The 104,886-nt window shown below is 40.3% G+C and overlaps 1 protein-coding gene across 7 annotated transcripts; it reads right to left on the minus strand.

Moving 5' to 3' along the window:
• Nucleotides 1-203: 203 nt before the first annotated feature.
• LOC124544984 (flocculation protein FLO11) lies at nucleotides 204-81,926 on the minus strand. Of its 7 annotated transcripts, none has more exons than XM_047123736.1 (14): nucleotides 81,650-81,926; nucleotides 33,594-34,119; nucleotides 31,772-31,940; nucleotides 30,164-30,519; nucleotides 29,538-29,759; nucleotides 23,823-24,201; nucleotides 15,198-15,492; nucleotides 14,846-15,027; nucleotides 14,627-14,742; nucleotides 11,358-11,471; nucleotides 9,786-10,048; nucleotides 8,575-9,006; nucleotides 6,555-6,942; nucleotides 204-1,652 (listed from the first exon to the last, which is right to left on the minus strand). In XM_047123736.1, the coding sequence occupies exons 1-14, from the start codon at nucleotides 81,703-81,705 to the stop codon at nucleotides 1,026-1,028; spliced, it is 4,125 nt and encodes a 1,374-aa protein (XP_046979692.1). In that variant the 5' UTR covers nucleotides 81,706-81,926; the 3' UTR covers nucleotides 204-1,025. The 7 variants fall into 7 exon arrangements, with proteins under 7 accessions (XP_046979692.1, XP_046979691.1, XP_046979690.1 ...); XM_047123735.1 differs by lacking the exon at nucleotides 81,650-81,926 and adding an exon at nucleotides 80,567-80,654; XM_047123734.1 differs by lacking the exon at nucleotides 81,650-81,926 and adding an exon at nucleotides 62,309-62,343.
• Between the last annotated feature and the right edge of the window lie 22,960 nt (nucleotides 81,927-104,886).

Raw genomic sequence — 104,886 nt, forward strand, 5'->3', positions numbered from 1 at the left:
ATTTCAGCCACATAATAAAAACAGCAAAACTGAGTGCGAAAAATGTGAAATTGTAGAGAAAAAGAGTGAAACTTCATAGATATTAGGGCTAATTATACACATCTTGTACAACTTAAAGGAAAACATCAGCTCATAGAGCAAAATGATATTAAAATATTTAGAAAATTTTATTTATATTTTGATTTATGAGATTTACTGTAAAACAGAATATGAAAATAGAACAAAGCAGTATAAAAGTTAATTCACTGTACACTAACTAGAGAATGATTTGTGTAATTCATTATTTGTGTCATTATATTTACATAACACAATGCAAAAGTCCCTTTCAGTTAATGTAGGAACATCTGCCATAAACAAAACAATAGTAATGCAACTATTAACAGCTAAGAAGTAAAATATCTTAGCCACAGCTTAACTAAATAAATATTACCTTCAGCAGTTGCACCAAGTACTATGGAATACTTGTGATACATAATATAAACTATACATAAATATTGCACTTTGGACAGACTTTCAAAACTTAGTGTAGTTGTTGATGGTATGGTTTCAGTCACTCCTCAGTTTTTAATTAAGTATCACATACATTTATATCTGTACAAAATTAATTACACCACTTTCCATTTTTCCACTTGTCCATATTGCTGTCTCAGCTATTCAAGTCCTTAAAAAAAATCCAGGCTGCCACTTATAAAATTGTTCACTAAATGAGATCAAGGCTTTCTTCAGCCAGCATAATCAATGCACAAAATATAAAGAGGAGTCATATATTACATGTAAAGACTGATGAAAAATGTAGTTATGAGCACCACCTATTTTTTTTCAATTTATTGTGAATGTATTGATATCAAGGTTACATGATACCACAACTCGGGCATGTCACACAAAACACCTGCACTGTTGAAGTGTAGCCATGAGAACACTCACTTCAAATACAGTCAATAAATAACATACTAGTAACACTAGTATACTCAAAGTACTGATTGAATGAACTGCCAATTATTGTGATGGGGATTGTTAAATTAACACTATAGTGATGGAGTAAAAGTCTGTCCACCAACCATATCCTGCTCACCAAATGCACCTGGGACATTTCTGCGCATTCCTCTCCATATAGGTCTCTGCTGATGTGGTTGCATTGGATTCCAGTGGCCTCCATCACCATCTTCCACAGGAAAAAATGGCATCCGCATACCTACAGCTAAGGCTGGATTGGGTGCAACAGGGAAACCTGGGGGCGCTACACCTAGCAAGCCTTGACGACCCGTATTCACTGCAGGTGTCCTTGGTAGCCGAGGATCCACATTGGCCATTGTTCCAACACCAGGCATTACCATGCCAACAGGTCCCACACCTAGATCACCCATATTTCCAAAAGGTGACTGTGATACACCAAGAGTATTTGGTTCAGGGGCAGATACAACTGTAGAACTTGAGACAGTAACTGCAGTGTGCGGGACTGTTGATTTGACACTTGCTGCATTTGAAGAAGCTGAAGTTGGAGTTGCCAAGCGTCTAGGATCTGTCCTAGGGGTGGTTGTTGTAGCTGTAGTAGTAGTAGTTGTTGTTGGACAGCTTGTGGAAGTCTTTGAAGAGGTAGTCACAGGGGGATCAGGTAACTTGAATATTTTGCGTAATCGTGGATCATTCTCTGCCTGTAAGAACACAATTCAATAAACACATCATCTTACAAATAAGGGTAAGTACATTTTATGTAAGCACATCTTCATATATGATAAACAGAATAATATAAACAAATTTTGGACAGAAATGACAATAAACTATATACCCTATAGATCAACTGTCTATCTTTAATCTAAAAGATTCTTTTATAATCATAACCACAAGAAAAGAAACATGCTGGTTGCAGAAGTGGATACTGCAAATGGATCTTTTAAAAAGGTGAAAGTATGAATTACAACTGTGCCTAGGATACATGAATATTTTTAAAAAAGCTTTTGGTTCAATTTGAAGTAAATGTATATTAACAACTCTTCTGAATCCATCAAACTACTGATTCTGTATCAGCAAAATTATTCTCTTCTGCCCCACAGAAAAATTTTCAAAACCCTAAACTGTGAAAATTAAGAAGGAATACATATTAATGGGACATAAGAGGACCACTTTCATTCTGCTGAGGCCATTGTAAGGCTTGCCTGCAGAGCAACAACTAACTGTAGAATTTAATTGGGAAAGTAAAGGTCAGAAAATCAATTATTAAGACTGAAGTAAATATACCCCAAACATTTCCAAAAGAAAATAGAGCAAATTAACAATGAAGTAACAGAAACACTTTCTCAATTTTTTTTGTATTTAGCACAGTTTACAGCAATTAATCAAAGCACAGGAAAATAAACAGAGTAAATATGGCTCGAGTGCTGAAATTAAACAGTATTTTTGAAACTAAGCTTCCAATATGCCTGAAGTGAAAGTTTATAAACAATTTAGACTAATGACAGGAACAAATGGAACTCCAATGCGAGAACATATCAAACCCTTTGAGTTGCTCAGTGAGCATTCATTATTTATTCATTCAGATTCTTGACATCTGCTATGTTTTCCTATTCACAGAGTAATGCCATTACTTTAAGTTGTATCATATCTGTAGAGTTGTGGAAACAATTGAATTAGGGAACAAACTAGAGTGGTAAATGAAGATACATCCATAATGCATATAAAGTGCAATGGGTGGGAGGTATAGCCAAAGAATGAGTGACACATGTACCAATGAAATTCTTTGTTGGATTATTAGAGGGGAAAAAAGACAAAAATGATGACTGAGTGGAATGTGGGTACAGAACAATGGAAAACATGAAACAGCAATATGGAAGCTATTGCTGAAGAACATAACACATGGAGAATTTTGGAGGGCCAATATTCAGCAATGGCTGATGATTATGGTAATTTATCCAGTTAAACTGATATATTTTTGGGGGAAAGCACACTTTACTGCCAATTAAAACAGAAAAATCATGGTTACAATCAGTTTTATTTTTTGTTCACAAGTTAATGTTTTTTATTAGAGAGTTTAAATAACAGCAATATAACAGTCAAATCTTGTACTTGCATCAAGAAAAAAAGGTTCTCAAGACAAATAATACAGCAGAGGTCACTGTTGGGGAAAAGATGACAGTGGGGCATACAATATGTTTTAGAAGAACTGGAGATATTTCTGCACAATAGTTTGCTCGAGATACAGTGAAGCTTTTACAGAGAAATGAGCATTAATAGAGATTTGTTTGGTATCCTAGAAGGCTAAGACATTCAGAAAGTTATGACAATTTAAAATGGGAGGTAATTAAGAATGCTCTCATGTATAGAGATCAGGAATATTAGAAAACCAGTAAACATTAAACCTGCTGATAGCATTCACCATAACAATTACAGTAATTCCACTCATTGGCTTTCCCACCTTACGTCCAAGCCGTCACCACAGACTACATTCAAGAAAGTACGTAGAGCCAAAAATAATACTGCCAGCATTATGATAGAGAGAGAGAGAGAGAGAGAGAGAGAGAGAGAGTGAGTGTGATTGTGTGTGTGTGTGTGTGTGTGTGTGTGTGTGTGTGTGTGTGTGAGAGAGAGAGAGAGAGAAGAGAGAAGAGAGAAGAGAGAGAGAGAGAGAGAGAGAGAGAGAGAGAGAGGCACCAAAAGAAACAATGATGACAGTAAAGTCAACCACACATCCATCATCTAGATGAAATACTTCAAGTATATGAGCATTGCAGTAAGAGACTGAAGAATGCAAGTCAGCTTTGGAAATTCTTCAAAACATTCACACACACACAAACACAGAAGAGAGGGTGCCAGGAGGTGCGGGGGCAGGAATACATAAAGAGAGAAAACTTAGAATTATAATAATATTAAACAGCAAGGTTGAACTATTATGCAACAAGAGGAAAACAGTTAACTTAAAAAACTGAAAAAAATCACCATGAAGATTTTGAAAAAGCAACACACAATATAGCTGTAAAGAAATAACAATAAAAGGAAAGGACGTATGATAACACACAGAAATGAGTGACAATTAAATGTACAAAACATTGAATCGAAGCAAATGAGCAAAACTATGTTAGACCTATACCCATTGCATGGTTACGTGAACCTTGCTTCTTGGCGCACAACAGCACAGAAAGACGGAGATAACTTGAATGTACATGTACCACATAATAAATAGAACATACAGTGGAACCTCACATAGCGAGCATAATTCAGTCCAGAATCTTATTCATAGGGTGAAACAATCATTAAGCAAAACAACTTATCCCACATAAATTAATGTAAAATACAATAATACACCCCATGCAGAAAATTACTAAGAACTTCATCTTATTCATGCCATTTATTCAAATAAAATTATACATACAGTATTATATGCTTTATTATTCATGATACATAACTAATTCTTTTTTACTTGGAAGCTAGCTATAGTCATTTGTTTCTGCTGACACTACAACACTTTGCAAAAAATGTGACATAGCATTATCGTCAAATATGTAGCACACGTAGCAACTGCTTTATTGGGGTAATGATTTTCAATGTATGATGCAACCGATTCCCATGCTTTCATTTCCCCTATTGAGCCAGAAGATTGCTGCTTTGCTGTTACTGCTTCCTACTCCTCCTCCTCACCCTAATCCTCCTCCTCCTCCTCCAAAGAAATCCTTGCCACAATTTCCTGCTGTGAAACACATTGCAACTCCACTCTTCAGTGGTCATTTATTGGCTTGATCTACCACGAGTTCATCAATATCATTGTTATCCACTTCTAGACTCATGCTCTTGGCCAAAGACACAATCTTGTTGACTACAGGCTCCACAGGTACTGACTCAAATGCCTCAGTCACTTTTGACAACGAACTCCGGTCAAAGCTTCTTCCAAGCAGAAGTGAGAGTTCTGTTCTCTTGAAAACCTCTTCCCATGCCTTTTTGATTATCTTGACGCAGGCAACGATGTTGAAGTGATACTTACGAAACTCTGAGTGTGAGATTGGTAGCTTCAGTTATCTCAAAGCAATGGTCAAAGAGTGCTTTACTTTAGAGCTTGTTAAAGTTAGAAATAATCTTCTGGTCCATAGGCTGGAGAACATAATCTTCTGGTCCACAGGCTGGAGTAACAGAGTGGTGTTGGGAGGCAGAAATTGGATCTCGATGAATTGAAATTTTTCCTCGAGGTGGTCTTGTGGACCTGTAGAATGGGCAGGAGCGTGGTCCATAAAAAGCAAGACATGGAATGGCAGATTCATCTCAAGCAAATATTTTTCACTGAAGGACCAAACACTTCATTGATCCAATCACAAAAAAGATCACATGTCCTCCAAGCCTTGTTGTTGGACCTCCATGGCATATTTAGCCTACTCTCTGGACTTTACACTTCTTGAAGATTCATGGAGTTCCTGAATGGTAAACAAGCAGCAGTTTAATTTTCAAACTGCCACTCACATTGGCACAGAATAGCAGTGCGAGACAGTCTTTCCTTGGCTTGTGATTGGGCAATGCATTCTTCTCTGCCATTTTTCCAGAATAGACCTGTCTCATCATAATTAAAAGCCTGTTGCAGCAGGTAGCCCTCAGAATCTACGAGCATGTTGAAGTTGCTGATGAAGTACTCTGCAGCCTTTTCATTGGGACTGGCTGCTTTGCCTTGCTTCACAATACTGTGCACGCCGGTTCTTTTCTTAAACTTCTCAAATCACCCATGGTTTCACTTAAACACTTTTTGGGCACTAATGATCCTGGTGTCTTCTTAACGAGGTCAGCAAAAATCATTTTCGCCTTCTCGCAAATGATGTTTTGGTTAATAGTGTCACCTTGTAACTGTTTTCATTTATCAACGTAAGGAGCAAACTTATGACACTGGCCAGAATACGAAACCATTCTTTACATACTCTTGTTACTCCCTTTGAGGCATCTATCTCCTTAATCTTGTCCTTGTTCTTGAGGGTAGTGCAAATGGTTGATGTAGACCGATTGTATGTGCATGGTAAATCAGCAACTCACACACCACATTTGCGTTTTTCAATGATTTTATGTTTCATTTCTAAGGTCTTTTCTTTCTCTCATGGTTGTCTTCCAGCAGCTTTATCTTCGGGGACATTTCTATGATGGTTATTACATTTGCACATAAAAAAAACACTGCATGAACACAAGTTTAGAAAAATGTGTGATCACAAGCTGTCCTAAGATGGTAGTGGAAACAGAGCTAAACCCAGACAGCAGTATGTACTAAAGACATTGTTCATATGCTGCTGCCGACAATGAAAGATGTTCATATTGTTGGAACATTTACCCCACCATGTGCGAATGGGGGTGACATTGTCATTACTCGTTATGCAAACAATCCTTCGTTGTGCAAAATATCGGTTGTTAAACAAGTATTTTTTTACAATTTGTTTTGCTCATTACGCAAATTGCGCATTATGGGAGGTGCTCGTTAAGCAATGTTCCACCGTATTTCTTTGCCAATCAATAAGATGTCACTTCTTTAAATGTATCTCTTTTAATGAACGATTTCTATAATGCATCACACTATTGAATTTGCAATGAATGTTCCTTACCTGTGGATCAGATGTACTCAGCTTCAGCCTCGTGTAATCAGGCCTTGGAATGGTGATTTCTACAACCTTGTATGGAATTGGAGGATGTGAAGTGAGAGAAGCATCAATTTCAGTAGCTGGTGTATGCATTGGTACTGGTTTAAAAGGCAACTCGAGGACACGGCGAAGATCGACATCTCCGCTAAGAGCAGCTGAAGGATCAGCTGAAATTCGTGGCCGCAGGTCAGTGTCACTGGACCCACCAAATCCTGTGATATGCCTAAAATCAGTATCTCCGACATGCCTCAGGTCCACATCTCCTGTTGTAGATGAGGATGCTGTTGTAGCTGCAGCAGTCATGCGAGGTAGGTTACGGAGATCCACGTCGCCTGGCGAAGTTATTGCATTGCTGCACACAAATGTAAATAATATGTTTCTATTAATTAAGATAAGTTACATGGTTATTGAAAATAATCATAAGGAATTTATCAAATGCCAAAGTATAGAATATAGACATAGCTACAAACTATTTAAAATTACAAGACACTCAACAGTAACAAACAATTTTTATCTTTTGCATCAGCAGTAAGTGATGGCTGCACTTCTATATTTTTCATGTTATTCTCTGTGAACGACTACTGTTTGGTGTATGTAGGTACATCTCAAGTAGCAAACAACCAAAACTGGTATAAAACAGTAACACTTAGATCTTTAGAGATGTGACTAGATAAGTAAAGGAGGGAACATTTGCAACAAATTAAAAATAAGTACCTTCTGCAGGCAGTGCACAGGCAACTGATCTATCTGAGCACATCCTCCCAACTTCCCATTAGTTCCTTGCCATATCTCCAAAACTATTCAGAGGTTTTCCAACTATACTGTTGTACTAGCATCTCTGGGATAACTTAAGCACTGGTGAATTTCACTTCGTCATTGCCTCAAAGACGTTACTGAAATTATGTATTTCTAATGCAGTATGTGCTACAATGAATGCCTACGAGAAACCAGAATTGTGTTTCAACTGAGGACTCAAGCCTTGATGCCTGTGAATATGCCTCTAAACAGATGAAATAACTCATTCCATTGAACAAAAGTATTTACAACTCATTCTGCTTAGGACATGATCTAAATTTCAGAGAAAATGGAAGTCCTACTACTCAGGATGTTACACCCATCCCCCTAACTAAGTAGTTCGAGGTGCTTCTCCCACTGACACCTAAAGTAAGTCAACGAGACTGATTTCACCTCTTGGGAAATGTGCTGAGTCCCATGTTAAGGGGGGCCAAACATAAAAGGGTAGGGTCTATTAATCATTGGCAATTCAAACATATGGCAAATAATGGTACCCCTTAGGGAAAGAGCAGCAAGGAATGGGAAGGAACACAATGTGCACTCAGTGTGTATGCATAGAGGCCTCATTCAACATGTTTTGAAAAAAGGCTATTTTGGCAGCAGTTGAGGAAACAAGAGGTAATGATTGTGGATCAGACACTTGAAGATAGATGCAAACTATCCCGAGAAAACCTACTTAGAAAGTTTCTAGAACCAACTTGAAGTGATAAATCTAGGAATATATGACAACCCCCTATGTATCTCTGCCATATGGATTGCAAAGACAAAATCAGAATAATTACAGCTTGCACATCTCCACAATCATTCTTCCCACAATCCATCTATGAGTAAAATGGGAAGAAGCCCTAATAACTGGTAAAATGGGGCACACACTCTGCCATGCACTTTACACTGGTTTGTAGAGTATATAAACGAAAATGCATATAATTTAAAATACTCAGCAAATACATATGTAACCATTCTATGAACTACACAAAAAATAAAACCAATAGTAAAACATTGCAATAGATAAGATTATTTTCTTTAATGCTATGCAGTCTGCACAGCTGATATTTTTGCAGTAGTAGGATGTTACCTTGTGCATTATTCATAATGGATAGTGGATATTTTCATCTGCATTCAGATATTAAACTACATCTTTTATACCCTACCATTTTATGTAATGTAATTCCCATAAGTCATATTATACCTGTAGATACTCGTAAAGCTCGTCCGCCGAGGTGGTGGACCAGACAAAATGCTTTTGCTGTGGCTGTCATCTCCACCTGGACTAGCTCCAACAGATGATGTGGATGCAGAAGCAGCTGCGGCAGCTGCCGCTGCTGCAGCCTTGCGAGGATCTGCACGAGCCGTTCGTGGGTCAGGTCGACGGGTGGGAGGAGCAGGTGCCTCAGATGGAGCAGAAGAACTTGTACTTGGGGACAAAAGACCTGGAGGCCCAGGCCCCACTGATGCTGCTGCAGTAACGGCTGAAATACCACTAGTTGAAGACACAGGTACGGCAGCTGCTGCTACTGCTGCCACTGCTGCTCTACTGCGAGGATCCCGGGAAACGCGAGGGTCTCGTATCACAGGACTGCCCTGTTGCTGAGGTGACTGTATTGGTGTCGAAATGGTTGTTCTAAAACAGCAGAAATAATGGAAATAAGACTTTTGATTCAAATCAATCACTAAGTACTATCATTAGTACATTCAAGACAACAGTTACATTTTGTATTTAACATACAGATCTTGAATGAAATTACTGCATACATATGAAGACAAAACAAAGTTGTGTAAGAAATTTCATCTAGTATTTTGTGTAATGGCAGCGAGTTGTCAAAAGTTACATTCTGTTGTACAATGAATGTTCACTATGTAAGACATAGCCCCTGCCACATTCTCAAAATTTGTCTTGCAGCATCTCATATCACAAGAGATTATTATTATCTGTCAGCAAACTCTCTTCTTTAAAAATGAAAAGGAAATTTATCTTCACAAGTAACAACTGCATAGACACTCCTGCAATTGCATCTTATGATTTCTGTAGTTTACTTTACACACATTTCTTCACTGTCATAATTTCATCCTTTCCTGTGCAACATTTGCCTTTTGATTCAACAACAGAATTACGTCCACTTGAACACTGCTTTAAGACATTACATTTTTCCGTGACATCGCAAGTGACTAGAGAAACAGTAATAAATTTGCTTTATAGTGTATGCGGAATGAGAAAATGGCAGAGGAAGGACACATGATGAGATGGGGAGTGTGACGAGGCAGTGAGTGAGTGAGTGAGTGTGTGTGTGTGTGTGAGAGAGAGAGAGAGAGAGAGAGAGAGAGAGAGAGAGAGAGAGAGAGAGAGAGAGAGAGAGAGAGAGCGCTTTCCTGTATCCTGTATTGTTAAACACATGGACGTACCTCTCAGGTGTCTGAGTCACCATAGCAACTGTTGATGTCTGTACAGCTATGCTGGTTGCAACTGGCACAACACCTTGGTTCCGTATTGTTGACAAAAGTTTTGTAACTGATTCTGAAATATTTATCTGTGACAAGTCTTTCAATGTTAATCCTGTCACAGTTGGGACAACTGGTGCTGAAGTCTGATCTACAGACTTTGGTGGGGTCATTTCTTTTCGTTCTTCTTCATCTTGTAGTATTTGTTGTTTAGGCAGCTGCGGCTCCTGTGAAAAATAAACAGAAAACTCAAATTTGATGCCCATATACAATCTTCTTTTGAAGTATGTATATAATTTACACTCTTATCATGCAAGTGAATTATAACAAAGTTCAAAATGCAGATAGCTACAATTTTACAGTATATGATGATTTCATTCTCTTATTATTACACTGTAACATATAGTGATTTCATTCTCTTATAATTACACTGGAGGAGAGTAACAAGTGAGGTTAAAACTTTAAGAATTCCTGCAAGCATGCCAGTAAAAGTTGAAAACAAACTGAAAAAGTTTTTCCTTGACAACTCCTATTCTGTAGAAGAATTTCTGTTGTTGTAATGTGTAACAGGTGGTGGGTAGCAATTTCTAACTCACATTTGTATATTTAGAAATAAAAATTAAGAAAAAATTATTAGTCTTATAAATGTTCAGCATGTAACCAAATTTGCAAATTATTTTGCGAAGTGAAAGTAAAATGACGCATTCCACATAATTATAATATATTGTGCAGAATGCTCCATGGAACATGAAACAACTAATTAATTAACTAACTACATAATAAGGAGTACACATGCAAGATGTGTTATAGCAGTGAAGAGTTTTCACTGTTTAACTTTATCTGACTATTTGTCATAAACACACATTTCAGGTGAGATTCTTCACACATATCCAAAAGCAGTATTGGTGGATACATAAATTAAGTGCTGGTTAGCACAAATGACTTTTCATTATAATTAGGAAGAGAACTAGAAGACTATGCAGACTGACTAAGCATAAAACCATGAAAGGTGAGGCTGTAGAGAGCGCTAATACCATTAGAGTATTTGTATGGAAGTGTCTAAAACACAAGTTGAAGTTAAGATCTCTGTTATCACACTCACTGTCAACTAGTATCTCTAACTTACAACACAGGCTCCAAACATACAATCCATACAGAGTGGAGGTCCTTACAACATACAATGTGAGCGCAGTTAACATCAGTGTACAGAGTAAAAGTGTTCCTCAAGTTGCCTCCAACATTCTGATCTGATAGTGCACATGCATTTCTGAACACAGCTGCCATTTCAAGAATATGTTGCAACTGGAAGCTCTTAAATTTCTGTGCTAATAGTAAATATTTATGTATGTAGTTTGTATATTAAACTACTATTATTTTCTGTGACTTGTTCAGGACTTTTCAATGTTCCTGTGTAACTGGTCCTAATTCCATACCTTTCCTCTTCATAACATGTATTGTAACTGTCTCTTGTTTACACAGATCCAGTATAACAAATTTGATGGGCTGGAAGAAAGATAAATACAAACAATAGCGTACCTGATTGGACAGCTTTTTCAGTAAGTCAGTCAAAGGTACATCCTCTTCATCACTCGAGTACCAGTTTTCATCTGCACAATTGTCATCATCATCCTCATTGTCCCCACTACGCTCCTAAAATTTAGCATTGGAATAAATAAACACCTCAAAATTTTACAGCATGAAATAGCAATACATATTCAAATGGGCTCCTTACAACAGCACTGTTAACTACTGAAATTATATAATTACTTTCTCATGAAACTCCACGCAATCCATTTACTTTACAATATCAACTATCTCACCTGGCAAAAACTATAATAATAACTTTATTTTTTTCCTCCTGTCATACTAGATTTTTTCAGTATACATTATTAAATTATCAGTAATGTTGTTGTAAGGCTTGTGATTCTAAGTTCCTTTGTTCAAGATGCAAGCAATTCAGTGGACATATAAATCTACTATTCTCATGACAATTTCCAAAGAGCATTTTTACTTCTGGTATGATAAATTACCCTGCCCTATTTTGACAGGCGTTTGTACTCAACTAAGTGTACGCTACAAATGGGCTTCAATGAGAAATTATGTTCTAAAATTTCCTTTTCAAATAAAGCATCTGAAACATTATGTAATTTAGAGTAAAAGATGTGGAGGTGTTTCTGTTGGGCGATAATTGGTATCAATTAAAAATAAATAAAACTGTACATCAAGTATAGAAGTTAACAGTCTAAAAGGTTAAATAATTATTTTGTTCAAGAAATGAAAAAGAAACACATAGTTGATAATGATGCTCCAGGTGTAATTCCAAATAAGACATATAAAGTCATTCCAGATATGGAAGAAAGGAAACACTCATGGAGATGATGGTGTTTCACTATAAATGACTAATGCTGGATGAAAAGTTATACAATAAGCACTTGAAAAATTATGAATAGATGTTTGTGAAATAAAGGCAATTTCCAAACTGGATCAATGCTATAATAATCCTCCTTTGCAACAAAGGGGAACACAAGACATAAAAAGCTATAGAACCACCAGACTTTCCATACTAAATATGATTACCAAAACCACACAGAAAGACCACTAGACTTTGATCAGGCAAAGGAACAGATTGGCTATGAATAAAGCACAATGGTTCATCTGCAAGTCATGAACAAAGTTGTAGAACAGAGTAATGGGTATCCAAAACCACTTTGTCTGGGACTCATACATTATCAAAATGCAATTTCAACTAACATTATGCCAATATCCTTTAGAAAGGAAAGAATATTGGGGTTTAAATATCCATTGATAACAACATCATTAGAGATGAAGCTCAGCTTAGGGAGGAACAGGAAGTAATTAGTCATGTCTGTTTCTAAGGAAACATCCCAGCATTTACCTTTAAGCAACTTACGACACCATGGAAATTGTGAATCTGGATGGCCAGATGAGGATTTGAACTGCTTTCTTTTACAGATTCAAGTATAGTGTCCTACCATTATACCACCTAGCTCAGTGCCCTTCAAAACAAAGCCTCAATTCTACATATGTTATAATGTTCTAAAGAATAAAAGTATCAATTCTTTATATTTCATCAAGATTCTGCTGAGACATTCAAAGCTGAAAGAGAAATCAGACAAAGTGATTCCATACAAAAAGCTATTTCAAGGGTTCCTAGTCAAAGTTTTCAGGTCCTTAAACTGGATACCCTGATAAGGAATACATGTTAATGGTTATCTGAACCCGTGTATTTTGTGGATGACAATTTATTGTTTGTCGCTAGCACAGATGAACTATAACCATGCTATGGGACCACATCAGTTTTTAATTTAGGCTTATAAATCAATTATAATAATACAAAACAATGTATAACCAACACATTCCATAGAAAATAAAAACCAATTAATAATGAAGTCATAGTATCAGTTCATAATTTTTTGTATTTAGGATAGCTGAAACAATAACTAGTGGCAAGGAAAAGACATTAAAAGAAGAGTAACAATGGCATAGAGTGCTTTTGATAAATTAAATAAGGTTTTTAAAACTAAGCTTTTGATGTCTCAAAATAAAGGAAGTTTATGAACAGTATGTAAACATACAGAAAAAATATATATGCACATAGCTGAAAACTGTAATCCATGGAGAAGTCAAAGGAGGTCTTTATCAAGCAGTGGACATTAAATGGCTGATGACTACAATCATGATAGTGGTGGTGGTGGTGGTGGTGGTGATGGTGGTGGTGGTGGTGGTGGTGGTTGCAGTTACTGGGATAAGTGGGAAACTGAAAAATGAATTTAGGGTGTATGTGTAGTCTTACTCACAGACTAAAATTCACTGAATGTTACATGAAATCCCCCTCCCCAAAGAATGGTCTACATTTTAGATAAAAAATGTAAATTCTGAGCATCTGTAATCTTTACAAAACATATTCATGAAGAATAACAAACACACTGTATTATCTGCTATGTTATCCTGCGATAATGACACATACATTTCCATGACACACAGTACTTGCTTGTCACAAGACAATATGCAGGAGACTAGCTTATAAGATGTGTGGCTTCTCATTGCTGTGAAATAATTGCATTTGTGTCATTTACGTGACTGATAGTTAATATGAAGGAGACAACCTCACAACAAATCACCAAACAATTGCATCTAGAAATGTCCAGCACTGTTAATGTCTGGCACAAAGTCAAAATCATCATTACAGTTTAATGATTCGCTGGACATATTCACAAGCCAAGCAGAAAATTGTAAATAAAAATACATGACCCACACCGCAAAACACATAGCAGATACCAGAATAAACTAATATTATTTGCTGCATATCGTAAAAACCACGATCATTAAAATATTATGCTAGTGTTGTTACGCCATCTGCCAATCTTACGGATTAATGTACACCCTTCTTAACATTTTACGTATGAAATAATGTTTCATTAGAGGTCCAATGCCACTTGACAAGCAAAGTTAGAGATGATCATGGTGACTTACAATTAGAGTGGCCAACTGTGAATTACTAGCACCTACAAAAATGTAATACGCAACTGAAAAATCTGATGACATAATTATATAAATCAAAGATGGATATAGTATATAATGTGGAAATATGTACTGAATCAATCTCACCCAGCTGCTGTGATGAAAGCACTCACATTTGTGGCACAGGCTCAAAGCATCCACTTAATATCTACCATAATTTATTATTATAAGCATATCGTGGTCTATTCTTTGTTCAGCACGGATTAGCATGGCTTCATAATTTATCTAACTGATATTGCGAACATCAATAGCTTCCTTCATACCTGACTGCTGTCTGCTTCTCTCTGTTGCTGCTGTATTCTCAAAAACAGTTCTCGCTGTTTCTTGGGAAGGTGGAGAGGAATATTGGCTCCATCGTTGCTTTCAGTGCCACTTTCACCTAGGAATGTTAATTCAGATTAGATGTTATGAGAGATCCTTAACTTCAAGACACTTTCTTTTCTCCAATCAATTATGTGAGCTACATAATTTAATAATTTTACCAGTCTCTGCCTGAGAATCTCGTGCATCATGTGCTGAGTCAATCTTCTGTGGTTTCTCATCTTGCGGCTCTGATTTAACAATACTTATTTCTTCAGAATTTGAAGATTTTTCATCTGTTGTAGTCATGCTGAAACTTTTACTTTTTACAGACTCGTCCAGTGATGCAGAGTCAGGAGAAAGCCTGTAAGAAAATTCCACTTAAATTATTATGTATGTAATTATTGACAATTTTCTTCATACAGCCTATCATTGATTGGAGGAAATAAATACAGAAAGATGCAGTATGTGCCTTCTTTTGAATCTGTAGCTTCAAATCAACATCATCTATGCAGAAATAAAATATTTACTCACTTTGGGCGTTTGTGATGACTTTCTCTTTTACTCTTGTGTTCTCTCTTCCTATGCTTATCATCTCCCTTTCGATGTTCTCCTTCATCAGAACTTAAAGTATCTTGATAGAAACGGAAAGTCGGCCTTTGTACATCATGTTGCACATCAGAGTCATTCTTTCTCTCTGGTGTTTTCTCGGCATTAAATTCTTTGCTATGCCCTGATGGCATTGAGTTATCAGAAACCCATCTATTTTCCTTGCTTCTAGAAGGCCTTGACTCCAGTTTTGAAGATGAAGTAGGTGAGTCTGTTCCATCTGTAACAGAGAAGTATGTGTTGCATACACTGTTTTTACTCCAATGAAGAATATTTAAATGTCTGGAATGAATTTTTTGTAAATTTAAGTGTTTATGCAAATAAATCACTTTCACCTAGTTACATGTAAACTGACTTGTCCAACATCTTATGCATAAGCTGTTTTTGTAGGAAATAGGACCAATGAAAATACAATATAACATGAATCACCATCACAAAAAGAAAAGACCACACAATGAAATAGTTAAATGTAAGAGAATGTCCTAGTAAGATTGCTGGCATGTAATATTGTGTGTCTTTTTCATATATGTATAGCTTCATAAGCATGACAGTATAAACACTGATAATTGTGTATGCAGTGTATTAGTGGTGGCTATGGCTAATGCAGTGTAAGCTATAATTATATAATAGTAGTTTTTGAGTAACAGAGTACATGAGTGTGTGTGAGCAATCCGGCTGACAAGACATAATCAAGGTGGACAACAAAAACTGTGGTAAAGAATGGTTACTAATTAAAGAACTGTGTTCAGTCTTTTCATAAGTAATATCTCTGATTTGCAAGCATGGAGAGGGTTCTACACTTACTTGGAGAGAAACTTAACACTGTTTAAGGTTAACAGAAAGAAAATTAGTCCTATGAACCAAGAAGATGCACAATATACCGAGTCATATGTTTTCCCAGCACCCGCCTTGCATTTTACTGCTACAGTTTGCCACTGGTGTTGCAGTCATGGCTTCTGCATACAATGGAGCAATAGTAGATTATTACCAGCTCAGCTGGAATGGTAAAGTGAAGACTCACTTCCATAAATGATTTTTCCTGTCTATTTGTGCAACTCTTATTGCTGTCACACAACAACATGCAGCACACACACAAAAAAACTAAGATGCAGTGATGTGTGCCTGTATGTTAAACACCTGTGTTAGACCTTTTTCTTAAACACAAGACCTAAAGTAATGTAGTAAATCATCCCTACATATTAAGAAGTGTCATTCTCAAATATATCTATGTCTCATTAAGTTAAGAAAGTTGTGGAGGCACTTACTGGGATCCTATCACCAAAAGAAAAACAAAATTAATGTGTCTGCCATACATTGTTCTAATATTGTTCTTGGGTGGCTCTTTATTCACACAAAATAGTCAGTGCCATAGAAAGGGGATCTCAGATTGATCCTATATTTCAAGATATGGTCATAATTAGTAGTAACTGCCAAAGTACAGATGGACTCCCCATTTGATTTGGTTTTATAGAGAGTAAACTACAGCACTGGCACATTACTTAGCTTGCATTTATCACGAATCTCTTGCTAAGCATAAAGTCACAAGCAACTGGGAGAAAAAAATAAAATAAAAAAAAATGTCATCTGTATGTAAGAAGTGTAAAAGAACAGACTACTATCCTTAACATCAATGTGCTGCAGAATTCCTAAACACATTCTCAGTTTGATTATAATAAATTTCCTTGAGATGGTAAAGCTTCTGTCTACAAAATAGCATGGACTTAGAAGGCATTGCTTATGTGAAACTCAGCTTGCACTTTTCTTGTACGATATCCCGTGAACCACGAATGAAGGGCAATAGGCAGATTCCGCACTCCTAGATTCCTGGAAAGCATTTGACATGGTGCAGTACTGCAGACTGTTAATGAAGGTATGAGTATATGGAATACGTTCCAGATGTTTAAGTTGCTTCAAGACTTTTATGTAATAAGAACCAGTACATTGTCCTTGTTGATGAGTGTTCATTAGAGACAAGGTTATTAAGAGTGGAGCAGGAAAATGTGGCTCTTAGTCTCTATTCATCTATTAAAAACGCCAGAAGATTCAAACCAACTGCAAAATCATTTAAACATTATATCTTCATGGTGCAAACAATGACAGTTGAGTTAAACAATAAAAGTTGTGAGGCCATCCAGATGAGTAATATGAGGAATAATAATGAAATAATAAGCAACCAGTTGCATAAAAAAATTTAATTTCATTATCAGTTTCAGGCACTTGAGTGCCCTTCTTCATAACTACCTATCAAAATATTTTCGAGAGTCAGCAATAAGATGCATACAGCAAAATGCCATGGTTACATGGTTCACAGTGTCTGTATAAACAAACAGATAAATATCCTTAACATCAAGATTCTGCAGAATTCTTGAGAATATTCCCAGTTCGAATATAATAAATTTCCTTCAGATGGTAAAGCTTCTGTCTACAAATCAGCATGGACTTTAAAGGCATTACTTACATGAAACTCAGCTTGCACTCTTCTCACGCAATATCCTGTGACCCACGAATTAAGTGCAACAGAATTTTATACAGACACTATGAACCACATAACCATGGCACGTTGCTGTATGCATCTTACTGTTGACACTCGCAAATAATGTGATTTGTATAACCTTCTGAAAAAGAGCACTAAGTGCCCAAAACAAGTAGAGAAAGAAAATTTCTTTTATGCAATTGGTTGCTTATTATTTCGTTATGTACAACTACAGTTGCTGAGGATGGATAAAACACTAAATAATAAAAGAAATCCATTAAATTTTGGTTACATGATAAATCACACAAATCTATAGGCTGTCAGTTTAATTAAACACCTACAGATTACAATTACAAACAACTTAAACTGGAATGATCACAAAGAAAATGTGGGGAAACCAAATCAAAGCTTGTGTGTGTTTCACTGTCAGAATATTTAGGAGATGCAACATATCTACTAAAGATACTGCCTACACTATGCCTGTCTGCCCTCTTCTAGAATACTGTCACATGGCCTGAGATCTTTATCATATAGGATAGATGGAGCACATAAAAAATTTCAAAGAAGAGCAGCTCGTTTTATATAATCACAAAATAGGGAAAGAGTTTCGCAGCTGAGATGGTAATCATTAAAACAATGAGTTTTTTACTGCAGCACAATCTTTCCATGGACTTTCAGTCTTCTCCAGATGCAAAAATACTTTTATGATGCCCACCCACATACGGAGGAACATTCATTGTTACAGATGGAAAATTTGGCAGAATTTCTTTTCAAATGTGTTAAATCTATCTTCAATTTTAATGTGAATCTGTGCAATTTGCATTTTTGTGAATGCCAAGCAGCAGTTTTGTGTTGCCTTTCTCAGCCTTTTTTTACATAATTGCTGAAATAAATGCCTTTTTTATCATTATTTGCACCTTTATTATTAAAAATATTAATAAGTGTCCCCATGAAAAGAGGTACCAGTAGGTAAGGTTTTTTTTAATTATCACTTGTGTTTCCTTGGCCTATTATCAGATGATATCTCCATCAAAAGCAACAATGAATGTTGAAGCTGAGATATGGTTTCATTATTGTTCTAAATTTCTCTTTCTTTCAGTTTCCATTGTGACACCGTTGAGCATGTATCTAGTAGCTTGCTGAAATGTTGTGTTCCTATCACAGTAGATTGTAAAGTTACATTAATAATTCAGGTTCCAATACATTTTATAATAACGGTAGAATAATTCTGTGCGAAAGTCACCAGTTAGCCATTTTACCTCCGAAGATGTCTCCCACAGTCTGAGAGAGAATGTTAGGAGAAAGTTTTGTACACTGACTACAGCCTAACAGCTTGGGAGTTTTAAGTGATGTCTGTGCAAAATATGTTAGCAGTCAGTGAACTACAGGTTGTAGTATTATTATGGACAAGCCATAAGACAAAATAAAAAAGACCTTAGGGGAATGAAAAAGGCAGTATGGGCTACCACAGGTGACAACCCATGTCATGCACTCTGCCCACCTGGCAGTGAGTCATGGTGTGGCTACCAGAGTGCTGTTACTCAAGGCGAGACCTACAAGCATAAACATTCTTTGCAATTAGCTATAATAGAAGTTATAAAACCTATACACAGGGATCTTAGTGACACAAGATTATTAGAAAAATGTTTACATGGCAGGACTCAAAATCCAAATGAAAGTTTCAACAACTGAATGTGGGAACGGATACCAAAAACTATTCTAGTAGGACTAAACACTTTGAAAAATAGGCGTGCCAAATGCTGTTCTATGTTTCAATGATGGTGCGCAGCGAAGGCTTAACGTTATGGAACTGTGTTTCAATGACGGTGCAGTGTCAAGGCTTAATGTTGTGAAACTGATGGGAGTGCCTGGTGGACTAAATATGCATAGAGCTCTAAAAGCCACTGACAGAAGAAGACTCTTTGAAGCAGAAAAATTGATGTTGGAAGCCCCCAAAGAAGCAACAACAATAAGTAGCAGTGTGAAAAAGAGAAGGGAGGAAGAACAACACAGGAAACAAGATTAATATGGACCTGGGATGTATTAAGGCCATGCAAGTTTAATAGAAAACGCAAGTTTTGACTTTAACTTGAATTTCCTGAAAGTTAAATTATTTTATGTTCTGCTACACTTTGGCTAAAAACTATTAAAGATAGAGAGCTTAAATTTTGTATACTGTCTTGAAACATGCTTAACTATAAAGTAAACTACTCTTGTGAATTAACTTTGAAAATAAGATTTAAAAAAAAAAGAAAAAAAAACCCTGGATTCATTTCCAAAATTTTTGATAATCATACTTAAATGACAGCACCATCTTTTCAATTGTTGGCTTTAAAGATAATAGTGTAAATAACTTACAGGACAGAAATAAACATTCTACTTTGTTTGTATTTTGTGTAATGTGTATCTATGATGTGTACATAAATAACTAGCATGGTTTATTTCACTTGCAACCAAAAAAATACAATTAAAAAAAGTGCGAGCACTAAAGCTGTGGTTCATACATAAAAAATGTTCCTAAAAGATGTTTTAAAAGAGGTAAGCATCATATGGGCTTACAAATCTTATCCTTTGGGTTACACTATTTATAAAACTGACAATTTTTTCAAGGTTTCCCCTGGTATTCAAGGACCGTCCCCTTAAAGACATTGCAACAAGTATCCCGCTGCCCTTTCAACCAATTGCAATGAAATGATAGTCACGGATTTCAACAACAGTTTAAAATACTTCCAGTTTTCCCTGAGATGACTAAGGTGGTGCTGCTCTGGAGGATGAAGTATCTTCAACTGTAGCATCAAGGAAAATTCTTGAATCTTCAGACGTGAGAAATGACTGAAATTTCATTGTGGTCGAGTTTGTTTCCTCCCACATGTGATCTGCCAGCTTCAAGAAAAAGGGCAACCTTTGATGCAGTGATAATGGTGGAGCATGTACCAGGGAAATGGGGTTCATTAGTTACGGAAAATTGTAAAATTGGCTTTTTCGGGAAGTCCTGATCTTGACAAACTTAGAAATATTCCAAAAATTCTATAAGCTGACAATTCTATTACAGTAAAAAAGGATACCACAATAGCTTAGTATTTTAGGTTTGCTCTAATTACCTCTGTAGATGTTGGGAAGTCATTTACTCAGTTGAAAAATGTATTATCTGACAAGAGACTCAACATGACTCCAGAAAATTTAAAAAAGCATTTGGTTGTCAGGTGCAACCAATAAGCTGATAAGGCATTGTAATGCAGAAGCTTTCAAGATTTTTTTTTTTTCCTTTTCCTGTTGAGTACATTTCTCATTTTGTTTAAAACTCTAAGATATAATATATGTTAACATACAATGTGGATTGTGTGATTGTCTTAGTGTAGCCCAGTAAATAAATTGACGTGATAATGTCAGGTTTTTCTGTATTACCTATTTTAGCTATTTATAATGCGTTCTGTCTCCTTGTTTTAATTATTCGTAGGTTCTAAACTTCTGGCCTCTGATCTTCGTAGTAAAATAAAATGAAGTCATAATAAAATAAAATCAGTTTGCACAAAAGGATTTTCCTGCACATTATTTGACAGTGGAATGGAAGAGAAATAATTTGAAGGCAGTTCAACGAAACCTCTGCCAAGGATTTATGTGTGAATTGTAGAATAAACATATAGATGTAATACTGGAGCTGATAAGTAATCCCACAGAGGCTCCAACACGTGTACCAACACGAGGAGGAACCGATCGCTGTATTGTTAAGATTCTAGATCAGCATTGACACTATTAAAGCATTTATACAGTGGAATTAGTAATCACCCCACTATGTACAACTGCTCACATTATTATAAAATAGTCTCCATGATGAGAAACACTGTTGCATAAAGGCTCATAACATCAAAAAGGGAAATTAACTGGTTACATCTTCATTCAGGAAGCCACTCACAATGGAGTAATTAGTCATTGTGGAATTGCAGCCACTTATTTCCTACAAAGAGTTTGTTACATCCTAGCCAGTAATGCCACCCGAGCCCGCTGCCAAAAGGTTGGCAGCATCAAAGTCCGGACGCCGTCCGCATAAGCAGCGCCAGCGATACAGGAAATCGCCGGAAGTCTGCGCGCGCCACCGCTGGCTTCTGGCTTCTTAAGCGCTGGAGTCGCGAGCGCTAGGACAGTTCTGTATTCGCCGCTCAGTTGTATACTCGCCACCGAATTGTGTACTTGCTGGTCAGTTGTGTGTTCATCGCAGCAGAGTTGTTGTTTGTCGTCAGCCGACGCTGACCTAGCCGCTCCGACTCTAACCAGACAGATCTCTGTAGACACCGAGTTCACTACTGTGTTTCTGTATCTTCGTTAATAAAGATAAGTACCGACTTTTATTTAATCAGAGTGTTTGGGTTTTCATCTTTCTGTTCACTGTTCCAGCAGACCGGTCGGCCCGCTATTAAAAGTGTGGTGGTGACTTCATAAGCCGTTTCTACAGCGAATTGCTGGTCGCTACGAACGCCGCCACAAAAGAGTTACATGGAAATATGGAACAAAGAATGGTGGAATCCTCAAAAAGTAAAGGAACATCTCAAGCACAAGCATATCCTTCACTCACTCCCCCCCCCCCCCCCCCCCCCTGCGGCCCTGTGTCATTGGTGCAACATCTGCCGATGTTCAAGGAGCTTATGAACCATCACTGTCCTTACATAGTTCGATCAAATTTGTGTGAAAAAACATACTAGATATGTTAATGCTATCGCTTCATAATGGGTACCTACTGCCCACAAGAAGTTCGACAGAGAGAACATAAATTGGATGCAATACGTAAATATTAGTTTGCTGTTTGGCAGATAATGTTCAAATACATGCAGATCCTTTCTATTATAAAATTTTTATTAGTTTTTGACACTGGCTACCAGCATGAGGAATCTATCACAAAGTGAGGGTACAATGCTACTTACGTCTATTAGAACCCAGAGCCATCTGGCATTTTTATTTTCAAGGAGAATAGTGGCAAACCGCAAAATACAAATTTGCGATTTCGGAAGAAATGGCTCTGGGTACATTTCCTAGTAGTCAATATGATGTGCAGCGGTTTATTTATTTTTACTGACTAAAATTTTTAGAGTCACAAGCCTAGAAAGAAATGGCACCAAACATTTTAATTTGCATTCAAATACAAACTGTCTTACAGAAACCTTTTTTATGCATATGTGGACACTAACTTTAAGTGACACCACAAATCATCATTCAAAAGTAACTGCAGTAAAAACAAATGAGAAAGTTATTTGCATTATGACCAAGTACCACAATATGCGTCTGTATTAGGAGACTTGAATGATTCTTGATCTACATTCTAAGCCACAGTCTCAACAATAGTAAAGCTGCCTTAAATCTGGAGATTGGTTTGAATAGCATGGTTCTATAATATCCAAGACTATTTGAAGTGGTGTGGCCTTGCCTCCTCCAGCCAATGAACTGACTAACCTATCTGATTAAAGAACAACCTACAGTTGAACATTTATCCTGAAGCGCAGTGCAACTTTCCTTTTCATAGGCAAAAGAAGCAACACAATATGAACAATCAAATCAGTGTAAATAATAACACATATTTTCCTACCAGTTGGGTAGAATGTCAGCAATACTGATGGTAATTTGCAATGGTGGTCGTTCTGCTGCCAGTTATCATTGTGATTAGGGTAACTAGTGTGGACCTTGTTTTAGCCTAATCATTTGACTGTACATACATTAGGTGCCTCAACTATGAAAGCCATGAAAAAACAGGATATTGAATAGCAAGCCATTTTTTTTTTTAAATTGAAACACATACACAATTACAAAGTGCAATTTAGACGAGTGCTCAATCTTTAAAAGATGTAACCAATCACAAAACCATTCAACTGTATTAATCAGAGATACATTTAGGTGACCAGAGAAGACATGTGAAAACTAATGAAAGAAATATCCTTCGAGTCCTTAAAGCAATGGGCTATAAACTGGTAAATAAAATGTGATAAAAATTCCCATGGTTACAGTCACACATAAAAGGAGAGGAGCTGATGCATTTCAACGAAATGTACTATCAAATAACAATGGGAAATGAATACTACATTTTAACATACCTTCATTTTCAGATTCTGGCATGGGTGTAGATCGACGTGCTGGGGAATTTTCTCCGTCAACATCCTTTTGTTCAGCTAACCGCTGCACATGGATTGGAACCTCTATGTCAAAAAGTGATGGGATGGATCTGGAACCTCTCTTCGCACTCCCATTCCCAGATCGATGCACAGAACTCCTGTCACTCCTATCAGACCTCTCCCCTCTTTCCACCCTCTCGCTTCTATCTCTTTCCCTCTCCCTATCCCTTTCCCTGTCATTTCTGTCTGGACGATCGCCTCGTTCATTATCTCTTCTTTTGTGGTACGATCCAGAAGAATTACTGTCACGACCCACACGTGGGTAATCACCCAGCAAGTCTTTTGGTGCAGTCTCCAGATGCTATAAGAAACAGATAATTTCATAATTAAAATTTAAATTTTGGGGACTATGTTCATAAAATGGTACATTCAGTTCCTTTACTTATTTTACGCAACCCATCTTGTCAAGCAGCGCAGCACACCATCTACTCCCAACTATAAGTCACAAAGATAAACCAGAAGGGCCATCAGACAGAAATTTAAAGTGATATCCAATATTATTAAACATATATAATGAAATATTTGCCATGGGGTAAATGCATGTCAGTTCCAGTTGCCAAACCACTAGTTTAAAAGCTAACACATTCAAACTAAATGGAATGCCGTCACAATTTGTGTAGTATTCAACTCCTCACCCTCTGCAATAAACCATTTGTCATCACAGTCTACGTGTGGTCCTGTGCAAGTTTAATGACAGAAAACCATTGTTTTGATAGATTATATTGTCTGGAAGAGAAGGTGTGTTTGAACTATTGTAATGCTAGTGACAGGCGAAATATTTGCCTAGATTTCACTGTCACAAGCCACAAAGTGAAAAACTTTGAGAGAAATAAATAATTTAAAGCTTAAGACAACAACTGCTACTTCATAAATTAGAACATATGGACGTCAACCATATTCACCCTGTTGACGTTAGTACTAAAACATGACACCAAATGTGTATTTTGCAGCTTACAGCACTCATTATTAATGCTACTGATGTTCTATACACCATAAGAATTTTTCCCACAGCTATTTTTTGACCACAAAAGAACAAGACCAGTTTAAGATTCTGTAAATACCACAGTTGATGATTTTGGTTAAAAGTAGGAACTAAATGTACACTCCTGGAAATGGAAAAAAGAACACATTGACACCGGTGTGTCAGACCCACCATACTTGCTCCGGACACTGCGAGAGGGCTGTACAAGCAATGATCACACGCACGGCACAGCGGACACACCAGGAACCGCGGTGTTGGCCGTCGAATGGCGCTAGCTGCGCAGCATTTGTGCACCGCCGCCGTCAGTGTCAGCCAGTTTGCCGTGGCATACGGAGCTCCATCGCAGTCTTTAACACTGGTAGCATGCCGCGACAGCGTGGACGTGAACCGTATGTGCAGTTGACAGACTTTGAGCGAGGGCGTATAGTGGGCATGCGGGAGGCCGGGTGGACGTACCGCCGAATTGCTCAACACGTGGGGCGTGAGGTCTCCACAGTACATCGATGTTGTCGCCAGTGGTCGGCGGAAGGTGCACGTGCCCGTCGACCTGGGACCGGACCGCAGCGACGCACGGATGCACGCCAAGACCGTAGGATCCTACGCAGTGCCGTAGGGGACCGCACCGCCACTTCCCAGCAAATTAGGGACACTGTTGCTCCTGGGGTATCGGCGAGGACCATTCGCAACCGTCTCCATGAAGCTGGGCTACGGTCCCGCACACCGTTAGGCCGTCTTCCGCTCACGCCCCAACATCGTGCAGCCCGCCTCCAGTGGTGTCGCGACAGGCGTGAATGGAGGGACGAATGGAGACGTGTCGTCTTCAGCGATGAGAGTCGCTTCTGCCTTGGTGCCAATGAGGGTCGTATGCGTGTTTGGCGCCGTCCAGGTGAGCGCCACAATCAGGACTGCATACGACCGAGGCACACAGGGCCAACACCCGGCATCATGGTGTGGGGAGCGATCTCCTACACTGGCCGTACACCACTGGTGATCGTCGAGGGGACACTGAATAGTGCACGGTACATCCAAACCGTCATCGAACCCATCGTTCTACCATTCCTAGACCGGCAAGGGAACTTGCTGTTCCAACAGGACAATGCACGTCCGCATGTATCCCGTGCCACCCAACGTGCTCTAGAAGGTGTAAGTCAACTACCCTGGCCAGCAAGATCTCCGGATCTGTCCCCCATTGAGCATGTTTGGGACTGGATGAAGCGTCGTCTCATGCGGTCTGCACGTCCAGCACGAACGCTGGTCCAACTGAGGCGCCAGGTGGAAATTGCATGGCAAGCCGTTCCACAGGACTACATCCAGCATATCTACGATCGTCTCCATGGGAGAATAGCAGCCTGCATTGCTGCGAAAGGTGGATATACACTGTGGTAGTGCCGACATTGTGCATGCTCTGTTGCCTGTGTCTATGTGCCTGTGGTTCTGTCAGTGTGATCATGTGATGTATCTGACCCCAGGAATGTGTCAATAAAGTTTCCCCTTCCTGGGACAATGAATTCACGGTGTTCTTATTTCAATTTCCAGGAGTGTAGTACATTCCAGGTGGACGGAAACATGTTGAAAAGGTTGTAAAAGTATTGCAGAACAGATTGTGCTGAGAAATAATCTTAAAAAAAAAAAAATCAGTACTTTGCATCATTTCTGAGTTAATTAACATCGAAGTTAGCTAATCACGTCGTTGTGCATGCAAATTCAAGCGGCTTGCCAGAGATGGTGTCGCCAAATGTGTTCTTCATTCACTTTCCTAAAACTGAACAAAAGAGAGATACAGAAACTGGACATGGGACCATAGTAAGAATCAAACAAAGGCTGAGTTGTTTAATGTGCTATCATCTACACTACATAGCAATTGACACTAATTGTATCTGGTAGGCTGCTTGATTTTCCACATGCAATGGCCTGATTGGCTAACTTCAGGCACAACCTATCTGAAACAACCTTATAAGCTTTTCAGACTGTTTCTGACTACCCTGTATACTAACCCCCCCCCCCCCCCTCCCCTACCCCCACCCCCTTCTCTCTCTCTCTCTCTCCTCTCTCTCTCTCTCTCTCTCTCTCTCTCTCTCCCTCAACCACCGCACCCCACCAGTGAACGATATATGATACAGCACAACGTTTTGTCACTGGAGAAAGAAATCATGGATGACCTTGTCTATTTTGTCTGCTGGGAACAATTTCAGACTACCTATAACTCACAGGTAGGATCAGAGAATAATATGAAATTAATCACTGTCCTTTAAATCACTTACATCCATGACTAATATCTGCTGAAATCACTTAGTAGACTAATACTGTTGATATTCACAGCCAATACTATTCTTCTTTTAGTCACTATAAGGTGCACTTATGATGATATAAATACTATTAGAATAGATGGTGAAATGTGACCTCAAATATTTCAGGAATTTTCATGACCTCAGTAGTAAGGCGGAAGGAGGCAGTCTTTCTCCAGTATCGTTTGTTAGCATCAATTGCACCTAGTTCTCCAGTTACTTCTTTACTTGCATATCTTTCATTTTTGCTTGTTGTGTATCTAACAATTCAGTTGTTGCTCACATTAAAAAAAAAAACAACAACAAAGAAACGTGAATGTGGAGCACAATAAAATACACTGTAAACTGCTCTGCCACACAAAACATGTTTTAATATTCTTGGAACCACTGAATATGTACTGTCTTTGATGTAAAACCTGCCACCATCTTGCCACCACAAACACTAAGTGTGAGTTGTTCACTTGAGACACAAGTAAAAATGGCCACACACCAGAATTTTAAGTCTATCCATCTGCATGATCTGAAAATATAGTAAGGTATGAAAGTTTCTGGAGGAAGCGTTGTCTTCCACTTGAGTTGTTGTTGTTGTTGTTGTTGTTGTGCTATATTTGCTTGTGATCTGGTGGTAAAAGTCTCGCATGAAGATGCAAAGACTGAAGTCCCAGTTCACTTTGTCTGTCTACTTAAAGTATAAGTTCAATGCAAGCCCAAAAATAACAACAGTATAGGTACCTTTCCATGAAAGAGCTTGTGGCTGAGTAAAGATCACAACAATTTGCGCTTCAGAGTTTCCTTGCCATGCAGCAGACAGTAGCCCCTGGCAACAGCCATCATCTACTCAGGTGATCATGATGCAATGTATCTTGAGCATGTTTCTGATCTAACATTGGCAAGCATATGATTGTTTGATGTTTTAGTTTGATTTTTCTAAAAACTTTGATAAACTAAGTGGACAGCATGCAATAACACCACAGCGCAGACATTGCTCACACAGCATATAACACGAGGAACACTGAAGGGAGCAAACTACCATCAAAGTTAAGTTGTCTACAACAAAACTGGTTTAGTGTATAAGTTTGAAATGTTTATGTTTGATGTGTCGGCAAATAGGTTAGCATCAGTGTATCAATTGCCATTTTCCTTGAAATTCTAGTATTTGCCTTGCAGTTGCATATTGGATTTTGCATATTTGAATCTTAAAAAATCTTGTTTGTGTGTTACAAAATATGGTCTCAAGAGGGAGGACATCTAACATTTGTGACATTGTTCATTTTGGATTTAATAGAGGCGTTAGGCAGTGGAGGCTGCTTGAAACATTTGTGCTGTATGTGGGGTAACCTGCTATTGGAGAAATTATCTCAGAAAATGATTTTCTTGATTGTTCTAGCATGAATGATTTTGGTTAATTGGCAAATATGATGCACTTTTACCATTTAACCTTCATGCGACATTTCCATTCAATGGGCAAGGTTCAGAAATCAGGTGCAAGATAACTGCATGCTCTAACTTAAAGTAACAAAACTCAAGGGGCTGAATGTATCTGCTTTTCTGCTTGAAAGTCCTTAATTTGCTCATTGACCATTCCTATGTAACACTGTTACCAAGTCACAAGTTATAACGCCATTTTAACTTCATAAAATGAAATTATTGGCCATTTCCTAACATAGGACGCCTTCTCAAGCAAACAGCAGCGTAGACAGATAATATTTTACATTTGATGGCACAAAAATGGTGGTTTGTAATACTAATTGCTCCCCAGGAGTGTGTCCATTGCAGCAGGTATTTGTTGCCAATAACTGAGATATCTTTCAGTTGCAGTGTAAGAAAAAACACCAAGAAAACTGAATCAAGTATTGCTATTCCAAGATAATGGCCACCTGCACTTGGCTGATTTCACCAGAGAAGCTATCAGAAAAACTTTTTTCTGGACAAAAATGCGCATATTCTGAACCTGTTTCATAGAATCTTCAACTACAAACCATTAGGTTTCTTCAAGTGTGGAATCGGTGTACTGCTTGAGCATTGTCAGACTGTCTTAAATAATGTAACAGAATATATAGTTATTTTATGATTAATTTATCTCTTACATTTCCTGCTGTGTTCAATAAACTGATTGAAACACATCATAAAATATGCACTACACTAATAACTTAGCACAATAACCTTACGACCAAAGCTCATCTTAATAAAACATACAGTACATTTAACATGAGCATGCCTAAACTGTGGCTTCCAAATTTAATACTACATATTTCCATAATTAACCAATCATCCGCATTATATGTTGAAATTTTAAGTTTTATTTAGAATTAATTATGGTATCTAAAGGAAATACTGAATTTTTGTTTTCAGATGTCTTTAGTACCTTACCTTCATTAGGACAGTTCTCATTTGTTCAGACAAAGGGCCATGGCTGAATTTGCATCGAGCACCTGAATAGCATTTGAGCCCAGTATGAAAAAATTTACATGGGAAAGACTCATGTAGGTACAAGCACTTGTCTTTCTTTGCGCAACAATCCATCAAATAAAATTTGCACAGTTCATTTTTTCGGGCGGGCATGGCATCATGAGAATATGGACAATCTTCACCCTGTAAATACAAAGTTAATTATATTACAATTCACCTTTATATAATGAGCTTAATAGCTGAATATTTATTTAATTATTTAGTGACTGAAATTGGAGCTGGTCTGCTCCAATTTCATACTTAAAAATTAACAATCATTTTATTTGTTGGCTGATATTAAGAAGTGCAGTTGGCATAGATATATTAATCTGTCTTAACCTGCACAGAGCTATATCACATGACCAATTGCTGCCACTAATTTCCAAACAAGCAAAAAATGTTGTATGTGCTTACTCGTAGCCTGATTTCTTAACTGACATATCACCTTACTACACACGGTGTTACATTAAAATTATGAGAGCTGTGCCCTACAAGAAAGTTGTTTCTGTAAAGACTGAACATAGTTGGATTTATTGAGATTTACTAACCTTGTGACATTTCCCTTGCATGAAGAACATACAAACATCAGAGCGATTGTCACGTCCTCCTATTCGTCTCATACCTCCACGCATCTTGCCAATGTTCTTTCCACTTGTCACATCCTTCCGACTTAGTGGCATTCTCTTGTTCATGTGATGTCCTCCACGTTGGCTACCAATGTCTCCCCCACCACGTCCCATCGAACCACTCCCACCTCGCATTCTTCGTTTTGCTCCTCGGCCAATGTTTCGGCGCAAACTGTCTTCATCACTACCTCGTGCTCCCCTCCGAACAGGGAACTCATCTCGTGCTTCATAGTCAGATCCCTCTTCATGGTAGGAATCATATGCCTCATCAAATGCACCTGGAAACAACGTCACTTAAATTAATGGAACACAAAGAGAATGGAAACATCCTTTATAAAAAATATGCCCCTATCTTCCATACACAAAGAGAATGGAAACATTCTTTATAAAAATATGCCCTTATCTTCCATAATCTTTTGATGTTTAACTCACATTCTATCACTTGTTTTCACAATTTCTCACAAAGTTATTCCAATTATCCAACTCAGAATCATTCTTTACACATTTGATTTCACACATTTTGCCCAATTCAACTGAAGTTTCACCTCCAACCTCCATCTCCATCTCCACTGCCCAGAACAGAAATCAGAAAATTGTTAACATTCAGTGATCAAATATTGGTGGCTCTTTCCTACTGTGTTCTTTAAAAGTTCCAATATATTCTAGCTCACAGATCTAAGTATTAATGGTATCTCATACAATGACAAATAAGCCTCTATTTCTGTTTATTGCATAAAGCCAGTCATCTCACAGATAACCAATTACTGTAGTGACTTACAAGCTTTCAGTATCTTCAGATACATAGCCTTGGAATCCACAACGCTAGTAGTTACCTAGTTCCCAATTAAAAGAAGTGTACCTAACTGACACTCAGTATTCTCTAGAAAAACTGCCACAGTCTTACATGTGGAGAGATTAGTACTTTTAGATCGTATTCCACATCTATCTAAATTAGTAAATGCCATTTCCCTAATTCAGCTGTAATGGCATACTATAGTAAACAAACCTCAATGCGATGGTATGATCCTCATTAATGTAATCTTTATCATATTTGATCCTAAGGGTACATGGGATCTGTTTCTACAGATCACTTGGCCATACCTAATACAGCACAAGCTCATACTGAAGATAATGACTACTTAAAATGAACTGTAAACAGTGATGTATGAGCCCAAAGCAATAAAAGACAATCCATTTGTAGCATTTCAGAATTATGTTAAATATTCAGGCAATTCCAATATACTTGAAGTTAATTAGAACAAATAAATATAACAAATGCATAAATCAAAACAGTGAGTAGTCGAAGAAGGTTAAGAAAGCTCACTAAGATATCAATATTACTCAGAAAGGAAAAATAATGTAAGAAAATTTAATAAAAATACAATGTTTTGGTGAGTATTTAATATGTGCTGAGAATTATAATTGTGAAGTGTGTTATGTGGAGAATTTAACAATGCAGTTACACTTTTGCTTGAAGACTGACTGATTCTACCAAATAGGAATAAATACAACCATTTACATTACACTAACCTTGATCACCAAAGAAAGAGTTCTCCCCAAAATTTCTGGAAGGAGATCCTTCAGGGTGGAAATTACTTCGGGTGTTAGGAGATGCTCCTCGGACAAATAACATCTCATCTTCATCTCCTTGTTCGTCCTTGTCTTCCCAAACATCTTTATGATGTGATTTCCTCCGTTTCTAAATATACCACAAAATACAATCTTTCTTTGCACTTTAAATGCTAACAGAAAGCACAGTTATAATTACTTGCATAGAAGAAAAATTATCATTTGTCGACCTGAGTTTAAAAAGTAAACAACAACAGAAGAAAAAAATTATAAGAAGCAAAAGTAGAAATAAATCAGAATATTTCTGTGACACTTTACAAATGCATTTTGAAGCAATAAGTAACTACGCTCTGAAGACACATGGGAACATACCCAAAGGACAGCACTCTCAAGAGGGGCCTCAGATATATATTTTTCTTTTCACTGATGTTTTGGCTTCCATTTCTTTCATTTGACAAAAAATACTCTCTCAAACATCATTCAAGTATAGGAAGACCATATTTTTCACAAACTAATGCCTAGTATTCTTTCTGTGAATTGACAGTTCTTGGTGTCTTGTTTGCCTCAAAGCTCTGTACTAGTATCTTTCAGAAAAAACAATATATAATTCATAACAGGTACTAACTACTTAACACATTTTAACATTCTGTTATTTATCACAAAAAAATCCAAGGGAAGTGGTAGAACATAAAAAAGCCTGTTCCTTGACTGAAACTTGGCTTCAGTTGTGTTGTAGTCAGTGAAACCAGAAAATGCCACTTAGCAACTCAGTCAAATGCACGGCCAGACATTCAATAGTGTAGCTCTTGCACACAGTCACTAAGCAATGTACAAACCTGTCTGACCACGCATTTCAATAGCGGCAACCACTGCCTAACTGCCTATCCTTTATTACACATACAGAAAACAACAATACAGTTTCTCATCAGGAGTGATTGTTACTGATAAATCTAACAAGTAAGGGAGAACTTTCACACAAATAAATAGTACTAGTAGTGCAATTAAAGATCTGAGGACAACATGGAGACCACAGACAAAAATAATGATATAGGATGTACAGATGTACTGGATTCAATATTTTACATGACTATCATACAAAATTATTATGAACTGTGCAGACAGACTTCAGTGTGATCTTTGTTTTGTTGGTGTGTCAGATATGTCACTCAGTCTCACATTCCAACCAGATGTCAAACAATATCCCTATCACACTGGAACAGGAAAAAAATATTCTGTGCTATGGTCTTAAATCATAGCATGCATGACAATCTGACAACTGCTAGAGTAAAATTGTATCTGCAAGTAGAAAAGAAAACATAATTTGAATTGCATTGTTATGAGAGACTTTCCATCACACAGTCATGCTTGGTTGTCTTCCACAGAACTCCTACCAACCCTCTCAGGACCAACAGAAATGTTTTGACAGGTCTGTCCTAATGTTACCCACAATTCAATGAACCTAACTGCTTCCAGATTTTAAATATAGAATTCCTTAAAGGAAGAACTCGACTGTAATGATGTAGAAGTTGAATGCACTAAAAATGACTAAAACATATTGAAATAATGCTTGTTCAGTCTATTTAGCGTCAAGAGAAAATTACTTTCTTTCAATGCAAATGTTGCCTAACTTACTAAACAAATGTTGATTGAAAGTATTGTAAGCACACTAAAACATGCTACTAAAAAACAGAAGACAATATTTTCTTATAATGAAAAAAAGAAATTGGAGGTGCCAAGTATTGTCTGTGTCAACTTATTTTTTCTTATTTGTAAATAAAATTACCTTAGAATCTCTCTTATCATCTTCATCTTCATTCTCCTCTCTGTGTTTCTTCTTGCGTTTCTTTTTCTTTAGTCGCCTTTCATCATCTGAGGATGTTCTATTTTCGTCCTTCTCTTCATTATCAGTAGTGGTTTCATTTTTAGACACAGTTGTAGCATTTGGACTAGCGGAGCTGGCAGGTCCAGTTGCTGCCTCAGTACCTGCTAAAGCTGCCTTCAATGCTTTCTCAACATTGCTTGCCCAGTCATCCTCTTCTGTTTCACTGTCATCATTCATCAGCCGTGGTTCATGGTAAATCCGAGGACCCATTTGTCTTCGGTGGTGCTGTGGTGCATGGCGGCGGGGAGGGCGGGGAATCATAGGTACACGGCGTTCCTTCTTTACTGGAGGTGGAACAACTGGAACTTGCACTGGTACCTGTTCAGCCTTTGGCACTGGTGGAGTTTCATCAGGAGTTTGCACCTCACCTTCTTCTGGTAATTCTCCATCTTCAATCTCACCCTCTTCTAGATCAGCCTCAGTCATACTGCAAAATGTTCATGCCATTGTCAGACACACGATAAATCAGCGAATACATATTTTCATTTACTCACTATATCTACATAAATATTTATCAGATTATTTCCCATTAAATTATCTTATGCTCTGGTACCATTAAACTATTTTACATTCTCCCTATTTTATTATTGAAAATTATTATTTCAGAAGCTAAAATTCTGTATGCCATCATCGAAAATTGTGTCCTCTCCCTTCCCCCCCCCACCTCATCCTTTCAGAATGTTACTGTGTTATATTTAAATAAAAATTCTTCTTGAAGAGAGAATTTATGATGAGCATAAACAGCTCAAATTCACGTCACATAGCTTGGCCATACTGACAGCCGCACCATTGGTGCAACCACAATGATGGAGTATCTGTCGAGAGGCCAGACAAACATGTGACTCCACAAGAGAGGCAGCAGCCTTTTCAGTAGTTGCAAAGAACTGTTTAGATGACTGGCTGATCTTGACCTGCAACATCTACCAACATGACCTTGCTGTGTTTCTATTGTAAACGATTGAAAGCAAGCCATTATTTTTCTTGAAGACGTGCAGCTCTCCCATATGGTTAAATGGTGATGGCTTCATCTTTGGTAATATATTCCAGATGTAAAACAGTGCCCCATTTGGACCTCCAGGCAGGCTCTACTCAGGAGGACATTGTTATCAGGAAAAAGAGCATAATTTAATCACTGCTAACACCTGGTTTAAGAATCACGAATGAAGGTTGTACACATAGAAGAGACCTGGATACACCAGAATATTTCACACTGATTACATAATGGTAGGACAGTGTTTTTGGAACCCGATTTTAAACTGTATGACATTTCAGGGGCAGATGTGAACTCTGACCACAATTCATTGGTTATGAACTGTAGATTAAAATTGAAGAAATTGCAAAACGGTAGGAAATTAAGGAGACGGGATGTGGACAAGTTGATAGAACCAGAGACTGATGGAAGTTTTGGACAGAACATTATGCAACTGATGACTGAAACAGAGAATAGATATACAGTAGAAAATGAATGGGTACCATTGAGGGATGAAATGGTGAAGGCAAGAGACAATCAAACAGGTAATGAGATAAGGTCTAGTAGAAATTCTTGGATATCACAGGAGATAGTGAATTTAACTAATGATAGGACTAAACTGAGAAATTCAACAAATCAAGCAGTCAAAAGGAGAAATGTTTGGGGAAAAGAAAAAAAAAGCAGTATTAATATCAACAGCTCAGATGGTAAACCAGTACTAAGCAAACTTGGGGAAGCTGAAAGGAAGGGGGGGTGGCAGGGGATATGCAGAGGTTTAACACAAGGGAAATGAACTTGCAGACAGTATTATATAAAGGTAATAGGACGTAGATAAGATGAGATATGATACTGCAAGAGGAATCTGACGGAGTTCCAAAAGATCTAAGTTGAAACAAGGCCCCTGGTAGAAGCTGACCTCAGGGAATGTCAGTTTGGATTCTGGAGAAATGTAGGAACACTTGAGGTAATCATGACTCTACAATTTATCTTCAAAGTTAAGAAAAGGAAAACATATGTTTGCAGCTTTTGTAGATTTGGAGAAAGCTTTTGACAACCTTGATTGGATACACTGTTTGAAATTCTGAAGCTAGCAGGGATAAAATACTGGGAGCGAACGGTAATATACAATTCGTACAGAAATCAGACAGCAATCTTAAGAGTCAAGAGATATTGAAAGGGCAGCAGCTGTTGAGAAGGGATTGAGACAGGGTTGTACCCTACCCCCAAAGTTATTCAATATGTACTTTGAACAAGCAGTAAAGGAAACCAAAGAAAATCTGGAGAAGGAATTAAAAGTTTACAGAGATAAAATAAAAACTCTGAGGTTTGCTGATGGTATTGTAATCCTATCAGAGACAGCAAAGGAATTGGAAGAGCAATTGAATGGAATAGACAGTGTCTTGAAAGGAGAATATAAGATGAACATTAACCAAATCAAAACAAGTGTAATGGAATGTGTTCAAATTAAATCAGGGGATGCTGTGAGAATTAGATTAGGAAACAAAACACCATAAGTAGTACTTAAATTTTGCTATTTGGGCTGTAAAAAAACTGATTATGGCCAAAGTAGAGATTTAAAATGTAGATTGGCAATGGTAAGAAATGCATTTCTGAAGAAGAGAACTTAGTTAACATCAAATATAGATTTAAATTAGGAAGTCTAGATATTTGTCTAGAGTGTAGCATTGTATGGGAGTGCGAAGTAGACGATAAACAGTTGAGATAAGAATGTTGTATTACAGAAGAATGCTGAAGATTAGATGGTTACAGCATGTAAACAATGAGTAGGTAATGAACAGAACTCGCAAGAAAATGAATTTGTGGCATAACTTGTCTAGAAGAAGGGATTGGTTGATAGGAAACATTCTAAGACATCAAGGATCACCAGTTTAGTACTGGTGGAAGCACAGGGGATAAAAATGTAGGGGCAGACCAAGATATGAATACAGTAAGCAGATTCAAAAGGATGTAGGTTGCTTTAGTTATTCAGACATGAAGAGTCTTGCACAGGAAACTGTATCAACTCAGTATTCCAACTGAAAACCCTAACAACAGCTTCAGCTTTGTTGTTAATTTCATACATATTCCTAAGTCATGTAAATAGATGAATAGTAGTCACAAATATGGTTGCCCAAATTACACTTCATAGTTCACCCAAGCTCCAAAATTTGTGATGCTGTATTTGGATGTCCATAAACATAAATGAAATATTGGGCAACAAAATATTTTGTAACATTTGTATTCTGGGAAAGGTAACAGGTTTTAGTATACCAGTAAGTAATTGCATGCAGTAAATTTTTGGATAAAATTTCATCTTTTAATCTAGAATCAGCAACTTCAGCCATTCTTGAAAATGACACTGACATAAATCAGCTGGGTGATATTTGATAAGTCTGCTGCTGCTAGTCCATGCCCCAAACATCTCAAGTTCATCATACTGGTTTCAAGAATGGGCTATGTTCTCTAACAGCATTTGTAATACATTTCAAACACACAATAACTGATATTTAAACACAAAGAATTAAACACTTTAGCTTAAAATAATTGGGGTGTCAGCATGGATGTTAATAAAAATTTACCCAGGGGGCAAGGAGGGTGGAGGGCCAAGACTCTACAATCACCGGGTTTTTTTTTATTTATTTATTTTTTTTTTTATTATGAACATGTTAGTTTCGAGAGATATCATGTGGCAAATCCCAAAGCTTATAGGTGACACAAAAGAAATTACATCCCAATTAACTGATGGTTATTCACTCACTTCTAGAACTGTTTGAGACTTTTGTAATGAATGAAAACTCTGTACTCCAGATTCAAAGCATGCAGTGGGACACAGGGATGGAGAGGGGAGGGGGGAGGTGGGGCCATGAGTGCACGCTCAAGCCCCTTCCCCCTGCGGGCGGCTGTTTGTCCGGTGGGAAAATGTTGATCTTTTTTTTAACCTTCCCATAAAATGTTAGGACCGCTGTTTAAAACATTCTCTCTATACAAATAGCCTACGAATTTGTTCATTACTGCAAAGAAAGGAGCCTCTCCTACTCTTCCAGTGTAAAGTGTGTACATCACCTACATCCACACATGCAAAACAAAAATGCGCCTTATCGTGCACTTATGAGAATAGCTGCAGCAAATCTTTCGTACTCTCTACTACTAAATGACTGACGTCGCACACCCGGAAATTCCGAAGCGATGAATTCATTTCCGCTGCCTACGTGTAACTATACGACTACGAAAGTAACCCTATGATGTAACAGACGCAAGGTCTGGAAGGATGTTTAACACATCTTCCAAACTGGACTAAGTTACAAGCACCATCTCCTCCTTTCAGTTCCTTCCACGCAAATCGCGATTCATTCAATGTGTAAAGAGCTGAAAGATAAATGCGCATTAATATTATCTGTTACTACTTCGATTATCATGTGGATATTGTTGAATGCATTGGAAACTGAAAATAGTGCTAGTAGTTAGTCACAAGTATAAAAAGGCAGATCGTTTACTTATGTCCTATAAAAGTACTGCAGAGCTGTGACCTTCTTCGTTCTTTACCACGTGTTTTTAGTCCCCGTACCTAACACACTAATTTCGAAAAATACATAGCACGCGATATGTGTTAAGTTGTTTTTACGTATCTCGTAAGAATTTGGCTAAAAATTACTAATGCACAATACATTCAAATACGCACTGCGGCAATCAACTGTATTTATGTTGACTACATTACACAGATAATTAGAGTATTATGTAGATCCGATCTGTAACGCCTATGGTTCAAATGGCTCTGAGCACTATGGGACTTAACATCTGAGGTCATTAGTCCCCTAGAACTACTTAAACCAAACTAACCTAAGGACATCACACACATCCATGCTCGAGGCAGGATTCGAACCTGCGACCGTAACGGTCGCGCGGTTCCAGACTGAAGCGCCTAGAACCGCTCGGCCACACCAGCCGGCGTAACGCCTATCCTGGACAAAAAAAGTGAGAAGTGCGCCACCACTACATAATGTGTGTGCAGTTAAATGAGCCTATGTAGCCTACTTGAGTTTGCTTGCTTTTTAATTGCCACTGCCACCTCCACTACCCACCCCCTCCCCCACCCTCCAACGCGCCACCAACAAGGGTCACTGACGCAACAGATCAACTGTTATGCCTAAATGTGACAGTAACAAAACATAGAGGCATTCACTATTGCAATCTCAACGCAAATGTCGAGCAAAAACCATCATCAACTCTTTAACGACGACGTTCTAAATTCATTGTGTATTTCTACAATACAGGATTATGTATTATTTCAGAATAAATAAGCTTATCTACAGTACACGTTAAACGTATTAAAATCCACATTTCTGAACAGTCTTTTGCTCGAGAAAGTCGGAGCCTAGACGGCGAGGAATGGATTGTTTTGAAAGGTGTCAAACTTATGATCCACCTAGCTACAGATAATTTCCTGTACAAGTTTCAGTCGAAAGCAGGCCCACCGTTCTCATGAACTTCGTCTAGAAAACAGGTTTGTTTATTTCATAAACAACATGAGGCAGTGACTGAAAGATATTCAAATGGAATCATGTAATGTCATTTTAACACATGTTAACCGTCGCCTCTCGTCACAGACGCTTCCCTCTGAACTGAGTGGAGATAGTTGGTTTTACGGTAATGTTCTCAACAGCAATAAATCAATACACATAAGCATTTCTTTCCAAAAACTAATCAACACCCGACACAATTTGTTCGGCTAACCAACAACTCGCGTGATCTTGATCTTGCTGTCGCGCAAATTAATCTGCAGTGGACTGTCGTTTTTTCCCTCTCAGATGTTTTCTTATGTTCACAATATTGTTTCTTATGTTTCAGTGTTTCAACGTTCAATCAGCGTTCTGATATCCGCTGCAGGTGTTTTAATACGGAAGAACGAAAGAAAGTAAATTACGGAAGAACGTATATGGCACAAAGAAAGAATGTAAATTAGTACATCTCCTGCATGTCATCATCTAGTGAAACCGCAAAGAAAGCAGCTATGCAGCAACATGATGCTGCTCATACGCGTAAGCCAGTCACATATAATTCACAGAAATAATAATATAATGGTAATCTAATCTCGTACAACCCTAGATCACATACATTATTACGTGATCTAGGATACAATTAAGAGTTCGGTGTGAAAATTGACTCCAAAAGAAAAGGTGCATTTGACGCAAGTCACTAGTACACAGCTGAAGCTCTGACGAGCGTCACGCAAAATATGGAACGGTGGCAAAAAGATCTCCAATATCTCTCCCGTCCCGTAACCGCGCCGTACATGGGTGTACGAAAAATCCTAAGAAATCAAAATCGCATTTGCAACCGCATATTCAAGGTCCCACAGAAATATTAAAATTAAAATGTACTTCTACACTTGACAAAATTTTTAATGTAACAATGGCCTTTCAGATTTCTGAATTAGTGTACTGACTAATGCACTAATTATATATTTTATGGAGTAGGAAACAAAGCGTATCGTCGACTGTTATTGTAGGACCAACACCATCAAAGGACCAACGAATCTTTGCAAATACAGTGTTTCTGGGGACAGAAATTATAATTCGGAATAAGCAAAAAATTAGCTAAACTAAAACCGACGGTGTACACAGTTAAAAACATTTCAAACAACGCAAAAACTCTCTTACGGGTGAGAACGTTATTTTCAGTGCATTCACAACATTCTTCGAAGCGCGATAAAGTCTATATCGGATCTGTTCTCTTAAGAAAGTTATCCCCCACGACATACACACGCTGCTCTCAAAAACAGTTGCCCCCTCACAGTCTTAAATTTTCTTACCGTTCGTATTTTACTTCAGACAGTTCTGTTTCAGACTGATCTACTAGCGATAGCGACATAGAGACAGGTAGAACTACTGTAGAATTGTGCCATCGAACGTACGAATTGTGAATAAAATTCTGCTGCAGGAGTATTAAAACAACGTTCTGCGAAAAAATATTGTGCACATTTTCCATTTGTCTATTCACTGAAGCGCATGACATTCCATGGAAACTTTTCACAGAAGCTAATAAATTTTTCTATTCCAAAGCAATTCCTGGCATAAATTTAACGTATCATTTCTATAGTTTCTGTGAGATTCAAAACATTAATAAATGCGTAATAAACGTGTCGGAACGATTATTGTAATTCTTTCGAAAGACTATATTTCGCCTAGATTTGTATATAACCCTAATGATGAGAAGTTCATTAATGATTTGTAGATGTCGATTAATGTCCCACCTGAAACGAAACCAAGGTTAACTTTCTAATACGAATGGGATCCTTGAGTTAGTACAAACGCTACGAACATCGATTGTTTGCTAATTTCTACGAGTATGAATAAAACCGTAAACAGCCTTTCGACAGTCATTTTCATTTTTGCATCTAAGGTACGATCGGGCTTGTAGCTGAAACACAAAGTTTATGACTAGTGAGCTATTAAGACTTTTTATTACTGAAAGAATACATATGAACGGAAGCGTACTTTTGCCTTCCTGGAATCTGTAATACGCCGCGAACGTCGGTTATAAATCTGAAGTCGGCTTCATGAATTGTAATAATGTGCATGAATTTTAATTATGTGTGGATTGAAAACTGTTGAAAATTAGGATACAGGGTAACCCACAATGTCCGCATACAGACTAAAATATTCGAAGGTGATCCCGTTTGCCTTGTTTTGGAGGAAGTTCAATCTCAAGTACGTTTGCATTTCCGTTTAAAGTGTGTTTCAGATAAGACTGTGCCGTAACCATTACAAAGAAGCGATCTCTGAGTTCGTCTGGCTCAATTCACAATTAAAGCTCATAATCCGGGCGCTAACAACCTAGCAGTGGTATGGTTTAAAGTAAAAATCATCAGAAGAATTCACCCTTATAAACAATGACACATAAATTCTCATTCCTTATGCTCTGATATAAATTGAAACACGACAAATCTGCGCCGCGTAGCAGCAGGGACTGGAATGCTATATAAGAATGAGGCAGGCCATCGTCAGTGACCTTCTAAAAACATCATTTCGGCATTCGCCTTAATTTATCTTGGGAAACTACGGAAAATGTAATCAATACAAGTTCATGTTTTAGCCACTACATGAGACATACAGTAGGTCTATGGGAGTGTTTTCCAGGTAAGATCTGCAGGTTTCCTACAAGTACCATCGGACGTTCCGACAATACTGTTAAAGTGAATACGAAATTTCACCGAAATGACTTGCTCATTTGCATACTACGTCGATGTTCAGGTTAATCAGTGAATTTGCTTTGCTATTAGGTATAAACACGATCCCGCTAAACGCTACTTATTTCTTAAGAATTTCACGTGTGAAAAAACTGGGAATTAACGTAAATCAAGAGTGCCGAGCCAAAAACTGCTGGAAACTAAAAACACTGAAATACATTCGTCATTTTGGTGATATAAATGTCCTATATGATTGTAATAATAGATAACAGCTATTCAGTCCGTGGAACATGCTTTATAGTTGTACAGGAAACAAAAGATATTTTAAAACAAATGTCTCTATAATGAGCTGCTGTGGCACACAAATCTACCATCAAACCACAGACGAACTCAAATTTGTACAGCAAGCCAAAACTTTTGCGAGCAATCTCATATTCGTGATAATATGGGGATGTAACACCTTTCCCATACGCTAGGCTGTGTAATAAAATTTCACTACCTTGATGGAAAACGTTTATCAGTACTTTCGTGATTTGTCCACATGAAGATGTTCCTAAGTTTATTTACTTAAACATACCATATATAATCACATGCTTTCTCCATATAAAGATGAGAGGCGACCCCTTTGAAAAGAGTTTGAGTTTTAAATAAAACAACAATAAAGGCAAAATGACTGTAACCATAATGACAATACCTACAACTACATTCTATTGATCAGTATAAATTCATATCGGTTAAAATAATTCAACTCTTCTCACTCTAAGTGTTTACAATTTTTTTAATATCATCAATATAAACCGGTAGTACAGCAGAAATCTAGCAAGTATTTGGAAAGATTCTTTCTGCCGCTAATTACTCTTAGGGAGGCAGCTACCCTGCATATCAATGAATACCATAATCAATAATTACGGATGGTACAGGTAAGATTAACATAACTATCCTTTTACCAACAGTCGTTAAGTCTTGCAGTTACTTCGAAATTGTTCGTCATTCTACGGCAACAAAAATCTGAAACCCTGTATGTCCTCCCCAGGACGCAAGCTAGTTTTTCAAGAATGTAAAGAGGAATGGTAAATGGAACGCAGTAGTCGCTCCTAATAGTTGTGACGACACACCGGAGACAGCGACGACGGAGACTCGGAGTCTCCGTGCAGGCGGACAACCCAACTGGCGACCCGTGTCTGGTGGCTGCTGCAGCATTCCCCCCCAGCTCTTGAGCTGGGCGCCGACCCACAATTGCGGCGCAAATCAATACAGCAGTCCTGCTGGAACACGCGTGTGGCAGCGCCAACGTAGATGAGCGACGGGTATTACACATCCCGCCGATTTGTTCGCGATAGTCCACATCAATACAAGGGCATCATTATTGTAAAACCTGTGGAAGCATTTCAATCGTACTTACACACAGTTCATCTGCTTCCTTATTCAAGTTTATCTATGCGCAGACTTTCTTAAAAAAAAAAAAAAAAACTTCGTGCTATTTCTCACATTGTACTTCAGTAAGTCTATCATTTCTCCTTTCTGTTGAATTCGCAGATGGCACGCGTGCAGAAAATTTGTCAGTACCTTAACATACAGGGTTTTTACCATCTGAGTTCTATCATCATCATCATCATCATCATCATCATCATTACCACCACCACCATCATCATCGAAAACAACAACAAAAATACGACACGCTTTCATCAGTCACCTACACGACGCAGTCACAGTAAAGATATCAGACCGGCTAATAACCTAAGTGGTGACAACTAGAAAAGCTTCTACCAGGCCTTAAGCCCCATCATTTATTAGATAAAAATGTGTACGACCTAATTTTTCTGCTTTCATCCTGGATGTCAGTAAAAGATTGCAAGTCGGGGAAGTAATGTTTGACTGATTGATTGAAGAGGGTTATGGGACTAAACGGCGAGGTCATCAGTCTCGCGATTCCAAAGTTACTCGCGGAAGAGAGCGGGTCCGCTAAAAGTGGACGGATCCAGTCAGACGCATCAAACTATAAAACGAGAAAGTCAAAAGACAGAGTAGAAGGCATAAACGGGGAGAGCAAGGAAGCAATGTTTCGTTACTCGTATTTATACGTGACTCCCGGCTGTTCGCGATCCATAACGCCATTGTACTGTCCCCAAGTGGGAGTTGTCGAGCACTTCTGCGAGTTAATCGCACTGGCTGAACCACCCGGCGACAAAGCTGCGCAGCGTCTTTCGGGTAAACGATATTTCTCTTACGATTCTTCTGAGAACCTTTCAGGCATCAGAATTCCTCACAACTAGACTTGTCTGGTCGTTATATTCCAATACTCCTGGATACTCTACAGCTGTGACTGATAAAACTATCTGTTAACCGATCGTGTAGACAAACGAAGTCACATCGCCGCTTTTAGAACGTAATAATTACAATATGTAGTACGTATCGATTAATACACGGATACTTGTCTACGGTGGAATTCAAACTCCTAACCCATCGTTTACAGTCAACTACAGCGATAAGTTTAACCACATTTATCATTACAAATATTCTGTTTCCATTGCGTTTCTCCCGCCTGCTTAGCTGGGTGGTTACGTGCTTGCCTCCCATGCAGCGGGTTCGATTCCCGATCATCATCATCATCATCATCATCATCATCATCGTCATCATTTCATCCTCATCACCGGAACGCAAGTCGCCCAGTGTGGCGTCGACTGCAATAAGACTTGCACTCGGCGGCCGAACTTCCCCTTCCCCGAATGGGGCCTCCCGGCCAACAATGCCATACGCCCATTTCATTTCATTTTTTTCCCACTGTGTGTTCCGATACTCCTAGAAACCTGTTAGTTATAAACATGAACATTACGTAGCATGTAATCTCAATGACAGGGTAGAACATCATTTTTTCTCAATGGGGATCCACTGTCTTAACCAGCGAAACCTCGCTGCGTACAAAATTATTAGCTTATGCTGAACAGCGAGCTTTTTAACCAGCGTTATTGTCTGCCACTCTTTTACGCAATTCAAAGAAATAAGGTTTTAATGACGGTTTGAGAGCTGGTTGCAAGAGCTGTTACTTTTCATGGTTGCAGTGTACTCCCATTTAACAATTAGTATCGTAGATGCGTCTTGTCAACCGCTACTTCTCCTACGTGTACCTCTTATTTGCAATTTCATTTTCAAAATGTTCAAATGTGTGTGAATTCCTATTGGACCACACTTCTGAGGTCATCGGCCCCTAGAATACTACTTAAAATAACTTATGCTAAGAACAACATACACACCCATGCCCGAGGGAGGACTCGACCCTCCATCGGGAGGGACCGCGCAATTTCATTCTTATTTCTAGATTTTGGTGGGCAGTAAGGGAAAGTAAGGACAGTCACAGACACAAAAAATAGCAAATGAGCCTGTACGGAACACCACACACTATCGTAAATTTTACCACTTAACGAAGCAACATAACAACGTGCATTCTTCCTTATGAGACTTAATGCTTTCCCGATTTTTCCTTCTCTCGTTCTACAGTATAAATGAGGTGAAGACGCACGTTATCCATTTATGGTTAACGAAGCTCTGAATAATGTCAGACATACGCAAAATACGTATAAAAATATCGCTCCCCAGATGAGTCAGTCACATGGTGCCGCTCTAGCGTTTTCGTAACCTGATAGCTACTTACATACATCGCAGGGTGGTAGTTAAATATTCTTCTAGAATCAATACATCTGGGAAACGCCCCCGTCATAATAGTAAAAGGGTAAGTGGATGACAGACGTGCAAATATGTGATATTGGCCTAGAAAGAGAGAAATACTACAGTTTCGGCTTAGCAAGAGAGAAATACCCGTAAACAACGGAAAACTAAAGCATAATGGTCGAACGGTGAACAAAATCTCTTATCCGAATGCGAATCCAGTGTAGGAACCACTGCATCACTTAACTGAATAAACTGTCAAATTACACCAAACACGCAGTGGGCAAGTACCTGAAAAATACGTGTGTGAATATTTCGTATTGCAATAATATATAGAACCCATAAGTCGTTAGCGCATCAACTATTTTGAAAGCAGACGAAACACAAGATTACTATTTAATAGAAATATCGTATTAAGTTAATAGTCCTTATCCTATTCTGATATAATAGCCCTGAATCTCTGCAACTTGAACGTGAGGAATAAAAGTAGTAAAAAACAGCAAAATTATTGTATCACCCTCCACCACCACAAGTACGAAAAGTCCTGCCAAAGGAAACAAAATGAGTGATGACACAATGTAAAAATTCCAAGCCTATTTTGTGGGACGCCACGACATACCTACAATATAGTTTGTTGAGCACAATCACCTACTGTGTCAATAGCCATCGGTAACGGTAGTATTTATGCTAAATATTATACAAACTGGTAACGCCGAAAGTTTCTTTACAAAGTAGCCCGTAGATACAATGTTTCGAAGCAGGACATATTGCTCCGCACTTCGCAACACGGAAAGAGAAATGCTTTAGCAGAGTATTTGTTTCCCGGTCATCAGATTAGTCTAGTGCTTAACTCAATAAGTACGTTGTTCTTGTGTGTGTGTGTGTGTGTGAGAGAGAGAGAGAGAGAGAGAGAGAGAGAGAGGGAGAGAGGGAGGGAGGGAGGGAGGGAGGGAGGAGGATGAAAGAGCGCGCGAGGAGGGAGGGAGGGAGAGGGAGAGATTTATGGGGGGGGGGGGGGGGGGAGGACTGCAGAACTAGAGAGAGGACGGGTAGCAGCTCGCTGCAGTGTCGCAGTGAAAAGGAGGGGAGGGGCCGGACAGAGAGAGAGAGAGAGAGAGAGAGAGAGAGAGAGAGAGTGTGTGTGTGTGTGTGTGTGTGTGCGTGTGTGGTCTTTTAAGTAGGACCGTGATATTCTGCTTCCTAGAACACGGTGCCATTAATTACTGTATCTGAATAGGCCCTTCTCAAACTTTTGACACGAGAAGATAAAATTTTCCTTAGCCGGATATGGCAGAAATTCGTATGGAGAGGACAAATAACACATATTCAAAGCCATCATGAACAGATTTGTTCCTTCAAAAAAAATGGCTCTGAGCACAATGGGACTTAACATCTATGGTCATCAGTCCCCTAGAACTTAGAACTACTTAAACCTAACTAAGGACAGCACACAACACCCAGTCATCACGAGGCAGAGAAAATCCCTGACCCCGCCGGGAATCGAACCCGGGAACCCGGGCGTGGGAAGCGAGAACGCTACCGCACGACCACGAGCTGCGGACTTTGTTCCTTCAATTGTGATTTTCAGAGTAGACATCTTAATTAATTTGGTTTAAAAAATATATTACTTGGTCTCATCTTCGCCGTCCCTCTTTTTTTAAAAAAAAAGAAAAAATATGTTTGTATCTATTAATTCAATATTTTTCCGTGCTAGAAGAAGCGCCTGAAGTCATTTGTGAAATGGTCGAATGGCACTGCTGGCCGGCGGATCCGCCTGGGGTACTTCGGCTCAGTGCAAGTCTTGCTATTTCACACCACTTCGGCCACTTGCGTGTCGATAATGAGACGACGATGATGACAGCACAACACCCAGTTCCCTAGCGGACAAAAATCTCCAACGCAGACAGAAATCGAACCTTCGACACCACGCTGTCGAGGCAGCTACGCTAATCATTTGATCACGAGATACGGGCTCAATCTTTGGTAATGAGTGGAAATCAAGCGCGTTGCAGTTTAATAAGGCAAAGGAAAACTGTAGTCATAGACAACCGCATAGAGATTTAGAGAACCCGAAACATTTTTTGTATGTCAGTTTTTCCTCTCAGTGCATGTCACAAATCTCTTATTTAAATCGTCGGATACGGAATACATCACATTTTTCCTGAAAAATATTTCAATGTAGAACCCAGAAGCCTACTTACATGTAACATCCAAGGTGCAGTATTACTTCTTTCTCTCATACATGTAACGAAGCCTTACCCATTTATATGAGGAATACAATTGGTTTACGTGGAATCCAACCTACTGTGCAAACTGACATTTTTCACAGCCATGTAGAAAAGTTTCTACCTCCTACTTATTCGCTCATCATCTGACATTAACACGAATAATTTAAAAAATTCAGTGAAACCTATAATAAAACACCGACCCCCTCTAATAATATATTTCAATCGCTCTTCCCTCCCACGACTCATAATGATCGTTCATTTTCTGTCGTTTGTTTAGCCACTCCTGAAATGATTTTAGGTACGTAACACGGTGGTTCAGTACCTGGAGTTGAATGTCCCAGGAACCCAGGAACATTCTCCTCGTATCGACAAAATATCATCAAACGTCATAGAAAAACAAATGCAACGAGTGGAAAGCAATGATGTGAATCTGTTAATAAAAACATAAGGGATTGTTTACGTTTTTGGTGTAAGAAAGGCGTCGACGCTTGTAGAATCATTTATGACACCAAACAGAGTAAAGCAGCCCGCAGGCGAAAACATGGCTTTTTACGACAAGTTTCGAATGTGGCCAGGCTGTAAAATTTCACTAAATTACAGAAAACAATAGAGGTGGGGTACTGGTTAAGACACTTAACTTCTGTCAGAAAATAGGTAATCCATATCATTGCACGAGCACAAGTATTTTTGTTTATTTGCAGGGCCATCTTCCGCAGCAGCTGTTCTTCACCAGACGCCTTACTTCTATTTGCAAAACACGTCGTTAGTCTCACTGGAAATATGGTATACGTACTGTCTCAAGATTTGAATATTAAATTGTACGCCAAATTTATTGAGAAAATATGTTTTTAATTTACAAACGGCAAAGTTTTTTACTGTCTCGAGATTTGAATATTAAATTGTACGCCAAATTTATTTAGAAAAAATGTTTTTAATCTACAAACGGCAAAGTACAGAAACGCTATCTACTTGTATACAGTCTTTCCAGAATGGCCACATAGGAAGCTTTGCAAATACAGTAAAAACGAAATGCGTCTCATGGAAAAGAGCCTTAAATTACTGTAAGCGTCAGACGGAAGAAAGAATAATAATTTGTGTTTCACTGGCCTTTGTACATCAGCCATTCAGCTGATACGAGCGGGAAAGGCTTAGATATGTAATGTATTTTCCTATTTGAGTTTTAACGTCTTTAGAACTGAATGCTTTTATTATAATTGCATTCAGTTCAGATTCATTTAAATCAACACCCATGCCTAAGACAGTATTCGAACACTCTACTTCCGGTTTACGAATCAAGACCACTTGACATCCGCGCCATGTTTTCGTGGTTTCCCTAAGTCACTCTACAAAACATACTGTATTGGTTGCACTGAATATCCCTTGGCCGATTGCCTTCCCCATTCTTCTTCAACTGAGTAAGTGAAGCACCGACGCATAATCCAAGAAATACATCATATTCATGCAAAATTGTTACAATTTTTTTACACCTAATACGAATTATTGGGAAAATCAAATAAAAGAACTAGCTGACAGTTTAAGGTTTCCCATAGCCGTTAGGTTTTCTACCACAATAAAATGAGCTGACAGAACCAATGTGATATCTTTCCCTAAATTGTATTTGTATCTAGTAAACAGCATAAATCAAGACGACAAAGAGGGAAGGAGATGATAACGTCAGACGTAAAATGCGAGAGAAAAAAAAACTATATAAATCCATTCCTAAACGAGCAAAGTATAAAAATATGCACAAGAAAGAACGGTAATGGCAGACATATAGTTTACCACGTGGTAGTCACAATGACGGCTGAAAACGAGAAATTAGAGTGTACCTACGTTCAAAGACCTAAGTGACGCCTACGAGACAGAGACGTTTTAGGTCGTGCTTCCAGTGTGAACAGCTCTTTACGGGCTGGAGAACGACGGTTGGGCAGTGAGTTCAAAGGAGATAGCCAGTACACAATGCTCTCACAAGGTGTTTCAGCGCGGCCTCCCTATTGTGCTTCCTCTCGGCCGCCTGCAAGAACTCGCTACCTTGCAGCTGCATACCTGAGCAACTCTCACCAAGCGACGTTGCCATGTTGTGCGCACACTTCCGTAAGTGTAGCGACCTTCGAACAGCTGCCGTCTAGCTTTCGAGTACAAAGAGAGGCGCCTAGCTCCGTATGTTTGCATTTACCACAACAACAATGACTTCATCACACTACATTCTTACAATAAACCAAGAGTTGTAAATGTCTAATGTTAAACTGTAGACCACATTATAACTGGCTGGTAAGTCAGTTCGAAGGTCGGAAGGATTTTAAAGAGCGTACCACCTCCAAAAGGACCGAGCTCAGTGAAGCATTGCAGAGCTCAAACAATTTATCTCCATAACAATGGCACCGTATACCGTTATCCCGAATAATTCGACAGATCTTACAATATCTAACTGAACTTTTTTACAAAATTTCGCGCTGCCGACTGAACCTAACCCTCCAGTTCACAGCCAACCACGCCATCGACTGTAATTTTTACCGTTGCTATTGAATTAAAGGCTACAATGCTATAATTTGAGCATCTTAGAGAAAGATGGTGTGTGATCTTTTCTAATGAATAGCATTCGTCCAATTTAAATTTACGCTAGGTTAGACTCACTGCACTGGCCGAATAATGGTGAAGTGTGGTTCAGGTTAGATGCTAATTTTTTTCGAAACTGCTTATGTGAAATCTTAAAGAACTACTAGTCATCTGATTTGACGACGGACTTAAACTAGCACGTAGAAAGGCGGTGTAAAACGAGGAAAGAGTTCATTGAAATCCGTCCGCTGTATGTTCAGCAACGAGCTTAGAAAGGCGTCAATATTTAATGATCGTCTGTTACGTAATACCAATTACCGCTGCTCAAGCAGAGATTATATGACAAAGATCTTTTTAAAGCTCATATTGAAACGAAAGACCACATTTCGTTCTTCCAACTCACGTATGTAACGGCTCACAACACTCATATATGAAAAAGTACGCGACAGTTTACATTTACGAGCTCAAGAATCTCTAGACCCAAGTTACAAAGAACAACAAAATTTTTTGTCGTCCAACGGGAACTGCAACATATGAATTTTCAGCTAGAGCCTGTTGTGAAGGTTCCAAAGCGAGATTCCCACTTTAAAACTGTTGCAATACTTATGCCAAGGCACGGATTTTGGTCGAAATGTTGCATCTAGTTGTTGTTGCCCCCCCCCCCCCCTCCCGACTTCTCGCTCAACATAAGCTTTTCCTTTCTTTCCCTTTTCGGAGTTTCTAGAATCACCAAGATATTACTATTTAACAACCGGGAGAGGCAGATGTAGCGCAGTGGTTAATCCAGTGAAAACTAGTGAAGCACGGTTCACTCATATCACGCGACCATCCTGGTTCACATTTTTCGTGGTTTCGTTAATTCACTGTATGATAAATACTGGGTCAGTTCTCTAAAGTGCGCTCTGCTCTATTTCAGTATCGCTGAACTAGTTCTCGTCTAATGACCTCGATGCCGACAGAACTAACTTTGGCCTAGCCTCTATTGCCTTACAAAACAGCAAAGCAAACTCGCTCGGGTAACAGCGCGTCCATCTTCTTTTTTTTTTTTCTTCATTTCACGTCTCCCTTCGTTAAGGCAATGGTGGGTGACGTGCGTAACACATTCAGCCATCCTGCTGGAAGTGGCATGAGAACCTACTGCAAGAAAACGTCCGTGCAGTGGATTGAAACATTATTTCCAGAATGAATATTTCCTGTCTACGGAGGGCACAACGCAAGTGTCCTTATGAAAGTTAACTGAGAGGTATTATGAATCGCGCAGTTCCACTACACAGTGTCCGTTAGCCGACAAACATGAATCATACATCACACACACTCCCTCACCAAGGTTGTTTCAGTACTTGTCGCTCTCTCTCTCTCTCGCTCTCCTCGCCAAGGAAACTACACACAGTTTCCGATTTCACAAGCAAAAACGAATGGTGTTCATTTTGTGATAACTGGAATTACAATCAACGTAAAACTCACATCTAATACTGAAACATTTTAAGCAAATGTTAACAAATTACTGTTTTGCACACCCTGTATGCATTCTAAAGTTGTTCATAGTTTTTCTTTTTTCATTTTGTATCTAGGTGCGGCACGTTTACTGAGCTGTCACAATGCCAGTTGCAGGTGTTTCCGGGTACAAACATAGCCGTGTGTCAATCTTCCAGGTGATTCATGACAGTATGAGCCGAATTAGGGGATTAATGTGTTATTTATTCTGATCGGGGGTGTACAAAGACTGAGAGTAATCGCCATTACTTTCCTGTAATTTGTTTCATTTACATTCATATGTTTTGTGTTGATGAAAGACAAAGTGGTATATCTCAAGTTCGCGAACTACTACCCTAAATGGATAGCGGAATGTCTCATCGGTTATGTGATATTGCCTTCCAATGTAGGAAAAAAACACTCTCGTAATACTTTGATGTTTATCTGTGAGCCCTGTGTACGGAAATGACGTTCAGTATGACTGTTTTCGCGGATAACTACATTTTCTCACATCTGGTCAGCATACGACTGCAAGTTTCGCCGAAATTATTACCTGCTAAACTATTCTCTGACCAGTATTACAAAAACGATTGAAACTGAGACAAACAAACCGACCGGAACGTGAATGGCGTCACATACCGTGACGCATGAAAGAACTACGCTTATCACTACGCAGTTACCGTTATCGCCATGTCAGTATGTTGTTTGGCGCTCGTCCCAGGCACCAGCACTACAGATGATAATTCCAAACCTCTGGAATGTTGTTTCATTCCTAAATGGAATTATGAAGATTTCTAATTGTACGGAAACGAGTTAATTTCCCAGCAAAATTAAAAAAGAAATAAAACGAAAAAGTAACATCTACATATTTCCTCCTCGCCTGATGGCAATAAAATCATTGAAATGATATTTATTTGTTCATTATGTTCGGCAAAAATAACAGAGTGCCCACACTTGTGTCCTCCAAAGTCTTGTAGCATTCAAGCTGTTCAGAATTTACTTGTTACAGTATTACGAACAGCAGATATCGCGAAAACCAGGGATATTCCGTCTAATGTTATTACTGTATCTCGGCTATAACAGCTGTTACCATGGGGATACATTTACAGTTCAACCGGGAACGCACAAAACACGAACTTACACTAATTTAATAAGGGCTACAAATAGCCTCGGGCGAGGCCCCGCGATGACGTCAGCAGTGGCCACTGAGGCACGCAGTAACGGGACAAAGGAAATCGTTGAAAACGTTTCAAACTTTTGCAAGTAAATATTTACTACATTTCATACCACACTAATGACAGAATACCTCATCTCCTCTTTGATGCGATGGTACGACGGCGTGCGATTATTTTTTGCCACTCATGTCCTGTGACGACCTGATGTTAAATTATGTTCTACCGTCGAGCACCGATTTGTGTAACTTCCACTGAATGTGGCAGATACACGTTTCTGTGGGTTAGATTTCCCTTGTAAGATGTAGACAGCGTCCCGATTCCTGTAAAAATCCGGATTATACGTTCAATATGACTACCGTCCGAACAGTAGCGACGCAGTATTTTCGTCGCTGTGCTATTTTCGTCTGGAACGTTCTAGCAACAAAGCATGACTATAGGCCTCATTTCAACGTTCGCGGTAAGGTTCCCACTAACGAGAGTCATTTCGGAACGTACCCCGACAACGAGAGAGAGTACGCTGCGTAACTAAAAAAAAGTGATTTGTTTAAAAAGTGTAGTTATATTTAGCTCAGAGCTAAATTAATAAACTTCACTGAGCATTTAATAATACAAGCACTTCAGCTCGTCTGCATGGGCGTTATAACTAAGAAATCCCCAAGATGAATAATTCTTTTATACGGAATCGACGACGGCTGCCGTTCCGGCATTTTGCTTTTCGTTCCCCCTCGGCGCGGCCACAGTCGCAACGGATAGAAATAATTCCACAGCGAAGAGAATTTAAGTCGTGATGATGCAGTAAACGACACAAGTCTCACCAATGGTTTACAACGCGTGCGCCCCCCCTCATTTTGAGACTGATCACAGATCAAAAGGCAGGCGGGCGGGCGGGCCAGAGAAGAGATGATGGTCTTGCGTTGCTGGGTCGGCAGCTGCAGCTACTACTAGGCAGCCGAGAGCCGCGCGCCTGCGCACTGAGCTCGCCTGTGACGTCACTACCGGGCCAGCGCGCGCCTACTTGCAGCGCCGGGTACGGGAAGGAGGAAGGTTCCGAAGGCATGGCGAGGGTAGGGGGAATCGGTTTCCACAACAGGCGGATCGTTACCACGGGAGAAGCGCAGCTTGCGACCGAAGAGAGAAATTCTGTTCTGAGCCTCTTCTCGTACCGTACCTGACGCACCCAAAGCTGGCGCGAATCGATTACATGCGGCAACATCGCACCGACCGCTGAATCACAGCTGCATGCCGCTCCGTCTAAAAAGTGGCAACAGCGCGGCTATCGTACTCGATTCGTAATGAGGCCTTGCCCGCCTTTTCTTGCTAAAGCGTTGAATAAAATTTTTCGGTTTGGGGTGTGAAATACATTAACTGTTGCTACTGTATTTTGTCGATGGAAACACAGGACACATCGCGTTTCTCAAACTTGCAGCATTCTATTCTTAATTTTTATGGCCATAGTATCCGTAGCTGCTGTATGAATACTTCTTAACGCTTGGAATTACTTATACTGAGCGAGGTGACGCACTGGACTCGTTTTCGGGAGGGCATTGGTTCAAATCCAGATTTAGGTTTTCCGTTACTCCCCTACATAGTTTCCAGGGGTATATCCTTGTAGTTCTTATTAGTACACGACCGACTTCTTTCCTCAATCCGTCGTCAACGGGACATGAAACCCTACTCTTTTGGAATCATTCACAATATTCTCCATTCTTCTGGGAGAATTTTGTTGCAGATCCGTAGCTGACGATAATTCTGGAAATAACTTTCCACAGAATATTTTATTACTTTATTTGCTCGCAACTAGCTTCAGTGCCGAAGAGCTCACGCTCGTTGGTGCCAGTATTGGTTTTCACTGTACTAGCCTGGCACACGGATGGATAAAATCATGTTTAACGCGTCTTGGCACAAATTAGGAAAGTGTAGCAGTGGAAAATTTATTTCATGAGAAAGAGAAAGAAAGGATTGGATCTCTCTCCGGAACTACTAAATTTGTTGTCACAGATACACATATTTTACACTTACGATTCTTTTTAATAACAAAAAAAACGGCTTGTTAACCACTGAAGAGTGTTGATGTACTTGAGATATTTACGTAATTTACTCCTAGAAAGAGTGCAAGCAGATGAGATGAGACCTTAAGAAAATGGACCCCTTCAGTGTGTTAAACGAACTGTTTTTGATATCCAAATGAACCTAACTACAGAGATTGAATAATTTTCTGGCTACTGGTGATTTTTCAGTTTCAAAAAATATAAACGTGTACGGTGGCAAAATACGCATCTAATCATTGCATAGACACCTGCAGTGTTAATGAAATGTTTCTAGAATTGTGACCGTACCAATACACAAAAATACGTAGCACTTCCTGTACATTTCACAGCTACTTCGCGCAAATGCATCACTCGTGTCTCGTCTTCGGCTTTCATACGGTGATGATTCAGCGTGCAGTGACTCAATACTGGGTTTTCCATTCAGTTCACGTGTCATAGCTAACGTAATCCGTCCAGATTCATTGTAGCCAATTTAGAAACTGCGAATGAAAAAGAATACTCCAGATCCTACAAACATTGCAAGGTAAACGAACGCAGAAATTTAACGGCATTTTGAGCCAGACAGGTGGTTAAACGGATGCTGTAGGGCGTTACCGACTACCTTGTACCTAGTGCTATTATGAGAGAGTACAATTAGCTCCAAAAACGTGGTTGTCTTCCAAAAAACAGTGGAATTCTGGAAGCTGTTCGAATAACTCATGTAGGTCTCTGATATGAGTAATCAAAGTTTGCCCCGATTTCTGAGTGGAGCTTCAGCTGTGATGAAAAGTAAACCACAAAAATTTCGGAGTGTTTCTCGTTTTCTCTAAATTCCTCTGAGAGCCTTTAATTGAAAACTCATGATTACAAAAAATGTGGAAATTACATTTGCATCAACTGAGTGCTAAATTCATGTTGCTCATACAGGGTGCGTCACTAACTATAGCCACCAAGAATAAATCCGAGAGTATGATAGTAGCTGAAAAGTTTGTGAGACAAAAGTTGCATGGGACAATGGGGGCCATTATATGACGTTCAGAGATATAAGGATCAACCTTTTTTTTTTGTTGTCCCAGCTCAAGATGATTATGGGATGCTATAGTTTGGTACTTATTTTCTGATGGCAGCTATCGAGACGAATCAAATGGTTCAAATGGATCTGAGCACTATGGGACTTAACATCTGTGGTCATCAGTCCCAGTCACACACATCCATGCCCGAGGCAGGATTCGAACCTGCGACCGTAGCGGTCACGCGGTTGCAGACTGTAGCACATAGAACCGCACGGCCACAACGGCCGGCGAGACGAATCCAATCATGTGTAACAATACGGTCTTTGAAGGTCACAAAGGTGGCATGAACGTCCATTAACAGAAGGTGTTCGAAGTGATGACCATTGGTATCAATGCAGTGCTGCAATCTTCTCATCATGGATTGTATTCCTGATCACTTCGGCACTTATCGAAGCACATTCTCTGACAATTCTCTCTCATATATCGTGCAAATAGTAAATATTAGCCGAATACGGCGTATCCATCTAACGTACCACTGACATGTAAACACCATTCGACGGTTTCGCCATACAACACTAATAGGAACGGTAAGACTAGTATCGTCGAATCAAGCGCATGTGAATGATGTATTCCTTCAAAGAAGAAGTCGATGTGCTTCTCATTTATGGAGAATGCCAACGAAATTCAGTGAGAGCGAGAGACTTATACGCTGAAAGGTATCCAAACCTACTCACCCTACACGTCGTACATTTAAATATGTGTATGATAAATTGAGAACAACTAGATCTTTAACGGATCGGAAACACATCCGGCAAAGGAAAGTTACCAATGACGAAACGGGAATTGGTACTATTGCCACTGTGGTTCGAGATCCTTACGTTATTCGCGTCAAATCGCAAGGGAATCTGGCATGAGCCAGAGTAGTGTTGATCGTGCTCTGCATCGCCATAAATATCGTCCTTACCATATCAGTCTCCACCACGAATTAACTGGTACGGATTGTATGCGTCGCGCTGAATTCTGCCGATGGGCTCAACTTCAGATTCAGCGGGATGACACCTTTATTAATTTGATTGTATTTACTGACGAGGCTACATTCACGAACCATGGAAATGTTAATTTGCATAACATGCATTATTGAGCAACTGAAAATCCACGTTGGCTGCGGCAAGTTGCACACCAAAAACTGTGGTCGGTGAATGTATGTTGTGGGATGCTGGAGGACAGAATTATAGGCCCCTATTTCATCGAAGGAAATCTTAATAGTAGGAAATACACCACTTTCCTGCAAGAAACATTACGTCTGTTATTGCAAGAAATACCTTTAGGAACAAGGTACAGAATGTGTTATCAACACGATGGATGTCCGGCACATTTTTCGCTGATGGCTAGAAATGAATCGTAGAGACAAAGCCCAAATAGTTGGATTGGACGCGGAGGAGATGTGTCGTGGACGGCTGGTTCGCCAGACTTGACGCCTCTGTATTTTTTTCTTGTGGGGACTCATAAAAGACATTGTTTATAAAGACGTTCCAAGTACACATGAAGATATGCGAGAGAGAATTGTCAGAGCATGTGCTTCGATAAGTGCCGATGTGATAAGGAATACCACTCAATTCATGATAAGAAGATTGTAGCACTGCATTGATACTTGTGGTCATAACTTCAAACACCTTCTGTAAATGGATAAAAAAAAAAAGTTTACCTTCATATCTCCGATGCGACCCCACCTAGCAACAAAAATCCAACGTCATATTATGGCCCCCGCTGTCCCATGCAACTTTTGTCCCACAAACTTTTCAGCTTCTATCATACGTTCAGAGTTATTTTTGGTGGCAATAGTTAGTGACTCACCCTGGATCGTGCGGTAGCGTTCTCGCTTCCCACGCCCGGGTTCCCGGGTTCGATTCCCGGCGGGGTCAGGGATTTTCTCTGCCTCGTCATGACTGGGTGTTGCGTGCTGTCCTTAGGTTAGTTAGGTTTAAGTAGTTCTAAGTTCAAGGGGACTGATGACCATAGATGTTAAGTCCCATAGTGCTCAGAGCCATTTGAACCATTTGACTCACCCTGTATATAAGCGATAACGGCGATTTTTACTTGTCAGCTAGGTTTCTTGTCATTTTCTTTGACACTATGAAAACAAAATTTAATGCTCAACAATTTTCCTCGTATAAAAGTTTGCATCAAATTGGCCAAATCTCAGTTTTGGCGAAAAGAGAGTTTTTGGCAAATTGCGAAAAAGAACCATTTTCTGACGTAACTCTTCTATGGCGAAACTTGTTCCAAAAGCATATTTTTGATCCTCGTTTTGGAGGAATGTGAAAAAAAGAGAAAAAATCGAAAATTTGTGTTTTTTTCGTCATGGCTAAAGCTTCACTTATAAATTAGGCAAGCTAAGATTATTCATATCAGAGGCCTACTTGAGTAATTAAAACAGTTTTCAGAGTTTCACAAATTTTTGGAAGCGAGAAATCTGATTTTCTTGGCCTATTATGCCTGTGCACTGAACTTCCACTACAAAATTAGCAATCTATTTTGCTGATCCTAAATGTATTAAATTTTAGATGCAACTGCACTTTCAGTACTACAATAGCTTCTCTCTACTCGAATAGGGAGGATCTGGAGATTTTTAAATCAATCGATACAATTGCAATATAAGGATAGAAAAAGACACGGGTAAAGAAAGCGCATCACAACATATAAAGTAGGAATAGCAAACACCACTACCCCCAATTAGTGTAATGAATCAACCACTGCACATCCCTAGAAAGTAATACCTTGTATTTTGAAAATCTACCAACATTAATGGCAACTGATACCAAATAATCCACCTAACAATATTCCGTTCAGAATAATAAAGTTATTCACCAGGTCAAAAAACTGTAACCATACTTACGTCGGGAGCCACTACACTTATTAACAAGGAATTCTTTCACTGTGACAAGAATTTCTTTTCTTTTTTACTGATCAACTGAAGAATTTACTCGTGATAAATGTTAGCAGAAGGGTGTCGCCTGCACACGCTACGTGGAATGTGCTTCCACCCCTATTGGAGCCCCACAGATATCGACCCGGCTGCAGTTTATCGCATCTGTCGCAAACAGAGAGGAAACAAACGGTCGCTATACTCCGACTGATTCTCCGCGAACCCTGACGGATGTTATAAAATCATTTGCGATATACTGTAAGAACTGTGTTCCTAATTTTACTGTTTCTTTGAGGGGCAGTCAAATGAAAAAGTGACAGATGGGAAAAAGTATGTAAACTGTATTATTTCAAACGTATTTACCCCAATCTGAGACAACTTGTCAGTGACTTCATGGAAAATTTTTTGCGATTGCCTACGGATCCATGATTGTATCCAGGCGTGCACTTATTCGTCCGAACAAATCGACAACCACGAATGTCTTTCTTCACGGCCTCAAAAATATGGAAATCGCATCGGAAGAGATCGGGACTTCATCGAGAATGTGTAATGGTTTCCATCGAAACTCCTGCTCCATACTCGAAAGAATCTTGACAACACGTGGGCGGGCGCATACCTCCACACACAGGAATCTCTCCCCGTGCGATTTCATTCTTCATGACCGCCGTCTTGCTCCGAATGATGAGGTGCCCGCCAGGGTACAACCATGGTGGTGCCGTAGGCAATCGCAAACATTTTTCCATAAATGCACTGGCCAGTGCCGGCCAGTGTGGCCGAGCGGTTCTAGGCGTTACAGTCTGGAACCGCGCCACCGCTAAGGTCGCAGGTTCGAATCCTGCCTCGGACATGGATGTGAGTGATGTCCTTAGGTTGGTTAGGTTTAAGTAGTTCTAAGCTCTAGGGTCTGATGACCTTAGAAGTTAGGTCCCATAGTGCTCAGAGCCATCTGAACCATTTTCACTGGCCAGCCTGTCTCAGAGTGGGATTAATGTACTGACAGATACAGCGATTACGTTTGAAATAATAAACAGTTTACTTACTTTTCTCCATCTGTCTCGTTTTCATTTAACTGTGCCTTGTACATGACCATCCACAAAAAAGGAACACACGTCAAATTATTACCGCCTACTTAACCGAAGAATAAACATTTCCACTTGAGATTAAAATACTATATTGAGATAGCTGTAATTTCTTTAACCATTATACTGTCAGACAAGAAACGAAATTTTCAAGTCACCCTTCCGTTTATATTAAATTCGTTTATCTCCTACGCCAAACCAGTGCGTACCTACTACGACCAAGAGCGGTTACGCCACTTCTTTTCTTTTTGCGAAATGCTGTTGATGCCTGAATAAAACACGATGCTGTCTCGCAGATGGTAAAGTGCCTCCTAATCGTCTGAACTGTAGCAATCACACACGATTTTTTTCCTTCTCTGTCTATATTTTAAAGTGCCACTGCTGTTGTTCGGTTTTTGCAGATTTGTGCGGTTGTGAACACGAAATAACTCCCAGTTCGGAAAACCATGTTAAAATAGGATTGCTTTAAATTCACCTCACATATCTTAACAGCTGGCCAACTGTCAATCGAAGGGCGGAATGTGTTGGTGAAAATATACATCTGAAATACGCAAGCCGTTTGTGGCTCTAGAACAAGAAAACTGTCTAACAAAGATTAGCATGGGTTAAGGGTTCCATGTTCAGATGACTACAATGTTTTTAAGGATACACCAGGATCTCTGATTCCGCAAGGATTAGGGAAAACAACGATGACAGCCTTGTGCATAGAACCTATGCCCTATCTGTGTAGAGTGTTTAAAGGAGAAAACGAAAATAACGGTAACCCGGCGCATATATTGACAACCTGTCCTCCCTTACATACCGCCGTTTATTTGCTGAGTCATTTCACCCTTTACCAGTGTATCTTTACATGAAGGTTATAAACATCCGATATGTTGTGGATTCCTTTCTATCAATAGTAATGTTGCATGGCAAACACAGTAATGATAGAATACGGAGATGGCAAGTCGCCACGAAATGCCTATACAGTTTACTGATATTGCAAATTCCGATAAGCAGTTGGATATGGAATATTCGCAATTGACTAGAGATCCCATAGGGGTGCGGCTAGAGGTGATGAGGAGAAATGTTTTGAGCCCACTTACGTCTACGTCTATACTCTGAAAGCCACCGTGAGGTGTATGGCAGATGGTACGTCCCATTGTACCAGTTATTAGGGTTTCTTCCCGTTCCATTTACGAACGGAGTGTGGGAAGAATGACTGAACGCCTCTGTGCGTGCTCTAATTATTCTAATCTTTATCCTCACAATACCTATGTGTGCTAAACGTAGGAGCTTGTTATATATTTCATGTGTCATCATTTAAGGCCGGTTCTTGAAACTTTGTTGGTACATTTTCTCGGAATAGTATACGTATATCTTTCACAAAGCTGTAATAAAGCCATTCTATAGTATTTCGTTTCATAAAAGATAACTTGGTTTTGATGGTATGGTATGGTATGGTATGGTAGGTACAGTGAGATGGCTTAGCGTTCGTAATTTAAATTTACACATATCCTCTTCGGTTTAGACTCTTCCGTGTAAAGTAGAAGAAAAGTACCGACCATGGTTTACGATTATTTTGACTTTAAAATCTGTGCTAGGGTAGGTTATTCAGTATGACACTACTTTTTACTGATAACGACTACAAAATGAGATGACTGCAAATTGATCAGATTGCCGGAAGGTAGACTAGCAGAAAATGCCTTGCTTGTTTTCCGAAAATACTGCTTTTCCCTCCATTTGTTACACGCTTTTTTAAAGCGTATCTAAAACGAGTCCTAGTATAAGTTGAGTAACCAACAAAACTTTCGTTGATAGCTTGCCTGTTTAATTTAAGTAAATGAAAAGTCTTGTTAGAAAAGGAAATTTGGAATTTAAAGGCACGTTGGCGTCGTTACCACCTGAAACGGAGCATAAGCTGTAAAAGACTGTGATTTAGAGGAACCAATAGCTGAAAAGGGATTCGAACCCAGCGCCTCCGGAGTACGAACCCTAGCATTGCACGTCTTTGGTTGGTTATTCTCTATAGAAGTACTATAATTTCGCAGTACACTTTCGCATCACAGTTACATCGAAAACGAAGAGCTAAGACATAGTGTCATCAGTGACGTTTCCACTGATTACAGCTTATTAAATTGGATTCTAAAGTAAATGATTACAAAACAGAATTACGTCTTTCTCGTAACGTTCTTTGAGGGTACCGTTAAAAAGAGATAATGAAATACATTGAGAGACCCAGACTGCGAGGATCAAATTTGGAACACTTTGACCCGCATACACTATCGATTCTAAAGCTATGCTGGCCACTTAGCTATGAGCTCTGCAGAGATGACTTTACCTCTCATCCGCATTGATCATGGAACAGACAATTATGACCAAGTACCATGCCTTTTCCTCAGCAATTACTAGTATTAACGTGGTCAGTACAGTCAATAGGAACAGCATAAAATTCCTACTAGACTAGGCAGGCCTCTCTTCACTGATGGGTGCCGTCAATTTCCTCTCCTCTGCACCTGTGATAAGCCTGATAAAATCTGGCGCTATCTAGATAAAATCTAACACTGCACGGTTTCAGGAATGTGGAACCAGACTGGAAAAAAGGGGGGGGGGGGGGGGGGGGAGCAGCCGTGGTCATTGTATGGTGAGAGAACAGCGCTGAGCAGTCGATCTTAACATTTTTTAAAAGAGCCATCCATATGATTTACAAATACGAAAGGAAGCTAAACTTAGGTTATTCTGTCGAGCGTTTAAAGCGAACCCTTCTAAAACACTAATCCACTGTCTCCTACTGCGTTACACTGATCAGTAAAATTGTTATATTTTTTGTAAGGAACTAAGAAAATTTTGAAATTTTGTATTAAGGAATGTCTGAGATTGCAATAAACACTGCCGAGTATCTTACAATCGCTGTTTCCCTAAGAGTGGTGATACGGTGAAACTTGAAACACTAACAGGCATAATTTTTGACAAAGCAAAGATCTTGGCGAGGTACCAATGAAAGCTACAATCGCACTGTGACACACAGTCAAAATTTTATAACGTACATGTATCAACATTTGTATACATATACCGCGACGGGCAACTCTGATTGCTTTTATTAGGTTTTGCACCTTAAATCCCTGCTCCGAATATTTAAAGATTCGAATTTCCGTGTATAAAACGTCCTATCTCCCGATCTATGAGCCGTGCCATACTATAATTTTACAAGTACATCCAGTGGTATATGTGGATCCTGTCTCCAAAGTGTGTTTTGCGTAGTGTTAGTAATTACGACGTAATAAATTAAAACATTATCCTTGATACTGCAGTTTTACTACATGAACAGCGAACATGTAGTAAGCGACTGCCTTCTTTCATTATTTTGCAGGGGTGTCAGCGAAAAAAAGGTTCGTAAAGGTTTGAAATTATTTGTAAAGTTCATTGGAAGTAGCTAAGTGCTCTATTTGCCAAATACTGCATGAATATAGTTTCGGTTATCTACGCGCCATGAGAGACGCTGTTTCAGGAGACACATACATACACAGTTTCTAACTGTTATACTTATTATGTTAAATCTTTATAAGATTACAGCTCTTAATAAGTGGGCTCTGACAGCATTTTAAAGTTTTAAATTCGATCAATAACTGTATAAAATATTAAAAATCAATTGCTTATTGCCTCCGGAAGCCATTAGATACATACACGCAAACTGGGACCGTGTCCTGTTCTAGCTGTTAGTAACACACATCACGGTTACTCTTTTTGAAAAGTTGTAGTGGTAGAAATACATGGAAGGAAGTAAAAATAGTGTTTAAGGTACTGTTGACGAAATTACGAAATGGAATACAAAAAAATGGGACTAGGACAAGAATGGGGTGCGAAACGTAAAGAGTGTTTTTGAAAGGAAACATCCTAGTATTAGCCTCAATTTACGCAAACCACGGAAACACTAATTTCGATACTCACAAGCGATTGATCCTCCTCATCAGAGTTCAGTCTCTTAACCACAGTATTGTGTAACAGCTTTTCTCGGGAACTTGCAGTCCAGTCGTATTATGAGTAAATTTCCCCAGCGCTTGGAGAAGATTACGCACATCCTCCTCCCATACGCCGACTGCTCAAGATTATCACATGAACTGGGTTCGAATTTCTATCTGACTCAAAATTTCGGTTGGCCCAACACATGAATATTCAGATGGTCAAAAAGTTTCCGATGGGTAAGTGCAGTGGTGAGGCGCTACACTCATAGTTCAAGAAGATATCGTTCCCTCGATTCAAGAAATCCCATAAAAAGAGTTAGCATCTAGCTATACGAACGGCACTTCTACAACCGACGAAACCTCGCTTTCTTACTACACTGTTTTGTTAAGTCACCGGACAAGAAGAAACATATGCTGCATCTTTCGCAGTCTAAAAACACCTCTCTGTCAGAAGAGGGTTTTCTTCTTATAGGAAACGCGCAGAAATGTATGCAGCTAGATTCTTACTTGAGAAGAGCTTGAAGAGCAATCAATCTAAGATCTAGTACCATCAGTCTTCTATTTCCTTTCTTTCTTTTTCCAAGACAACGCTCCACCACACCGTTGTGAAACAGCGTTCAAAGTAATTGAGCTCCCCTCCTACAGTCCCGATGTCGTATGCATGTGATGTGGCTTCGCTGGACCGAACTCGAGCAGGCACAATCATGATAAATGCCAGATGCCAATTAAAGAGAGGGGGTATTCGATAAGTGATTGCGATAGATTAACACCTGTACTGAATCGAGCGTAGTACTGTTTTGAGAAGAACGACTTACGTTTTAAAACGTAAATCAATTATGGATGTGGAACATTGCGACTGATTAATAAACGTTTCCACAAATTACTGTGGCCAGTCGCCTTTTGTCTTATTCAAATCGTACTGTCCATTACGAGTTTCGAATCGCCTTACGATTCATCATCAGATGGTACACATTAACAGCATGTTTGCAGCATTGTGGAGGTCGTGTAGAGTTAGTAGCAGCTGTTGGTTTGATACTACTAATTCTACACGATCCCCACAATGCTAAAAACATGCAACGAATATGTACCACCGAATGATGAATGGCACGGCGATTCGAAACAGATAACGGAAAATAAATACTGAATAATAAAACAAAAGGCATCTGGTTGCAGTAATTTGTGGAAACGTTGACTCATATTTTGCTCCGTCCGACTGCCGATAACAGGAGAATAACATGTGGTTTTCGGTGTCCTCCTAGCGATAATACTTGAATGGTACCTGTTGCGAGGGTGCCTAAACCGATAGCTGCTGCTCTGTACAAAAATTTATACATGGTTTAAACACCACGAAACTGCTGAATATTAAGAAATCTGGTAGGATGAAACGCTCTCGAAAATTTCACTACTCAATCTTCAATTAACACCCATATGAAAAATACTAAGCAGCATTCTAAGCTGCAGCAGATAAATTAAGTCATGGCAGTATTGATGTTTGGGCCTAAGGGTGCAAGAGGGCAGCTAATAACAGAAGGAGCAGATAGAATGTGGAAGAAGGAAGTAAGCTTACGATTTAACCTCAAGGTTATCGTAGACAGAGCACAAAGATTGCAGAAGGAAATCTGCCGTGTCCTTTTCAGTAGAACAACACCCATATCTGCCTCCGCATCTGCTTTAACTGAGTAAGAGGAGCTACCTCGCTCTGTGGCACCTATGACAAAACCAGGGCAACAGGATCACGTGAACGGCAGGCGGCACGTTTAGCTTCGCGTCAGCTTACGTAACAAAGAACGGAGGAGACCAACTCCCAAGGTCATCCCACTACCGCTGTTATCGCTGGACTGTCTTCCTCGTTCGTACGCTGAAGATTGTATGAATCGCGAAAAGACAACTAAATACCTTTGTGTATTCGCAAGTGCAAGAGTTATTCTATCTGCCTCATCACAAATAATTATGATATAAACAAATTCGCGCACAGCTGGTCATCTGAGTGATTACTTTTCACGGAACTGGGGAGGGGGGCGGGGGTAGAATTGCTGTTAGTTCGATGCCAGACCCGGGTGGGTCACGAAGAACATTTCATGATCTGCGTACATAAACAGAACCACGCTCAAAATTGTAATTGAAGTAAGTATGTAAGGGCAACGTACGAAGTGCAGGAGAACAAAGTATAGGCGTAACGTCGCTATACGCTATTTATGCTGAACAAGAATAAAATAGGTAATTGATTGTCGCTTTGTTTAAGAAACCATTCTTCATTTTAGTGAACTGGTTTAAGTAGAACACCGAAAAACTAAGTCAGGATGACAGAGTTGGAATAAAAGTCCAGTATTCGAAGTTTTCCGCCATCTCGGGATCAGTAAACTATTAGTACATGAAAAGTTGGGCTTAGCTACCGCTCCCTCTAATTACACAGAGATTGAGTAAGAGGGAAAAACATATACGAAAAAACAACGATAAACGTCAACACTAACACTTTCCCTTGGCTTTCCACCGCTACCCAATACTGCCAGATTTTGATTGGATTTCAAAGTGTTGCAAAGATGGGCGACTTGTTTTAAATGTAGAGAAACGTAATCGGAATTTCAGAAAAAACTAGTGTCCTATGACTACAATATCAACTCATTAAATACTTGGGTATGACAATTTGTACGTATTTGAAATGGAGCGATTACAGAGACTCGGCCTGCAAAGGAGCTTGCTTACAAAAACATATGTGCGACCCATCGCAGAATGTCGCACAACTATCCCTAGGAAGACTACTTACAAACTTTCTAGAGCCTATTTTAAGTGATTAATATACCACAACCCCCTATGCATCGCTCCCACGTGGATCGCGAGGCCAAGATTAGACAATTACAGCGCACGCAACGTGTCTGAGCAATCATTCTCCAAACGTGAATGGAACGGGAAGCAGCTCTAATAAGTGGTACAATTGGAATTACTCTCTGTCATGCACTTCACAGTGATTTGTAGGGTATGGAGACACTGTAGACTCTGAAATGAGAAGAGGCTTTAAAAGTAGTATTTTACTACTACAGCTTCTTTATTACTATTCTGTCGTACCATTGCTGCTTCGTAAATAGATGGTTGCGTATTAGATACTTGTCTCGGGTCTGGGCGTAGGCACTGTTTTTTAACTGACTTTAAAACAGGGAACGGGGAACTGACAGTGATAAATAAAGTAGCCTGCGCCACACAACAAATGGTACTTTTGAGTATAGATGTAGATCTACTGCGTGTCCTTAACGTTAGAACGCAACTGTTACACTACGTAGTATTCAAACTTAAGTTGTTGAATCAATTCTCCATTTTTACGCGATTTATTCGTATGTGTTTTGGAATTCCCTCGGGAGAAATGAGTTAAAGTTAGTAGAATTGATAGGAATAGCGTTACTATGTAGAGTGTGGGTAAGTTCTTATGGGACCAAGACGAAATTAGAGTGGTTGGTTGATTTGGGAGAGGGGACCAAACAGTGAGGCAGGGTGTATACGTGGACAAGGAAAAAAAAATCCCGGATTTCCCGGTTAAAAATACACTTTCTCCCGGATGAAAATACACTTTTTCCGTGATAAGTGACAGTATGCTATTCCTCGGCACTGTAAAACTCATCAGGCCTATGGTTTTATATGCGTGAGTAGAATTTCCCGGCACTTTAGAAAACGAAACTCAAGAGGGGGAAAACACGTTTTGAAACACCTTTGATGTGCAGCAACATGTATGCTCCATATTTTCGTGTTACGAAGATATAAATTTGAATTCCACCAAACTCCGCATGTTACTTTCCGAAACATTGAAATCGAGATTGCGATGCGCTTTTGTAAGCCAGTCATAGCTCTTGTCACGTGATCTCGCCAGCTGATGGCAGCATAGGACACATGATGTAGTGAGCCAATAGCAACATCACTCTTAAGTAGAGCGAACACACAAATAAGAAAAATTAACGGTTTAAATGAATTTACACAGCATTCACATATAATATTGGTCTCGAAGATCAATAAGCTGGAAAAGAGGCTAAGCTTCCACATATAATGTTGATCTTTTTTGCGCGTGTTACACTTTAAGATACATCACACAAATGTGCCGGTAAAATGACGTAAATGTCTGATCTTTTGGACTCGAAATTCTTCTAAATGGTCGTCCTCAAAGAGTTGATTTTTAAATGAGAGTCAAACGCTATGTGATTTAAGAAATTCATCGTACATTCTCGCACATAGTTTATCTTGCGTAAAAAGGATAATTGCTTTGAAATGTAACGCTTTGCAAACCACCATTCGCAATATTTTCCCGCGACCTGTTAGAATTAGGTTCGTTTCAGCAGTTGCAAGAGAATGACAAATAACAGGCGTCACCGCGCTTGCGCAGCTACGATGACGCAGGAAGCCGATATGTTCGTACGTGTAAAACATTAAAAGATCTTACGTATGGCATAAAAAACAATACATCAGATGATACTTCAAGACCGTCGAAATTTCGTGAACCATACTAAAACGCATAATTCGGCTTAAAATGCACATTCGTATGTAAATTTTCTTGGAGTACCAGTACTGTATTATCTCATGTTTGGTTCTTTATTATGGCATAATGCCATACGTGCACTTGAAATGCAGCGAACAATTGAAACTAGGCAATACTGTGAAATTAAACACTTTGTTTCAAATGAACTGACTGCCTCAGTAGAAAAGATTAACTTTAAGCCAAATCTCTTTACCAAACCGGCAAAAATAACTTCATTGTTCTGTCAGGAAGGTGGAAATAAAATCTGAAACTAATAACATATTTTAGCTTTCAGTAATTATGCGAACGTATTTTAATTCATTTGATAGCTCCCGGCCACGAAAATCAGTTTTGTTATCATTTAATGTGAGATCATTTAGATGGGTAGATCACATAACTAATGAGGATGTATTGAACAGAACTGGGGAGGAGTTTGTGGGACAACTTGACAAGAAGAAGGGACCGGTTGATAGGACATGTTCTGAGGCATCAAGGGATCACAAATTTAGCATTGGAGGGCAGCGTGGAGGGTAAAAATCGTAGAGGGAGACCAAGAGATGAATACACTAAGCAGATTCAGAAGGATGTAGGCTGCAGTACGTACTGGGAGATGAAGAAGCTTGCACAGGATAGAGTAGCATGGAGAGCTGCATCAAACCAGTCTCAGGACTGAAGACAACAACAACAACAACAACAACAACGTGAGAGCAATAAACGAAGAGGAAACAACAAAATCACTGAACGTAAACACAGATCACGTGGACGCTGCCCACCTCCCCACAACAACTCTGACTGCTCTGTGCATCAGCCCCAGATTTGCTACATTTCCGAACCGAGGCAACATTAAGCAGTGGCGCCGAGCCATACTTCTGTAACCAGAAGCGGGAGAAGGTACAACTCATACGCGACTCCACTGCGCATGGTCAAGAGCCCGCCCGCAACAGCTCAAACGAATCTAATTTAAACAGTTGTCACGTCACGCTCATCGGAGGCAGTTTGTTGTTATAAAGCATTACATAGTCTTCCTAAAGCCTTTGACACACTTTGCTGTTGGCAGACGCTTGTATGAGCACTGTTTTGTTGTTGTATACGGTGCATTTCCTTTGCAACTTAAGTTTTATTTTCGTTTTCTTTTTTTCTCTCGTTCATGTTTTGTTGCTGCAGTATTATTCTGCAGTAGCGGGATACAGTAATATCCTTTGTTAGAGTATTGGTTCTTACCAGTCAGAATCACAAAAATTTAACTGAAAGCTAAAACAATGAAAAATTCCCGGAATTCTAAAAAATTCACGGGTTTTTCCCGGTTTTCTCCCGGATGAAAAAATTCCCGGGTTTTTCCCGGATCTCCCGGTTGTCCCGGGTCGTATACACCCTGTGAGGTCATCGATCCCATCGGATTAAGGAAGCGTGGGGAAGGAAATCTGCCGTGCTCTTTCAAATGAACCATTCCGCCATTCGCCTGAAGCGATTTAGGGAAATCACGGAAAACCTAAATCAGACCGTCGTCCTCCCGAGTGTGAGTCCAGTGTGCTGACCATTGTGGCGCGTCGCTCGGTACGATGTTGAGTGGTAACTTAGTTAACAAGGTATAAAAACAATGGATGGAATTCACTTGTCACACCACACAATGAATTGACAAAGCATCTATGGAAGGTGGAGTTTGTTTGATGTAACTCACTTGCTTACTACATCCCAAGAGAACGAAAGAGTGAGGAAGGAAGGGAGGGTAAGGGGTTGATGGAGGGAGGGTGAGTGGGTGGGTGGGTGGGAGGGAGGGAGGGAGGGAGGGATAGAGAGAGAGAGAGAGAGAGAGAGAGAGAGAGAGAACAGATGATAGATAGTTGAATGATGGGACGACTGGCTGGATGCAGTGGGTACGGAAAGCAGTGTGGAACACTTGAAGTATTAGGTCATTTACACGCTGTTCACGAGAGCTTACAAAAAGCTCGCATCTAGCTTTATACCGATCCAGCACGCGAATAAACACTGCGGCGAGCATTGATCGGTTCCTGGAAAGCCGAAAGAGCAGAGTGAATGCCAGGAAAGCGAGCTCGACGGCCGGAGATTTGTCGGACAAAAATACCGATTGTGCGATGTACGCAATAAACAACAACGAAGCAAACTGGAGGACACCCAAACGAAACGGTTGATGACTCACCCCTTTCGCAATAAAGGGAAAGCGAGGCATGGAATGACTAAGGGGCACCACAACCATATCTGAGTCATCAGTGGGTACAAAACACATCGTTGCATCTATTTTTCTATTGGCATCAGCAAACAGGAAATTCATTGAAACTTCCTGGTGTATTAAAACTGTATGCCGGACAGGGACTCTAACCAGGGACTTTTGCATTTCGAGGGCAAGTGCTCTACCGACTGAGATACCCAAGCACGACTCACGATCCGCTCTCATAGTTGTATTTCCGCCAGTACGTCATCTCCTACCTTGCGAAAATTCTCAAATGCGACAATCAACATCTCATTAACTTGAATGGCAAAGTACTTTAAACTTCCGAGACCGATTCGTGTGACTACAAATCTTTATTTTTGATTAAACCATTGACCTGTTTTGGGAAGCGAGTAAAAATGCCGTTAACTGTATAGAACGTATACGCGGATCTTATCAAATCTTTGAGGTATGACCGTTTACGTATTTTAGCATTTCATAAGTTCAAGTTTGCTGATTTCAAAAAACTTGTTTGACACCGACAGAAATAAGGTGCTTACCGTGACACTGCGAAAGTGTGGAAACAGCTAACTTTCCCAGCATGAGAATACAACTGCTGTCTCATAAAACTGTTACAGTCTTTTTCGCTACACAAAATACAAGCCTCAAGCATGAAGATTTCCTGTTTATAAGATCACATACGCTACAAGATCAAAGAACAGGAGACTTGTCCAATATCGTTATATCTTGTGGAAGGAGTAAAAAACAAAAGCTAGTTCTATTAACCGACCTGAATCCTTCGTTCTAGTGATTTCAAACCGACCAAAGAGTCGTAGTAGTTATCCCATTGGTCTAGCTTAGGAAAGAATTTGGATCATATTCTCAAGTCTCTTTCGAAATTTTGGGTTTTCCTCTTTCACTTTTGCCAGGGTAGTGCCTTCGAAAAGGAAATTTTGCTCCATCTACAATGGCGTCGTCGCAAAGGGACTTTATACATTAGCCTTTCTCCTTCGCACGAACACAAGGTAGAACCGTTTGTTGGCATAAGAGCTTAGGTACAGACTTGGAATCATATGATTCTCAATCAGGGCAAATAAAATATTCATTATCGATTCTAATCTTTGTTCTAAAATAATTTCGGACACTGTACCAAAATTATTTAAACTTTCTGTTGGAGTGAAATCAGGAAGACCATTCTTATGGAAGCAAAAGTAACATAATATTCGCCTAGTCGAACACCATCTGGTCAAAACAATCCACACAGTCCTATACAATGCGGAACTGACTACTAGCACCAGACGTCACTACAGACGGTCCCGCTTGTATAAAAGGAGGTGGGAAGTATTGCGTTTTTAGTAGAAAAGCAGTAATAGCAGACCGGGTCGGTCAGGCGAGTTCAGTGACTTCGAACGTAGACTAACCATTGGGCACCTGAGTAAAGAATCCGTGAGCGGCATTTCCACTCTTCTACTCTGCCCAAATCCACTGTGACGTGGAAACACAAAAGAACACACAGTTAAATCAAGATCAAGCATACCTCATGTACTGGAGGACAGGGACCGTCGAGCATTATGAATGATGGTTGTGAAAAAGGGCATGAAATGAGCAGAAAGATTAACTCTTGAGTTCCAAAGTGCTACCACCAATCCTGGTGGCACAATGACTGCGTTAGGGAGGTGAAAAGAATGGGACACAATTATCGAGCAGCTCCTGACAGACCGTACACTTCTGTGGTCAATGCTAAGCGAAGCTTGAGGATGGGTAAACCGCTACAACTGGATAAATGGATGACTGAAAACGAGTGACCTGAAATGATGAATCACGCTATATCTGTGGCAATCCGATGGAATAGTTTGGGTCTGGCAAATGTCTGGAGAATGTTACCTGTCATCATTAGTAGTGCCAACAGCGAGGTACGGAGGAGGCGATGTTATGGTCTGGGTGTGTTTTTCGTGGTTAGGACGTTGTCCGCTAATTGCGCTTAAAACGCTAAATTGCGGAAGTATATGAACACTCTTTATAACACTGTGTACTGCGTACAGTGGAGGTACAGTTGGGAGATGATGACTATCAGCATGATGACGCATCTGTCATAACGCACGATCTGTGAGGCAATGGTTTGTGGAAAGTAGTATTTCTTAAATGGCCGAGCGGTTCTAGGCGCTACAGTCTGGAAACCGCGCGACCGCTACGGTCGCAGGTTCGAATCCTGCCTCGGGCATGGATGTGTGTGATGTCCTTAGGTTTAAGTAGTTCTTTGTTCTAGGGGACTGATGACCTCAGAAGTTATGTCCCATAGTGCTTAGAGCCATTTGAACCATTTGGTGACAGATCTCTGTAATATCTACAAAAAAATTTATGTTGAATATAATCATGTAAAATTATACGTTACAGCTCACTAGAATCAAACTAAGTCCTCTACGGGCCTATCAACCTGACTTTGACACAAAAGTACTAATTGCAAATATACGGAAACTTGGATTGTCCCAACTGTATTAGCTGTTCGATGCAATGTCATAATGCATATAGGCTGGTTTCTAGAAAGCCTCATCCCATGATTCGAATTCAAATCAGAAATTTGGACAGGAGATGTTTTTTAATGTCATGTCCAGCACTAGTAGCTCAGAGGATGCCAACAGAAAACATGTGACATCCATGCAGTGCGGTCATCTATCAACTTTAAAAATATATATATAAAAATTATGTTTGCTATACGCTGTGTAGATCCAGACCTGAAGAAAAGTGATTGTTAAACCGCTGGTGCTTGCTTGTGCGTGCTTGCTTTGGGATAAATTAAAAGGAGGGTAAATTTATCATCACAAGGAAGGTTAGTTTTAACACCGCAGAGCTTTATTAGATAAGATTCTATTGGAGGTGGCACCTTCCTGCGTCCTGATGACATACCCAGCTAGTTATAGGGAGTCCTACCGTGTCACGTGGATTCCGAACTATGGTGAAACTCGACATTTTTAACATTAGCAAACTTTGCAAGATGTGAAAGAAGTGACTATTAAGAGATGAAAATTCTGGGACCGACCAGGGATTGAATCCGCAGCCTCTCGATCGAAACCTTACACTATTATTGAGCCTTCAAGCCATTAACGCCTCAAAACTCGGGAGGGAAAGTGCAAGTTACAGAAACTGCTTCGTTTCATACGTGTAGTATAATACGAAATTACACTCACACTTGAATGAAACAAAAAAGCCGATAATCAGTGTCAGTGCAATATATGTGTCGAGTGAAGGAGAGAAGGCACATTAGCGCCTGGACGTATGGATGAAACAATTGTTTTTAAATATTTGTGTAACTATGATTTCTAGACACGGTTATAGAATTTGTGATCCTTGTTTTTAAAACCGCATAATTTTTTTTACAGTGGATGAACGTCTTAAACTGGGAACACACACCCACCTCTATATTCGCATTTTTTAAGACTACCTTTACGCGGTTCGTTGTGTAATACGAATTGGATCAACAAGGCGACAAAACTCAAAATTAAGAAAAACTTTTAAACGTAAAAGGTGCTTGGCTTCAGCGGACTTACACGCTGATTATCACTGTTTCTTATTCCTCCCCTCCATACTGTCATGATAATATGTTATACTGGTATATTATAACCAACAATATTTATTACTGGCTGTATTAGACTGTCAGGAAGAGACATGGTTAAGGTCTATACTTCTGCCCAATAAATATGAATTCAGACTAACAATGTATCATGAGGGGAGAATGGAAAGAATCTTGGGAGACTCCGTCTTCACGGCCATAATGGTAATTTAAAGAACTAGACTGATTTAAGGAGGAGAAGGAACAGGGTTTAACTGTCTATTGACTACGAGGTCATTAGAGACGAAGCTCAAAGCTCAGGTTGGAGAAGAAAAATGCCCGTGGCTCTTCAAACGAGTCATCCTGAAATTTGCTTTAAGCAGTTTTATTTAGCTGACTGAAAAGTCATACTCTGCCGGACAGTTATCACTCTGTTCTTTGTTTTATTCGAGTGGGCAGACCTGACAACAGCCAGTTCTCACTGTTATTACCCCCCACCCCGCATCTGCGAATTACGATGCCCTAGCTGTCGTGGGAAGCACTAGCCAAACTCCCGTACATTTCCGAGTAATACTGATAGCAGAACTTAGCATAACTAGCAACTTCGCTCCCCCTAGAAAACTACTTCCACTCTTAAATTACACAGACTGCAGGCACACAACAGGCCAATCTGTCAACTCAAAGCTATACACTTAAGCGAAGCAGCGTGATTCACCGTTTGATACTCCTCACTACCGAATCCCGCTAGATACATTATTATTATCTCCTTGAAAATAAATCAGTCCGTAATGGATTGAGCTGCGAAGAGAGAGGTCACTATATGCTTCAGTTTTGATCAGGATGGGATGGAGGTACTACGGTGGTAGTCCCCCGTGATCTCGTATAAGGAACTATGAGTTATTATTTATACATAACCCCGTAATTCACAAATTGTGATCTCTCAGACCGCGTGAAAATTTTCGAGCTCGCTCCCCAAGGCCAGTTGTGGTGGAATGCTTCTATACTCCCCGTACCCTCCTTAAAATGCCAAGCCTACGATGTTTTGTTGTCGGTTGCGTTTTCGCCTTCTGTGTTGATTGTTGAAACGTGTTACTGATAGGTGTTGGAGTCTCCTAGACAGCGTCTCGTGAACTACGTACCTGTTTTCTTCAGTACGGTACCCTATAGCTCAAAATGTATTCGCATGAATGTGTCAGTTTTAACTTTTCGAGTTTGATGAATTGTTATTCGGTCTATGGAGGAAGGTTTCAGTGATATGGATGAAGAAATAAACGAAAAAGCAGACGATTTTACATCAGCCAGTATCACAATTCTGCTTTTGAACAGGAGTATCATTCAGATGAAGAACTTCAGGAAAGTAGTGATGAGAATTTGTTTCTTCAGTGAAATACTTAAAGTGAATGTTAAAATGGAATGTGTTCTAAGTGATGACAAGAAAAATGTAGTTCCCAGCAATGAATGTCAAATCTGACATACTTACTTTCTGTACCTATCGGATGGAATTTTTATGCGCAAATTTAAACCCTGGAAGTTAAATTTATTTGCTACAAAGATTATATAATTTTTCAGAATGTAAAATTCAGTGCTCTATCAGTCCATTTATGTGTTGCTATTTAAAAGAACCACACAAAATTAAGTACTTTTGTGTGATAAATAGTAAAATGCTGCAGGCTTTGTTTATTTCAATAAAATAAACAAGGAGCATGTAAACAACATTTAAATAATTGTAAAAAATGTTATATAGCATAAATTAAAAATTTCATATGATTCTTGCCTTAAACCTCGGTTTAAACATACGGGTCCCAGAAACCTCACCTCGTGGTATACGTTACTGAAAAGTCACCTCGCGAGTTAAGGGTTAATACGAATGAAGGTGTTCATTATGGTCAGAATTAAGAGTCAGACCGCAGCCTCCCTCCTGTATGTATAATCTACAATTCATTGTTAAGGTCATTTGCCCGTATCATTCTGTCTGCACAATGACATCTCACAAGTTTTCTTAAGGCGATCGTGTACATGTTAGAAACACATGTTAATACATTCATTACTGCAGAAAACCGTATCATTTGTTCACGTTTCATGAATCCTGACGAAGAGACTTATATGAGACGCAGGAGGAGATGAGAAAGGCACCAACCTTACATTTAATAGCAATCTTACCTATAAAATATCACGCACTTTCGGCTTTTGTGTAGAACGACTTTCTTTTTAAAATTGACAGACATCTTGAAGACATACTCCATCACACTGCGAAATCACAGAAAACTTTCAACAATATGAACCCCGATGCTACTACTAAGAACCACATAATTGTTAGCAATTGTTGCTGAAGAACAAACATTGTTTGCCCGAAGAAGGGTACTGCCGATTTTTGATAAGGAGGGATAGGTATAAATGGTAGATATACTCGCCAGGACCACGCTCCGGCAACAGCAGGCGGTGGAAGGGGGGGGGGGGTGGGGGAGGGGGGGAGAATCCGGCTGCAAACGCGAAAACTGGTAAGACGAAGATGGGATTGATTCAAGAGTCTTGCACAGACATGTGGGTGCCTGCTTTTCTTAACAATCTCGACCTCTTAATAGCGCTGTAATATTATTTCTTTCCGTTCTGAATAGACCAGAGGTCAGTTTTAATCATTTGTAGACAACCTGAACAACCACGACCGCGCACTGGCTCACCTCTGCAAGGAGGAAGGAAGCAGAATGCCGTGTCAAACGAGCAATCACAGCATTCGCAAACAGCAATTTCCGGAAACCATGGAAAGCAAAACAGGTGTTATGATCTGGACTTAAACCCTGATCCTCCTAAAGAGGAGTCCAGTCTAGCCGAACGCATTGGCTCTGGGTCTGAACTCCAGTGTAAGCAACTATTCCTAGTGTTTCCGATTGAAACTAAAATTTAGACAAATAATGTATCACTTAAGATCCTTACACCAATTCTTTTATTAGCACAGGGAAACTAAATTAGCGTAATTAGTTGCAATACGATCAAGGGTACGCTGAATAATTCAAATTGCTTTACAGCACAGCGTAAACAGGAGGACGGGGTTCCAGCCCCTTCCCGGCCATATAGATTTGGTTTTCTTTTCAAATACGTGAATAGCTGATAACTTTTCACGAAATTTGTGGAGACTAGCTCCTACAAAACATTGGGGTTCTCAATATCACAGTCCGGTCACTGTAAAAGCACTCTACTTCTTCAAAATGGTTCAAATGGCTCTGAGCACTATGGGACTTAACATCTGAGGTCATCAGTCCCCTAGAACTTAGAACTACTTAACCTAACTAACCTAAGAACATCACACACATCCATGCCCGGGGCAGGATTCGAACCTGCGACCGTTCTACTTCTTCCCTAATGTATTTTCTTGATTTGTTTTTCTTCGACGAGTTTGTGCTTTATCGAATGTGGAGTCGTTAAAAAAAAAGCATGAAAGTAAAACGGAAGATAAACGGGTGTGTGCGGCTGTGGATTAGCGCTTGATTGAACAGTAAAGCCTATTGAATTCGACATTTTTAAAGGGTGCACCAATGAAGATGGTCGTCGAAAATACACACACTAAAACTGGGAGGTTGCAGAGGACGACATTGGTAAAGTTTTTGTCTTGCCAAAGATGAGACCGGGCACTGGCTCAGTCCTGAGAGGATGAATCTGCCATACGGCATTATAAACAAAATCCTTTCCGAGTTTGACTTATTGAAAGCACGGAAAAAGTAAACTACGAACACTGGATGGGTATCTGAACTCCGGTCCTTCCGAACAAGCGTCCAGTGTCTATTTCATTCGGTGGGAAGACTAACTACAAGAGTTAAACGTTTAATAGACATTTAGGTAATTAGAGTCGAGCTAACTTGTCGCTGTTTGATGGAAAGGAAGTGCCCATAGCACTGCTTACATGTTCATGGCTTAATATCGATTGCCTGCACGGGGCTCTCACCAGAGACCAAAAATGGGTACCCATGCAAGGATCCGTACGGCAGGGGGGTGGGTGGACTGCTGTGCCACCTCTATCCCCTCCTCACCTACTGAAAAAAACTACGAAAACCGAACTCACTTTCTGCGCCGAACATTAGTATGATTTCCAAGTCAACTACAAAGTAATTATTAACTGTCAGCAAGTAAACCCCGTGGTATCTACCGTGAAATCTCCACCTACTGCGATCTCCCGATTAATATGTTGCGTATTATCTGTTCATAGATCGGCGATTTTTTTGAAAAATAAATATTAAACCTGATGTATAATGTTATAATAATCAAAAGTTCGGGTTGTGACGACGTAGACGACAAAACCATCTGCGGGTGGTTAAATAGCGAACCCTAGGAAGCAGTTACATAAATGAACCGGATAAAGTGACAAAGTATGTTTGGTAAAAGAAGAGATTGAATACGACGCGATCCAGTAATCCGTTAACATGTTCATCAACGCGGCGAAATGCGTTGATTTCTTATTGGTGCTGCAGGAAAAATAAGAACTATCGTAAGGAAAAGAATGAATTGGAAAAAAAACACAAAAATGTACGATTATTTACCGAAAACGACCTAAAAATTTGAGACGAGGCACAGTATGTCTTAAGTGTAATTCTGTAAATAAGTTGTCAATCCGGCGAATAATGCGCAAGTAATTTTTTTCCAATGCGTCTTGAAGCTGGTTCTGTAAACGGCAGTTTGTGTTAAAAACGTGTGTTTTGGTTTACCCTCTTTTTTCGATTTCCTGTGCAGTTGCGGTTACTCATTAAAACGGATAATCGGGAGCTTGCCGTTTTTCAGCAGTCGCCGCCAAACTCACGTGAGCTGCGCAGCAGCGCCCCCCACCCCTCATACCTGGTCCTGACCACTTGGTCCGCTCTTGAACTCGTGCAGAAAAAGCTAAGCGCGTCGCTCAAAAGTGGACTGACCTTAACTTCAAGGTAATTACCCTGGGACATACGTTAGACTGCTCTGATATTGATATTTACATTATTTACCACCTGGAAAAAGGGAATGAGAAGATGCTACGGTTGCGAACTAATTATCATTTTGGGTGCCGCTATTCTGAAATTTTATATTCTTTGCTCGCCAAAACTATTTGGCTCGTCCCAATTCCAAAATTATTGCGGAATACTACGAAAGACCCGTCGCTATCTATGATAGAATTTCGTAATACGCGACTTGATAAACATGTTGACAGCGTTACAATTCACGATACGCACTGATGACGTCACAACAGTTATGGTGATTCTGAATTTCAATTTTGCATAACTGTAATTTGTTTCTTTTTTTAAAATTAAGAGCGCGTCATTTATGCACTGCAACGAAGTTTCTACGAATCTATTGAAATCTCTCTTCGTGGCCTATGACCATAAATAATTCGCAAAGACCCGTGAATGCGGGTACTTCACGCTGACAATAGAAGCAACGTTCTTTGAATAGGGTTTCTACCGACGCAGTGCAAGTCCAAGGATGTCAATGGAGCAGGCAAATAAATTGCATTACTCCTAAAGGTCAACAATACGTAAAATCTAAGCTCCAAACGCGCCTCTCCCTAACTGTACACCCACTGCAGTATAAAGTTCAATTTGCTTTCTAACGCTCTTATCACCAAGCGTGTCAGATGTTAGGTTAGTTGGAAAGAAATCAAGACATGCCGAGCAAGGGAAGAGACCGATGAAAGAGTGTTCACTGAGCTCTACAGCACACAGTTAAAAAAAAAAAAAAAACAGTTCAAATATTCACCAAAGATCTCAATCAAAGTGTAATTCACGCGTATGTGTCTTTCTCCACCCCCCCCCCCCCCGCCCCCTCACTCAAGTTAATATTACTATTTGAACCCGTATTACAATTATTTTCGAATCTTAAACATAACTGCATATAAAAACTCTGCTGTTGTTAACAGCACATATTATTAGACTATTAACAACAGACGTACAAAGAACTGCATTTAACGAATTTTTGTCGTAACTTGCACGTGTCGAACGCATTAATTTACAGTTGATATTACGTTACAAAATGAAACACAGTTTATTAAATCAAAGTTCCTGATGCACCTGAGAATAAAGAGTAATTTACGTTACGTAACCAGTAATGCGACACCCTATTTCATGCCCTAAAACTAACTCGTAAAAAGCAGACTTTTTGTGAGAAAAATTAATTGTACAAAAGAAATCAGTACGAGCGTACTCCCTACATTTTTCCGTATACGTTGTTCTACGACATACTGCTACACAATTCCAACATTTTTATGGTATTGATTAGCGTATTACCTGAGAAACCGACCCCGTCGTAAGCGATTAAATGTTATATGCCGCGCCGCGAAGGATGGGATACGGTCATTCAATTAAAATTGTCTTTTGTTGTCTACTCCTAGCCTAACAAATCCACATTAATGTAGAAGCGTTTTCCCTCTATGCACTATAAAAAGGAAAAAAAAAGTAGAATGGGGTACGAAATACCTAGGACATTTCTGCGGACAATACGTCCATGCAGTGAAAAATAATTTTTTAAGCTTCATTCTTACTCGTACCACAGGACAGATGATGTGCAGAACACTAAGACCTAACAAACAGTGGAGATTTCCGAACACAATTTCAGGACGGAATGAGGCAACGCGTCACTTACGTCATGCAGCACGTGATGTACGCAAAAAAGTATGAAGACATAACAACATAACGTAAAACATGTGCAAAGAAAAAAAAGCTACGTCGAGCATTGTATGCAACAACGGGATCTTATATTACGTTATTAATATTTAATAACACAATGCTATTCTTAAAAAAAAAAAAATAATAAATCTCTTACTTACAGTATGTCGTCGGAAGACTAAAGGTTACTTTTAACCTAACAGCTTGTACAAGAAGATAAATTAGCGTAGTGACACGTAAACAGGTTAATACATTCTATAGTCTGGACTTAACGTTATGGATGAAACAACTATTAAGACCGTGCAGCTTACTTGGCTTCTCAGTTATTAATCAAGATTGCATAATAATTGATGGAAGCCTATTAGGGAGCTATTTTCATGTTAACGCCCTGCGTTGTCACTATACACCCTATGGAGCGATGACGTCACAACGCCCTAGTATGGCCACATAAGCAGTTACAATCTCGACATTTTGAACATAATGAACACAAAACAAAATCCGTTACCCTCATATTTAAAAATTACCTATTTTGTGAATATACTTGACATGCAACAAAAGAAGCATTAATGGTATATGCCCTGCACCAAAGCATCTTCTAAATTCTTACTAGCATACTGTATAAAATGACGACAAACTTAAAACAATATTTTAAGCCATTATTTTAAAATAGTGTACCATGAACCACTCATGCAATGAAGATCAATGACCCCACAAAATCCGTATATATCACCGACAGCTTAACTTCGTTCTTAATTAGCACAAAATTTCGATTACTTGGCTAAGGGTCTACACAATTATTAACAACACTCTCGAAGAATGGAAATTAAAATTAAATGGAAGGATAATATATTTCTTTTAATCGTTCCGTTAATTTGGGAACGTAGAAATGCAAACCTTTCTTCTTCATCCTTTATATTTGATGCCTGGGTTAATGCACTTTCGTGAGCCATTTTGCAACACAAAGTTTTTTTGTAGGGAGTCTGATTTGTTATTTAGATGCGTAAGTAAAAATATATATCACTGATCGTGAATTTACATCACTTAATAATTAAAGGAAGAAATGTTAGCTGTGAAAATAAAGACTACGCTTATTATCGTGGCCATCTTCCTTTCTCAGCCTTCTTTTTCGTGTAAGCGGAGAAACCCAAGCAACGTATTTAACTGTTTCACGTCTTGCACACGAATGGCGGCTGTTGGCTTGCGCAGGGACTGATACGTAAGCTCCTGCTCTCCCATTCGTCGCTGCGACAACACGGTTGAAGCTAAAACCTGGAGCGTCACTGCGGGTCAGAACGGAACTACTGGCGCCCAATTCAAAAGTTTAGATGCTACTTAACTGCATTTTACAAACGCAACGTACAGACTGCGCTGTTAAGAGCATAATAAATTGGAACAATTCCGTACCCGTTCGTCGAAGCACCTATAAAATTAACATGGATTGGGTATCAGAATATAATTCCAAGCTTTTATATACTTTCAGCTATATTTGTGAGATGAAGAGCGCCACGTTTTGGAACAACAATGATATTCTACTATCGTCCAATAGAAATGGACTCCGTCTTATTACGTTAGTATACGGACTAGTAGCTACAGGAGATTTAATATGTCGTTTCCTTATCTTTTTTGTAAGTTATTCCATTGATATCGAGGTCATTGCAGACAGTCATATAAGTTCGTAGTGTTGTACAATATCACATTCATTTTGTTTCATCAGTTACTTTTCATTTCAGAATACATAATGCGAGGCAACATACGCGAAAGAAATATACGGGTAATAAATTTTAAGTGAAAGAAAGAAGAAAGCCGCCATTCTTAATAACCGCCGTAGTAACTTGCATTTTCGTTTACATGCTGTAGGTTATTTGTGAAGCTTCAGTCCAGGGCAGAAGCTGTTTGAAAAGAATGCTATAACTCTCTTTTACATCATTTCTTTCCCAGTAACAACGCCAGTGGCGATACGATTCCATGTGCATACAGCTGATCTCCAATCGAAATTTTGTCCCACTTAATATCGTGTTTACTGTCTCATACGACAGTCGTGAAAAATTAAAAAAAAATTATCAGTATTCATACCCTTTGTTGTGGATCTGTTTTCTCTAGAATGAATCAGGTTTGGCATGTCTTGACATTTGCTTGTTTTTTTCTAATTTTGTTTTTGCTGCTTGTACTCTTGAAATATACTTTCAAACGATGTTCCAGAAATTTTGTCACAAGGCCTTCATTCTGGTTCCAACCACTGGAGATAATTAACTATATCTTCCATACTTTATGAGCTGTATAATTAACTGTACAAATCTGTGATGTATGTGAGAAGCGTAAAGATCTGAACAGCAACTGCGTAGAAATTGGTTTTTCAGTGGTGACGATGGGGGACGTGGGGTGAAGGGGTTCGAGGAAAAGGCAATAAAATCTATTTACGGATTGCTGGAGGGAGGGAGGCAAGTAAACCTAGTCACACAGTACGTCTAATTAGACGTGTTTAAGCAAAACCTTTACGCAAAAATGTATATAAATAATGTGGGATGATGTTCAAGCTGCCAGAGCCATGTTGTTCTACAGAGAGGAACAACTCATTAATATTAAAAATCGGAAATACAGGCCCAGTATTAAAGGCCCTGCTTCTTGAAAACAATTTCGTTCTTTTAATTTTGAAAATGACATCACGTACCTGAAAAGACATCAGTTCTTCTTTGTTCTGAGACCACTTACGAACAAGCGTTCAGATTTACTGTGAAGCTTAATATCAAATGGCCAGAGATAAACATCTTATCATTATTATTATTTTAAAAACATTGAGCATCGCATCTTAATGGAAAAAAGAAAATCGATTTTTTTCTTGTTTGAAGAATAAGTAAGCTTTTATTTAGTTTCTTTTTAAACTATAAATATTTTATACGCAATTTCCAAACGTAGCTTTCCTTTCCACGGTTCGGAAAAAGAATTCTTTCATATATCCACTGAAGCCCAGTTTTGAAAATTAAGGAGTAAGTGTTATTGTTGATATCAAGCAAATTTAAGGTCGTCTTTATATGCTAAATGACTTCTCAGAGGATGATGACGTTACTGGAACTATTGTTATCAGAATGATTAGGCGAATAACTTCTTAAACCAATTCTTTAACCCTACGCGTACACAAAAGAGCTCTTTTCCAATGGGGGCAGCAATAAGTTCTTTTCCAACAGGGGATTCATTTCATGGTTGTAAACCAGCTGTAATGATTCGCAGCTTTTTGAACTGTGCATGAAGCCTGTACGGTACAGGTTAAAGTTGCTGTTTGTGTATTTCGAGCAACTCTTGGAAACGTTATGTAGATGGAGGATTTATTTGGGAGATCGTAAAAAATATGTCTTCAAGTTGGGATAGTCGCATAAGGTTCTTTAGGCTGAACCTTCGATGAGTATCATTCAGAAGGAGATCAAGAATTTGAGACACATCTTTCTTAAATCTTCGTTTTTGTGACATTTCTTCCGGAACGGACGACGTTTCTGTGTGTTTCAGTCTCTGCTTTCAGAACATCTACATAGCGTTTCACTCTGGTTGCATTCAAATCTCGATTCTGTAGAAATGTGGCCAGTTCGTCACATAGTTCAAACACTTCGAAAACTAATGCCATAAAAAAATATTGTCAAAGTTTTTGAGCCGCTTCGAGAGGCCCTACAGGACTGGCCGTCTTTCGCTCTATGCGTGAACGTCGGTCACTGTTTAGTGGACTTCTTTTCTTGAAATGGATCAAAGAGTTTACCGTTACAGCTCTTGGAGTCTTTAGCATCAGCCGTTGAACTTTCGGATCTGGATTCGTCTTGTTGACACCAGATGGCAGAAAAACCTCTGAGAACAAGTTTTTCCTTCTTGCATATTCTAAAATTATAGTCGAAACGTCTTTCGTAGTTACCAAGACAGTGCACAGTTGATCACAGCCACTTGAAACTTACGTAATACAAGAGCTAAATAGTTCTTTGGCTGGTCTTGAAAGGATTTAGATATTGAGAAGACTATCTACTTATACAGTGAGAATATACTTAATTCATTGGACAATAAATTGCGCACTACTGGTATATTTCTAATCTGTCAACGACATTTGACACTGTAAATCGCCATATTTCTTTAAGTAAAGTGGAATATTACGGTATAATAGGAAATGTTGCAAAATGGATCTAACCTGTAGCTTCGACAGAAAAGAAAAAGTGTCAGTGGAAGAGAGACGTATATTAAGCTACCAGGCACATGAAAGAGATACACTACTGGCTATTAAAATTGCTACACCACGGAAATGACGTGCTAAAGAAGCAAAATTCAACCGACAGGAAGAAGATGCTGTGATATGAAAAAGATTAGTTTTTCAGAGCATTCACACAAGGTTGGCGCCGGTGGCGACACCTACAACGTGCTGACAGGAAAGTTTCCAACCGATTTCTCATACACAAACAGCAGTTGACCGGCGTTGCCTGGTAAAACGTTGTTGTGATGCCTCGTGTTAAGGAGGAGAAATGCGTACCATCACGTTTCCGACTTTGATAAAGGTCAGATTGTAGCCTATTGCGGTTTATCGTGTCGCGACATTGTTGCTCGCGTTGGTCGTGAACAAATGACTGTTAGCAGAATACGGAATCGAAGTGTTCGGGAAGGTGATACGGAACGCTGTGCTGGATCCCAACGGCCTCGTATCACTAGCAGTCGAGATGACAGGCATCTTATCCGCATGGCTGTAACGGATCGTGCAGCCACGTCTCGATCCCTGAGTCAACAGATGGGGCCGTTTGCAAGACAACAACCATCTGCACGAACAGTTCTACGACGTTTGCAGCAGCATGGACTATCAGCTCGGCGACCATGGCTGCGGTTACACTTGACGCCGCATCACAGACAGGAGCGCCTGCGGTGGTGTACTCAACGACGAACTTGGGTGCACGAATGGCAAAACGTCATTTTTTCGGATGAATCAGGGTTCTGTTTACAGCATCATGATGGTAGCATCAGTGTTTGGCGACATTGCGGTGAACGCACATTGGAAGCGTGTATTCGTCATCGCCATACTGGTGTAGCACCCGGCGCGATGGTATGGGGTACCATTGGTAACACGTCTCGGTCACCTCTTGTTCGCATTTACGGCACTTTGAACAGTGGACGTTACATTTCAGATGTGTTACGACCCGTGGCTCTACCCTTCATTCAATCCCTGCGATGGCGCTGCAGTCCGGAACCGCGGGACTGCCACGGTCGTAGGTTCGAATCCTGCCTCGGGCATGGGTGTGTGTGATGTCCTTAGGTTAGTTAGGTTTAAGTAGTTCTAAGTTCTAGGGGACTTATGACCTAAGATGTTGAGTCCCATAGTGCTCAGAGCCATTTGAGCCAATCCCTGCGAAACGCTACATTTCAGCAGGATAATGCAGGACCGCATGTTACAGGTCCTGTACGGGCCTTTCTGGATACAGAAAATGTTCAACTGCTGCCCTGGCCAGCACATTCTCCAGATCTCCCACCTATTGAAAACGTCTGGTCAATGGTGGCCGAGCAACTGTCTCGTCACAATACGGCAGTCACTACTCTTGATGAACTGTGGTATTGTGTTGAAGCTGCATGGGCAGCTGTACCTATACACGTCATCCAAGCTCTGTTTGACTCAATGCCCAGGCGTATCAGGGCCGTTATTACGGCCACAGGTGGTTGTTCTGGGTACTGATTTCTCAGGATCTATGCACCAAAATTGCGTGAAAATGTAATCAAAATGGTTCAAATGGCTCTGAGCACTATGGGACTTAACTTCTGACGTCATCAATCCCCTAGAACTTAGAACTACTTAAACCTAACTAATCTAAGGACATCACACACGTCCATGCCCGAGACAGGATTCGAACCTGCGACTGTAGCCGTCGCGCGGTTCCAGACTGTAGCGCCTAGAACCGCTCGGCCACTCCGGCCGGCAAAATGTAATCACATGTCAGTTCTAGTATAATATGTTTGTCCAATGAATACCCGTCTATCATCTGCATTTCTTCTTGGTGTAGCATTTTTAATGGCCAGTAGTGTATGTTCGATGGCAGCATGTGCTCTTTTGTGCACTAGAAGGGCCTGTGACAATAGGAGTATGTACTGGATACACACCACTGTAATAAGATAATTGACAATTTATGGGACTATTATGGTATGGTTCGGATCCTGCCTCGGGCATGGATGTGTGTGATGTCCTTAGGTTAGTTAGGTTTAAGTAGTTCTAAGTTGTAGGGGATTGATGACCTCAGAAGTTAAGGTCCATAGTGCTCAGAACCATTTTTTATGGTATGGTAAATAAAGTAGAATAGAAGGTGGCTGCTAAGAAGCTTGGCGAGCTGTGGAGATTTGCCTGCTTAGACATAACAGCCGGAATTACACGCACAGCCACTGCTGGGATGGAGACCATGGTGGACATGCACCCATTACACCTTTGGTTACAATGGAGACAGCGACAAAGGCATATAGGTTAAAACTGGAAATCTTTAGGATACCAAAAATCCCACACAAATATAGTGCATGCGGTAAATATAGGAATGGCCGGGGAAATGCTCTCTGACTGTACAGTATCTTCCACCTGCTTCGATAAATCTTCCACGATAAAAATTGGAACTAGGGAGCAGAGGAAGAACAAACCACATACCTTGCAGGACACAGTCTTGTTTACTGACGCGTCGAAAACAGACAAGGCTGCTGCGGCAGTGGTGGCTCTGGCTCTGAGCACTATGCGACTTAACTTCCGAGGTCATCAGTCGCTTAGAACTTAGAACTAATTAAACCTAACTAACCTAAGGACATCACACACATCCATGCCCGAGGCAGGATTCGAACCTGCGACCGTAGCGGTCACCCGGTTCCAGACTGTAGCGCCTAGAACCGCACGGCCACTCCGGCCTGCGGCAGTGGTATACAAGGTACGGCCTATACTAGAGAGAACAGTCTCTGTAGGGATTTGGCCATGGTATTCCAAGTAGTAACATCTGTTATCTGATTATGTGGGAAAGAGAATCTGCACATGTGCTACAAGGATCGTGACAACTATGTTCATTCAGACAGCCAAGCAGCTCTGAAATTTGTATCAACACCTGCAACGAGATCAAGGATCGTGGCAGAATGCTGTGAAGTTCTTGTGAATCTAGAGGGGTGAGGGCAGGAGACCAACAGGGTAAACCTGCTGCCGATCCCTGATCACTCAGTACTTAATGGCTATGAACAAGCTCTTCGATTGGCCAGGACAGATGCGACGATTCCATTTCTTGGACCAGAACCTGTCCTAACGATTACTGAGGCGATGGTAAGATAAAACTGGATTAGGAGGCGACACGCAGAATATTTGACTTAGATCCAAAAACAAAAACATGGTAAGCTAATGATAAAGAAGCTATGTTTCAAGAGACGTTCTGTAATCCTGGGTTTGAAAAGGGAGACAGACTGAACTCATGGTAGGACTAATCACAGGCCATGGAAACTTTAATCAACGCCTACACACGATGGGTGTAGAGAAAGAAGCCCCTAAACGCAGACTGTGTCATGAGAGGGATGGAAGTATACCACAAACACAGAATATTCAGGTAATTAATTCCTGAAGAAATGTCTAATAAAGAACTAATAAAGGGTCTCCTTCTACTCAAGTTAGAACCACTGTTCTTTTGTCTCACAGTGCAAATCAATCAGTCAGGCTATCTAGCGTCATCCAGCTGGAAATTAGCTGTATGTAGTGTCCCACAACGTTCTATCTTAGGACCCTCACTTTTTATTCTGTAGCCTATATATCAATGAGCTGTTACCAGCAACAGTACCAGATTCCAAGTTTGTTTTGTTTGAAGATGAAACATACACTGCAACAAATAGCAAAAGTGTAGTTTTAGAAATATCGGTTAAGGAAATTTTTATGGACATTAAAATGCTGTGTAGGAAATTCTCTGCCACTAAACTTTGAAAAAAATAAATAAATAGGGAAAGATTATACATTATATACAGTTTAGATTTTGTAAGAGGTTTCCAGCCAGTATATGCCTAAAATATGAGGACAAGCATACACAAGAAGAAGACAGTGCTAAATTCTTCAGATTACAGCTTGATGTTAAATTCAAGTGGGAGGCACCTATTACAGAACTGTTATGCACCTAATCTATTTTCAAATCGAATGTGGTCAGACACACGTGACTCAAAGACAAAGAAGCTAACATACTTTGCTTAGTTTCATTCCATAATGTCGTACAGAACTTATCATGCCAAGCTAAAAAACATGAAACAACAGTTATTTGTGGTGTGAAAGCAAGAACATCCTCCAGAGGCTTGTTTAGTGAACTAAAGAATGTAGCTATAGCTGCACCATATATTTAAGTGGGTTAGCCAGCCGAGAATGAGGACAGGTAAACATCGTGCGACACATCACATCCAGTGAGTACTCTTTCCAGAACACCTTGCAGACATTGAGAAACGTTGCTGGGTCTCGGTAGCATGCAGCCGTGTTATCAATATGTGCTTGTGATATGATGGGCCACAGCTGACTAGCAGTAGAATAGCGGGGTGGGTTTTGGCCTACATAACGATCTTATCACATCTGGTCTCAGCTTACAGTCCAATGTCAGGTTATACACTTGGATTCCTTGATATCACCCCCCTCTCCCCCCCCCCCCCTCAACCCTGGCACTCAGGGAACCACCTGGAATTGATCAAGGACACCCAGGGGAGCCCACAGGCATTCCTCATCTGCCATCTCACCCTTTCCAACCCTCATCTCTGGACCAATGAGGATCAGGCATCCCTCCACACCTTCATCTCTAGCAACTTTGACACTTGAGTCAGTGGAATCATTCTGGAGCAATGTTTACAAATGCAGAGTTGGCAGATGCCCATTTGATGTATGGATTAGCACGGGGCAATAGCCGTGGCGCGGTACGTTTGTATCGAGACAGATTTCCAGAACGAAGGTGTCCCGACAGGAAGACGTTCGAAGCAATTGCTTCCGGATGCCGTGAAGAGTACAGGGTGCAGCCAAATGCGGGCGGTGGCTCATGTCGGTACCAATGACGTGCGTCGCTTTGGATCGGGGTAGATTCTGTCTGGTTTTGGGCGGCTAGCGGAAATGGTAAAGACTGCCAGTCTTGCTTCCGAGATTAAGGCGGAGCTCACCATCTGCAGCATCGTCGATAGAGCAGTCTGTGGTCCTTTGGTGCAGAGTCGAGTGGAGGGTCTGAATCAGAGGCTCAGACGGTTCTCTGACCGTGTACGCTGCAGATTCCTTGACTTGCGCCATCGGGTGGTGGGTTTCCGGGTTCCGCTTAATAGGTCAGGAGTCCACTACACACAGGAGGCGGCTACACGTGTAGCGGGGGCTGTGTGGAAGGGACTGGAGGGTTTTTTAGGTTAGAGGGTCTGAGGGAACCACAGAAGGGGCGTCTGTCTAAAAGTGGACAGGTAAAACACAGTAAGGTAATTGTAGAAACGATTGGTATTGTAGTTGTAAACTGTCGTAGCTGTGTTGGGAAAGAACTAGAGCTCCAAGCCCTAATAGAAAGCACTGAAGCTCAAATAGTTGTAGGTACAGAGAGCTGCCTCAAGCCGGAAATAAGTTCAGCCGAAATTTTTTCAATTGATCTAACAGAGTTCAGAAAGGATAGATTAAATACAGTCGGTGGTGGAGTATTTATTGCTGTCAGAGGTAGTTTGCCTTGTAGCGAAATTCATGTGCAATAGTATGGGTAGAGGTTATACCTGACAATCGGACTAAACTATTAATTGGATCGTTTTACCGACCCGCCGACTCAGAAGATATAGTTGCTGAACAGTTCAAAGAAAAATTGAGTCTCATTTCAAATAAGTACCCTGCTCATACAATTATAGTCGGTGCTGACTTCAATACACTCTCGATATGCTGGAAAAATTATACGTTTGAAGCCGGCGGCAGGCATAAAACATCATCCGAAATTGTACTGAATGCTTTCTCAGAAAATTATTTTGAACAATTTGTTCATGAGCCCACTCGAAGCGTAAATGGCTGCGAAAACATAAAAAATAATCCTGGACAAATAGTGAGTGTTGTGGCGAATACAAGGATTAGCGACCACACGGCAGTTGCTGCTAGGCTGAATACCGTGACACCTACAAAAAAAAGAAACGCAAAGTATATCTATTTAAAAAATCTGATAAAAATGCTCTTAACGCCTTTTTAAGAGACAATCTTCACTCCTTCCGATCTGATCATGTAAATGTAGAAAAGTTGTGGATTGTTTTCAAAGAGATAGTATCAACAGCAATTGAGAGGTATATACCACATAAATTAATAGTGATGGTACTGATCCCCCATGGTACACAAAACGGGTCAGATTGTTGTTGCAGAAGCAACGAAAAAAGCGTACCAAATTTAAAAGAACGCAAAATCCCCGAGATTGGCAAAGTCTTACAGAAGTTCGAAATATAACACGTACTTCAATGCGAGATGCTTTTAATAATTTCCACAACGAAATTCTGTCTCGAAATCTGGCTGAAAACCCAAAGAGATTCTGGTCACACATAAAGCACACCAGTGGCAAGACGCAATCAATGCCTTCGCTGCGCGATAACAACGGTGATGTCACTGATGACACTGCCACTCAAGCAGAGCTATTAAACACGGTTTTCCGATACTCCTTCACCAAAGAAGACGAAGTAAATATTCCTGAATTCCAATAAAGAACAACTGCGAAGGTGAGAAACATAGAATTAGATATCCTTGGAGTAACAAAGCAGCTTTAATCAATAAAGGCAAGGTCTCCGGTTCAGATTATACAATCTGTCAGGTTCCTCTCAGAGTATGCTGATAAAATAGCTCCATATTTAGCAATTATGTACAACAACTCGCTCACAGAAAGATCCGTACCTAAGGACTGGAAAATTGCTGAAGTCACACCAATATCCAAAACGGGAAGTAGGAGTAATCCGCTGAATTACAGGCCTATATCACTAACGTCGATTTGCAGTAGGGTTTTAGAACATACACTGTATTAGAATATTATGAAGTACCCCGAAGAAAACGATTTATTGACATATAATCAGCTCGGATTCAGAAAATATCGTTCTCGTGAAACACAACTAGTTCTTTATACTCATGAAGTAGTAAGTACTATCGACAGCGGATGTCAAATTGATTCCATATTTTTAGATTTCCAGAAGGCTTTCGACACCGTTCCTCACAAGCGTCTTCTAACCAAACTGAGTGCCTACGGAGTATCGCCTCACTTGTGCGACTGGATTCGTGACTTACTGTCAGAAAGGTCACAGTTCGTAGTAATAGACGGAAAGTCATCGAGTAAAACAGAAGTAATATCCGGCGTTCCCCAATGAAATGTTATAGGCCCTCTATTGTTCCTGATCTGTATTAACGACATAGGAGACAATCTGAGTAGCCGTTTTAGATTGTTTGCAGATGATGCTGTCATTTACCGTCTTGTAAAGTCATCAGATGATCAAAACGAATTGCAAAATAATTTAGATAAGATATCTGTGTGGTGCGAAAAGTGGCAATTGACCTTGAATAAAGAAAAGTGTGAAGTTATTCACATGAGTACTAAAAGAAATCATCTAAATTTCGATTACGCGAAAAGTCACACAAATCTGAGGGCTGTAAATTCAACTAAATACTTAGGGATTACAATTACAAATAACCTAAACTGGAACGCTCACATAGATAATGTTGTGGGGAGAGCAAACCAAAGACTGCGATTCATTGGCAGAACACGTAGAAGTTGCAACAGGTCTACCAAAGAGACTGCTTACACTACGCTTGTCCGCCCTATTCTGGAGTATTTCTGCGCAATGTGGGATCCGCATCAGGTGGGACTGACGGATGACATCGAAAAAGTGCAAAGAAGGGCAGCTCGTTTTGTATTATCGCGTAATAGGGGAGATGGTGTCACAGACATGATACGTGAATTGGAGTGGCAATCATTAAAACGGAGGTGTTTTTCGTTGCGACGGGATCTTCTCATGAAATTTCGATCACCAGTTTTCTCCTCCGATTGCGAAAACATTCTGTTGGCACCCACCTACATAGGGAGAAATGATCATCACGATAAAATAAGAGAAATCAGGACTCGCACAGAAAAATTTAAGTGCTCGTTTTTCCGGCACGCCGTTCGAGAGTGGGACGGTAGAGAGACAGCATGAAGGTGGTTCATAGAACCCTCTTCCAGGCACTTTACTGTGAATAGCAGAGTTATCACGTAGGTGTAGATGAAGGTCCATGACGACTGTGAGCTGGTCCAGGACATGGCCAAGCAGGGATCATCAGTCCATACTACAGCAGTGTCTGTAGGCTTGGTGAATATAATGTGGATGAATGGGGCTGGGCGATGAAAGCATCATCATCTTTTCGGATCGTGTAGTAGTTGCAAGCAGGTTTCCGAAGCTGCACACGTTCATGAAATCTGAAACAGAAGAAGAAGAAGAAGTAGAAATTAGTCATCAGATTATTAGCAGCTGTAATGAGCACATGCAAAAATATGAGAAAAACAAAAAGCAATCATCATACCTGTAAGGATCTCAAGAGTCAAATCAGGGTCACACATCAGTTCCTCATTAGCCATCATACCCACTATCGTGTTGCATCTCTGCTGATTCTGTCGATGCTGTTGATGTTGCTGCTAGCACGTCTTAGGCTGGAATGAGATCTTGAGCTGAAGTGACTCACATCTACAGCCGAAGACCACAACCCCTTACTTAGACACATCAAAAAAGTTTTGCATCACCTCGGTTCCGAGCGTTCCGGAACCTATATAGGAAATTAGAATAGAGATCAATATAAACATCGAAACTTCCTGGCGCATTAAAACTGTGTGCCCGACCGAGACTCGAACTCATCCTGGAATAGAAACATCATTTCCGTCCTTTTTATTGCTCATGAAAACCACAGATTGCATGTTGTACCACCATACAGCGAGGCCTTCAGAGGTGCTGGTCAAGATTGCTGTATGCATCAGTACCTCTAATACACACTAGCACGTCCATTTGCATTGATGCATGCCTGTATTTGTCGTGGTGTACTATCCACAAGTTCATCAAGGCACTGTTGGTCCAGATTGTCCCACTCCTCAACAGCGATTCGCCGTAGATCCCACCGAGTGGTTGGTGGGTCATGTGGTCCATAAACAGCCAATTTGAATCTATCCCAGGCATGTCCGATAGGGTTCGTGGCCGTATAACATCGTGGCCGCTCAAGTCGAGCGATGTCGTTATCCCAAAGGAAGTCATTCACAAGATGTGCACGATGGGGTGCGAATTGTCTTCCACGAAGACGAATGCCTCGCCAATATGTTGTTGATATGGTTGTACCATCAGTCAGAGGATGGCATTCAAGTATCGTACAGCCATTACGGCGCCTTCCATGACCACCAGTGATGCCACCCCGAAACAGCAGGGAACCTCCACCTTGCTGTACTCGCTGGACAGTATGTCTAAGGCGTTCTGCCTGACCGGACTGCCTCCAAACATGTCTCCGACAGTTGACTGGTTGAAGCCGTATGCGACACTCATTGGTGAAGAGAACGTGATGCCAATCCTGAGCGGTCCATTCGGCACCTTGTTGGGCTCATCTGTACCGTGCTGCATGCTGTCATAGTTGCAAAGATGGACCTCGCCATGAACGTCGGAAGTTGCCCATCATGCAGCTTATTGCACACAGTTTGAGTCGTAACACGACGTCCTGTGGCTGTACGAAAAACATTATTAACGTTATTCAACATGGTCGCGTTGCTGTCAGGGTTCCTTAGAGCCACAATCCGTATGTAGTGGTCATCCACTGCAGTAGTAGCCCTTGGGCGAGCTGAGCAAGTCATGTCACCGACAGTTCTGTCCCTCTGTATCTCATTCATGTCCGAACAACATCACTTTGGTTCACTCCAAGACGCCTGGACACTTCCCTTGTTGAGAGGCGTTCTTGGCAGAAAGTAACAACACGGTCGCGAGCGAACTGCAGTATTGACCGCCTAGGTGTGTTTGAACTACAGACAACACGAGCCATGTACCTCCTTCCTGGTGGAATGACTGGAACTGATCAGCTGTCGGACCCTCTCTGTCTAATAGGCACTGCTCATGCATGGTTGCTTACATCTTTAGGCGGACTTGGTGACTTCTCTGAGCTGTCAAAGGGACAGTGTGATACAATATCCACAGTCAACGTCTATCTTCAGGAGTTCTGGGAACCGGGGTGATGCCAAACTGCTCCCAGGAGTGTTTCAAGTAGCATTCAGCTGCAAAACAGCCATGACATATCACACAGCAGTGTAGTGAGGAGGAGAGACAAAACAGCAGCTGGGCTGACAGCATCTCTGGAGTCCCCTCTCTCCCAGTGTACATTAATTTTGTTCCAAAGTACGTCAATGCATATGTATCAAAAGCAGTAAATTTACCACAACCGATATTGTGGGAGAGAACAATCAAAAAATGGTTAAATGTCCAATAAATGGTTTTTAGACAGACTATGACCAGTAGTAGTATAAGTTGTTAATCTCTATTGCAGTCTCTCTTTCAACCTTTAGCGCAGATCTGTCTGTCAATCTGGAGTATAATGGTGCTGTGGTTTTAATGGATCTCTCTTGTAGCTTGCATCTTTCTAGGAAAGTGTCCAAGAGTTCTGACACTTTAACCTAGCACTTACGCAAAAAAAAAAAAAAAAAAAAAAAAAAAAAAAAAAAAAAAAAAATTGGCTGCTCTCTAAATATGAGGTTTGGAACTTTAATAGTGGCAACTATTTATTTACAGCTCGTACAAAATAGATATATGTTTCGAAGTTATGCTGACCTTAAACTAGTCACCAGCATTATGTACAACCTTTTGCCTGCGATGTGGAAGTCGTAGGATACCCTTAGCAGTGCCAGTTGTGTTGACAGTTCGAGCAGTGCGGTCTATTGTCCGACGAATTTGTAGCAGTTCTGAAGCGAATGCTGTGAAGTGTTTCCTTCAGTTTAGAAATCGAGTAGAACTTACGAGGGCTTAAGTCAGGGGAGTGGAGAGGGTGGTATAGCACTTAGCAGCCCCATCAGTCAAATAAATCAGAAATAGCTTCCACAGTACGTGCATGAGCATTATCCTGCAAAATGATGGTCAGGTCGTGCAGAAAATGTCATCACTTCTGTCTCTAAGCTGGTCGTAGTTGTGTTCCAAAAATGAACAGCATAGAGATGTCCTGTTTATGGAGTTAGTGGTAGCATGATGTGTAATTTCACATGTCAAGCACCACTGCTATGCGTTTGTCTCTTTCTTTGCAAGAGGCATTCTCCATTACCAACGATCGTTTTATCTAGGAGTGATGCGAGCATAGCATAATTTCTGAACCGAGATCAGATGTGTATAGTGGGGGCTATACACCTCTGGAAAGCTATATTGTACATGTATCGCAAGGGATCGATGTTTTAAGGAAGTAGTTTTTCATTTTACAGTTTATAACCATAGTTTATTGTAGAGAAACCTGCATGGAGAATATATATCATGCACTGGAAATATATTTCTTACATTAGGATAGTAACAGCATTGCATTAAATATGACTAATACAGATAGGTCAGAAACCACAACGATCCACCATTATAGCGTGTTTTAAGTGCAGAAGCTTGTAGCCTTAGGAGTGCATGTGTTTATGTTCTCTCTTACCAATACCTTCTTGGTAATGACCCAAGACACCAGAACAAGACATTATAATTGATAGCGCAGTTGGTTTACGTAAAATGCACCAACTCCGTCTATCTGGAGCTCCATCGTGCATAAAAACCAGGCGTTTCTTGTTTTTAATCGTTTGTTATATCATCACAATAGATTCATATCTACCATACACTGTTAAGAGGTGCTAACCGCCTTGACATCCGCGCATCTGGAGAAACCTTGTGCTCTTGGGTGGGTGTGGGACAGCAGTTACAGCCTCGGTTCGCACCGTTCTACACAGAACGTGGAAGGTAGCGGTCTACTTCTGGTCAGCTGCAGATTAAATTGGTGCCAGTGCTTTATCCTAAGAATGCGAGAATGCCCTGTGACTCCTATCCACATGAGAAAGATAGTACGTTATGCACTATGATCGAAGTGCTAGAGATATGTAGGCCGCTGTCTGGTATACTTTGGTGTGTCTGCTCCAGAATTAACAATGAATGAATATACCGCACGGTGATCTATTAACATTCACGATGGTACTCGCAAAGTAGTGGAGGAGCTGTTTAGCGATAGTACAGAAATTGGTATATATGCTGCTGCGTCATTGGTCGGTATTGAAGTAAGGAGAAAGTTGCTAAAATTGATCGCACTATCAGCTATGGTACTTGTTATTACTGTACATCGATGGTGTCTTTTCCATCCAAGCAGTCCACTGGTACACTGTTGATTACCACATAATGACTGACTGACATCGCTTGTTTGAGATGGAGGAAGAGTCTTGGTGGAGGAGGCAACACCTTCTGGGTATGGTTAACGCTGAAACAGTGATTGCGTGGATGGCAGCAATATGAGGAATCAATCAAACGGAACACAGTGTTATCAGTTATCCCATCGCTATGAATGACGAGTTTAAATGTAGATGTCGTCAGTCATCTTCGGACAGCAGTTTTGGAACGCTCCACAATGCCTCAAAACTCTTCCAGTTTCCTTATGTTGTGACTGTCTTTTATTTCAGTCAGCCAGTGTGTGGGTGTGTTGTGGGATCAGCAGCACCAACATGATTTACACCATGCGATGTCTAGTTTTATGGAGGAGCCAATGGATCAAAACTGGTTAATATCAGTTTAGAATCTGCCACAGGCGTTGAACTTGTGGCAGAAAAAAAAAGTATGGCAGTGTACAAAGTGTGTTACAGCAGAAAATGCGGTGTATCTAACAACGAAACAGGAACCCTCTCCTGCAATTGATGACATGTGGGAAATGGTTCTCGTACAGTACAGACAATGAAACTTTACACCGGTCTGTGCAAGCAACATCGATCACTGGCCATCTGCTCCAATGGATAAATACCAGTATATTTAATAGGATCGCCACAAATGGTTCAAATGGCTCTGAGCACTATGGGACTCAACTGCTGAGGTCATTAGTCCCCTAGAACTTAGAACTAGTTAAACCTAACTAACCTAAGGACATCACACACATCCATGCCCGAGGCAGGATTCGAACCTGCGACCGTTGCGGTCTCGCGGTTCCAGACTGCAGCGCCAGAACCGCGCGGCCACTTCGGCCGGCAGGATCGCCACATATGCTCGATGCTGGCACGTAGATGGTATTCGTTTTTGATGTATCAGAAGAGAGAGGTGCATTAAAAATCTGTCATATGAAGTTAGCGGAGTTTTTATAGTTCATAGTTTTTCTCCGTTGGATGGTACACAATAACGGAGATAGAATGTTTGGGTGATAGACATTAATGGACCCTGAGGGACGCGGATCTGCTTCAGACTGCAGTACCTGGATGGTGTTGATTCTTCCTAATTTTCCCAATAAGAAACACCACCATAACTGTTCGTACTGTCTTTTATACTACGTCATGTCGCAAGAGCAGGCTTTGTTTGGCGCTGACCTCACACATCGTACATAGGTGGCGGAGCTACGACAACATGTTCCCATTTCCACTGAGTGGTCAAAACACGGTCCTATAGCATTAACTCAGCTCACTCTGTCTCTACACAGGTTGTAGAATATGGTAGATACAGCTCTCTCCGACATCTGGATAAAATTGATCTCGCTATCAACTGCGGTGGGTATTACACACATCAATCCATATCATTGGTGTTTTACTCATTCCAACCGTGACTGGGTATGCTGATGATTACCAAATAATGATTGATTGACACCATTGAGCTGAGATGGAGGAAGCCTTGATGGAATACTGTACATTTGTTACTTGTCGCTGTGGAGCATGGGATTAAATATAGAAGTTATCACCTCCAAACAGCTGTTTGGTAGCGTTCCTCAATGATACAGACTATTTCTGTTTCCTTATGCTGCGATGGCCTTCACTTGTTTTTATTTTTGTTTCACCAATAAGGTGACAGTACCTCTTTGTTTGTACTGCCCCACGCATGTTGTGAACAGCACCTTCTGGCGATGGTCAACACTGGACCAGTAATCATGTACATGACTACAAAATGAAGGAAGAATAATTTCAAAATGGAACACCGAGACATCCGCTAACCTGTCGATGGGGAAGATGAGATTAACTGTACGGGTCATCATCTTCAAATAACTGTTGGAAGCACTCTACAATACCACAAACTTTTCCAGTTTCCATATGTTGCGATGTCTTCCACATTTTTGTCAAAGGGAGATATCGCCTCTGTGTTTTATTTCCACCAGGCTGTGTTGTGGTAGCTGCATAGTTTATGCTATGCGATGTTCAGCTTTCTGGGAGAGCCAGAGGATCGAAGTGTGTTAATGTTGGTTGAGCAGCAGCTGACACGGATGGTAGAAGAAACAAAGTGTATGGCTGTGTACACTGACTGGGTGTGTTACAACCGGTAAAACAATGCATTAAACTGCTTATGATGGAACAATACGGGAACCCTCTCATGTGATTGATAGTCTGTTGGATATGATCCTCCTACAGTTCAGGTGATGAAACTTTACGTCAGTCTGTGGAGGTGGCTTCGATAACGAACCACCTGCTCCAATGAACCAATACCTGTATATGTAATAGGATCGCCATATATGGTCAATGCTGGAAAGCAGTCTGTTTTTGTTTCATGAGTCCAAATTGCAGACAGCATTTCTATCCGAAAGCGTAATGCTATCAGCGACTCGTGTGTGTGCCTGTAGACTCAAGACCGCTTTTTATGCAGGATGATGGTGACATAGTCGCTACGATCATGTTTTTAACAATGCAGTCCTTACGCGAAATCTATGGTGTGGGCTGTAGAATCCCTCTGCGATCAGCTTCAAATGTCGTTCTTAATAGTGCTCCTCGAAAAGAACATTGGCTTCCCTCCACAGATTCCTATTTGACCTACCTTGTGGGTGTAATCCGACTACTGAAAAAAAAATTACCCACTATGCAAACTGACTCTCACGATCAATTTAATTACTTAGCCTATCAAATTGGTATCAATGACGGGCCAGCTGGTGGGTGGAGGAGATGTCTGGGGCACTACGGAATGATTCTTGACAGATTTTTCTTTTCGTTCGCTGTGGCGATATCTTTTAACGGAATTTCAATCTCCCACCTACACAGGGCGAGATAGGCCCTCATGATCTGTTTGGTAAACGCTAGTGTAACATGGCATCACATTGGTAAAAGGGGACCTGTCATAGTGTACAAAACAGCTACGTTCTCTTGAATTGTAGCTTGTTGTTGTCGAACGTGAAATGAATGTGTTTTTTTTCCGAAATATGAGCCAGCGATGTGGAAGATTGTCTGAAATGTTTGTAATGCACATGTGCATGACAGTTTATTTACAGACACTGAACATGAGAGACGCTCTCAGGTCGTGTAATTTGTTCAACAAGCTGAAAGAAATTGCTTAATTAGATATTTTTTCTTTGGAGTTCAAATTCTCGCTTTTTCTTTACTCCGATGACTGTTTCGAGACGACGAGAGCATTCTGCGGTGATAGGTAATTTTCACAGCAAAATAGTCGAAGTCTTTTTTTCTTTCTCCTGATTTTACACATGATGGACATTTCTCTGCTGGTTATTTGTGATCGGTGGTGGTGGACTTCATTGGACGTCACAAAATAATGAGATGCACATTGTACCCAGCAGTCAAACGTAAAAACTACACCGATTTTTCTCATAAAACTAAGAGAAAATGGATTTCTCCTATTTTAGTGGAAAGAGGACGTTTATTATGGTTGCGATTGTGTTTTTCTTTTTTAATAGTTGCTTTGTTATAGGAGTAGTGTTGATGTTAAGTAGTCCAGCGCAGAACGGCGGGCGAGTTCCCCAACAGACCGAGTCTCTCTCTCGGTTGGGATAACAGTCATTTATCACGGTTCTGAGGGATGCCGGCGTGAGGCTTTCTGTTTCGCAAGCCGCTAACTATTGAAGTAGCCACCTGGAGCATTCTCCGGATGGGCTGGGTTATTCTACTAAATTTCTCTTTTGTGTTATCTAGGACCGTGGCCTCAAGGCACGTCGCGTATCGCGAGTGACCCCGGAAGACGCAAAGGGGGTGGCAGTGGGGGCGTGTCTGCTGTCGGTGACTCTCTCTGCCCATGGGGCGGTCATTGGGCGCTCTGTCACTATATGTTAGACAAACAAGATGCACTTGAGGCGGCCATCCTCTTATCTCGTGTTGTTTATTTGAATATTCACGCTATTGCGTTGTTTATTTGACTATTCACACCATTGTGTTGGTGCAGGAGCATCGCCTTAAGGCAGTGGCCAGATGGTGGAAATAAAAGTGCTGCGGACCATCTGGACCATTCTCTGGAATTACACAAATGCTTTTAACAGATTGCAGGAAAGAGTTGTTGACACGGAAATGGAAATGAGCGTTTGGCGTCATTGGCCAGGAGGCCCCTTACGGGGCAGGTCCGGCCGCCTTGGTGCAGGTCTTATTACATTCGACGCCACATTGGACGACCTGCGCCCCGGATGGGAATAAAATGACAATGAAGACAACACAACACCCAGTCCCTGAGCGGATAAAATCTCCGACCCAGTCGGGAATCGAACCCGGGCCCATAGGATGGCAATCCGTTACGCTGAGCACTATTTTTTTTATTCCACAAAAACAGTAACAAAAATGGCTACAATGAAATGACATAAATACGGTGACAGATAATTACAGTCATAAATTACAGAATTCAAAGAATGAGGAATCATATTCAGTCTTTAGCAGTAGCACAATTTAGCACCTTCACTGTCAACTGGTGGCAGTTCAGCATGCACATTTCCTTCTTCTGTACCCTGAGGTTCCTCATCATCATTTCCCAGACCCAACTTAATCATTCAGTAAATCCTTGATGTGTGTTCCTTCCAGGGTAAATTACGTGGACAGGAGAGCAGTCCCAAACAGGGCAGCGACATCGCAAAATCCTTCACTGCCTTGTTATTTTTGTCAGTTCCAGCCTTCTAAACGCATCCTTAGGGGGTTCAAGATCTTCCTTTATATCAGGCACCAGATGTTTGCCGTCATATTCTTGTATCTGCTGTACTACTGATTTATTTTTCATATGTGACTTGCAGGTGAGGTTAGGGTCGGGAACGTGACCCAACCCATTCCCTCTCTACTAGGAATCCAGTTCCTAACCTATACCCATTCTGTTGAAGACAATTCGGAGCATGCCAGCTATCGGGGCGGCAGTTGTTGACATGAAATAAAAGTGTTTTCCATCGCAGAACGAGAGGCCTATTGGAGGGTTGGGGGCCTGCCAAGTCTGTGTCAGGTCGCGGCCACAGGTGAGCCCCCCTAACCATTTGTGGCGACTGTGTCACTATAGATGAACAAGTTGGACTTGAGGCAGCTGTCTTTTTATCCTCTATTGTTTAGTTGACTATACACACTATAGTCTTGGCATAGGAGCGTCGCCTTAAGGGGCGGTCAGATGGTGGAAAGCCGAGGGCTGCAGACCATCTGGACCATTCTCCGGATAGACGGGGTGTGCTACTTAATTTCCCTTTTGTGTTGTCTAGCACCGTCGCCTCAAGGCATATCACATATCGCGAGTGACCGCGGAGGACTTGGTGAGGCCTGCGGCCTAGAGGGATCGGCAGAAAAACAGCAAACGGCGGGCAGTGGGTTAAAATGGTTCAAATGGCTCTGAGCACTATAGGACTTAACTTCTGAGGTCATCAGTCCCCTAGAACTTAGAACTAGTTAAACTTAACTAACCTAAGGACATCACAGACATCCATGCCCGAGGCAGGATTCGAACCTGCGGCCGTAGTGGGGGCAGTGGAGCAGCGAGACGCGAGGTGGTCGGCGGAGCGTCTTACAGTTTCAAAAAGCATGTGTCCTCCCCATGCAGTCTCGTAGGGTGTAGGGCGACATTTTCCCCAATACATGTGCTGCATTATGACCCGTTTATTACGAGTGCTGGTTTTTTTCATGGCAATTTTGAAGAGTAATTTGAACTGTGGTGCATTTGTTTCTATCAGTTGTGATAGCGTGTATTGACTTCGATTACCTGGGCTGCAGGAAGGTTTTTGAGCAGGCATCTGTGGCGAAATCCGACGTCAAACAGTGATAGATACTGTATGGTTGCAGGTAATATATTCCTCTCTGTCCAACACCAGCATCTCATCAGTTGAACGTATACCCCCCCCCCCCAAAAAAAAAGATTAAAGGTAGTACCGTTGTAATTGAATGGTAGAGTTTGAGTGTGTCGGTCACTAGTTTCGAGTAGTATTACGAAACTTTTTCCCAGCAGGATAACACCACTTGTATGGTGTCACCAATTTTTGAGTTGTATTGCGCTATGCATGTAGTTGTGAAATTAGGCCTGATCATTGTGATTTATTATGTAATTAGGATCGATATTTGCGTCAGTTTCCCTATCAAAATAAATGAAGTATATTAACCTAACCTTCCTCTCCCACATCTGGACAGTTTCCATGTATTGGTGGGGTTTCACTTGGGCTTTCCGTCCAGGGGTATCAGGATTCGAGACCCATAAAGGGCACCGCCAGTTTTAATTCCCGTCATTTCTGAGTGCCTCTGGTGGTATAACTGTGTTAGATGGTGCAATTGGGCTTTTCATCCAGGAGGATCAGGGTTCGAGTCCCTCAAAGGGCACCGCCAATTTTAATTTCCCACCAATTTCTGGGTGGGGAGTGGGATGGGGTGTCAGCACAGCCCTGGTACAAAGAAATTCCCGCCAAAATTCGAAATTCCTGCCAAAATTCGAAATTTCTGCCAGTAGGGTAGGTTGGCGAGGGAGTGGGTGGGAGGGGGGGAGGGGACTGTGGCACACGTGCAGGCTGAGAAAAACACGTGATGTCAGCTGGGGGCGGGGGTGGGTGTGGTCGGTTGCGGGGGTGGGTTGTGGCAGGGGATGATTAATTGATAAATTTAATTAATTTGCATATCAATTTGATGTCAACATTAGACCTGTAACCCCACTAGCCTAGTACTACCGCTACAAATCTTATGCCGGGTATAATCTCACTGAGCTCGAAAGACCCGTGGGAGGTTGATAAGCTTTACAGTGACCAAATTTCTATGACCAGATCGAAGGAGAATGAAGACTTGTACAATAATGCAGTTGAGTGTCATACTTGTGGGCTACTGTTAGGCAGGAAAGCAGAATTTCCTTGTAGGACCACTGTCACCAGATGGGGAAGTTCTGTGGCGCAGCTCACTATACATGTAATTTGAAATACCGCTTATGAAGGCACATACCAGTTTTCTACCTTAATTTAAGCTTGAATGAAATTTACTTTCCTGTTGAGCACTTGTCTGATTTCGGCATGGAGAAAAATCCGGTCAGTGTCCTACCTGAGGGCGTCGAGAAATACAGGGTGTTACAAAAAGGTACGGCCAAACTTTCAGGAAACATTCCTCACACACAAATCAAGAAAAGAAGTTATGTGGACATGTGTCCGGAAACGCTTAATTTCCGTGTTAGAGCTCATTTTAGTTTCGTCAGTATGTACTGTACTTCCTCGATTCACCGCCAGTTGGCCCAATTGAAGGAAGGTAATGTTGACTTTGGTGCTTACGTTGAGATGCGACTCATTGCTCTACAGTACTAGCATCAAGCACATCAGTACGTAGCATCAACAGGTTAGTGTTCATCACGAACGTGGTTTTGCAATCAGTGCAATGTTTACAAATGCGCAGTTGGCAGATGCCCATTTGATGTATTGATTAGCACGAGGCAATAGCCGTGGCGCGGTACGTTTGTATCGAGACAGATTTCCAGAATGAAGGTGTCCCGACAGGAAGACGTTCGAAGCAATTGATCGGCGTCTTAGGGAGCACGGAACATTCCAGCCTATGACTCGCGACTGGGGAAGACCTAGAACGACGAGGACACCTGCAATGGATGAGGCAATTCTTCGTGCAGTTGACGATAACGCTAATGTCAGCGTCAGAGAAGTTGCTGCTGTACAAGGTAACGTTGACCACGTCACTATATGGAGAGTGCTACGGGAGAACCAGTTGTTTCCGTACCATGTACAGCGTGTGCAGGCACTATCAGCAGCTGATTGGCCTCCACGGATACTGCGAATGGTTCATCCAACACTGTGTCAATCCTCA

This window comes from Schistocerca americana, chromosome 8 (assembly GCF_021461395.2).
Source record: "Schistocerca americana isolate TAMUIC-IGC-003095 chromosome 8, iqSchAmer2.1, whole genome shotgun sequence".
Lineage (NCBI taxonomy): Eukaryota > Metazoa > Arthropoda > Insecta > Orthoptera > Acrididae > Schistocerca > Schistocerca americana.

Bases quoted from the DNA above. Each gene is read 5' to 3' on its own strand.
- LOC124544984 (XM_047123735.1), bottom strand. From the start codon at position 80,625: ATGAAGCTTAAAAAATTATTTTTCACTGCATGGACGTATTGTCCGCAG. The intron at 24,202-29,537 runs GTAAGGTACTAA...TGTTTCTTATAG, and splicing joins TGAGAACTGTCCTAATGAAG to CATCTGGAGACTGCACCAAA. The intron at 6,943-8,574 runs GTATAATATGAC...ATTTGTGTGCAG, and splicing joins AGCTTTACGAGTATCTACAG to CAATGCAATAACTTCGCCAG.